Consider the following 107,211-nt stretch of genomic DNA (forward strand, 5'->3'; position numbering starts at 1 on the left):
TACCTAATAAAAAACTAACCACTAGTCCAATATAATTAATATCCATCCTTTTCAGAGTTGTTCCTCATGCTACAAAGGAAAGCCTGAGGGATTTCACAGGCAACTTTGAACTGAAGCTACACAATGTTCAGTCACTGGCCACTTGTGACTTTTGGAAGTCAGCCAGTGGGCTCAAACTACATTTTAGAACATCCTGATGGATCTATTTTGACTTCGAGTTGCAAGTTGCAAGTATAGTGTTCTCTCGAACCCAATCTAAATGTTTGGGCAATTAGGGGTGATAAAATTGCACATCATCTAATTTCATCGGTACTTAGTGGATCATTTTGATTTTTTTGTTATACAATCATTTAGAGTTTGTAAAATTTGTTTATAATTTACATTGGTTAAGAAGTGTTTTTTGAAATATTTATTTATGGATCCCAAATTAGATATTTTCTCCAACCCGTTTTCTCTTTTGTATGTCCTAAAGGACCATGAGAGGTTTCAGGGAGTTTAACTTTTACGGACGGACACCTAAAAGTACCGTATGATTTAGACAAAACCAACTAACTCCATTAGATAAACTATCATTTAGCCAATGGGTTGTTTTAACTAAGATATATCATATACAAAAATGTTGAGTCAATATCTTGTCTCAAAATTTTGCTCTAAATAAGATAAGAAACACATCTAAGCTAGCTCCATTAAGATGAGGTAATAAATTTTCAAATCAATTTTTTACCAATCCTGATGCTCCTTTTGATTTCCTAACAATGGAATGATATAGTAATTTTTTTAAAAAAATATTGAGATATTCGAATTGATTAGTATATTATTACATAAATCATATGTCTCAGATCTGATTATGAACGTCATTTACGTCATTTTAGTATAATATTTTTTTTATTTTTAATTTTTTTAAGAGGATGCATATTCTTTTTTTGTTTTTAGTATTAAAATTATTCCTTTAAATTTAAGTTTGAAAAAGAAAAAAATAATTAGTGAAATTGATAAGATATATTTTAGTTATTTAAAAATTTAAATACTTTTTCTTAATGAGAATGGTTTTATACATATAGGATTTTTTTTTTTATATTGAGTTCGATTAGATTGTTCAAAACCAAGATAGTCGCACGTTTATATTGATTGCTTAAAAAGGATAAATATGTAATATTTAATTGGAAGGATACATATAATATATTAAATTTAGAGGAGAGGAGTAAGTATGATATTTCAAAACTTTGAAGGAAAATATGTTAAGACCTTCAAAAATAAAAAAAAAATAAAATAGGGGGGTTTCTGAAATAAATTTCTCTAAAAAACCTTTTTCACTTTTTATCTATTTTTTTTGTATTTATTCTCACAAAACAATAATTAGTTTCTAAAAGATAAAATTATATCTAGCATTCACTCTATTGATAGTTGCCTCCACTTTGTTGCGGCAATCTTCACACATTATTTTTGCGTCTCATCCATCACCTTCATTTTATCTTTACTTTTTCTCTCCACTTCTTCTTTGTCGTCATGATCAATTATTGTCATCGCTTAAGGCCTTGTCATTGTCGCTTTTCCTCTCATCTTTCTTTGATCTCATTTTACCTATCTTTATTATTATGATCATCGTTGCCCTCACATCGTATCCTCTTTCATATTGTCTATAACTATTAATTCTACGAGGAAACTAATGATGCATTGATATAATGAATAGGCTAGTGAGGTTGAGGGATAATTTTATTTTATTTTTTATTTTATTATTATTTAATAAAAACTGTTTTACGAAAATAAATCGAAAATGAAACGCTAATAAATAAAAAACGGAAAAAACTGAGGGTTTTTTTTATATATATATAAAGGGAACTTGCCCGGTTTCATGTGAGTTGGTAAGTTTCATATGCAAATAACCCAAAGAGGCTTAAAACCCTCGGCCAAGCGGTCGCCTCGCAGCTAAAACCCTAATCGTTGTTTCTCCGGATCGTCGTCGATGGCGGAGCTCAAGAAGCTATCGGAGGCGCGCGACCTGACGCGGATCGAGCGCATCGGGGCGCACTCTCACATCCGAGGGCTCGGCCTCGACGCGGCGCTCGAGGCTCGTGCCGTGTCGGAGGGCATGGTGGGCCAGTGCGCCGCCCGCAAGGCCGCCGGCCTGATCCTCAACCTCATCAAGGAAGGCAAGATCGCTGGCCGAGCCATCCTTCTCGCCGGTCAGCCCGGCACCGGGAAGACCGCCGTCGCCATGGGGCTCGCTAAGTCCCTCGGCGCCGAGACCCCCTTCGCCGCCGTCTCTGCTTCCGAGATCTTCTCCCTCGAGATGTCCAAGACCGAGGCCCTCACCCAGGCATTCCGCAAGGCCATTGGCGTACGCATTAAGGAGGAGGCCGAGATCATCGAGGGCGAGGTCGTCGAGATCTCCATCGACCGACCTGCCGCCGGCGCTGGGGCGTCTGCTGGCCAGTCCTCTTCAAAGACCGGAAAATTGACCCTGAAGACTACTGATATGGAGACGGTCTACGAGCTAGGAGGGAAGATGATAGAGGCTCTGGGTAGGGAGAAGGTTCAGAGTGGGGACGTGATATCACTGGATAGGGCATCTGGAAAGGTCACGAAGCTTGGTCGATCAATCACACGCTCGAGGGACTATGATGCCACTGGCCCAAGCACAAAGTTTGTAAGGTGCCCAGAAGGAGAGCTGCAAAAGAGGAAGGAGGTTGTGCATTGTGTCACCCTCCATGAGATCGATGTCATCAATAGCAGGTATAGGATTGCCCTCTCTGTCCATATTTTAGTTTGTAATATGCTTCCGTTTTTTTATATTACATTAGTGTAAAATATCATCTTCTTAGATTCCATGAGTGCTGCCATTATTGAATTCCTGGAGAATGCCTTTTCTGAACTTTATACACTCTATGTTTTGCCTTTTTCCTTTGTGAAGAAAGATTTTCACCATGAGTCTCAAATAAAGATGACATATGAACTGAGTTCCTGCTATGGTGTTTGTGTGTTTTTTATTTGCTTATAGGAATTTACCTTAATTTACTTTTATATTGTTAGTGATATAAAAAGCTTGTTCTTTTTCTCACTAGAATTTGATGTTTACTGAGAACAATGGGCCTACTAGGACCATTGTAAAATTTAAAAAGATTACCAAATTAGATAGTCCACTCAGAGCTTGAGATATGAAAGAAATAATGCAAGTTCAATGGGGAGGTTCCTTCCGCAGGTTGATACTAGAGCTAGAAATTGTTCCAGTGTTGAAGTGCAATTTGTAATTTTAGCTTCACTTTATAAGAAAACAAATTTAGTCATAGTGTTATTCTTGACGATGGTATGTTTGGGTCATTTGAACTGTTATTCTTTTATTCTTAACTTCTGCTTCTTCCATATCTAGTATTTGTACTATTTAATATTTAATTATTGAAAGGTGTGAAGCTTACTGTTAAGTGCATGTTCATAAGTTCAGATTAAATGATCTGATTAGAACTACAGTGAGCTAGAATCTGGAACTTTTCATCTAAAGTTCAGATGCAGAGGTATATGACAAATTAGCGTGGTTCATGTTGTGAGGGGAGTGCATTTAGTTGGTTCACTATTTTGTGTCATGCTGCATGCGAAGCCACTTTATTTTGTCACTTACTGCAGTAGCTAATATATCTCACTTTTGTTGAGTTGTTAGCTATATGTTTAATGCTGCAAAAAAGGGCAGTAGATAACCTAAAAGCTGTGAACTTGATTAATATGATTTTTTGTTCAATTGCTTGTTTCAAGGTTTTCTTAAATGTACTGTGAAGTAGGAATGTCTAACTTGTACTTTATTCTTATTTAGTTATTTTTATCTATAAAACTGTGAATGTCATTTCTTACATTTGACCCCAACATCAGTAATTCAGATAAAATACCGCCATTGTCCAAAATGCATAATACCATTAATCAAGGAACATAAACCATTGCACTGTCCCAGAGGTTGTAGCAGCTTCAATAATTATTTAGAATTAATGAGATGAAAATAGTAGATATTTTTATTTCCTTTCGAGTATGATGCATAAAATATTCAGTGAAGAGTCTTTGTGCAAATCAGTGTCCACTGGACGCCAATTAGTGAGATTATACACATTTAAGTCTAAACTCAAGAAAAAGATTGAGAAAAAGTGTGTGAGTGTGAGTACGGTGAGAGAGGAGGTAGGGAGTCGGTCAGAGGGACTTATATAAGCCCTAAAGAGATCCCAACTGTCAATTTGACCTTTGAGGGCTGGTGTCGGTCGAAATCTGACTATTATCAATTTGTACCGGTCGGTAACAGTCGAATTTGCTCAGTATGTCTTATATCAGGCTGAACCCACTGGTCGGACTGGTAAATACTGGTGATTTCCATGCTGCCTGAGATTTCATTCCTGTGTGAATACTAACTTTGCCTATTATTGTTTTTTAGTGTACTTATCATGGTGCTATATCTATTAATTGCAATGTTGTAGGAGTATTTACTTAAAATAAAGATGTTGTATCACTTATTTTGTTTAATACCGTCGTACTTTGCCTTGATCACTTTACAAACGAAAATTTTTTTCGTGGTAGAGCATTTCAACATTTGATCAATTGCTTAATAGGTTAATGATGTCAAATAATGGTGTGCCTTTAGAGTATTTGTAGTTCAAGAATTAAGGATTCACTACTATGATCATTTTCAAATTAACACAATGAGTCAAATATAAATGGCAAAAATATGCATATTTTTAGTAAATGAAGTCAAAGTACTTTGATGTGAAAGTGCCAATGGTGTCATTATGATATTATCTGACACCAGTTGGCAAGCAGCATATTTATGCAACTCATTGGACAGTACAGAAAGTTACATACATTGGTCTAGATGCTTTGCTGTACATAGAAGCTTGATATAAGCATAATGATAGTTGGGAAGTGGTTGCTGATGGTTAATATTCTATATAGTCTGTCAATGTAACTTGGCCCTTGTCAGTGACACATACAAAATCAGACATAAACATGACCATTGACACGTATGCAGATGCACACACGAAAGTATGCAGACATGCATGCACATGTGCATATATGTATATGTATGAACACACGAGTGGTATAGTTTACTTGAGGTAATCAATGCCGCTGGATAACTTTAGCATCAAACTCGGTGCTTAATTCATGTGATGGATGTGTTAAACTCTTAAATCCACAAGCAGATGCTATATCTCACGTGTCCAGGATATGCTATCAGTATCCTCTTGTTCAGGTTAGTCGCATGGAACTATCTGAGGAACATCCACCCTATAGGTGTCAAGACAATTTAAAGAAGGGAAAGGGCAATAGGGACCCAGCAACAGAACTTTCATAATACACAACAAAAGGCTCCTTTCTTGAGCATAGGTCTGTCATTATGAGCTTACTTGGCATGATGTCCAAATAAGTTAGTAACTTGTTAACCTTGTGCAACTTAAACCATCTCATGTATTTGGTATCAGGTCTCTCCTCTTGTGCATTTGGTAAGTCTGCCTTCTTGCACATATAGTATTATGATGGAACTGAAGTTCTTTACACTCTTAACAATTTCTGGGAGTATAAAACATTTGGATCCTAATGAGCTTGAGCAGATTATAAATATGCTAGTGGTTTTTTTTTTTTAAAACCTATTGTATCATGTGTTCTATTTGTACATTCTTAGCAATACTTGTGAAAGGTCTCTCAGATTGTTTAGTGGATTAGTATGAATTAGGCTTGGACTTCCAGCCAGTCTTACATCCAACTCTGATCGCAATATTATCTAGATTTTCTTCTTCTGCTTATTCTTAAGCATTCTCTTTATAACATGCTATGGCATGAACTTCAGAACGCAGGGTTTTCTTGCACTTTTCACTGGCGACACTGGTGAAATCCGATCTGAAGTGAGAGAACAGATTGATTCGAAGGTTTCAGAGTGGAAAGAGGAAGGAAAGGCTGAAATCATACCTGGTGTCCTGTTCATCGACGAGGTTCATATGCTGGACATTGAGTGCTTTTCCTTTCTCAACCGAGCATTGGAGAATGAGATGGCTCCAATACTGGTCATTGCAACAAATCGCGGGATCACTACAATCCGTGGAACCAACTACCGATCACCTCATGGAATTCCTGCCGATTTCTTAGATCGCCTCCTCATCGTAACTACTCAGCCATATACAGAGGAAGAAATTGGCAAGATTATTGAAATCAGGTGTGAAGAAGAAGAGGTTGAGATGTCCAAGGACGCAAAGCTCCTGCTAACAAAGATTGGGGTCGAGACATCCCTGAGATATGCCATCCACCTAATCACATCGGCTGCACTGGTTTCTCTGAAGCGCAAGGGAAAGATGGTTGAGATGGATGACATAAGCAGAGTTTACAGGTTGTTTCTTGATGTGAAGAGATCCACGCAGTATCTTATGGAATATCAGAACCAGTACATGTTTAATGAAGTGCCCAGTGTGGGTGAAGAAGTTGAATCTATGCAGTCTTGATTTGTCTTGGGTCGAAATGGACTTTTGCCTTCTTGTATTACTGGCTTGTATTAGAAATGGACAGGAGCTGATGCCCATTTATATCCTTTGCATTGCATTTAACTTAACTCTTGTATTTTTCTTTAGCAGCTTTTGGTTATCGAAAAATAGAGGTTTCCTTGTTTATTTAATTCACTGATTTGTAAGTTAATTAAAGCTGGTGCATCTTCTTTCATTAATCTTGCATCAGCTCAACAGATTAAACATTATGAAATCAGACATGCACATTGTGGCAGTTTAATGTTTTCTACACTTCTCAACGTCCTTTGAGATTATTGTCCCAAGTAGGTTGGTAGTTTTTGAGTTAATTACATATTATTTCATCTCGATTCTTTATAGTTATAAGTGAAACTTCTAGATTTATTTATTTTGATAACGTCAATTTTATCAATGAAAATATAGAAATAAAAAGTAAAAAAATAAATTTAATATTTTAATGATGGCGGATGATGGCGTTGTTGGTGTCGACATCGATATAGTTGTCGAGTGGTCTTTTGTCATTCTGCATTTGTGTTGGCACTTCGTCATCACGAAATCAAATGTCATTGTCGAAACTATCACGAAGATCCGTCACCTATTGAAGTAAGGATCTAGAGATCCACCAAGGCTCGTTGATGATGCTTAGGGTGCACATGAGTGCCTCACGAGCGAAGAGAGGTTGGGGAGGGTAGCAACGACATTTTCCTAGGCCGTAGATGAATGGTGGTGGTGGTGGTTGAGGAGGCGAGCAATAAGGAGGGGCACAACGCTAATGAGGGGGGCGTGCATCTTTCGGTCTTGCTTTAATAGATGACAAATCTTCGCGATGGCTTTGATAGTGGACTTCGATTCTATGGTGATGGAGCATCGACGGAGATGCAGAGTGGCAAAAGTATCGCTAGGCAATTGTATCGGCGTTGATGCTAGCGACATCGTCCTCCGCTACCACCGATGCTATTTGTTACCATTAAAATGTTAAGTTAACATTTTTAACTTTTATTTTCGTATTTTCATTGAGAAAACTGATGTCGTTAGGGTAAATAAATATAGATGTTTCACTTTTGTCATTATGACGATGCCAATGTACCCTTTTTAAGTATAAAGATCGAGATTCTAAAGGTTGCCAACTACAAGAAGTAATATATAATTATCTTGTAATTTTTTTTGTTTAGATGTTGCAAATCATAGCGATATAATGCTTAACGGTTGACAAACTATTATTATTATTATTATTATTATTATTATTATTATTATTATTATTATTATTAACATCGCCATTATAATTACCATTGCCAGTAAGATTTTTTTTATGATTATCAGTATTATTATTGCTATCGTTCTGATTATGATTGCCATTATCAATATTATTATCATTATCATTATGATTTTCAACGCTATTCCTGCCACCATTACATTATGATTAGGAACATTATCATTGTGGCTACGACATTACGACTATTACAATTACAATTGCTAGTTTCACTATCATTCCACTATCATTACTATTGGATTACTATTATGATTATCATTTTTATTATCAATTCCATTATTATTATGATCTAATATTACCATTACCCTATTTTCATTTATCATTATCTTTACCATGTATGCTCGGAGATTTAAAGCTTTTCCTTCACCTCTGACATCGAGCCTCATATCGACTGGACTTGCGCACACAATCTTGAGCAAGAGATGTATCTTGAGGGAATTATTCTGAAGGAATATCCTCCTCGCTCTTAGATAGATATGATCTTAAAGATATAACTAATTTTGATGCTAATAATCTATATGCATACATCACTATACATTAGAAATTACCCAAAAATAATTCACGTGTACAGAAGAAATCCACTTTCACATAAGCCCATCTCTTCAAATTATAGCAGGTTTTGCATGGGTTTATAACCCCATAGTCATTTTATCCGTGAAACTATGACCTTGGAAATTTTCAAACTCTGTCCAAAGGGAACATCCTTTGCCTTTAATCACATCAAATGATCAAAAACCAAATCAAATAATAAAAAAGAAAACGCTCCTTTTAGTTCATGTATGCTGCCTCCAAAGAGGATGAACACTTGACAGCCAATAAAATGAGAACATATGAGAAATTATTAGGAGAAAATTACATTTCTTAACTTCGTGGGAATAGTACATAGCAGCAAGACAACATACATGGCCTGCCACCTCCGTGGCTTTGACCGGAGAACATATTTGTCAACTCCGTTTATCCATATATATACATTAATAAGAGCCACCATTTGAATACATGGCGCATAGTCTGTGCGACATCCACATGCTGATTTCTGGTCTCGTATCACACGCTGCGGCCGACTTTCTCAGCTTCTTGTAGATCGACTGGTCTGATTCCGTTCCGTAAAAGCAAGAGCTATCCTCCGTCATTACAAACTCGATGATAAATACAACAATGGCACGAGGACCAAATGGGCAAAAGACTTGCCTGACCCAGAAGCTGCACATAAACGAAAATTACGTTGACATGTTATATGTAACAGAAATAGCATGGGCAACAACTTAGATTATCGGTTTTGGGTAACAAAAGCATTGGCATAACTGGTGATAATATGAAGAATAGGAAAACAGTGCTACAAAATAGAACCAACCTATAAGATAATGTGATTAATTAAACAAATACATGCTAGACGACTAGACACTTCTTTGAAAGAAGGTATCCATAGACACTGTTTCAAGCTTATTAAGACAGTCGACAGATACTAAAAGCGACATCAAAGCATGTGCAATGTGGGGTTAAATCTGTCAGGGTACGTAGAAGGTGAAACCCAATGCAAACAAATGGGAGGATTTCTAAAGTGGCAATGGTTACTCGACGAGAATATAAACCTTAGCCTCGACTTGCAAAACCATATGCACCATGTCATGTAACATACTGACCCACAAGGCCAACATATTGATAAATGAACTGACCATTCCCTGCAATATTTAGTACCATAACGACAGGAGAAGACAACTAACATACTTTGTTTATTTCCATCATCCACTTAACCACATGTTTTTGTCAGGGCCAAACTAATAAATCCATTCGTTAAGTATGAGACCATCTGCAGTCATGAACAAAAGAAGTGGTGCATGCATGAAACATGAAAGTGCATGGCACCATTTGATTCAAGAATACAATATATACAGAGATCAATTGACATGTGTCTATTCTAAAAGATTGAATTGGAATAAGTTAAACTTCAGGCCATATCAGGCCCTAGGTTTTTGACTGATAAAAACAAATGTATGGACAGATATTCAATTTATGCATGACAGATGAATTATGCAATGAATGAGAAGAAATGATAAAGACCATGAAGGCTAGACATAACAATACATGATGCCTGTATGAGTGATGACATGGAAGCTTAAGATAAATACAAATAACACTTGATGCCACCATCATAATGTAAAGATACGTTATGCTTCTTAATTTGTGATATGACTCTGGTTTAATAAAGTTGATCATCAAAGTGTACATAAAAATGAAAACAAAATATAATAAACCGGACTCAGAAACAATATTACTTTCATATACTCTGTCCATTTTCCAATTATAGCTTGGGATCACATCATGAAAATATTTTGGAAGAATGATATTGCAACAAAAACTTAGTACCACATGTTCTTCACCTACTTCCAATCAGATAGTATTTATTCAAAATATGACAAAGTATTTCAAGTTGTCTAGAGACGAGATCTTGATGTCTGATATTCTCGTTAGCAAATTTTTTAGTTAGTTATTTAAATTATGTTAAAAGTTACTGTTAAAATTCAATATTAAGCTAACATGATCCATATTTGTGGGACTCACATGAATATGATGCAGGTGAAATTGATGGCGTACGATCTGGAGGCTCGGTATCTTTTACACTCTTACTAGGAGGTGGCACATGCATAAAAGAAACAGCAGGCGAAGGAGATGCTGAAATCCTGCTTGGAGCTGGAACAGGCGGATTTTCATGTGCACGAGGAGCAAGTAAATGATTTTGAGCACTCATTGGAGCACCCACAGGCCTGTAAGAACACCCCAGAACAGCTGCTGGTGCAGCAGAATGCTTTGGAGCATCAACAGGCACAGCAGCTGGAGCTGAATAACCCTTGCCTTTTGGTTTGCTTGAAAATCCACATCCACAACCAGAAGGTGAAATTTCATAACCATGTCGTGGAGCAGTATCAGGAGGAGCAGGACCAGGTGCATTATCCACAGGAAAATGGTGCTTATGGTGATGATGATGGTGGTGCAGATGATGGTTTGGTTGAGGAGATGGATGTGGTGAACTGGTATTGCTTCCGTTATTTGAGGAATGCTGAAGAAAAGAGGACAAACGTATTTGCTTTACTCTACCAAATACTGTGTGATTTAGTCCAAGATTTCCTACAGAAGAGTTCTGGATTGTGTGAGCTAACTCCTTCCACCGTGGAAGGGAGGGCCGCCGATTCCCAACTGCAAGTACAATTGATGTTTGAACAATTGTTGGAGGAGAAACTGTTGTGCCCTCCAAGTTTATCAATCGAACATATAGATTCTGCAACACGAAAAGAGAAAATTAGTATCAGAAAAGTAACAGTTCATGAAGCAAGTAATATTTCCTTTAATTTTACCCCTGGAACCACCACATTATTCCATGAAGGCTAGACACGGTGTGGAACCAGCGCCACATATTAGGTGTTGGCAAACACATTACACAGGACGGTCATATGCACAGCTCCACTAACTTGACGTGAAGCCTCTTTCTTCATCGCATGGTACAACAATCCTTGCCTAACATGTCATACTAGATTTTCTAAAATTACTAGCAGGACCTCATTTTGTCCAAACCATGGTTATTAGAGATAAAACAATCCTATAAAATTACCTGGGGACTAGTTATTGTACTGGTAAAACAATAAGCACAATTGCTGTTTAGAACTAGAGCCAAGCTTATTAAGACAAAATTTTAATCAGAATCTAGGATATTTGATTCTTCATTGTCATGCAAGCTACAGGACTTTTAAAATCCTCAGAAGGAAGCTGTCATGGTTCCAATAATTTACTCAAGATAACAGACATCATGCAACAAACAACAGGTAAACCAAAAGAAAAGGACAAAAGTTGAAAAAGAAACAAATCTCTCAAATGAAAGAAAGCCAAGAATGGAACATTGTGGTCAAACCTCATTCCAATTTAGTAGTAGCCCAGCCTTCATCTGGTCCTTCAGTTCATTGACTTTATCTTGAACTTGATAGATAGGAAAGTTTAAAGTGAAATTGAAAAGCATTTGCACATTTTGCAAAAGAAAAACTCTTTGGAGAGGTATTATGGTGATCCCTCCAGGAAACTTGAGCACCTCAAAGAACGACGAGTTCCCAAACAGTGTTGTAGTCAAGTGAAGAGTTGACTGCTGAATGACCAAGGACATGAAGGAAGACCTGAGAATGCTTAGCCCAGTTGATGACAAAGTTGAGTTCTTTCGATACGGCCAAACTCCAAAAACCACATTTGTCCAATTTGATCCATCCAAAGGTTCCAGATAAATTACAGCTATCTGTTTAAATAGAAGCAATAGAGACAAGCACATCTATTTTAATATAAACATAAAAACACATGGTAGAGTAAAAAGAAGTGTACCGAGGAATCAGGAACACCGATTTCTTCAAAGATGTCAAGTTGCAGTTTTCCGATATTGGAATTTAGTAAACCAACAGGTTTTTGCAGTTTAAAACTCGCAACAACATCAGCTGGAATAAATTAGTCAGTTAGAAAATAAATTGCCAATTGAAAAACAATGAAAGAAATTAATACGGCAAAAAATATACTGCCTTTATCTCCTAACTTTGACAAACAGATCTGACTATCGATCATCGTAAGATGTTTAAAACCAATCATGACTAGAAGCATGTTGCCATATGTGGAAATGACAAAGAATAATCCATGTCGCTTTGTTGCACTAAAGCAAAGAATTCATGAACTAGAAAGACTAGTATCTTGTTGAGTTCAAGCAATGAAGGCTTCGAGATCTGTATAACTCAACCACTTCATATCAAGCATCCAGGAATTCTCCTAAGATAATCGTTTTTAACTAAATAGGATTAATATTGAATATATGAAACATATAAAGAGAAATTAAGAGGTGTAGATAAGGTGAATAAACAAAAAGTATCCAAGCAAAAAATTTTAGGTATCTTAGATCTATTATATAACAGGAATCATAGAATAATAGCAAGATGATTGAAGTGGTTGAGCAGAAGATTTGTGCAATTATCATGTGATGCTAGTCATGCTTTATGAATCAAATACTGAGTAGTGTAGAAACATGTACTATAGCAGAGAAGAAAACAGTGCAATAGATGTGTGAGATTATCAGAAGAAAAAGAAGTATTTTCATTTCCGACAAATTATGTTTATCCCTACTAGAGTAGAAAATGAGTTAAGGCCATTTTTTATGGTAGATTGCTTGTTCAAAGGGGATCTCCAGATGTCCTAGTCCAGGTATAAGAAACTGATCATACTAGTTCATGGTTGGACCAGACATGAACTAGTATGCAGACCACTGGTTCTTGCTCATTTTTGTTTAATGTAGGGGTCATCCTACCAGTATGGTTACCTTACTGGGTATACCGTCTAATTTTAATTGTTGAAATGGAGGAACAGTAAGCCTACCATCCGATACAGTTGTCTTTCTTTTTTTTTTGTACAACTTCTTATAGCTGTCAGTTTTTTTTTATAAATTATTTCTCTCCTCACACACTCTCGGCCCCTTTCTTTCGCTTTTTAGTATAATCTCTCTGTACCCTCTGCCTCTTGCTCATCCTCTCTCCTGCCACCTCATCATTGTTGCCTCCTTCCAAGGGACATAACCTCCTACCAGTCTGTCTATTCCTCTGCCACCTCCACCTCATCTTCATATTCTTCTTTCACCTTCGCTACTTGCTCCGCCTTCTCCTCCATTTCCTTCCCTATCTCTTTCTCTCTGGTCCTCAATGATACTAACCCGTACTGGGTGTTGATATATCAATCTATCCTTTTACTCAATCTTTCCTGTTACTGTATCAATCCAGTTGCCAACTTGCATCGGCACTGGACCGATTTTAAACCATTGTCTGATCAAATGAGGTGAGTGAACTACGATTAATGATGCTAGGAGAGGTATAAGAAGACATAAGAAAATTTAGTTATGAACAATAATTAGAATTAAATTGTTCTTCATTTAATTACTAGTAAGAATAAAAAGATATCCTAGTAGTCAACCCCAAAAGCTCGAGACATCATAGCTTCTTGTTTTTGCTCCTTTTTTTTAAAAATGTTGATATTGTTCCATGTCATTGCTCTCGATAAACATTCAATTAAAGGAGTACAGATCAATTAATAGTGAAAAAATAAAGTTCAAACTGATTACAAAATTAGTAGCATGCTATTGTTTAGAAAATACAAGAAAAGCACTGAGATAACTGCAGTAACTAGTATATTTTAGAGGTTAGCTCTAACATTAGATTACATAAGGTACTAGAATATAGAGACATGCCCATTCATACAGTTAAATGACATGTGTGCACCTGTAAAAGTAAGAAATATGGATCAAGTAAAATGGGCTGCTAATACTCCTCTTCCTCTATATACGAAAAACTTAAAACCAATGACAAATCTTGCATGCTATACAATTGGCATATTTTACATCTAAGATGTCCATTGCAGAATACATCCAAATACAGAACATATATTTGAACAATTCTGTAACTTCTTAATTAAGCCTACCATCCATTTATAGAAACCTAATATAGACCTTTAGTGTCATCAGTTGTAGAAACAGACACATACTTGGGCATAAGAATAAATCTTGAGGATATCGAAGGTGGAACAGGACCATCCAAGAACTGAATGCAACCAATCAACCATGAACCCTATTGAACATGTATCTAATACAAGAAACAGCAGGAGTCCAGCCAAGCTAACATGTGATATGGAACAATATAGAGTTTCAGCATAAAGAGTTGCTGATAACATGTTCTTGAAACTTAATTAACCAACTTCGTCAATATCGACATTTATGAATTCAATTGTGCATCTATCTAATACAAGAAACAGCAGCTGTTGTGCGAAATTAACTTGCGACATGGAACAAAACAGAGTTTCAGCATAAAGAGTTGCCGATAACATGTTCTTAAAGCTTTATTAACCAACTCCATTAATATCGACATTTATTTTATCTAATACAAAATCACAGGAAAACATCTACCATGTAATTTAATCGAGATAAGACATATCAGCATAATTAAAATGACAGTCCCCCCATGAAGGAATTTTCAATCAGTAAATCTAACAGATGCAAGAACACATTAAGGGAATGGCGGAATGGACGCATCGATCGAAACGCAACAACAAGTGACTATTATTAACGAGAAAAAGAAAAAAATAAAACCAAGATCGGCCAATGTAGCCGACGGCGAAATGGCTGGAGACAACAGCCCAAGATCCAACCATCCCACCACCTCACCTGAGAACCGCGGGTCCGGATCGGGACGGCCAGCGCCCTCGTACCGCCTCACGAACGGCGGCAACCAGAACACGACCAACAGCAGAATCGCAACGGCGAGAACCAGCGTGGTGACGCAACGAGGCCGCGCTATCCGCCCGATCGAGCGGCAGCGCGGGCAACCGTCGCAGGCATTACCCTCGTGACCCTCCGGCGGGAAAATCTGCGGCGCGGGCGCCGGATGTTCGTCCTGGGATTTCCCCATCGCGGCCCCACTAGATCTCCTCAGTCCGCATCTCCTCCTCCGCGCGCTTCCTCCAACACGCCCATTGCCGCGAAGAAAGACGAGAATTCGAGGACAAGACCAAGATTAGGTCTCTCCGCTTAGGGTTAGAAGAAGAAGAGAGGAAGGAAGAGGAGCGGACAGGAGGCGGCGAGGAGCGAGGGAAGGGAGGGAGAGTTAAGCTGGAGCTTAGTGGTGGGCAGCACTGTGTCTATTGCTTTTTTAACTTCTCTTTGTGTATTGAGATTTAAAAATGTAAAAAGGATTGTTATTTTAACATTTACGCCCTTATAATAATAATATTTACAGAAAATTAAAAACAATATAATAATTTCAAAATAATTAAGAAGAAGAGAACACATAACTGTGAAAAATAAAAAAAAGGGTATAAGAAACATTAAGAATGTTAGAAGAGATATTAGTGCAAATAATCACTAACAGGTGAGAAGGTAGTACGTACATCACAGAGGCGGACAAATTACGACGGCGCCATTCTCCTGTGCGAGGCGTCGGTGGATGGAGTTGGTGGGTCCCGACATCATTGACATGTCGATGGGTACAGAAATGACATAACCACCGGCACCAATTATTCTTAGTTATGCATGCCATTATAATTAATATTTTGTCAATTATTATTATTAGTTATTGTTCTAATTTATATCAAATTCATTATGTTTTTTTAAAAAATAATATTTAAAATTAGAAATTAGTAGTTTAGATTTTCTAAAGTATTATGTAAAAAGTCAATGCAAATTCAATGTGCAGTTCTTCCCCTTGTGGTCCAGTGAGTGAAAAAGAGGGCTGGTTATGTCATTTCATGAATTGTTTATTCGGCCATCGGAACCTTCTTCGGTGTGATGGTTGCCGCTGGGATGATTAGATAGGGAAATGAGTTGTTTTGATTTTGACCAAATGTTGACTGGGATTGTCGGGAAAAAAACAAATATACTTGTAGTCAGCAAACGAAATTGAGTCCGATGCAGGTAAAAATTACAAGTGCTTTAAGACCCCCACGTTGCATGATGATGTCCACAGGATAATAATTATCTGCATTTATAGTGGCAATTTATACTGGCTGCAATTATTTGCTCACCGCATGTGCAATAATAAGGGGTGTCGCGGTCAGGTTACTCTCCATCGTAGAAATGATATTAATATATTTTTCTTATATGTAAAAAGTTTATAGGATGAGATTTCAATCTCAAATAACTGTAGGAAACTGTCACATTGTCTGAAAATGAATGAGGTCTCTGTATCCAGTTTACTTTATAGGCTAAGTGTAGCATTTCGTATCTAAATCGTGAGAACCCAAATACGAGATGTTACACCAACAAATTTTACAAGCCTTGGAGAAATCATGGTTTGGGTTCATAAGATTTGTTGGAACCAAACATTGTATTAATATACAGTATAATAGCCAGATTTCTTATCTATAATATTGAAGCATACTTTCTAAACTACAATTATAATTAAATATAGAAAGTCGCATAAAATCCTTGCAATTGACATATTTAATATACAATCCGGATATAGGAAACTGATAAGCTTCAGCTAAGTCTGCATATACCTTTGCTGCAATGCTAAGGTTTTGAGCCTTACGCTGCTGTGGAACATGTAAAGTACGCATCATTCCTCGAGTATTTTAATTTTGTTGAACCCTTATCATACTTTCCTTTCTTCAAATGGAATGACAAGCCTAGGTATTAAAGTGATGTCGATCCTCTCGTTGTGGAGTTCATTCTCTATTGTTTATGGTAATTACATCGTTTTTTTTATTTACTTTGATAAGTGATTAGATATTATCATAACACATGATGATGACGATAATGATATATATAATAATAATAAAAATGATAAATCCTAATTATTTGAGATCAAGTATATGAATCTTTTACTATCATTGAAATCTATAAAAAAAATATAAATTTAATTAAGCTCAAAATACCTAAATTTTTATTTATAATTTCTATTAAGATATTTTTAATAAAATACCATAATACTATCTATAAAGATAATATTGGCAACAATTATAACTAAAGATAATAACAATTATGACAATAAACTAAATTAAGTAAAGATAAACTTGCAAATTTTAGATTTTTTTTTTCAAAATTACAACAAACCTAACATAAAAATTTTCCTGCAAATAAATATGCACAAATATAATGTGGCACTTATCATGCACTTGGCATAATTATTGATCAAAAGGGATGACAAGCACATGAATAGGCAAAAAAAATTGTGCAGTGCAACAAGCTACACAAACCTCTTCCATGTTAATCTCTATCTTGCATATGAACAATACCATTGATTATTAGAACTAATAACCAATTACATGATGGATATAGTTAGTCTCTGGATTACTTGTGCAAACTGAACACAAAACAATCCGGTACACACACCAATCAAGTATAATAATGGATCTTCAATGAGCAACTAGAAAATATACTCTGGTTCTTCAAGGATGAAAGGTGCAACCTTCGCATCAAAGTGTCTTCCTTCAGGCTTGCTTATCCTAAAGCCAAAAGAGATGGTAAGCTTTGAAAAGAAAATAGGAAATGCTAACGTCAGCACGGAATAATCTCAGTCGAACATTAAAAACTGACAGAAAGATGCGTGATAATTTGGAAATACCTGCCAGGAACAAATGTAAAGGAGCCCTCTATAGATCCAGGAGCACCTGGCAAAGGAGTGCAACTTTGATAAACAAATTCTTCCTTACCTGGAATCAGTAGAGGAAACTGCAAAGGCCAAAAGTACACGATCAGAGATGAGTAGTTGTTTGATCTAATGCATGGAAATTATACGATGCAAATCCTCAAACCCTGGAAGTTATCTTTGTCCCATTTCAACTGCATCTGAAACAATAGAAACAATACCTTTCCTATCACAGCTTCTCCACCCACATCGGAAACAATGATATCCCTGGAACGGATAATCCAGTGACGTGAACAAAGCTGACATGACGAGTAATATGTGCCATCCAGTAAGCATCCCTCGGGCAGGAGAGAAATGCGAATTGAGTAAGAATAATAATAGTCCCCTCCATTGCCTTCAGAAGCTTCCGGCACAAAAATAGCAGAGGAACGAACCTGAAGATAACAAAGCCTGCAAAATAAGGTTCTGGCAGCTTGGAAACAACTTCAAAAGAAAATGGAAAATCTATCATTATAAAAGTTCCATCATGAAAAGGACATAATAGCTCATAAGGCACATCCACATGAAGTAATAAACATTTGGAATGCAAATGACAAATGGTTGGAGTGATTTAATTTTCACCTTCCTTTGGGAATGATACAGCCTTGATTATATCATTGTGCAAAGGTCCATAGACTGGTGATTTTCCATAATGAAATTCAGATATTTATCAACCTTGGTTAAGATACATTACTAGAAATGGTAATGTCATTTGTAAGTTGGAGAAAGCACTCAAAAAGATCACAAAGAGAAAAGAGATTCCAAGAGTCAAATATGGTATTCTTTGTTTGGTAACATGAGGTTTCAAAATAAAACTGCTCCAATTATTTTACAGAAGAGAATGGTTTATCAAGTTAACCAATCCAACCACACCCGTTCACTCTTTGCACTGATTAAGCATGCAAGATTCTAGCTCAAATACTAGTGCTTGTTTCTTCTCCCTACTCTCCAAACCTAACTAAGCACATTGAAAAACTAATTCACATGTTATGAGCAGAATAATTTCAACTTATGAGTATTTAACATGTAGCTTAAAGGATAATAACTGTGATGCAAGCAATTTTATTTTTTTAGTGTGGCAAACATGACTTTCATCTATCATAGAAAACAAACTATAATGCAAAAATTAGTTCTCCATACCTGAACACCATTAGTTACTGCAACAGAACAATAAGGAGGTGTTTCTGGAAATATGCAAATACTCCGACAATCTTTTAGTTCACGAGTCTTGATCATACCACTTTGTAAACGTCTACAATGTTCTTCTAACCACAACAAAAGCGCATCTTGTGGCATATCATGACCGATATCAACTGCTGGCCTTATCAATGACTGAGGGACACATGGCATCATTTCCCCATCCTCCCTCAAATTCCTTGTGCCAACATAAAGTTGGCCACTGGTGCAATTTAGGAAAAAGAACTTCTCCATGTAGTAGGAAGCTGCCACAACAATAGACTTGGATCTAGTCAGGAAACCTAGCTGTCTAGCAATTCTTTTGGTTTCTGTCACAACCAGCCTTAAAGGCAGCAAGTGCACATTTACAATATAATCATAAAATTCATAGCCACCTATAACTCCCAAGGGAGCCAGAAGTCTGTTTTCAACAAGGTCTGGAGTCAATGTCTGCTGACCATCACACAGCCTATACAGAACCTTGGTTGGAATAGGTAACTGGACTCCTAGTATTTTCTCAGCCGATTTTATTTCAGCTTCAGAAGCACCCTTCCTCAAAGTGTCATTGACTTCAGGAAGATTAACAGCCATCCAACTCTTAATTGAACTCCAACATTCTTTTGCTCTCCTTACCAAAGGAAATGGGTACATACCAAAAGATTCAAACCATCTTCTGTACGCCTCCTGCATAATGGAATGATATTTAGTCAAATTTCACATCCATTTGGTAGGAAATGGAAAGTTGAAAAAAGAAACCTATCCAGGATTACATATAAAAGAGGAAATAAAGGAGGATATTAACTAGGCCCTCTCAGTTTTAAGTGCAACCAGACTTTAGTTTGTTGTTCATCGTTTACCATTCTTTTATCCTCAGGTCACCACACCACAAGAAAAGGTTGACCAAATGGTGAGATCCCAGAAACAATTAAATCATATGACTGGAAAACTTGGATATATGAAGTATAATTAGTCTACCATATATTATTCAAGGTCAAATTGCATCAATAGTGGTAGGTAGGCCTTCTTACTATGACAACAACTTCTCTTACTGCAGATCATCTCGTGATGCAAATACATGAACATCCTAAAGCACTACGGATGTCTGTAAGCAAAACTTAAGATTTTTATTTTACCTCCTCTTGAAATTAAGCATACTAGCTCACTGATCATCTAATTAGAATTTACTCTGTTATAAATGTTTTCTTCTCCTCTAGCAATTTCCTCAAAATTATTTTCCCCCTTTCCAAGGTACTTCAAATTTTACGACAGAAGCCGCCAGCAATTCTAGATCTCGGGACATTAAATTTTGACGAAAAACAAAGAAAAAGAATTCTCATGTTATCTCTGTTGCCCCCATTCAGATCACCCAAAACAAGCTCGAACTAAACCTCCAAGAATCTGCATTTCTTTTCCACTTCTCTTCTGAACTTTCAATTCTGAAGAAGAATTTATCATGAAAAAACTAAGATTTCGCAAATCACCTGTCTGTCCAGGCTAAATCCTCATTCCTCTCCATCTGTCTACCAGAAACCCAAAATCGGACTCATTAATTCTCGGTCCATCACCATGATCACCACCCAGCCGCCTCCTCGATCCCACTCTATGAAAGCAAGCACTCATCTTACCCCTCATAGAGTCAAAGCCCGAGTCGGCAACTTTCCACCAGACTCCAACGGATCACTACTCTCTACCCCGATCCCTCCGCATATCCACCATTTCTATTCCCATCCCTCAGCTAACCAAAGCAGAAGTTTCGGGACTAATAAACGGCAGTAGAACCGAATGAAGCACCGCAAAACAAATCGATGGAAGTGTGAGTAAGATGGACGGATTCAGAGACAGAGAGAAAGAGGGAGACCTTGAAGGAGTGGCAAGGGTTGCCGTCGGGGTCGAGGGGATGATCGCAGACGGCGAGGTCGCGAGCGCAGAAGTGGCGCCAGAGTGCGTCATCGGAGGCGACGGAGCGGAGCGTAGTGCTGACGCAGGCTGCGGCGGCAGCGTCGCTGAAAGCGACCTTGGAAAGGATGGTCTCCAGCACCGGTACCCCCAATCCCTCCAACACTGCCGCCATTCCCTGCTCTTCTTTGGGAACTGAAATGATTCCTCTATTTCGCGATTGAGTCGGTATATGTGTGGAACAAAATGATTTATTTACTCCTCCATCTCTACGAGCCTGTTTACCTTAAATTTTATTGATCAAACTGTGGTTCTAAAGTGGGGCCCACATCGCTCCGTTAACATTTCAAGAATAATCCGGGTACCTGAGGCGGAGTAGAAAACGTCTCTCGATGCGTGGGGAGGAAGAGATCGTACGTGGCAGGATACGAGATGTCGATCCGAGTCAAAGTCAGAGTCCAAATTCGAATGCGATCCGCTAATTGTTAGGGCACAGTGATCCGGACTCGGTTGCAAAGTTAACGGGTATTTGGATCCTGGTAAAGATCTGAGAAGGGAGCAAATTAGCGGGTTGATCGGAAGTGATGCGATTGTATTTAAATGACTTGTTAAGGTTTTTGAATAAAAAGACTTATCTTGATGAAATTTGTGAACATCATCAATATTACCTAACATAATACCTAAAATACTAATCTTGTGATGGTATACCTATCCTAATTATCAAAGATTGATGATTCAAAATCTCATTTAATGTATTTTATACCTAAAATATTAATCTGAGAATGATATATTTTAAATCTCATCCAAGGCTAGTAGACTTTTATCAAATCACCCTAAGATCCTTGATCAAAATTCACTAAAAAAAAAACACACATAACATATCAGAATAGTATTTCAAAATTTGAGGTTTAAAATCTTATCTGATATTTTAATCTAAAACATAAGTCTGATGATAATATATTTAACCAAACTTAGTTCAAAATTTCATCCAACATAAGTAGTATAAAGACTTCATCAGCTCACTGCAAAATCATAAATATCTTTGAAGAAAAAACTAACAAACATATCAGATTATCATTTCAAAATTTATTCTGGACAGCGACAGCAGTGATTGAAAAAACTGAATAAGTCATATATTTATGCAATAAAAGTAGAAAGACTAATTGAGTGTAAAGCTCGAAGAGTATTTTCCGAGTACAGAATTGGCAGCACCATATAGCGCTGTTAATAAATAGATATAGATATCATAAGAAACAAGGAAATTTCGAAGACTTCAGCTTTATCTTCCTTGAACCAAGGTAACTGAGAATAAGCTTCAATGGCTTGGAAACAATAATAACAAAGAACAGGGAATTCACATGGAATCTTTCATATTGCTATAGGAGTCATAGAACATAACTCCGCATTATTAAGTACTAAAAATCTTCCAAAAGCATGTCACCAGGCCATAATCTCACAGCTACCAAGTCTTTACAACATTCTAATGAGTTATACCTTTCCAACATTAATGACAACTGCACAGGACTAGGAGCCAGCAGAGGATGTTGTTTCAGCCTCCTTTTTGTTCTTGGCTTGTTCGAACTTGTCGATAGCAACCTGCAGCTCATCTGTGCCCCCAACAGCTCTCATGGTGTAGTAGTAAACCCCAAGAACAAAGCCTGACAACCCACCTGCAACAATCAGGTTCTTGGTCTTTGGTGCAAGGCTGCCGAATCTGGTCATTAGGGAATGTAGCTGCAAAGAATGCAAGACCAAGAAAAGAACACAATGAAGCATTAATGTTTCATAATCAACAATACAGGTATCTATATTATAGGATCATTAGAGTGTTGAGGTGAGAAATAGAGAAGTTTGTTCTCCAAACATACTAATGTCTTGCATTTTTCTGGAGCAAGGTTTTGTCATGTATGGTTAGTTCTATTTTCTCCGTTCCCATCATTTTGCTTCCTAGAAGCAATAGTTATTTATGCAATCGAATAATTTCTAAAGAGACAAAAAAAAAAGGAAAGGAAAGAACTATTGCCGTCTTGTTTCCTATCTCCGTCACTATCGTTGCTTCTACCTTGATGTGACTGGAGAGACAAGGGAATGGAGTATGCAGAAGAGGGAAGAAACAAGAGGCAGTCCACCACATGAACATAAACTCCCACTATGCCTACCTCTACTCAGGCAGGTCCTCCACCAACATAAACTCCCACTATGCCATCCTCTACTCAGGCAGGTCCTCCACCCTTCTCTCTTCGCATGTGAGGCTATTTTCTCATGCAAAAAATTGACCCATCATCAACATGGGTCTCACCACATCACAGTGCCTCTCCTCCATTGAGTCTCTCCATTCCATGCTTGCAATCTGGTTTTTTCCCTCTCTAGTGTAGTATAAAAACAGTGGGAAAAAAAAAAGTCAAAACAGCAAAAAAAATGAAAACAAAAAAGTCAAGGTATATATATCTCTTCTTCTCACAAGGACTTTAATTTCCCCTAGTCCTATACAAAGTGGACATATCGATCGGTAGCTCTTCTTCCTCCAATGTCTCCACTTCTTCGTTCCTCTTCCTTTGTTACCTCATCTTCTTTCTTCTTTTTCCTGCTTTCTCTTTCAGTATCCTCCTCTTTCTTCACTTGTCCCCTTCTTCCTTTCCTTTCCATTCCACCTCCCCCCCTCCCCCCCTCCCCACCCCCCCCCCCCCCCCCCCCCCCCCCGTTCATTCCTCTTCTCCTCGTTCTCTTTCCTCTTTGAGTCTTCACTATCATGCGCATCGGCATTGGTTGGTACATATGCGTTTGGCTAAGGATTGGTACACATGGTCGATACTAGATGACAATTCATGCTGTAGATATCACCCAACTCAATCTCACATCTCTCCACAATAACAACATAAAAAAGAAAGGAACGCCAAAAGAAAAAACAAATAAAACATCCTATCATATGCCACCTTTTGTAACAATGTTGATATGGTGCAGGCAGTATTTACATACGAGGAGCAAACAACTGCAGCCTGCAGTGGGCTGATATGTCCCTACCAAAGTGTAATTTTACCTAAAGGGTGAGACCACCTGGATAGTCAGTGGTTAGCTGTTAGAAAGGTTATGGGGGCTATTAAAAGCCCCAAAGGCCCAAACATCAGACTTCACACACACACACTCTCTCTCTCTCACTCCCTCACTTACTTTTTCTCTTTAATCTTTCTAAGAATTCACTTAATTCCCTCTTAACCCCCTTCGATCGATTTATTTAATTTCCAGTCCTACAAGGATTATTCTGAACCAATGCTCAATCAGATCTCTGCAGCAGAGAACTTATGTTATCCTTTACTAGGTACCAGGTGGTGCAAATATTTATGATTTGTCAACATACTGTATCAGGTGGCACAAATATCTGTGATTTTTTTCCTTTATTATGTGTCCACAGATTCCTTTTTATTGTCACAAAAGAAAGCAACACTTTCCTTTTCTGGATCTCAATTACCATGCTAGAATAAAAACTTCAATCACTTGCACAGAAATGTTGAGTCTTTCAGATCCAAATATAAGAGCATCAACCAAATGCTAGTTTATACCACACCTTCTTGACTGCCTTAAATCACCCTTCCACAAACAGACACTTCGATATGCATTGGTTCATATTGACAGTATCAAGTTGACGTTGCCCAGATATGTCTTAGTTTATATTTAATATTGGAATTGTCCTCTGAGGAAAACTGAAGAAATTTCACCAAAATAAAATAATTTTTTGTCCACTTCTCTTTACATCACATCTGTGAAAAGTACCTAACAATTATCAAACATATACTGACACAAACTTCACTTGACGATCAAATTTCCAACTCAATTCAGGAAGATACAGGTTATAGTAGACGAACCAACAACCACCACAAAAACCTAAAAGAGTTATGGTAAGACATTTGAAGATTCTATAGTAAAGTGGCATACAAAAGAGGGTGCCAAAAATGATAACCTTCTTCATTATCAATAATTATATTCAGTAAGTCCATTTCACAAATCATAGACAACCAAAATAACCCATTGATTTCCATGTCTCTATAAGCACCCTCCAAAATGGGCTAGAAGCTGAAATACCAGAGCTCCTAGAATCAACAGGCAGATGCAATAATCTAAACCACCACAAGCGTCTCGAGGCAACTAAAATCCCCCACTCCGCTCCCTGTCTAAAGGGAAAATCGAAACTACTCGAAAGCCAACCAAAAAAGCTGGCAAGAAGAGAATAACATTACCGATCAGACTAATAGTTGTGAGGATCAAGATTAGGTTAGCATCACTAAACAAGAAAAAAAAAACCCTAGAATCATGAAGAAAATAGAAACCTAATTCTAAGAATCCCCAGAGAATTGAAGGAAAATTTTTGGGCATATTGACGAAAGAGGGAAGAAAACAGGAGAGAAGAGGCAAGCTTGAAAAAGAAGAGATCGAGCCACTGATGATAAACGTATCGATATTGGGAAATGAAATCAACAGGCGATTAAATCACCTCAAACTCCTACGCCACTCGTTGCCTAGAAGAAACATCAAAACTACTTTTTGTTGGTAAGGAGAGAATAACATTATACATCAAAACAACAGTAGTGAAGATCAAGAAAACCTCACAAGGTGAAAAGAAAGACATCGTGGAAAACTAAAACCCTAATTCTAGCAACCAACAAAGGGATTGACGGAAAACTTTAGGCCGATTGAGGATCAGAAGCATCGGTTCTGTGCCACACAAAGACAAAAAGGAGAAAATAGGAGAAGAGAGGCAAACCTGCAGAAGAAGAGATCAGATTACTATGCGTCTCGAGAATGTTTATTGTGGGGAGAACGGCGACATCACAGTGAACTCGTTGACAAAGATCTCGAACGCAGGGCCGTAAAATCCGACCAACACCAAATCAAGTTTCGAGAAATTGGTTTCGGATTACCTCATCACAAGATTGGTATTGAGATAAGATGATTTAGCGAAGGAATAGAAAATTAAGCCCTAGTGTTTGGTAATATGTATTGAAAGCTTACGAACGAAAGAGGATTCCACAAATTTACTTGCAGCTTTTATATGAGACACACAACCATCTATATTTACTGGGTGGCTATTGTCATAGTGAACAGCTTCGTTGAAATATCGAGTGTTTAATGTGTGAAGAGTCTGTTCGAATCGTCAAGCATTAATGTTAGGTTTGTGTGTCGATCATGCATCTTAGATTAGGTATACGACTCGACGTTGAGTTGACATTAGTGTTCTAAGGCGTGATGTTTTTACGATATGATTTAGTGATGTAAAACAACCATCCTCTGATCGAAACTCGATCGCATCGTAGGGTTAAGATGCTTTGTGACCAAATTCGATTGTTAATTTGATCGCGTCTGTAGAATACGATACTTCATGTCTCAAAGTTCAATTATATTATTAGAAAATAATATTTTATAGTTTAATTCAATCGTCTTCTTGAAGTAGGATATTTCATGATTTAGTTCGATCATATTCTTATAGTACGATACTTTATGATTCAATTTGGTAATATCATTGGTTTTATTGTTTTCCTCTATGATTGTAATAAATTTTGCTAGAAATGATTTACCCTAATTAAATACCAAATCTAATTAATTTGATTTTTGACTCTTTGGTAGCTTTTTCGTGTGCTCAATCTTGAATGTTGAATCATCTTTTGTCATATGGTTTGTTTACTTAAATTAGTAGGAAGATAAGAAGATATGGTGTGAAGGTCAAGTAAGTAGTGTTTGCCTGGAGAAGGGAACTTGGCTAATTGTTACTTTGCATGCTAGTAAATAATTTGAACTCTTGCTTTCCATCCATATTTTTTAGACCCTTAAGTTCTAATATGCCTTTCTCGCTCTCGTCGACGAGGTCCAAATCATCTCTTAAGGAGCTCACTACTTCAATCATTCGATGCTCGATCCCCATGCCCTCTCTCACTCTTAATCAGCCTCAATTTATCAATGATACTGATGTCTCACTTATCTCCTCTTTCTCATTTAAATTTATATTTTTCTGTCTTACCCGCCTCCTCTTCCTCCTTCAATATCGATGTAGATGTAGAGCGATGTAAGAGGAGGTAGAGTAATGCGATGCCGACGTAGATGCCTCACCTCTTGGCTCTTCTTCTCCCAACATCGATGCATATGCTTCATCGCTTTGCCTATTTTTCCTTCTCATCGTCGATGTTTGGATCGATATTGAAAAGTTGCCCATTATATTATTGTCACCGACCACCATAACAAAAGTCACCCATGATGTTATTGTCCATAACCACCATTAAAATTATCTTTTTATCCATCATTTTCATGTTATTCATGTATTTGTTATCACGTGCTATAATTTTCATCGATAAAATCAATTATATCAAGATAAATGAGGTTAAATACTTTACTTTCATAACCTTAAGGATTTCAATATAAGCTTTTTTAAGTTTAAAGATAGAAATATTAAAAAATACTAATTATATGAGGTAATATGTAATTAATCCCTTGAGTTTCAATATGCTTTCCTCTTGCTCTCTTCAGAGTCGAAATCCTCTCTTAAGGAGGTCATAGCTTGATTCTCATGCCCCATCTATCTCAATCAACCATAGTTCATCTTCTTTGGATAAGGTTGAGGTTGTCATGACAGGAAATATTGCTCCTTCGGGGGGCAGTTTCCTCAAAGCATCACAAAGCATGATGTGTTCTTTGAACATAGAGTAGAAAGTTCAACTCAAATATTTGAGCCAACTAAGAGCTTGTTTCTTCGTTCTAATTGAGTTCAAGCTTATAGTTACTTGAAGCTAGTGATTAGCCCTCACACTCATGCTTCCACATGCATACTATAAGATCATCAACTTATTTCTTTTCAATCCAAGATGGATGTAAGCTCCACAAAGCATTAAACTAACTAACTAAAGCCTTATTAAATTTTATTACCATCATAATCCCTAGTTTTAGCCCCAAACATCAAATATATATATATATATATATATATATATATATATATTAAAAAATTATAGTTTTGAGAAATTTTTGTAAAACACTCGTTCTTTCATTAAAAAACTATTTTACCTCTACCACCATCACATCGGCCATCACCTTCCCTCCCGTCTTCGACGACATGGCTAGTCTTATCCCTAGCATGATGACATCATGAGGACGTTGTGACTTCCTTTCCTAATCATCGTGTCTATAATGATCAAAGAGGACAAAGGAGAACTGATGAGAACTGCCTCAACTCTTGGCTGCCTAAGTCTCTATGCGTAAGTCCTCTCACCCGCCACTCACCCTTAGCCACCTCTACCTCATACCCTCGCCCTTGCCTCCTTACACCATCGCCTTAGTCTCTTCTCCCCTCTTCCTTTATCATCATCACTATCTTTGTTTGCACACCTCACCCTTGTTGTCTTCACCTATGCCCCCCTTGCTAAAAACAATAGAGATGACAAGTAAAAGGTAGCGAGCCTATGTAAAAAGAATGTCTATGATAAAGACAAAGACGATTAGGGGTAGGGGAGCCACGTAGAGAGGTGTAGGCGTAAAATCATGTTTTATAGGAGATGAGATGGTAGAATTTTTTAAAATTAGAGAATATATATATATATATATATATATATATATATATATATATATATATATATATATATATATATATATATATATATATATATATATATATATATATAGTTGATAAACCCATAGTTGGCCTATGATGGGCCGATTAAAATTGGGCTGGGCCGTCAAACCTCTAAACACAGTAGACGGATTTTAAACAGATTTAAATCCGGAACTGAAATGTTTTCAGTCCCGTCAGCCTCCCTCTTACGCTCGACCTCTTTCTCACCCTCTTTTACGCAGCGTTACCAGGCGGAAGCGGGCACCCAGCAGGCGGCGAACAGCAGCTGACGGCCGGAGCCAGGTAGCCTGTTCCTGTTCCCCCTCATCCTTCTCTTCCTCCTTCCACGCCAATTGCTGCTGCTGCTCTCCTTCTTCTTCCCCATGGCGACAGATCTGCTGGAATCGGCCTGAATCGATCCCTGCGGGTTTTCTACCGATCCCGGCTGAATTTGGCCCTTATTCCACACCGGGATGCATATCGTGCTGTATCGACGTGGATAATTGGGGGCGACGTGCCGAGTCCAGGCACCATAGCCTGCCATCGATGATTAGGTCAGATACCGTGTCTTGGGGTACATCAGAATCGACATCCATAGTACTCAGGCCCGTTATCTCCCTGTTTCATCCAAAATACGACCATTTATCGTACCAAAGCTTCAGAAGCTTCCCATTACCAAGTTTAAATCCAAATGGCTTCCATGCGCTGTGTTAGATTTAATTTCTATCTCTAAGCTTCATTTGGTGTAGCCAATTAGCCTATAGTGATTAAGATTCATAGAATGATGATCACTATTAATATCAATTAGTCCTTAAACTACCTTCAGTTCCGGACTCTCACACCTTTTTCCATAACACAAGATTTTTTTGTTGGAAGTACCAAGCTAGAGATAGTTTTTTAAACTAATGTACTTGTTTTTCTTTTATGACTTTTTGTTAAATTTTTTCTTCAATGATGTTGGTGGAATTTTAGTATTTGGAAATGTTGGGTTTTACAACTTGATTTATTTCTTATGTCAAATATTTTTTTGTCTTGTTTATCTTTCTGAGAAGGCATTTTGTTACAATATTGCAGGTAACTTACTGTTGGAGGAGATGGACGATGAGTTTGCTATGGCCAGTGCATTAGATGAGAAAACAGACAACGATGATGCTTGTGGCGGGGATGCCAAAACAAACATAGTGGATGATAGAACTCCTACTGTCGGAATGAAATTCAAGTCCTATGAGGAAGCTTTGGAGTTTTATAGAGAGTATGCTCGGCTCGTGGGGTTTAGTGCACGTCTGAAGAGGACGAATTATAATAAGTTTGGCCAATACCAATCTGTGGAATTTATTTGTTCTAGGGGGGGCAAGGGACGGGCAGATGATCCTAGCTACTTGTGTAGGCCTACGGCTAAAACAAACTGTCAGGCCACAATCCTGTTGAAGTTGCGGGCTGATGGATTATTACATATAAAGAAAGCTATTCTAGATCACAACCATCCTATGGATCCATCAAAGATTGAATTGAAGAAGCGCAGAAAAAAGATGTCTTATGCATTGCCAAAGCATGATGAAAACAATGGGAAGATTATGATACGAAGACTGAAGAGGTTTCAGTCGCCCGTGCTCAAACTAGTTGAGGACATACCTTTTGGTGAAAAGAACATCAGAACCTTGGATGAAAGAGGGCATTTGATGCTTCATGATGGCAATGCTGAAGCTATTTATCAGTTCTTTACACATATGCAAATGAAAAATGCAAACTTCTTTTATTCAATGGATTTGGACGAGGAAGGCCGCCTGAGGAATGTATTCTGGGCTGATGCTATATCAAGGGCCACATTCAAACATTTTGGGGATGTTGTTCTACTTGATACAACCTACCTAACAGGTGACTTTGATATACCTCTTTCACTGTTTGTTGGAGTTAACAATCATGGCCAGTTGGTTCTGCTTGGCTGCGGCTTGCTATCAGATGAGACTGCTGAGACCTACTTTTGGTTATTTAAGACATGGTTAGCATGCATGTCAAGACAACCCCCAAATTCTCTGATAACTGACGAATGTGAGGCCATCAAGGATGCATTGACGAAGGTGTTCCCAGGTGTTCGTCATCGTCTATGTCTTTGGCAAATAATGAAGAGGATCTCACTGCGCTTTATAGAACATGAAAATTGCAATTCAATCAGGAAGGCACTGGAGAAGATAGTCTTTGACTCGTATGAAACTGATGTGTTTGAAAAGGATTGGAAAAACATGATTGAAGCATATGGACTAGAAGCTAATGAATGGCTCAATTGGTTATATGAGAATAGACATTCTTGGGTTCCTGTTTATTTGAAAGACACATTTTGGGCAGGATTGTCTTGTAGTGATCGAGGCACATGCTTGAGTTCTTTTTTTGATGGATTTATATATCCTGAAACTTCCTTAAAGCAATTTTTGAGTGTTTATGAGGTTGCTTTACAGAATAAGTATGAGAAGGAAGCGCAAGCTGAACTTGAGTCTTTTAACAAAATCCCAAATTTGGTCTCTAAATTTTATATGGAAAAACAACTTGTTGAGCTTTACACTTATAACAAGTTCAAAGAGTTCCAAGATGAGCTAAAGGCCACAATGTATTGTAATGTTTCCTTGGTCAAAGAGGAAGCACAAATTTCAACTTATGACATTAAGGAGTCTCTTCTATTGGAAGATGGTAACCCCACAGAGTATAGAGATTTCAGAGTTCTTTACAGTTCAAATGAACTTGAGGTCCAGTGTTGTTGTGGTTCTTTCCAATTTAGAGGCATTTTGTGTAGGCATGCTTTATCTGTGCTTAAGTTACAGCAGGTGTATGAGATTCCATCTCGATACGTAATTGATCGCTGGAGAAAGGACATTAAACTATTGAATACAATATCTTATCCCACTGATGAGATGGTTGCAAACAATCGACTGGAGCGCTATGACAATTTAGTAATGAGTTGCCTTCAACTTGTAGAAGTTGGAATGATGTCCAGTGACAGATACCATCTTGCTCTCAAGATGATTGGAGAGGTTGAGAAATTTTTATCAAATGATAAAAATTCTGGAAATGCAAACTTTATGATTCTTCCTTCTGATTCAAGGACACCTGAGAATGCTGAAAATGTTGTGCAACACCTGGTCACATCTGCAGGTCATAAAATCCAAAATTCACCCCAAATTAAACGGAGAGGTCGGCCACCCAAGAAAAAGGTAGTCTGACATATACTTCACACTTTATTTAAACAGGAAAATGATATATGAGTTGACTCAAATTCCTTATTTATGAAGTACTACGTTTCCTGTAAACCATTTCTGATTCTAGTATCCACATTCCACAGGATGATCAAGGAACATTACTGTCCCGAAATCATAGTGGGATCAATCTAGTCATTCCTTCTGCTTCAAATGCAGGGATAGATATTGATGCTCAGGAAAGCTTGACGCCAATGGTACTTAAAATGCCAATATCTTTTTAAAAGACTTCTATGTTAACAGTAAGAGACATTTTTTTGAGGGTGAGCCTTAGCAGTACCATAAGTTGCTTCTTCGTAACTAAGATGTCATGGTTCGAGTCATGGAAACAGCCTCTATCGCTTACAGTCATAAGGCCTCATAATCTGACTCTCCATTGATCCTGCATTAGCAAGGATCTTTGTGCATTGGGAAGCCTTTTTAGTGATCAACATTTCTTTACTTCTGTATATATTCGTTGTCTGTTGGCCAATGAGGTCGTTCAGCTTCCTTTGGTCATAAAATTGAGAATATAATGCAGGGTGAAATTAGCCCGAGTGATTTCTCGCTTGGTTGCCATTATGGACCACAAGTGAACCACTCACATCAAACTAACAATCAATCAAGGATGTCTTTGGGCAGCATGTTCCAGGTTTGTCTATCTGTGTTTTTACCATATCCAAGCTTCTAATTACAATTTCAATTCCACATGGTATTGATAAATAAAATAATCACTTTAATTTGCTTGTCAATAGTGAATAATGCATTGATTTCAATGACTTCTCTTTTTTAAGTTTTGTATATCCCTCACATGTCTCATTCGGTACTTCTTGCTTTATAGGGCCAGTTTGACCAACAAGCTGTTGGAACACAACCAAGGATGCAATGGATCTATCAGCAAATGCTACAGGTGTTCATTCATCCGCCTTCCTTCCATTTTGATGGCTTTAGTATTAGATATTTCATAATGAACTCTCTATTCAAAGGCTGTTTGAAATACAATGGGTAGTCCATATTTGGTTAATGTGATTGACATGCAGGAGACTCCGTCGCCAAATGCACCAAATGGATGGACTGGGTAGAAAGGGCACCAGCCACAAAAGACAAGCTGATGCTCTGTAAATTCTGCATGACCTGAGGAGCTGTGCAAAGTACTACTTATTATCTGATGTGTTTATTTCATGATACTTGAACTGACTACTCAAATTTTTAATCGCCTATATGGTTCTTATTGCAGCTTTTCTATCAGAAGTTGGTTCAGATGCTGGAATCATCTATCCAAGCATCTGACATGTTGATAGGATGGTTGTTTTTGGAAAGGTGGTGGAAAGCATCTTATTATATCCATGCTGACATTTATGGATACAAAGAATGTTCACAAGGTGAATTATCTTCCACCAAAATATTGGAATTTGGTATTATCGGCTGGGTACCCACATCATCTGTCTTCTTCAGCTTTCCTACCTTCTAAGCTGACGATCATGTGGTATAAATGGATGCTTTGTTTCATCATCCAAACAAAACTCGAGGAAATGCAGTAGAGGATTTTTCTTTTGAACTCTCGTGTTCTTTGTCTCATTGTAGCTAGTAAGTTTCGAAAGGTGTGTAAATATGTTTACCCAACTCCTCCGATGATCTCGTGTGTTCCTACTGTAATTGCCACAAAGTTCCTACTGTAATTGCCACAAACCTGCACATGGTGTCTTGCAGGTAGATATAAGTGATGGTAACAAGTCAAAGATTATCTTCTTGGAATAACAAGCAATCTTTTTCCCGGAGAACAATGGTCTCGATTATATATGTCAAGACAGAAAAAAATCCTTGTCAAGATTTAGATTGGTTTAGTCTTTCAAGTTGCGTACATTCTCATTTTTATTGATGACATTACCCATGAGTTGTGGTATTGCATGTTGTACAAGTAACTGAGGCAATAGTTTCTTTTGTAGATCTTGAAAACTACAAAAGAAGACGTCCCAAAAGTGTTTATAGAGGGAATCTCTGTTGTGAGAGTATGTTTTGGTAAATTTACTTTCATGTTGGAATCTCTCTCATTTTACTTGTGTACTGTTTGATCAGGATATTAGTAACTGTCTTATTAATTTGATTGATTAGAATTACCAATTTAGTCCGATATTAAAGTTAGAGTTAATTTTAAATAGAAGTTTGTATTCTACATCCATATGTAAATATAAACTTGAATTAATGTGCTTGTAGTTAATCTTCCTCAAATGACTATTGCTAAGCCATTAAAGTGGAGACATTGAAACCTTAGTTAATACTAATGAATGAAAGTGAGGGCACTATTAATAATTTATATTTTATGATTTTAAATTCAAATTTGTTATTCTTAAATATGGATAGGTTTGCTAGATTTCATGAATAAACCTTAATTAATAAGTTTATTGAGCCAATGTGAGTGATATATCTACAAAATATAAGTGAAAAATATCATACTATATGGTACCGATGTTTCGAGGTTGGTTCAGTACGGTATGGTATCGACGTACCGAGCGGTACATCAGGACGTATCGAATGGTACACCAGGGTTTATCGAGCAATTTCCTCCTACTGTAGTACTGCTACAGTGTACCACACCGTAGCATGGTCCGTTCGGTAGCGGGCAGTCTGCGTATCGATATGTCGTCGGACCAGTACGTACCGTCTGTATCGGATGATACCATTCGAAATTACATAAAAAATATATATTTATATAAAAATATATTATAATATTAAGCTTTAGATGAATAAAAATATAATGTTTAGTAAGCAAATGCGTGGCAAATCTAGCTAAGATTTAATTATGGATGAATTTTCAGAAAAAAAAATCTCTAGTTCTGGGTTTTTGTGGAGATGTTCCTTTAACCATAATATTTTTGCATAGACCTACAGTGTCTTCTTGGAGGTGATAAAAATATTATATATAATAACCCAGTCAAAAATACTATGTCTAAACCATTTCATTTTATGGATCGATCTCATGTAAAAATAATAATTTTTTGGCTTATTTTATCATGAATATTTTGGGATATAAAAATGTGAAGGAAAAATAAAAAGGAAGGCACCAAAGGACAGCCCAAAATGAAACGTTTTTCATGACATTCATATTTTAAATATCTAAAACACTGTATATATTGAAAATTTCGGAAATTATTAAGATCCGTAGAGGGAGAAATGATTTGAGAGCCAAAAGGATAAATAGAAGTTCCTAGTTCCCTGCTAACATCAAATTCCTTTGAATGGCCGCAGCCGTCTTCCGGCCTCCGATCTTCCACCCTCTTCCAAAGCCGGTCCCTGCAAGACGAGCCATGACCACCGCCTCCTGCTCTGCCGTCCCCGCCACCGTCGACTGCGCCTCCGCCTCGCAGCGTTGGCGGAAGCTTCCCGTCTTGCTGTTCGACGTGATGGACACGCTCGTCCGCGATCCCTTCTACGACGACGTCCCCGCTTTCTTCCGGTTCAGTTTCCTCCTTTGTTTTTTTCACCCATTTTTCCCTGTGATATGCCATGAAATAATATCTCGATTTCTCATGGTTCCCGTGTTCCTGTCGTCGCTGATTGGAGTCTATCAATAGTAAGATCATGTCGAATGATATTACTCTGATCCATTTCTTGTGAGATCAAAATTATGAACAGGAGGGGTGCCAATTTTGTTGCATGGTAAACATTCGTTTCCCTTGGGCTTGCTGCAATTAAGCGTTGTTGTTTGACTTCTCCTTGCCTTAAAGTGTTCTCGTTCACTCATCCTTTTCAGTTAATTGCTTCCATTACCGTCAACATTATGAAGTTAGAGAAAAGCAGAACTCTGACCGTCAGATCCTTTTTAATTTCTTGTTTCCAATTGATACGTCTATCGATTTATGATCCTTACGATAGAGAATACAGTTTTGATTGGGAGATTACTTGTTTTTTTTCCTTTTTTCTGGCTGATTTGATTATTAACAAACCACAATTGCCCCTACTGCTGCTACTAAGGTTGTGTAGTGTTTTAGGTCAATTTGTTATTTTACTAACCTTCTCTGATGTATATCCTCTTCACAATGTCTTTTTTGTCATGCAATAAATTCCATACCATTCGTGTTATTTATGGAATCAGAGCTTGAAGTTTCACTGTCATAAGAAATCTTTTGTGCATTTGGACTTATTTCTTTTATAATCAAATTCCCTTTTGTTTCCATAACTAGTAAACCTTTCGTTATTAATTTAATATTTATCTAAATTTGTGTTCGATATATGATTTGTTTATTATATGTTTCAAACGTAGTTATGTTGCTCCTCATTAGGAAGGTATTAGACAGAAAATTTTTGTAAAAACAACTTAGGTCTTGATGAGATCTAAGGGGAAAGCTAATGTGATAAAAATTCATAGCCAGAAAAAATGACAGGATAAATCTCATTTGAGGTCAAAGGACTGGTGGACATTACATGATGGAATGTAGTGGTTCCAACTCCCTGGTTTTGCATCTTTTATGCTTTGTGTTGTTGCAGTTCCTAATAATTTGTTGGTGATTCCTAGTTCTTGCAATTGTTTTCACATTTAATATATTTATCTATTATAGTTTGCGACTAGGAACATATTTTACTCATTTTTCATTTTTTGTGGAATTTTTTCTTGTACAGAATGTCTATGAAAGAACTTCTAGCGGAAAAACATCCCACTGCATGGACTGAATTCGAAAAGGGACTGATTGATGAGGTATTTTCTGTGACTTTGGATTGAAAAGCATGTGTCTCCAAAAAGATAATTGACTTACTTTTTGCTTTTGTATCAGCTTTTTCGTAGAAATACTAAATGTCTGTGCCTTTTACATTAGAATCCTGGAGATAAATTTGAATTCTATTTCTTAGCTAAATCATTGTAATAATATTCTTTGTATTAATTTTATAATTCATTACACCAGAAATTGTATGATACTAGATGAGAATCAAGTGTTATTGTAAAGTCTATTTGTCAATGATATCTTCATTTGTGAGAAAGAAACAATATCAAGCAGCTACAGTTTCCTGTCAAATAGGGAAGATAATGACTTTTATTGATTATTTAGTTTATTAAATTTTGTTGTGCATGAGTTCTTAATATGCAAAAATTCTTCGTGATCTGTATGCTCAGATATTGAGCCAAATTTATTGTCTTTTAAGCTAAAAAGGAGATGAAAAATAAGAACATGTTGGTGTGAATCATAGTTCTTGCTAGTTACGGAACTTTCATTTTTTTTGTTATAGTATTCCTTTTCTTTTATAGTGAAATACAACATTTTGTCTTCATAAATCTTGCACATGCTTTACCAAAATGATGGCTCTAGCTTAATTATTAGCAGAAATGGCTAGTTACAAATATCATATTATGATAAAAATTACAACTCAATATTTAAGTCTAATATGATAATGTAATGGAAATGAAATAAGTGGAATGGGTTGAAGGGAAGATAATCGAGCTCACTATCTAATGAAAACATCCAAGGGATATAACTCTCATCAGCCAAATCAGCCAAAGTAGTCTGCTTAGGATCTCACCATTCTAAGTAATCAACTAAAGAGATACAAATTGTATGAGAAGGATAAGATCTTTCAACAAACTATACTCATATTCAAATCATTCTATCCTCTGGCTTACAAGACATGATATATGGTGATAGGTGATGGGTTTGGACCAACCCTCTAAGGATGTGTGATTGATTTCTTCACTATTTTCAGGAATAAAATAAATAAAAACTTATTAAAAACTCACAGGGATTACTAAGAGTCATCTAAGAATTAAAAAGGTGAGAAGAATTTTCATCCATTCTTGTGTATAGTAGCTCTGTAAAATACTTTGAATTCTTGGCTCCTTGGGCTTTCCATTGGGATGTAATTTGCATCATAAACATCTTAGCATTAATCTTGAAATTAGTATGAAATGAATCCTAAAATTTTGATTCATGGTAAAGCTAAGAGATTAATGAGAATACTATAAATTCTGTTCATTCAAAGCATAATATGTCATTATATTTTAAAGATTATTGTGTCAAAGACTCAAAATTTCTTAACTCATAAGAGTCCTAGCTGGAGTCAAAACAATAAATTAATATGTCTCTGATTAATTTTAGGACTTAACAAGTCCGAGTTAGAAGGTATTCGATTAGATTATTTATAGAGGGGGATATTCGTACGAGAAAGCTGATCTGTTATGTGATATTTTGGTTAAGGAAAATGTTGATAGTTGGTCTGTTTTTTGAAGTTTTCCATTTAAATTGTATGTGATATTTTAGTTAAGGAAAATGTCGATTTAACTTGCACATCAGTTGAGAAAACCAAAGTGAAAATGCTCCTAAAAGGACTCGAGAACCTGTTTCTTACTGATCAATTTTAATATCATGTTGTAGTTTGAAAAACCCAAAGGGCAACAGGATCGAACGCTTTTCATGATTGTTATGCAATGAAGACCCATTAATCAACCTTTTATGTGTAGATTGACTTGTAGATGTTTAGCCATATCAATTGTAGTCTGTGAAACATGGATACTTCTAGGATGTGTGTCGGATGATTCCTACAAATATCCATTCTATAAATAATTACTAAAAGGTCAGATAATTTAGGGTTCTTAGGGGGTACTACATTCATCAGTTTGAAATAATCTTTGTTGTGTTCCATTGCATATTTGTTTCTTCAGATGTGTACTATAAGTGGTTGTCATGTGCTATTGTTTTTTATATAAGTGTATGAGAACATGGACTGTATTGTATCTAATTTTCTTTGTCTTGTTTTTCAATAGATGCCGTGTTAGACAACTCTGTATTACAAATATATCAAATTTTCTGATGCCTTGTGTTGACAACTCTATAATCTTTTCATTTGTCTTCATGATTTGTTACATCCTGTTTTTGACCTTAGTAATTTTTTTGATGCTAATAACATGATATTGAACTTCGTTTAACAAATTCAAACTTCCTTCAGAGTGAGCTTGCTAGAAAGTTCTTCAAAGATGGAAGACCTCTTGATTTGGAAGGTAAGGATAATTATTTGTGAGTCCATAGGAATTCCAAAGTCAACTATACTTTTCTACAATCCATCACAATGTGGATATGGTTCCTTGAAGTTCATTATATTTTTTTTTTGAATTCACAACACATATAACCTTACTAACAGTTGAACATGATTGTTGCTAATGTTATCTATCTTCGACCAGTTGCATTTGATCATATTTTCTAATTCTAATATCATAATATTCTTGTTAAGCTGTCATGCAACCATTTGAACAGATCTTGGTGAGAATTCTGCCTGTACTCCATCTTTTAGCTTGGAATTTCCTGATCACATTAGTGCACATCATTGGGCAGGTTCTGCATTTGATGATAATAGAGGTATAGAGTTTCCTTGGTGACAAATTAGAAATGGAGGATGATTTATCCGCTAGAGAAGAATAAGAATATACTATTGCAGTCTATAAATCTATCTAAATACAACAAAGAGATATAGAAAATGCTAATTCTTGAATGACAAGGTTGAATTTTATTAAAATAAAACACCAAATTTGGAGCAATAAGTTGTAACAATCCTTTTAAGTAGCTAATGATTCTCACCTTCGACTTTTGAAGTTGGAACATAGACATCCACCATGATATGCTCTGTAATTAAGAGATATAAAAAATCTTTTAAAATATTTGTTCTGCACAATTCTCTTTCACTGTCGTTGATTGATTGTGGTCTTCTAGGATCTTTGCTCGGTCTTGATTATTAATGAAGAATTTTCTTTCCATTTATCTGTACTCTTTTGGAACTTGAAAATTCGAGATATCTTTCAGTGCCTGTGTCAATGTGACAACACTCTTTCACTTCATGAAAAATTAGAACATAAATCTATGTCTTAAGCTTTAAGCATTTGATCTCTGGTTGGTCCAAAAGATCTGTATCTGCAAGATATATCTGGATGGCTGTGCCCAAAGAAGGATGGCAGTGCTCAAAGTTAGTGTTATGTTAACTTCTAGGAAGATGTTGAAATAAGCTATGATTGAGAACGTGACTCTTTGCTAATGCTCCATGACACCTGGTGCCAACTGGGAAACTGGTAGCCATATTAGTTACTTCTTGCTGTAAGATTAAATTTCTTTGTTAGCTATAACTAGCCGTTTACTTTTCCCTTTCTGCATCAATTTAAATTAAGATATCTACTGGGACAAAGCTAGAATAAATGTTGTTGCAAAGTGTAGCTACACTACAGTTTCCTCCCTCCATTTAGTTGCCTTGTCAATTTCCTAGTTTGGTTGGATTGTGGTGGCTATGCATAGGGAAGTGCAAGGTGGATCCCATTCCCATGTCGGCAGAGACTAACTTGATGCTTGGAAAGCACTATGACTGCAAGCTACAGATCTGTGATGAGTAGGTTATGACGTTGATGTTGACTTGGATCTTGCCGCCAACAAGTGTGCTTCCTTAGATCATTAACACATGCATAAGGGATAAGGTCCATCAACTTGCAGTATGAATATGCAGCAGTCATTGATTTAGATCCCAGAGCTTATCCATCATAGATAACAAAACAAACACAGATTGATGATGCCTGCATAAAGGAGAAGAAAAAGGACATTGGAAAAACCAAGGTTCGCAATACCGTATCGTACCGGTATTTCGACCTGGGCTCGGTACCGGTACGGTATATCGAGCGGTACACCCAGGTGTACCGAGTACTGTAGCACTGCTACAGTGCTACCCAGGCAGTACACTGCTACAGTGCACTCGAACCGGTAACAGTCGTTCTGCGTACCGACAACCTGTCAGACCGGTACGTACCGCCCGTACCGGGCGATACGGCTTGGTACGGCAAACCCTGGGAAAAACTATTCCAGGGTGGTTCAAGTTCCATAGGAATCTAACCCATATATCCCAATGTTCTTGCTAGCAAAGCATGTTGTCATCCATTTGGAAGATAGATCTTGGCATTCAACCCCCATGCCAATAAATATATATGGCACATGTCTAGATGAAGAGGTCTAAGAACTTAGTTAGATTGGATAAAATCATTCAAGAACTAGTGGGACCTCTATCTTGTTACATTGATGTGCAACAGTTGGTTTAGACTGACAAGAATGAGAATAATCAGCTTTCTTATTTATTGTAATAGAAGGATTATAATTTATATATGTTGGCTAACTCTCAATACTTGTAGGATGTTAACTTACATGGGTCTATAATTTACATATGCTCTTTAAATTTCATCCATGCTTTAATTTCATTTCCATTGTTTAGCCTGGTCAATGACTTGGCCAATCTTTTTTAGGTCTCAAAAGATGCATGATAAGAGGATACTCATATGTCGATGGGATTGAAGCATTGCTCCAGAGTTTAAAACAAAAAAATTATGAAGTACATGCTTTCACCAACTATCCAATCTGGTTAGTTTTATTAAATTTCTTTATAATTATTTAATCTGTTTTAAGTTTACTTATTTCCGAGCTTTATATAGGTACATGATGATCGAGGAGAAGTTAAGACTGTCAAAGTATTTGTCTTGGACATTTTGTTCTTGTCTAATTGGTAATATTTCTGCATGATACTGTTAAGCTGTCCATTTTTTTTTCCTGACTTAAGATTTTGTGGTTTTACTATTTAAAATGTTAACTTAAGTAATCAGATTTCTCTTCTTTTCTTTTCTTTATCCAACAGTAGATCATTAACATCCAAAAACAACTGTAAAAGACATCCTGTCCTTTATGTGAAATTCTAAAGAAAATAATTTTGCTTGCACTTAATTTAAAAAAGAACCTGGGTATGTTGGTTGTTGTATTCAGAGTTAAAATATCATTCTGCTTGCTTATTTTTTTGTGACACATTTGAAGGTACCACCAAGAATGCTAGAGCATTTACCTGAAGAATGCAACTTGCCCATCCGATAAGCCTGAAGGAAATAGAATTGTTTCGTTTAAAACATTTCACTTTCATGGTCCTTTCCTATTCTAATTAGACTGGGGAAATGCTACTGTACTACCTAACATTTACAAGCAAAAATGGATTCTGATATGTCTCAAACTACCATTTTCTCTCTTTTATTCTTTTAAGAAACTAACTGCAGAACTCTCTTGCATAGGGAAACGTAAGCCAGCTTCAGATTGTTACACGGAAGTCCTGCATCATCTTGGAGTTGAGGCATCAAGCTGTATCTTCGTTGATGACAGGTTCTTTCTTCTGACATTGTCTCCCAATTCTAAATTTTATGGTAGTGGATCATACTCCAGAATCACCCCGTTTCTGTCTAAAATTGCGTACAAATGGATTTTGCTCATGTTGGACTTTCACATCTTGGTTACAGTTTCCCAATGCCAACCTGATTGTAAAATGATTGTTGCGTGACTCCTAAATGGACCCAAAATCAACATTGTTGTCCCATACATACTGCAGGTATTTGGTAATTGAGCTGGCAAAAAAGAACAGGAACCAGAAACTCATATTCTGAACTTTCTTTTCTGTAGTGTACCTGTTTTTGTTCTGTAACTTGTCTATATAAGTGCTTCACTTAATCATTTCACTAGATTGGCTACTGGTTGAACATGCATTTGTATAAAATAAAGCAATTTCATTTCAACATTCTGACTCAGATTCCACCAACCTGAACTCGGTGGATTCGGACTTATTGCTACTCCTATCTGTAGGCGAGAGTAAATTCATTCTCTATGAGGAAGCCGAACTTCATGTTCAGCAACAGTATAATGCCATTCACTGGAACAACTGCCTGAATATTTTTTTTCTTGATTCAATCTACATGAACAATAATCCACTAAACTGTGATCCAATGAAATAATAAACAAAATAAAGAACACAAGATGTGATTCCCTACTGTTCTAACACACTAGAGATCTCTCATTTTTCAGGATGACAAATGTTGAGGCAGCCAAGGATGCAGGTATGATTGGTTTACATTTCAGGAATGCAGATGCTCTTAAACAAGATTTGATTTCATTGGGAATTGAAATCGCAATTTCAGAAAAGGCATGATGCCTCCTCATTCTTGTAAAATTTATAGATTCTGTGTTCTCCTATATATAATGGCCCCCAATTGATATTGTTGTATGTTCATGATATTACATTGTTCCAAACGACTTTGTAGAATAAACTAGAATTTCTTGGCGAATCAAATTGCTACGTTTGATTTATCGAATGGTATGCTGTAAGATTTTTTAGAAATAGTTGGCTTGGATTATCTTTGTTATTTTTCTATTAATTTCATGCTTTGAGCACTCATTTTACTATTTTATAATTTCATATGTTTATTGTGAAGTTTTGAAATGAATCTCAATGGAAAAGGAATTTTTGAGCATTAGTTACATTGATTTTATCCCTCATTGAAAATATCTGGATAATCTCGTTAGAAATCAATTTTACTCAGATCATGAAGTCTAAAATATCCAGATTTATGTGAAATTCTTAAAAAAATGAGTTTTAAATAAAAATATGAAAATTTAGGAAAATTATTTTCGAAACTAAAAGACATTTTCAATAATTTTAGCCTAATTAAGAATTAGAGTTTTTTTTAATTATTAGTCACTTTTCTCATGGATCAAACGCCTATAATACAATATCATATGCGTTTATGAAATTATAAAATGAATTTAATGGAAAAACTATTTGAATAGTATTACATTGTTCTTTTTATCATTTATTAAAAAATTAATGTAATTCCATTTAAAATTAAATTAAATTTTAATAAGCATACAATCTGTAAATGCATATTACACACTTGTAGCATTTTTGGATTTTTGAATGACTTAAAATTATATTTTTCACTAATTTCTACCCAATTAGAGTTCAAGTTATTCAAAATCATGGTTTTTCTTTGATAATTAGTCACTCATTTCATAAGTGACTAATAATTCTTTTATTTTCTTTGACTCGTGGAATAGAACATTGAGTGTGGTTAGGACTGTTCGGAACTCCCATGACGATGGACATGATAGTGGCAGCCAAGGCTGGGGTGAAGTTTCGATGGATCGTCTCCACCTCCGAATGAGATTACGCGGTCAGTCTAACCTAACCTCCACGATATCCCAGACACGATGAGAAGTTGCCATTACAGGGTGCATTAGCTGTGGCAACTTTGAGCAGGGTTACAACAGGTTGCCGAGGGGTCGAAGACGCTACCGGAAACCTCATTCGAGGGGGGGCAAGCGTCTCGATGGAGGCAAAGCTTGTTGGAGAATGCTGATGGTGGGCGATAATACTAATAATGACAATAGAGATGAACTCGAAGACGTTAGAATGATGGTCGGCGATGGCGATGGCGATGGCGATGCCACGGGGAGGAGAGGGGGGAAACAAAGAACGAAGGTGGGGAGGCGAATGAACGACGAAGGAGAGGGAGACGTAAACGTGATGGCGATATAGAGGATGACGACGACGAAGAAGATGAAGAGAATGTTGTTCTTTTAGCAGAAAAAGAACAACAAATTTCCTATCAATAGCAGCACAGCCTCGTTGCTTGGCCACCACCCACTTTCACAGCTCATTCCCGTTCAACTCTCCACCCTCCTATTATCCCCCGCCAACTCCCTCCCTCATCCCTGTTGACCGAATAAACAAAGCCATTATGAGAGAGAGAGAGAGAGAGAGAGAGAGAGAGAGAGAGAGAGAGAAGCGTTTAAATTAGCCACGGCTGGCTTCTTCCGCCCATCCTCAACCGTCGCCACCTTCGTTTCCTCCGCACCACTCGAATAAGTTGGGCAATGGAAAAAACTCTGGCCAGCTGTTATCGTAAGAAGAGCCCTCGTTGGCCACCACCTCCATAGCATCCTACGTCTCTATTTCCTGACCCCAGCAAGCTCACCTCCCTCCTCTCGCCTTCATCTCTCGCCAAGCTTCCGACTCCTCCTCCTCCTCGTCTCCTAGCCGCAAGGGAGAACCTTTGGGGCTGCCGGCGTCGTCGTCGGCGGCGCCTGGATGGACCCGTCGGAGCTGAAGCGGGTGTTCCAGATGTTCGACCGCAACGGCGACGGCAGCATCACCAAGACGGAGCTGCAGGACTCGCTCAAGAACCTGGGGATCCACATCCCCGAGGAGGAGCTGGCGTCCATGATCGAGAAGATCGACGTGAACGGGGACGGGTGCGTGGACATGGAGGAGTTCGGCACGCTATACCAGGCCATCATGGACGAGCGGGACGAGGATGAGGACATGCTGGAGGCCTTCAACGTGTTCGACCAGAACGGTGACGGCTTCATCACCGTGGAGGAGCTTCGGACGGTTCTCGGCTCACTCGGCCTCAAGCAAGGCCGCACCGTGGAGGACTGCCGGCGGATGATAAGCAAGGTTGACGTCGACGGCGACGGCAAGGTCAACTTCAAGGAGTTCAAGCAGATGATGAAGGGCGGAGGGTTTGCGGCCTTGACCTAGCTAGCCATGCATCGCTGCAGTGGAGGAGACAACATGGTTGTAGATACCGCTGAGGGAGGAATCCATCATAAGACGATAACACAACCTACATAATTAAAGCATGGTTTGCTTGATCCACAGATTATGTCACTTCATTGAGCTTTTCTTTTGATCAGTTCATTAATGTTAATCCTTTTGTTTAGCTATGAGATGGCCTTTTCAGTCTTCGATTGCACATCTACTCTGCTCTTTATGGCATATCACTACTGAAGGATAATAATAAGTTGACAACAAGACTTCTACTTGGACAGGAAGAAACCATTGGATTGCTCTATAAACTATAAATGATTTCATATCATATCTCTTTGGTTATTATTACTAATAAATTATTATAATATCATATCTTTAGATTTATAATTAGTTTAATTGAGGTTATAGATCTATTTAAATCATTTTTAATATTTTCAAATAGACTTTATAGTATTTTTATTATGATAGTCAAAATATTATAACAGACCAAAGCATAATAAAGATGCGAAAAATTTTAAGTGGTAATTTAAGTATTTCAAAAATTAGAGGATCCTATTTAAAAAAATAAAAGATCCAAAAGAAAATATATTTTCTAGAAAAATCGAACTCACATGAAGAGATTTGATTGGGCTTACAAGAGGCCCAAATCCATCGCTCCTCCCTCCAAACGTGGCTTTCCGATAGACCCCATCGCCGCGATTTCTTTCACCGCCTCCTCCGCTGCTGCGCTTCCGACTCCTCTTCTTCTGCGCCATGGATTTCGACTTGAACTACGAAATTTCTCGCACCGTCGATTACCTTCGCGCCGGAAACTTCACCAGAGTCGCGTTGCAGGTCCTTGTCCCGTCCTTTGTTTCGGTCCAATAGCTTCGGCTTTCTGAAACCTCCGATTCTAGGGTTTATCTTGCTCTACCGCATGATCTATGAAGTGTTATCTTTGTCGTCAGTTTCCTGACGAGCTGCTGAAGGACTCGCCGCGGGTGGCTAAGGCCCTGAGGAGCGAGCTCGGGGCGGGGGTCCGGCTGTTCGTCATGGCGGACGCGGCGTATGGAAGCTGCTGCGTGGATGAGATTGGGGCCTCGCATGTGGATGCCGACTGTGTGGTGCACTATGGGCACGCTTGCATGAGCCCGTAAGTTATCTTTGATATGTTAACTTAGGTTTCTGGGTTTTAGGGACTGGGGACTTGGAAAAGTATGTACTTTTGATGAAAAGGCTCACTTTGACGGTGATCAAAGATGTCGGTTCGTCATCCTGTGCCTTAGGTTTCTCCATCATCCAGACGACGATTCTACTTTTCTTTTCATAATTCCCGATGTTGCAGTTTAGGGAAAATTTTCTGGTCGCTGCCAGTTAGTTTTGGCAACTGACGGTTTTGGTTAAGCTTCTAAGGCTTTAATTTTAGCATAAAGATCATAACTTCATCGTTCTGGACTGTTTTCAGCTCCACTACCTTGCTTCTTTATGGGTTGCACATCATGGTCTTGAATTTAGAGCTATTTTTCAGATTTGAGTAGGATCTATAGGTCCCTTTTCTAATGGTCTTTACCAGTTCAGTGTATGATATCTCTTGAAATTGATACCTCATCCAACCTTGTGCTGTTATTATTGGTTTTAATGTTCTTTCTTGGTGGAATTTTGCACTTGAATCGAGAATTTTTTGGTGATGCAGTAACCTGTTCAGGTTTTGATCTGCCAGTTGTAAATTTTATCAAAGTTTTACTGTACTATTGTCTCAATTTTTCTCAGTTTTCTTAATTTTGTAAAAGGACACATTTTTTCCCTACTTGGGTGGTTTTGAATGTCTTCCATTTTATAGATTTTTAAACAAATTGCTTCTGCTTTGAAATCATTGTTCCTTTTTATCTGTAATTCCTGATTTCTTACTTTCAGAACGTCGACTTTGCCCGCTATGTTTGTGTTCGGGAAGGCTTCTATCGACATAAAAGATTGCGCTGATCTAATAGGTCACTGCTTATCATCTACCAACAAACCTATTCTGGTATGTGCCACTTATACATGCATATATATTATAAGTACCTATGTTTTTTTTGTATTAAATTCTATCTGTCTGTTATGTGCAAAAGGCTATTGGTTAAGGAAAGATTTTTCTGCTGCTTAAATAAGAGAAAATGGAAGTGCTAAAACATGTGAGGCAGAATAGCATGGCAACCTATTCAAGCTTCTTAAAATATTCATTATAAATTCAATGGATGCTTGTAGAGACATAGTGATGCAGGGAGTTCCTTGTCCTCTACATTCGGATTTTAATGGAAGTTCCACTGATTCCAAATCTCAATCGTGTAGACATTAAAATGTGTTTTGGTAGATTTATGATTTGCCTACATGTTTTTGTTAATCAAATGCTTTGTCGCCATCAAGGATTAGACCTTGAACTAAATCATAAGATCTTATAAGGATCTCATTGTCATTAGCACACTGTGCTGGCTGACACATTGCATGTCCTATTTTGATCACACTACTTGTTGATAGGCATGCTGGAGTCACCAATTATTTCTTTTCTTTTTTTGGTTTTTTTAGGGGTGTGAACTAGGTAAAGAAAGTTATTATAAACATGTTTCTATAGCTTAGATTGAAAATCCATTATATAAGAATCCTTTAATTTCACGAACTAAACAAGTGATAACTATTAGCATTGCAGTTGTCATGAATCCTCCTTGCCTTTGGTTTTGCCTTGTGTTATGACGTAAGTATGCCATTTAAAAATTCCCTTGTCCACGGCCTGAGAGTATATAACTATGTATTTACCCCTTAAAGATTGAGATTTAGAAAAGAAGCATGTGACAACCGTGGTATGTACCATAATATCAGCTATAGAAGGGATATACATTATATTTGAAGTTTCAGTCCCTTTTTGTGATGTCATTTATTTTTGCAAGAATATATGTGAGGTACATCTTTGGGACTTATGTAACGCTGTTCACTTCCTAGTTCCTACTATTCTACTTCTTTTTATAAATCTGAGCATGGTTTCCTAAATGTTTCATAACCATGATATTTTGTTTTTGAAATAAAAAATTTGTCCACATCAACCATCTGTTTGTTGCCTTTTAATTTCATGCTCTATTCATCTTTCAACACAATTTTAATGCAATTTTTTACTTGTTTAAGTTCCTTTACTTTTTGTGTCATTGGCCCTTCATGGATTAATTGGGCTTTCATGGAATCATTGTACATCTCTCCTTATGGGGACTAATCTGGTCTACAATTTGTTAATCTTTACCAAACAATTTATCTGCTAATGGTTAGCTTTAAAATACCAATATGTTGTACAGATGATGTGGCCATCCTCATTTGCAACTGACTTGTCATCATTATAAATAATGTAATCATTAGAGTACATGCGATTTCATGTTGACATATAAGTATGATAAAAAAAGGTTCTATGGCTTTAGTTATATGATCAGTTAGTCATAAGATGCTCGTCATAATAAATCACCTTGCAGTGTACAAAACTAAAAAGTAGAATGTAATGTATTCACATGGCATATTGTTTCTCTTTTAAAGTTTGTTATTAAATTATTTATTCACCACATTTAATATGTAGGTCTTGTATGGACTGGAGTATTCACATGCATTGATGCATCTCAAAACAGTGGTAGCTGAATCGTTGGTATTGAGTCACTCCAACTGGGGCCCTATGGTGAAATATTCAGATGTCATTGGTTCAGTGATAAACCCATCACAGGACTGTACAACAGAGAAAGATCAAATTAGGTCACTAAATGGTTCCATTACTAATGCTGGATTCACTAGTGGCAGAGATGAGAAAAAGATCCTTAAGTTTGGTAATGGCCGAAGAATGGAAAATGGTACCTGCTTCGAACTTGGAGGACTGACATGGAGTATCCCATCAGATCACAAGATAGAGGACTACTTATTATTCTGGATTGGACCCGAGAATTCTGCATTTACCAATGTTGTGCTTACATTCAATAACTGTGAAATAAGTAAGTAAAATTCTGTAAATGTTTGATATATTTCTTTTAACTAATTGTCAGATTATGAATCTTTTTCTGTTTAAAGCTAAAATTCTAGGAATTTTAACTTGAATTTAGGATGTTTGGATACTTCAATTGTTGCCAATAATTGACCTTTTAATAGTTAGTGCCATTTCATTTGATTTGCAATTATAATTATGTTGATTGAGACTCATACTCAATTTGGTTGCTATTTAAAGGATATGGTTGTTATTTGAAAATACTCTTTTCCCTGTTCGAGTACTGACTTTTCTGTAACATTATTGTTACTTTTAGATGGAGGTTATGTCTTGTGCATTTATTGGATTATTTGCATGTCAATTACCTACAAGCACTTGAAGTTTTAGTGTAAAAGAATTTCTATCAAATTTGCCATTGAATTAAATTGTCGGTGTTTCATACTTAATGGAAGTCATTCTTTTATCTATTTACTCATTAGGACAAGAGCTGTAAGAGCTTGCTGCATTTCTTGTCAATAGTTATTAACAGATGGCTAAATAATGCTTCAAAGGCTTAATATTTTGATTGTGAAAAATTTACCATAGCCAAGATAGCCCTCTTTCATTCAAGGAAATATTAGTTGCCAAGATGATATATTCTTGCTCTTTGGGTTACTTTGGAGTTCTGATCTCATTAATATTTAGTACTTGATATACCATATGATGATGACCAGCAGAAATGGCAGTACGAAAAAGCTGAAGGGACACTGAATTGCTAATATTTGTTGGAGCCTTGGTGTGAGGTGCAACATGGGCTGCACTTAATGTAAAACTGGATGAAAGCATGTCAATTGCTGTAGCAGTAGAGCAAGAAGAGAACGAAAGAAGAAAAATAGAAAGGGACTGATGGCTTAACAGAGTAATGAATGGTGTTGATGATGGCAGGGTTGGTGGTAGATATTGGATGTACTGATTAATATGTGAGAAAAACAATTCAGATCAACTGCTTACAGCTGATTTTGCCATGATCAAGCTGTATCAGTTAACTCTAATTGACATTGACATTTGACTTATGCATATGTCTTCTTCGTATCTTTTATTTTATTATCTTTTTGGATGAGGAAGGGAAGAGGTGGCATCTAATTTATTATTCACATATCATCATTGTTAGTGGTGATATCTAAATCAGGACTATGACTCATTGCTTCAGGACGAGGGAGGGCTGGTTCAATATATTGTGAATTCCCTAATTTTTCTTCAAAAGACGCATAAGCAGGGGTGATACCCTGGCCTCTCCCAAACCCCAGCAATGGTCTTCCCAACCTCTCCCTCAAACTCCCGACCACAACAAATAGGAAAAGGACAACTTAGTAAATCTATATCTTTATATAAAGAAAAACATGAAGCAGCTCGTGGATTGTTTCAAATCAGAACTGAGCTGCACTTTTAAAAATCACCAAGCTAGAATATTTACAATAGATCTGAGCTACTTCAGAAAAATTGAACTTGGATATAAGTTGAAGTCAGGATGTCTTATTTTTTATTTTCAGGTAGATTAGAATACAGGCCAAGACAATGACTAATTTAGTTTAAATTCTTGGTGGTAATTTAGCATAAATGTTTCTTTGCAAGGAACTGAATTTAGGGTACCAAACACATACAAGGTTGGGTCTGGATCAGTATGGTCCTCTTTGTACTGGCATAGACACATGATATGTGGAGATGTTCTTTGGTGTATAAAAAAGGCAAGAAAACCTGCAAAAAAACATAAAAAACCTAATCTTAGGTTTCTTTCTCACCTAAGCTTGGCAAATACATTCAGAATTGATAACAATAAAGTGATTTCAATCTTGAAAACAATAAAATACCAAATTAAAACATATATCGGATAAGGATAAAAAACAATATCTAAAAAATACATGTATATGGGAAAGAGTTTTAATTAATAAACATGCATAATAAATTTAATGTAAAACTAAAAGATGTACCTGCTCCTACCAAAATGATTGATGTGAGTCCATGGCAGGTTGATCAGGATCCTCGATACGATGAAACTGTAGATAGATACTGTATGTCTGCAATGCTCGTGATATTAGTAAGCAGTGTACAGCTTAAGCAATGACGTGATAGCGCTTCTCCCTTACTTTTATTTTGTTTGTTAAAATGTTAATTCAGTGGATCAAATTCACTTGATCTTACCATTCATTGTTACTCCTATTCTCAATTATTCGGCAATTTCAGTCCAAAATTTGGTTTTCACCATCATGCTTTGATGTTGCTCCTTAAGCACGCCTTTCTTGACTTCTGTCCATACCCAGGTACATAACTTGGTTGAATCCATAATGTCCCAACTCTGTGGGGTGCCTTTTACACTACTGACAAAAACAAAATTGGTTTAACAGATTAGGGACAGCTTATGCTACATGAGTTTGGCCTTCACTGAAAACAGGACTAATTGAATATTTTATTTGTGCAATTAATTTTGTTGTAAGTTTTGTCTAGGACTCTTTACATTAAGAACCTCAAGTGAAGGCAATTAAGCTTGTATACATAACAAAAAGGAAAGCTAATTGTTATCCTTCTGTTATGTATCTTTGGTAGCTTATCCATCCTCGGTATTTATCTTTGTTGCAAGTGCCACTGGTAGTCTTGATTTCAGTAGAGATGTGTCAGAAGTTTACTTAAGGAGTTGGACCATTTTCATGCATGACTTCTTGTCTAGTATAGATAAATCCATCCTTCTGCTGTATATCTGTGTTCATTGCAAGTGCCGATAGCAATCTCAATTTGATATTTGTGTCAAAAATTTACTCTCATGACCACTTAGCTAGTAGTGATGCTATTTTGCAAGTTTGATAAGTAAACTCTTTTAACTGATGCACTATGATTTATCATATCAGTGAACTGCAATGCTGTGGTAAAATGATGCTAGTGGACCACTGTAATCACCTTATTGCAAGGATACAAATATGTGTGACTCACTTCAGAATGTCAAGGTGGAACAAAAGTTATCTCACTACTTGAATTTGAGAATTTAACATGGAAGAGCAAGCAAACTTTTAGACATGTTGTGAATGCATGCATTAAAGAGTCTCTTATTCTTGTTATGATTTAACTTTTTTTAACATGATAAAGATGCTGATAACATTGAAAATTACATAATGATATCATTTTTCTTGAGGATATTTGGAAATGCAAATTGAAGTTTTAAATACTGCACATTTGTTTCTGTTCTGAGTTTTTTATTTTATTCAGTCAGGTATGATGCTGATGAAAGACGCTTGCTGGAGGACACCTCTTGTCAGAGAAGAATTCTCAAGCGTAGGTACTAAATGTGCATCGGGCATATGTTTTTACATCACATGTCTCATGGACAACTGACCTGGATTAACTGCCCATGTATGCATAAATTCATGTAGATATTACCTTGTGGAGAAAGCAAAGGATGCAAACATTGTTGGCATATTGGTTGGCACTTTAGGTTGTGGTACGTTCATAGCAGATTTTTATTTTGTATATGAACCATTTTGGCATTTTATTTAAAGTTCAGCATCTCTACACTATCTCTGGCATAAATTAGTCCTTTACGTTGCACCTTATTAGTCATGTGCTGAACTAAAAATAATTTGCAATGACTACTTTGTGAATTTACATTAATCAAGGCTTGATTTTTGTAAATCAAGTTAGTAGAAGAGAGCTAGGCTAGGGTTATAAGAGAAACCATAAACCCTAACCTAATTACATGAAATTAGATTAGAGATTAGGTTCAAACTTACCTGGATTTGAAGAGAATTAAAATAAAATATCTTCTTCTTGAGCAAGTAGTTCTATTTTAGATGTTCTGGAGTGATTTAGGAGAGTTTTGAGGGGGATTAAAAGGGAATGAGAGTGAGAGAGAGGGCGCATGAGAAGGAGAGTAGAGGAGAAAGAGAGAGGACTGGTTTGATATGAACCAGCCAAAGAGACCTCAATTGGTCTCTTTCGCTTGAGGTACGACTAGTCGGGTGGGCTTATCACTTGGCAGTATAGTCAAAGGTGCTAGGCGTTAAAAGGCAATAAGGTGTCAAAATGCCTGAGGTGCTAGGTGCTTGCCCGAACTCTAAATGATGACATGCACTTGCTACTATTGAAATTTTTTAAAGAAATATGTAATTATTGAGAAATATGATCAGTAAATTTAAAATAAAACATCAAGTTACATTAATTCAAAGTACCATAGTATTACATTGTCCAAATATAATAATAAAAATGATAAAATAAAACAAGATTAATATCAATGATCATTCATTATCCTCAACAATCTCAATCTTGTCATCATCTTGCTGTTCAGTTGATTTGTATCCCTGAGGAGCTATTGGGAGTTGCTGCCAATTGGTAGGGGAGCAGGGAGCTATTGAGGAGGATTGAGATGGGGGTATCAATTGGAAGGGAGTAGGGAGCTATCAGGGAGTTGATGGGAGCGGGAGCTATCGGAGGAGGGTGGGTCAACTATCAGCTAGGACGGGAGGAGGAAGGAGGGCGGAGAGAAGGGAGTTATTGGGGAGGAGGTAGGGGAGGAAGGAGAGGGGGCTGTCGGGGTTCGAGGAGGCTCGATGCGGAAGAGTAGGATGAGGGAGAAGTGGGCTATGTCGGGGTCTGGGGATGCTCAACGCAGAAGGGTAGGAGGAGAAGAGAGTAGGAGGCTGTCGGGGTTCGGGGAGGCTCAACATGAGGGGGAGGGGAAGGAGAGAGAGTTACTGCAAGAAGAAGAGCCCATCGGAGATCCACTCAATGCATAGAAGCCTCTCACTATAGGTTGACTATGTCATTCGTCGTTGGAGGGGAAGGTGCTGCTGCTGCTTGCTGTTGGAAAAGAAGACGTTGTCGCTGATTAGGTTTTCCGAGGGAAAGAAATAGAGTTTCGTGCATGTGCGTGAGGAGAGTGGGCGAGGGGGGACGGAATTGCGCTCACGCTGATATGGTGCGGGGGGAAGGTATTGGGCTCATGCTGACATGGTTCCATTGAACCAGAATCAGCGGATCATGGCGAATTTGGTTTGTTTCAGGTTCTAGTCAACTGGATTTGGTTCAGGATTGTGTCTGAACCGCCGACACCTAGGTTGTCCCCAGTTGATGGTGCCTGCTTGGACCTATTACTAGGCACTTGGGCCTCGCTTTGCTCGGGCATCTAGGCGAGCACCCAATTATTTTCCTTCTGCTTGGTAAGCTCCATTTACAGGGTTATTGAATGGTAATCCCTGTCTTGGTCTTGGACCTGATTGGGCTTGTTTTGCTTCCTGACTGCTGGTCAGACCATCAGATACACACCCATGTTATACCGGGTCTGGAGAGTAATGCAAACACTTCAGTTTCTCTTTGGCTTTGAGTTCTGAAATCCTTGAAGCTTTATATTCAGTCTTTTTCTGTTTCTGGTTTCTAATTTGCCAAGTTAATTCTTGTTAAAAGCATATGGTCAATTTTGTCTGCTCCATACAGCTGGTTATCTTAGTATCATCCAACAAATGAAAGAACTGATTAAGGGGGCTGGAAAGAAGTCCTATACACTAGTAATGGGAAGACCAAATTCTGCCAAACTCGCAAACTTTCCCGAGGTAGTAATTCCTCACAAACTGCAAGTTTCTTCTGTTAAATTGTTTAGGTTGAATTATCTGATCATGTATCCTGGGCCAGTGTGATGTTTTTGTCTATGTCTCTTGTGCCCAAACCGCATTGCTGGACAGCAAAGAATTTTTAGCTCCAATCATCACTCCTTTTGAAGCTGCATTAGCTTTTGGCAGGTAAGTTGACATGCACTGTCACAAACTGCCATGCACTCACTACCTTTTGTTGATAAAGAAATGTATTCATTCATTTTTGTTATTATCTTTAAATTGATTTTATATTTTAAGATGATTAAATATGGTTAACTCTTTCTCCCAGAGAGTAAAATTTCATGGTTTTTTACCCAAATTTATTTTGATACCATGGTGTTTAGGTAGCCAACTTAGACCTCAAAGTGATTTGCATATTTTCACCAAACAACTATGTCATCATACTGGGTGTTCTAATGTCTGAACTTTTAACTTTTCTAACTTTTCATTACGGACTGATGCCTGTGATGCAAACCCTGTTCCTAATTTTTTGTATGAATGCACTGGCAGTGTCATTGACAGCTGTGAACATGTATTCATGGTTGGTTGTCTATCCCTGCATCCTTGCTCCACAAATATGCAATTTGGCCACTGAATTATTTTGTTAGATTGGTGTACCATTCTTCTTTTCCTGCACATCTGATCAGAAGAAAAGGTTTCTGAATGACTTTTTCCAACTTTTAGGGGAAGACAGTGGACAGGAGAATATGTTTTAAATTTCCACGATCTGATGGTTTCTAGTGGACCAGAAGCTGTCAGTGGCACCGAAGAAGCTCGGTTTTCCTTTATCAAAGGTGGTTATATGGAAGATATTCAGCCTGAAGGTATTTTCAATGTGTTTTAACATGATACTTTCTCTTTATTTGTTCATCATCTGTCTCCTTGTAGAGTAAATTTCCTCCTTGTGCACTGAGTTTTATTTAGTAATTTATGATAACAAACAGGCTACAGTCAGCCTTGTGATTTATCAAACTATGGTTGATCTTTACTATTGATGGCTGGATGGATAAATACACCGTTGTTGGAGTTTGTGAATGAACTTGATCTTTAGTATGTGAAAACGAATCACTTGCTGCCATGGGCCACTTGCAAAATCATAGAGACATGAGATGCATCATCTTCTGGAACCAAATGCTATACCTCCGAGATTGGAGAGTTAATGGGAACTATTGGAAATTTATCTAAAATGATCCCAATAGATTTTTACTTCAAGAATATATGCAGCTTCTCATGCATCCATTCTAAAATTAAGGATGATTATTCCTTGATTGCATTTGACAAGTTCCTTGTCATTCTTAGCAGACAATATGTCATCAATATATTGAGATAAAAGTTATAAATTTTCTGTTAAGTGCTAGGCACACTGCATCTGGCAAATTGAAGTGTCCCATTGCTACTAGGTTGGCATCTAACATTTCAGAAGTTGTATCTTAAAGTTATTCAAAAACCATGGTTTATAGCCTTAGGTGAATATTAAATTCTGATTCTCTGATTATTCATGTAAATGTGTGGGATCATTATTGTATAGTGCCTGATGAAGGAAGATATTGCTCAAAATTAACAAGATCAAGAAGTTTATTGTACTTAGAAAGCAAAGGATTCCACATGCAGTGGAATTTTGATGAGCTAAATGGTCGAAGATCTCATCATTAAGTGCGACCAGCTTTCTTCTAATGTCATGCGGGCACATCCGAACGTAAATTTTGCAGGTATTGCTGGGATCAATCTTAGGAAATTGATATGAGTTTGATACGAAATCAAGTTTTTCAATCATATGATCATGTGACAACTGAAAGAGATGCCCAATATGATAAGGCAGTTGAGAGCTGAGAGAGATGTCCCATATATAAGGGAGCTAAGTTGGTCATGCCTTCACCAGTAAGCAGCAAGTCCTAGCAGTTATTCAATTTCTTCCTATCAGTTGATGTGCATGACCTTTTCCGATGTGGCTGTATATGTGAAACTGGAAGATGCATTTTAGATCTACATTCAAGTGTAATTTCTTAAGGAGGTATGGACATGCTAAAGAGACCTAGATATAGTATAGCTCTGTAGCATTCCTGTAATTTCTTAGCATACTTCTGTAACATTCCTTCTTAAGTATAGCTCTCCAGTTAGTTTATAATCAGAATAATGCCAGAAGAGGGGAGAGTTAATCATTGATGATTAGAAGATTTCTTGAGATAACTATGCAATCCTTCTGTGCAAGTATCCAATCCTTCTGCCACAGTACATCTTGAAACATTGACTTATAGCTGACATCTAATTATATAGCTTCTTTTGATGCTGACAATCTTTTAATATTTCTTGTTTTATTGGCTCTTTTTAAACAGTGAGATTGTTCAGCATTTCCACTGGGAAATTGAATTCACATTTGGTCTGTAATTCATGCCAATTTTCTATTGATGCAATCTTTTATGGTATCTTTTTGATACTTTTTGGTCAAACGCTAGTGCTACTGAACTTATGTTTCATAGTTAATTTGATAATTGAGAACTGATCATTTTAACAGAAAATGGTGAACATGAGGAAAGGTCCCTTGCATTGGCAGAGACCACTGAGAAGGCACTAAATTTGCAAAGCCAGCATCCTAATACTATTATGTTCAAAGGAGCTGCTAGATCTGGGTCGGAATTTTTTGCAGCTCGTTCCTACCAGGGTCTCAACAGGCAATATGAAAACCTGGCTCCTCAATCCTATGTGATAGGCAGGTCCGGCAGGGCATCAGGTTATGCAGATGAGAAAATGCAAGCAAAAGAATCACCCGGTGCTGCTATATGACATGCTTAATATGGTAGCAGTTGGTCTATTGTGCATATTCTGCGCGAGTAAAGCATTCACATGGTGCTATTTTATGATATGCTGTTTATGGGATACTGATCATGGATATATGCCAAGGGATGACACATCAAAAGACTATGGATATACTGATTAGGCACGACAGCTTCAAAAATGAATTGAGATTTGCCAGCCAGATTGGACATTGAGTTGAGTTGTCTCCACTGAATAATTAGTTTTGTTAGTGATGTTTTGTTTACATTTTTGTAGATGTAGCCATATTTAAATATGTTAATCTCATGGTCAGGGTGTTGTTCTTAATCCATTTGTTGACTGCCCTTGGCCTGCTTTCTTTTGATTTGGGTGCTGCGGAATCTTGTTATTTTGTTTCGACCAGTGAACATGTTTTCATTTCTTCCTAGAAGTTTTGTTTACATGTTTTCATTTCATATTTGTTGGCTATGGTGTTGCAGATGTGCATCACTCGATGTTCATGTAGTATATTGGGCGATTTCCTAGGTGACAGTTGGTAGAGGATAAAATGAACCATCTCAGAGACTCAACATATCGAGACCTTCACTTAGCAGTGGAAGGTCGTCATTTCTAGCATGTTCGTTACGATATGTAACCACAAAGTGGCCAGTTGAGTTAGGGTAAAAACATGTTTTCTCATTTTGTTTCTCTCTCTTTGGCACCTATTTTTTCCACATCACTAACATGATTGATTAGAGATTGATTTAGACATCGGAGGGACCGAGTTAGACTATCTTCGACATTGGTCTTCTATAAGGTCTCGGGTGACATGTTGGGAGATTAGGCAATATCCATATTCTTATGACATATTTTACTCGTACCTATCATCTTTGACTTCTAGAGATAACATGCGTCGCACATTGTTTGGCTCGAATAAGCTTGTCGGGCAACCAACCATGAAGTTAGTACTATGAAAAACTCTAAAATTAGGATAAGTATATATTATTTTTCTTAGTTAGCGACTTTTAGTATCTTAGTTTTTATACTTTAAAAAATTACATTGATATCTTTATAGTAATAAAAGTGAAATATCTAAGTCCATTTATTCTAATGTCATGAGTTTTATTAACGAAAATAAAAAATAAATGGTAAAAAAATAATTTAATATTTCAGTTAGTGGTGATAGATAAAAACGTTGTTAGGAGTTGCGGGTGGCTATTATGAATGAAGAGAGTACTGGCGAGAGGTGAGTATTGCCCAATCGGCATATTATCTTCCCATAATATCCGATCTCCATAGTGTAATGTTCGATCTTCTTGGCCCGATGTCCCAACTCATGGCACGAAGCCTTCTACCGACACATCGACCGATCCTTCAACCCGAAATCTAATCTCCTAACATATTCCACTTCGGCCCAATATTGATTCTTTTTACTTTAATTGTCTCTTCATGATCGAAGTTAGTCTTACATCACTTAAAACGCAGATTAGATCATAAACTCTATTAATTGATTTCATCATCAAAATCCAAGATTCAACAATCTCCCCATTTTTGATGATGACAACTAATTTATAACGAAGTTTAAACCAAACTCTCCCTAGCAATATGCCACGGCACCGTTGTCCACTACTACCGACGTCGTCCGTCACCATCAATTAAAAATATTTAAATTATATTTTTACTATTTATTTTTATATTTTTATTAATAAAATCGACAATGTTAGGATAAATGAGCCTAGATGTTTCATCAGTGTAATTTTGTAAAGTACATGAATCAAATACTAAATACTAAAGATAGCTAACTACAGATAATATATAATTAGCTCCCTAAACCATCGTTTCTATGTTTCCTATGTAAAGATAACAAACTATCCTTGTATGATACAAACTTTCTTTTATATTACAGTAGTTTCGAATGGAGTTGTAATGTGTCTCCGTTGAGACGTGTTGGTGTAACAGAAATTTTGTTTGATGTGCATTTGTGATAATCATGTACGCTATTTGTTGTAATAGAATTTATAATTTTTTTTAAATAGACATGTAAAGTTTTCTATTTATAGTATTGTAAGATAGAGTTATAATGCTTTTGATACTGAACTTAAAACGTTGCAAATGGATATTATCATTCAGATATTATAAAGATTTCTATGATATTTTGATCTAAATTTGATATAAAGTGGGAAAATTTAGAAATTTCATGCTTGGTTTTGAAATATATTAAAATAGTTATGGTTAGTTGGATTTTTCTATAGCTCTGATAAAAGAATATAGCTCTTTAATGTTTAGAAATCTTTCGATTTTTCTAAAACACCTTTAATGTTTGAAATCATGGCTTGTATATCCCTCAATCTTCTATAGCTCTTTAATGTTTAGAAATCTTTCGATTTTTCTAAAACACCTTTAATGTTTGAAATCATGGCTTGTATATCCCTCAATCTTCTCATTTGGATAGCATTGTCGATCATCGCTTTCTACTCATCCTGGCCACCTTCATTTCATTATTTTTGTCCCTCTACTATCTCCTTTTCTTTCACGAGGCCTCGTCGCCTCCTTTTTGTCGTGGTCACCTACACCTTATCGTCTTCGTCATTCTAATTTCATCTATCTTCTTTGACCCTGTCACCTCCTTTCCTATGTAAGGCTCTATGCTTTCGTTCCATGACTACCTACGCACCCATTATCACATTCCTTATCATTTCGATCGTACCATCATCATGGAGCATATGTGGCTATAATGGCTATGATGGGATAAAAGCGAACAAATGTTTACGCGGAGGTGAGGAAGGTGGCAAAGATCCTCAAATTGAAAAACTAAAAACTAAAAGCATCTTCCGAGAAAATTCCAAAAACGATTTTTTTCAAGAAAATCATGTATATAATCGTTTCACTCCCAACTTAAAGACGCAATGTTTGAAAGTAGGCATATTTAACTATCTATCTTTTTAGCAAACACTTCATATCTTCCTCAGCTTGCCCTTTGTAATCCTATTATCATCACACAACGTTACATTACAACGTTCTTTGCTCCCCATAAAAGCATTCCGACTCAGAGCGGGATTTGGCCGTACCAATGTTGTCTCTCTCCTCTCACTCTCTCACCCTCTTCACGATACGATCCTGTCGAGCTTTTCCGATACCATCTTCATCCTCGGCCTGGCCAACGGATCGACGTCGGTGCACGCGAGAGCGACGTGGAACGCCGCCGCCAGCTCCTTCTTCGCGTGCACGTCGCGGAGCAGCACCGGGTCCGCCAGATCGGAGAGCGGTCTCGCCTCCTCGAACCCCTTCCTCACCCACCTTACGAGACCGGGCACCTGCTCCCCGGACGACGACGACGGCGACGGTGACGACATCTCCGGTGGCTTCCCGGTCAGCATCTCCAGCAGCACGACGCCGAAGGAGTACACGTCGGACTTCTGCGTGGGGAGGGCCGCGGCGGACGCGGCGGCGGCGCGCGCCTCGGGAGCGCGGTAGGGGCTGGGGAGGTCGAGGTGGGTGGACTTAGCGGATTGGGGTAGTGCGGCGCCGAGGAGACCGGTGGTGGATGAGGAAGGGGCGGCGGCGTCGGAGGAGGAGGAGGGAGAGGAGGCGAGGGAGAGGAGGCGGAGGAGGCCGAAGTCGGAGATGCGGGGGTTGAAGTCGGCGTCGAGGAGGATGTTGGAGGGCTTGAGGTCGCCGTGGACGAGCTTTCGGGGGCTGCAGTCGTGAAGGTAGGCGAGGCCGCGGGCAGCTCCCCGCGCGATCCGCATTCGCACCGGCCACGACAGGCTCGGATGCCCCGACCGCCCTAACCAACATTGTTAACGTCTTCTTAATTTACCACAATTTTCACATTTATAAATTAAAAGTGGAATTACTTCCCAAATTAATCTACAATATAGAAAAGGTTTCACGAGCTTCACATAAGCAGGAAAATAATTTTTTTGGATTACTTATGATATTATTTAAAATGAGATTAAACGTCTTTAGACTTTAATGTCTCAATCAAAGTGGGCGTCCAAATGGTGCAAAAGATGCGAGTGGAGAGTGTATTTGACGGTACAGAGCTGTTTGACTAACCACAGTAAAACGGAGATTGCCTCGAGGACACGGAAGTCGTCGCCTTTTAGGTCGCACATTAACTTGTGTACTACTCCCCTTTCCTCTGGCTAGTCTATACCATTATGAGTGTCACCCATAATTATACTTGATGAGAAAGCAATTAATGCTGTACAATTATATATCTTTTTCTACACCTTTTGCCTTGCCCTAATTATTTATGTAGAAATATCCTGACGCATAAAACACTATAAGTATAGTTGATAAATTTAATTTAATATAATAAAAATTATAAAAAATATAAAAGAAGAAAAAAAAAGCCTTCGGTGGGAATTAGGTAAACAATTTGATTTTTTAAAGGTATCTTCGGCTAATGTTTAGATCATTCATTTTCAACATTTGAATCCCGAATTAAGAACAAAAAGAAAGAGGTAATGCTCCTCGTGTGCATGATTGTCGACTTCTATACTACTTTTAATTTGATACCATGGATTTTAGCTTTTTGCAGGATATATGTGCACATGTGGAACTTCAATTTAAAACGGTGAATAAGGAAATCATTAATTTGGGAAGGATTGTATATGTAAAAATGCTTATAGTATATTTGATGAATGGGGGGCATATAGTACTCGGGAATAATTAATTGAGCGGTGATCCACCGCGCCGCACCCCAACCCAACTGAAGTCGCCTGCGCCCTGACGACAAAGGCGGCAGGAGACGAGGACGAACGCAGTCTCTCCGGTCTTCACTTGGAAGATTCCCCGAACAGAACACTGCTGTGCCTGGTGTCGGCTTTTAGCTTAATGTTGGTCAAATCGTTGGGTTTGGGTTCTAATTCGGAGGATGAGATGGGAATGAATAATGTTGACGTCTTAGTTGTTAGTTTAAGATTAATTAATTAACTAGTTGATTAATGATGTGCCGAAGAAGAAGAATGGGAGAGAGAGAGAGAGAGAGAGCTGACCTCGGAGTGCAGCGGTGAGATTGCCATTGGAGATGAAGTCGGTGATGAGAAGCTTCTCGTCGGGCGCCCAGTAGTAGGCCCGGAGCCTGACCAGGTTGGGGTGGCGTACCCGCCCCATCGCCCTCACCTCTGCCGCGAACTCCTTGTACCTACCTCCGGCGCCGCCGCCTTCCCCCAGCCGCCTCACCGCTACCGCGGCGCCGTCACCAACCACCACTTTGTACACGATCCCCTTCCCGCCCTTCCCCAGCACGTACGCTGACGCGCGCAGCAGCTCCTCCAGCTCCACCTTGAACCCCTTGTCCATCGCCACCAGTTCCCCCTCCGCACCACCGCCGCCCCCGGCGACACCCTCCTCCTCGTCCTCCGACGATGGCAACCCTTGCTCCCCCTTGTCCTCTCCCGCCGCCCCGCACCACGTGCAACCCCACCGCCGGCCGGGTCGTCCCCCTTCGCCTCCCAGCTTCGCGCACCCTTTCTCTTGATCCTTCACTTTCCAGTACGCGCACACAACGACCAGCCCCATCAGCGCCACACCAGCCGCGTCCGCTACCGAGATCAGCACTATCAGCCCCGCCCTCATCCCCCCGGTCGCCTCGCCCGCCGCCGCCTCTGCCCCGGCCCCGCCAGCCGACGCCGCCGCCGCGGCCCCCCGCCTCCCTCCCGGCGCCTCCGCCGCCGGCTCCGTCCGCGCCTCGCAGGGGATCAGTAGCGGGAACCCGCACAGCCCCGGGTTGTTAAGGAAGGCCGTCGGGCCCTGGTTCGCCAGCGACCCTGCCCCGGGAATCTCCCCGGAGAGGTTATTGTAGCGCAGGTCGAGGCTCACCGTCGACGGCAGGTTGCCGAGCGTGCTGGGGATCGCGCCGGAGAAGCGGTTGTGGGAGAGATTTAGGGTGCCGCCGAGGGAGTCGAGTTCGCCGAGGTCCGGCGGGATGGGCCCCTCGAACTCATTGGAGGAGAGGTCGAGCTGGACGAGCCCCACCATCTCAGCCCAGATCCCGGCGGGGATCTCGCCAGAGAGACTGTTCCCGGCGAGGAGAAGTCGCTGGAGCTGGCGGCAGCCGCGAATCGCCGGGGGTAGGGGACCGGAGAGGGCGTTCCGGGAGAAGTCGAGGTTCTGAAGGCGGGGCAGGTCGCATACGGCGGCGGGGAAAGGGCCGGAGAGGAGGTTGTCGTAGAGGAAGAGAGAGTGGAGGGAGGAGGCGTTGAAGAGCTGTGCGGGGATGGGCCCGGAGAGGCGGTTGCTATGGAGGTTAAGCCGGCGGAGGAATAACAGCGTGCCCAGCTCCGACGGGATGTAACCAGACAGATTCTTGCCCGAGACGGCGATGCCGACCACGCGCGGGTATGCGAAGCCGGTAATGTTGGCGCACGACACGCCCGGCCACCGGCACGGGTCCTCATCGCCTTCGCTCCACCCAGCGAGCGACGACGACGGGTCCTCCGACACCGCCGCCTTGAAGGCGAGGAGCGACAGCCCATCCGGCGACAACGCCCCGCATCTCCTCGCCAGGGCAATCGCGTAAACTACACATAAGAAGAAGATGATCGACAGATGCAACTTCCTCCTCATCATCATGCAGTAGTGGCGGTGGAAGCAGTTTGGTTTCAGGTGGTCGAGTATTTAAGAGTGAGGAGCGGGAGGTGGAGGGAGTGCGCGCGTTAATGCGTATGCATTTGTGGAATGAGAGAGAGGTGCGGGCGATACTTAATCGCGGGGGCCCGATGGGAAGCGCAGGCGTGGGAAGGGAGCAGTAGAAGCAACGCAAAGGGGGGAAGGGGTTGGAAATGATGTGCTCGAGCGTTGGTGGGGGTTGTTTTTGTTACTGTTGTTAAAAGGAGAGGCGGCGAGGAGAGGAGCGGAGTGGGGGTGGGGTGGGGTGGGGTGGGGTGTGATTGCTTTATCTTGGGTGTTACGTTTATGCGTCTTTTTGGGGTTAGAGAAGAAGCGTTTGGACGTGGACGAACATGTTCGTGCTTTGTTGGCTGCCAAGGTTGTTTTGTTAGCTGGGCACACTCTACACGGGACATCATGAGCGATCCATTGTGGTGGATGTCATCCTTTGCCGGTGGAGCAACGAACGAGAGTAAATTGGAGTAGAAGAAGGACATGGGGCATGAGCGACAGATCGATGGGATGAATAAAGGACATGACGTATATTATATGCTATTGGAAACATAGTAATTGGTGGTCACATCAACATTGATAATATAGGCAGATGCGACTTTCGAACACTACCTGATGGCCCTTCATTTTGGGCACAGAATTGTCGTTACGATGCAAATAAGTTATACGGATAGCAGAACGTGGCTTACATCAAGTTGCCTCGTCTGCAATATACCCCGACGGAAGTGGTCAATCATAATCTCGATGATACACAAACATCAATAAGGCTGGTCTCTCAGGCTGCTGGAGCTTCAGCCATTTCTTGCTCAACAGACGTTGGGACGACAGGATAATACTTGCAGTGAAGCTCACTAACATCATCTCCAGAAAGCTTCTTCCGACCATCAGGCCCGACATGAAAAACTGCAAGAAAAAGCTTCACAGTCCTGACATCTAGTATAGAATGATTGCTTTCATTGTCATGAATGCAGAACTTAAATCGAAATGTTCATAAAATAAGTTACTTTATATTATTCTACTAACACAAACAACAGTATCTAGATTCAGTAAAAATATAATTGATCTGATTGTCTATAACATCAAAGGCAACAGGCAATTCTCTAATCAATGGAGTTAGGAGAACAGGTCTGACATGTTTTTCTGGACATAATTGTACCATTTTTGGGTGATAATGATAAAAAAGTAGTTCAAACTAGTAGGTAGATTCGATCAAAGAAATTTAGTTGAAAACGAACCCACCATGAGTGAAGAAAGGAAGTTTATCATTAGCAGTAGCTAGAGAATGTACAATAACTGAGAAAAAGAAATAAGCATACCACTAGCTCCATCATGAAATGTTGCATGGTAGATGGCTCGACATGCCAGTTCAGCAGCTTCCTCAAGTGTCGTGTCATAGTGATAACTAAGTGACAATGAACATGAGTTAATTGCTTTTAAACTACCATGACAAAATACAGCAACAGAACGAATGCCTACCCGCTATCCAGAACACCATAAGCTCATGGACTTCCTGACCCGACTGAAAAGTGTGTTACCTTGAGACTTCCACCTTCACTGTCAACATAATACAATCCAGGTTCCCAAGACGAAAGAGACCAGGTCAAACAGCTGAAGAAAAGGACTGATTTGGAACTTGAGTATACCATTTCATCCCATCCAGCAATCATGGTCCCTACCGAAAGGCCCGTTCCACAGTAAGAGTAATGCATGTTTGCTAATAGCTTTGAAGCACTAGTGACTGAGATCCATCTCTTGTTTGCCAGTTATTGTAGGCAGTACTGTATAGGATGAAACTGATAACTAGTAAAATATTCCATAAGCAAATGATAGCATAACTAAGGTGGGAATTCCACTAAATTAAACAGATCAACTAATGGACAATGCACACAAATATGCATGGATGAGTAAAAGCACAGCTATAACTTGATGCCCAAGTTCCTGTGCCAGAATTGGCAATCTGCAGCACCACCAGCCATTGTACCGAGCATATATGGATTGATCTAGATGATTTTCTTAACACAGAGAAGTTGATGATGAAAGATATCATGGGAGTGATAAGTACCAGAGTCACTATCTTGGTTTATGTGTGCCTTTTCATATATCCTGGCATTATGTGAAAGCAGAACAAAATCCAGTTCACATTTGGAAGGAAGATATTAAGTTGGTGTACCCTATGGATACTGCAAATTGTGGAAATTGAAAAGATGACAATGCAATGTTCAAACCTGGCTGTGCAAAACAGTTTCAAGATGTGGATGCATGAGATACTTCCTGGTTGTGCAAAAGCAATAAGCAGCTGAAGAAGCAATACTTAGCTATCGTAGACACCTAGCGGAAGTGAATTTGTTTGGAACAACAATACAAGTGTTACTGCTGAGACTGTATTACTGGCAATAAGCATTTGTTTGAGGATAGAAACTTCTTGTTGTTTGCTAGTGTGAGGCTCCACATTACCAGCACCACCATCCTTAATAGAATTGCAAACTTTTAAATCATTTCTTAGTCATTGAAGAGTCATTCAAATGCCAAGAGTTTGAGAATCAAGCTCTTTCTATATTCATGGGCTTGCAATAATTCTTGTTATGGACAGAGATACAGGAACCGATGCAGAATATTTAACAGATGATGTAGAACAATAAATCAAGAAGGTGCTAGAGAGTCAATGAATGTTGTATACTGATTTACCTACTAGTTTGGCAGATTTAGATGAGTCTATCTCAATCAATCATAGTTCTGCAATTCTGGCTAAAATTTATGGTATTGGTGAAAATTGTGGCAGTAGTGTAACTCTGCTATTGTTTTTAAAAGCGCTATGCGCCAAGGTTACAAAACAACCAAGGTGCAAGGCGAACTAAGCGAGGCACTCTAGAATATTAAAATTAAAAATATAGTATGATTGATAAATATGATCATAAAAATAAAAATGGCATATCAAATAAAACTGATATGCTAAACAAAGGTTCTACTGACGGAGACTTATGCTAAATAGTATTTTCAATATGATACTAAATAGGGTTAACTCCTAACAAAGTGAGTAAGCACCATCTCAATATGGTGCAGCAAGTTAATTGAAATGAGAGAGAATGAATTGAGAAGAGAAGTAACTGACAGCTGTGGAGGAAGGTAGGGGAAGGAGAAGGCGATGGCCGAAGCTGCAGTGGCGAACAACGGTAGATGAAGCTGTAGCAACGGACATAGGGTTTTGCTTTCACTGGGTTGGGCACGGGATTGGGGGAGGTGTAAGGGTACATTAGTTGGTTTGATTGAACTAACTTACTCGTTCAATCGAACCATAAGCTCAAGTGCTCGGCGCTTGGACTCAGGTGAGCACCTGAGCAGTGCTTCGTTGCAATGCCTCGCCCCAAGGTTTTGCAAGGTGCTCAAGACTCACCTCACCTTGCCTGAGCCTCTAGGTCAACGGCCAAACACCTTTTGAAAACACTGAACTCTGCGAATATGCATCAGTATGATGTCATTTGTATCTTAGTTCTGTGTCAACCATGCCAATATTATCGTGATTAGCATACAGAAAGAACTCATATCTTAACCTCAGTTTCATTTGCTTTCTCAAAAATGAATATATCAGCTAATTTTCCTTGAGTCACTCTATGCTCATTTAAGTTCACATAATAACAATAATGCTATAATCCCTTTGTGATTAAGAAAGGAGAAAAGGTAAAAGCAAATAACTCCACTTGCTTCGTCAAAACTTTAACAAGAAATATCTGTCTAAGAAGATCAAACTAGTTTCGAAGTTTTTATCAAACGCAATTGTGGACATACATCACAAGTTGATCCTTAATACAATACTAGGTGAACTATCAGATAATGAAGATCTCCACGTTAAGTTGATCTCCACTGTGTCAAATATCACGAGTTTCTTGTTTGCTTAATAGTTAATCATCAAGCAACCAGAAGCACACACAAGATGCAAACAGCTCTAGCATAATCTCCCAATGACATGGAGCATTAAATGCTTACGGATATATCCTCCCATGCTAGCTCGAGAATCGGCGGCCACAATGACACCATTCTTTAAGATGAAAGCCAGCGTGGTCGTCCCCTTCACCATCTGGATCGAGCATCACAACAAAATGTGGCAACAAATCAATACATCGAGTATCACAACAATCCCGTCATCATATCAAATAACCAACAAACCCATCAGAAACAGACATCAAAGGAATCCGGGAGTTGGAACGAAGGGGCTCGCCGAGACCGTCGACGCCGCCTCCGGCGACCGAAGGGAAGTATTGGAGACCACTCGCGTCGAGCTTCATGATTCACGAACACGACGATGGCGGAAGACGAATCAACAAGCGAGAAGAAGTGATAAGAAACCCTAGATCGAGGAGGAGGGAGAAGCTAAAGAGGGAAAGAAAGGCTTCTTACGAAGACGACGACGCGAACAGAAAGAAAAGGCAACACAACTAGGAGAAGATCCGACCCGAACTTAATCGGGTCTACCCAAATCACATATGGTTGGCCCCAACCCAATACATATCAATCGTCCCAATGTAATTATTCTTCCAGTAACTTGATGGGTTTGAATCATTTTCACCCACTTTCAATATGAAATTACATTAAGATGCCACTATTGTTGACTTGGTTGACACATAATGGGTAACAGGCTTAAGCCCATGACATTAATTGATGCAAAGAACAATAATTCAGAGCCAAACAGCCATTGGGCAACAAATGAAATCAACAATAGAGCTAAGATGCAAAAAAACAATAACTTACAGCATCCTGAAAGCTCAAGATGCAAAGAACAGTAATCATAAAATACTGTAGACTGATGATATCCTGAGGTCATTTCAGATTTTTGTAGGTGAAACATATCATCTAAAAGAGTTTGACAAAGATGCTAAAATGGGACTTTGGTTGAAAACTCATGATCATGATATGGTGCAGATAACTCGATGCACATTATAGTCTGGACATGGAACTGTAAATTGAATGGTTGCGCAATTGCCTCCTCAAGATCTTTCCTGATGCTGTTTTCGGTATAGAGCTGGTGAAAACAACTTTGCGAATCTTCTTGTATGGTGCTACCTATAATACAAAACAAAAATCACGTTCTGTGCTTCAATTCTTAAAATACAAAAACACTGAAGCAGAATCATAAACAAAGATACCTGCTTTGCAATGAAATCCATGATTTCTGCTTCTTTGAGGTTATTTCCTGGCTGTCTCACAATAAATGCCATAGGTATTTGGCCTGCCTCCTCGTGAGGATAACTGTTATTTTGCAAACAATCATTAAGGAAGAAGAGGGTAGAATCTAAACTCAAACTAATCAACAAAGAGGATCCTTAATGAACAAGTGATGTTTTTATTTTCTTGGTTTAAGAACAACTAAGCTGTCAATATTTACAGACAGTTCAAGGTACTTCCTTCTTGATTGCAGAAAATATCAAATGATTTAATAGGTTAATACTGAACGTACTAATACTGCATTGATGTTTCAATGCAGAAATAGTCTGAGTGCAGATTAATGAAACTAGTTGTGATTATTGATTGATGGAGTATTTAGCCCAAAAATTCATAACGACTGATGATAATGATGCATGAACAGCGTATAAATAAAGTGCATTGAAGTTGCATCACTGGATACGTACGGAACCACAGCAGCATCAGCAACTCCAGGTAGTGATAGAAGCAAGTGCTCCAACTCAGCAGGTGGAACCTGCAAAACGTCCACATTGCAACAGATGAGAAGTCTTGGCATATTTACTTCAGTGATGAGAATTCTGCACTGACCTGGTAAGCTTTATACTTGATCATTTCCTTCAACCTATCCACAATAAAAAGAAACCCATCTTGATTGAAGTAACAGAGATCACCTGTCTTTAGCCAGCCACCCGGAGCAAAGGTGGAAGCATTTGCTTTCTCATCTCCTGCATAACCTGACATAAGAGAAAACAATGAGCAACCAAATATCTCTCTTTTGGTTGAGTGCTCATGTCACTTGAGTTCAGACAAGTAAGAATGCATTATGCTACATTACCTATCATGATTGAAGGGCCACGAATCCATAATTCTCCAGTTTGGCCAATTGACAGGGTCTCACCTGTGACACTATCCACAATCTTAGCTTCAACATTCTGTGACAGGCGACCAACAGACCTCAGGTGGAGGCATTCCTCACGATCTATCATCCTTGCTATACCACCACCCTCAGTGGATCCGTAACCCTGACATGAAGAATGGATGTAATCTTATCAGTTGATTTTTCAAAGCCAAAGAGCAAAATGAAGGATCAGTAGAAAATGTTTTACTCAATCATCATTATTATCTCATAGAAAAAGTTGCATGATTTTTAATTGTATCCATCCAAATATGCATAAACTGACCAAATATTTTCTTCTAACATACTGGGGCATCAAGGGCTGTATTTAAGATGACAAAAAATTGCAACACCTGTTTCTTTAGATGAAGCTAAAGTCCACCAAGGGCCAAGAAGTACTGGCTCAGGATTACAGCCAAAATTGAAATCATTGCAATTGATTACAAAAGAAGGAAGGTAAATTTCAATTTTAATATAAGCTTACTATTCAGTTTCTTCTACTATTGACAATCCCTTAAAATAATAATATATTATTTTACTATTTAGAGCCCTAGTATTACTGATTTTATCTTCTTTTTCATAAGCACTTTTTTCATCCTCGTTGTCATTGTCGCTCACCGCCATTGCTAAGGTGCAACTTTATCACCCCTTTGACATCATCCTCCAAGAAGGAAGAAAAAGAGGAGGAAAAAGAAGAGGAGGATGAGGAAAAAGAGAGGAGGAAGAAGAAGATGATATTTTTATGTCTATTTGCAAAGGTGCAACTTAGAAATATTAAAAAAAAATTAAAATAGGTTATAAATAGTAAATTTGGTGTTGGTACGAACAGTATGTACCAGTCCGACATGGGACCAATACGTGGATCGCCCTATACCGAGCAATACACATCACATGACCCTGTATCTAGCGATACGAGGTCTATATCTATTAGAACGATCAAAATCCGATCATTACCGACTTGTATCAGTCGGTAATAGTCAAATTTTAACTAATACCAATCAAGGGTTGAAATTACCTTGTTTCAAATGGTCAATTCGACCATTTGAACCAATAGAAATGGTTTTTAAACCCTTTCCTTCCCCTCTTTTGACTCATTTCACTTTCTCTAACTCTTTCTCACTCACATCTCTTTCTCATTCTCACATTTGAACTCTTTTAAACTTAACAAGGCAGTGATTTATGGATTAGATCAAATTCAAGAGGCTAATTTAGCTGGATTAATACTTAATTCAGAGGAAGAACATTCTAAACGAGAGGTATGTATTCTCTTTCTAGATTTCTATTGATTTATAAAATGATTAAGCCTATTCTATGTGGTTAATGTCTAAAATATTGTTTGATGTATTTTTTATGATAGAATAGCGTTAATTAAGGAGTAATTAAGGTCTTTAATGTTATGATTAATATTAATTTTTTGTAATTAGATAATGGGTCAAATATTTATATTTTGCATACTAAGGTGATTTATATGATGGTATAATGGGTTTAGCTATGTTTTAATTAAGTTTTTAATGTTGTGATTAGTGGTTTAAATAACGATTTTATTGAATTGACTTATTTTGGGTCAATTCAATATCTTTAATACCTATCAGGGTATTTGATATGTTTATAATGGTAAAAGAGGACTAATTAGGGATTAATTAAATATGTTAATTCTATGATTAATATATTTAATTATGTTGTGATTAATATATTTAATTAATATATTTTATTACAGAGGTAATAAAAGAAAAGGACGTATATCCTCAACAACTTGAAGATCTCCCTTGGTCAAAACATGGCAGAAAGGGTCGGCCAACATCGAGTCAAACTATTCAAGAAACTAGAGACACCTAACCATCACAGTCGTCCACCGAGCGTGCAAAGGCAAAGGCAAAGGCAAAGGCAAAGGGGAAGGTAGTGGCATCAACTGCATCATTGGAAAGAATTGAGTTGGGTGATAAGACACATTCTTAATTGCATTTAACAACCCACTAGGTTTAAAAACATAGTAACAATGTTGACAATAGTGCCTCAACTAATGATGGCTACGACGTTGGGGAGTTGATGGTCCCATTTACACAGTTTAAGAGTGGTGCATGGATCAAGGAGCAGTATTTTACACATCACCCAAGATTCATACCATGAAGCTCGGCCAGGTACTGATCAAGTTTACACATAGAAGGGGAAAGGAAAGGCAATAGATGATTTTGAGTAGTTACAACAAAGCTTACACGATATAAACATAGAGCAAAGCTTTTCGTATTAACAGTTGTCGTATTATGGAAAATCTTACAGCCAATAGCAGTATGATAATAGTTGGTTATTCTTCTCCGAACAGTAGTACGATCGATCTTATGATACAGAGTAGCAAATCAGTGATGAAAGTAAAAGTTTTGATTTTTTTCATACTCCGCACCAATATATACTACAATCATACTTGTCTTAAGAGCCACTTTGAACATGTGTAGTTCACGACGATCAGACTACAACAATCACCATATCGATGCACCAATAGCATATGATATATCAATATTATGTCGTAAGATCTATTTCAAGATTGGGTCCAACAAACATGTCAAATTGCTTTACAAATACATAGGATCGAGGACCCCGATTCATCACCCATGAAGTCATGTTATTATTTTTTATGGTAGAACCAAGTATATTCATCGATTGATTGCTTAATTTATTTGACTCTTAAAGTTTAAGTTATTTAAAAAATAATCTAATAATTCAAATCATTTCTTTACGGATAATTCAATATCAACCGAAGGACAGTCCAAAACATACCACAAAGCTACTTAAGACCCAAAAAAATATCATTGTTCAGTCCTAATTTAGATTATTTTTGCTAAAATTATACTAAAATTAAATTTATTTCTAACTTAAAAATCTTTAATTTTCTATTTTAAAAATTTTTGAACTATTTTTTATCATTTTTTCGTGTCATCAGTACGTATTGCCATACTTACACACAATACATCAGTACAGTTCAATACGTACTATATCAATAGCCAGTTAGTATACTGATACAGATCAATAAGATGAACCCTGGTAAATAATAATCTCTTTTTCATAAAAAAAACTAAATAATAATTTTAAAAATATATAATCACAAAAGCAAAAATTAAATAAATAAATAAAACAAGTAATCAAATATCCACATGGCATGGTAAATTCTTATCAAATATACCCAAGCTGAAATTAAAATGTTTCTTTCAATTTTGGTTTGGCTTCTGTAGCAACTTCTATTCTGTTTGAACATGAAAAATTCTAAGGTTTCATCTTGGTCAAGGAATGGTCTATTCAATGAAGATACAGTACTACTTTCTAAAACTCCTTTTGGTTCATGTACCAATGTCATGAAAATAACATGCATTACTTTGAGAACATGGTGAAACTGTACACTTGTGGATTGCATGTTCCTATCCTACCAAAACAATCTATTGCCGGTAATCTCATTCAGTTTACTAAATAAACCTAAAAATCAAGAAAGTCAATTATTTTGTGTTTTTAACCTGATAGGTTACTCCATTTACTATATTTGTTTTGACTGGATGAGTAAGGCTCAGGATGAGTGATAAATAACTTCTTCTTCCATCATTTTATTATTATACCCAAGGGAGACTAAGTGAACTCATCCTATGCAGTGACTGCTATAAAAAAAATGAAATGACCACCATTAAGAAGGGGCTCAAAACAAGATGGAAGGTGAACTTACAGTTCATTTAAAATATTAGTAAGCTTTTTTACACAATATAGCATCAGAATCTATTGGAATTTGGCAGATGATGCAGTAGCATTATACAAAAGGAGAAGTAGACGATAAAAGAAAATTTCTGCATTCGTCATCTATTATACCAAGAAAAGTTTAGTGCAACAGCTGCCTTTAATGCACCTAATATTGCTGTTTTTTAGGGCCACAATAAGAACATCGTGTGCATCAGTCTTGTCCTTCCTTCAAAGTCAAGGGATCTCATTATCCAGGTTTATTCAAGAGACAACATTCCATAAACTTGAGATCTGTTCCAGTTGGCCACACGCAAAGCAATTGCCTAACTGTGTCTTGGGTTCAAGGAAGCTGACAGTGCCAGCAATCATAGCTGGCCATGGTAAATTATTACAAGCATTACTAGAATATTTATTGCAAGGAAAGACCTAAGGAAACTGATGACTCAAAGAGTGTACTATTGCATTACCTAGTAAAAATGGCTCTGTTATCCTCCATGATTTAATGCAGCGACAGGGGTTGGACTTCCAATCAACACCCCGACGACGACCAAGTTTGACGCACGCGTCGCGTCGTGTCGTGCTATTATATTGGCGGTAGGAGGACAACCGCACGTGTGACCCGCCTCTCTCAGCCAATGGCCTGAGAGAGCTTTGAATCCACCCCATTTTTAATTTAGGAAGGAAAAGAGCTGTATAATTATTTGCCACACTTTTATCGTTACAATTTTAGACTATTATTTTTCTTTTTTCGCTTATAAAAATTCAACTTATATTTATAATTTTTTTGTCTCATGCAAATAAAGGCTAATATAAACAAATAAAAGAGAAGTACTAATATAAATCACCCTACCTGACGGAGCTCCACATCGGGAAATCGAGACATGAACTGGTGTGCCGCCGCCTCGTGCAGCGGCGCTCCGCCGCAGGTCACGAACTCGAGCGCTGCCAGGTCGATCTTCTCCTCCCACCTTGCCATCGCAACAACCACCGGTGGCGACGCCGTCAAAGAAGTCGCCCGGTACTTCTCCGCCACGCGCAGCATCTCCCTCGCGCCGCCGCCGCCGCCCATGACAACGGTGGTCTCCCCCAGTGCTATTCCTTTAAGCAAAAAGAAGAACCCCATAGAGTGGAAAAGCGGCGCTCCGACGACCGTCACATCCGGCGCCTCTCGCCGCCTCCGCTCTGCCGGCAGTTTCCGTGAAGCGTGGAACCCTGCCACCATCGCGATGAAGTTGAGGTGCGACAGGGCTGCCGCCTTCACCATTCCCGTCGTCCCCGACGAGTACTGTATGACGGCCACATCCATTTGCCCGACCTCCTCTTCCGGCGGCACTTCCCCTCCGCTGCCGGCGAGGAACGACCGGAACCGAGGGGAGTCGAGGAGGATCGTCGGAACGTCGCCAGGGAGCTTGGCAGCGGTTTCGGAGGTGGCGAAGGCGACGCGGGGCTTGGAGAGGCCGACGAGCCGGGCGAGCTCGGCGGCAGTTGAGGCGGGGTTGGCAGCCGAGATGACGGCGCCCAGGGAAAGTAGGGCGAGGTAGAGCGGGGGAACGTCGAGGCGGGCGGGGCAGAGGATGAAGGCGACGTGGCCCTTGGAGAGGCCGACCTCGGTGCGGAGGGCGGCTGCGAGGGAGTGGATCTGGGACAGCAGATCGGGGAAGGAGAGCGCATCCCCAGTGGCGGCGTCGACGACGGCTGGGAGGGGAGGGAGCGGGGATGGGAGCAGGGAGACGGCGTAGGAGGTGAAGGAGAGCGGCCGATCGCGGGCCGGCAACTGTACGGGCGGACGGAGGCTGTGGAAAGTCCTGGAGACGGCGTCGAAACCACTCCTGGGATCGATTGCCGGCGACGTCGACGGCGGTGTAGGTGTGACCGCCTTTTCCTCCATCGCAAATGGAAAGCCAGTGGAGTTGCTTGCGCTATGAAGGTCTATATGCGAGCCGTCTAAGAAAAGGCCAAAAACGTACATACGATTAGTCCGATTTGACTCAAATGTCGAGATATAATATGTGACATTTAATTTAGCGGGACATATATGCGAATCCAAAACATTGGAAGGATCTCTATAAATGTCATTAATAGGCTTAAAATGATTGGAATATTTTTATTCCTTGTTTAATTGATGATGAACAAGATCTTGTAAATTTAAGTTGGGTGTAACTCTACATTACACAATAATAAATTTTAAGAATTTTCATATTCTTATAATTCATTGTTGGGTATAATTTTTGTATGGTTATATCATATCATATCTTATATATAGCTCAATTCTTAACTCATACGTGAGAGACACTATTGTAAATATAGAAAATGTTTCTTGTTTTAAGGCTTTAGATGGATCCACAAGGACTGATAAGGTGAATTCAACCCATAAATACCGAATGACATATCATTATTAATTTGGCGTACCATATCACCATGACACAACACGTCGAAGGCCATCGGATGCGTCCTCGAGGGAACTCTCTTCCGCTATTCGTGTTAGAATGTTCATAGTGGATGCAGAGGTAATCTTCCAATCCCTTATGTTGCCCAATCCAAATAATCTACTAAAAATGTTGATGACGGACTCCACAAACGAAGTATAGTTGATCTTATGTAGATTGTGGTGTTGGTAGATTCGCAGCAAAATTTGTCGGAAAGCTTAGGTGCTGAAAAGGCTCTCGTGGTGGTGGAGTGGGCAGTCCCAACTCCAAAGGCACACCACAAGCTGACATAATTGTAGATGGTGACAGGGGTGATTATGGCAACAAGAACATGTCCTCTTTACCGAATATTGGAGGAGAAATGTCAAAGTAGGAAAGGACATGTTAAGTGAAACAAATCGTCCTAGTGAATCTATCAAAACCTCTTGTTATGGAAACTAATCGACAAAATCTCACCTGCTATAGATGGCTCCTTAAGATAGAGTTATCGATCTTCCCGCGCCGTACCGGTATTAAGATTAATATTAAATAATTTTTTTAATCTGATTTTTTCGACACTTAAATGATCAGGGTATAACGTTTAATTCATCCGACAAGAGAGCATTCGAAATCTCTTTTTGAGGGTTGAGTTTTTTTTACTAACACCTCTTGCGATGACAGAGGTCTAGCATCCCGACCTCCATGCCTTGTGCGACGACAAAGGTCAACATTCTAATCTCTATGTCTCGAGCAAAGGCGAGGGTCGAGTGTCCTAATCTCTACACCTCATGTGACGACAGAGGTCGAGCATCCAAACCTCCATGCCTCGGGCGGAGGCAGGGGTCAGACATCCCGACCTCTACACCTCACATGATGGCAGAGGTGGAGGTTGAGTGTCCTGACCTCCACGCCTTGAGCAGAGGCAAGGGTCGAGCTTCCCGACTCATACACTTTAGGCTTCTTTGACTTGTGGCTTCCATCGTAACGAGTTTTTTTTACATAGGTTTAGTTTTTTCGACTCACATACCTCAAGCACATTTTGCTTTGTCGCTCTACCATGGTGGATTTTTTCTTACATAGGTCAGGTTTTTCCAAGTCACTCATCTCGGGCACATTCGGTCTATGCTTCTATTGTGACATATTTCTTCTCACGCAAGTCAAGTTTTCTCGACTCACGCATCTCAAGCATACTCAACCTATACCTCTACCATGGCGGATTTCTTCTTATACGAGTCGAGTTTCTCTGATTCACATATCTTGAGAATATTTGACATGTGTCTCCATCGTGATAGATTTCTTCTCACATGGATCGAGTTTTTTTGACTCATATATCTCAAGCACATTCGACTTATGCCTTTGTTATAGTAGATTTCTTACACAGGTCGTGTTTTTTTGACTCATGCATCTTGATAGATTTTGAGTCCTCATTCCACCATGATATCTTTTGAGTGCTTCTTTCGCCATGGGGAGCTTTGAGTCCTCCTTCCATCATAGTAGGCTTTAAGTCCTTCGCTATAGTGGATTTCTCACATAGGTCATGTTTTCTTGACTCATATGTCTTGATAGATTTTGAGTCCTCGTTCCATCATGGCAGCTTTTGAGTGCTTCTTTCGCTATGGTGAGCTTTGAGTCCTCCTTTCGTCATGGTAGGCTTTGAGTCCTTCCTATATAGTGGCATATTTTAAGTGTTCCTTTCATTGTAGTGGGCTTTGAGTTTTTCCTCCACCATGGTGGATTTCGAGTGCTCTTACCATGGCAAGCTTCGAGTCCTTCCTCCGTTATAATAGATTTTGAGTCCTTCCTCCGTCATGGTGGATTTTGAGTCTTCCTATGGTAGGTTTTAGGTCTTTCCTCTATCATAGCAGATTTTGTATCCTCCTCCCATCATAGTGGACTTCAAATCCTCCCTCTATCGTGATAGATTTTAGATTCTCTTCCCACCATGGCAAGCTTTGTCCCAAGGTACCTTAATTAATGACTCCATCGGCTCCAGATATGGGAGAGACTTGGTAAAAATTTTGGGGGTCTATCAGCGGTGTCTCGAGCTTGGCCTTTTTCGATAGGGAGACCATCGTCAGACAATAGTGGCATGACTTTGTTAGATTACTTCTCAGCTATCTAACACCGATCCTTGTTGGGAATTTTATCACCGTGTAATAGATCGACACCACTACCCTCATCTTGTTAAGTGTGGGTCAACTATGATCACCTTGTACATCAAGGGGATGTTGGCCACCATGAATTTAATCATTATCGTTTTGGAGCAGGGCTCGTCCCCAAACGTGACATGTAGGCTCATAGTCTCAAGAGGGGAGATGGACTCTCGGTGAAATCATGACCAATAAACTCCATTAGCGAAGAAGTCATAGGGGTGAAATCATTAGCCGAGTGCATAAGTTTTTGAAAAGCATCAAGAGGATATCGATAGAGCTACTTACGTTGATTATGACCCTCTTTACTCGAGTGTTAATCATCCATATTGAGAGCACTAAGGCATCATCATGGTTTGGATCGAGTTACTCCATCTCTTTTTTTTTTAAGTCATTTTTTAGTCATTTTTGGACCTCGGGCATTTCTCGACGGTAGCTCGGGTGTAGGTTTTGCGACCCAAGGAGTTGTTTCCTCTCGAGGTAGGTCCCCTAATGATGACGTTGATCTGCCTCTCCACCGGTCCTTAAGGTTGGGGCAAAGGTTCCTAAGGCATTTGGATGAACCTCCCAAGATGTCCCTAACGAATAAGCTTTTTGATTTGCTCCTTTAAATCATAACAATAGAGCTCAAACTCTTTTGCAAGTCTGAGCAGTATCATCGCTGATGGCCTTAGGCATACATTCCTAATGAAGTAGAGTTCAAATTCTTTTACGAGTTGAACAAAGAAGCCAACTGAGAGCGGCTTCAAGCGAGTGTATCATTCTTATGCTAAGCCTCTCAGTGTTATTGGGAAGGCACGACAAACTAGAGCATCCAAGGTGCCCTACAATGACATTTGAATGTGGAAGGTGGTAGTATACTGGGTTGGTACTACCGTCAAAGGCCTATAGGGATGGGAGGTGAAAGTTCATCGGGATTGGTTCCTCTTGGATATTCTGAGTGAATGAGAACCGACCCAAGGTAGAATCGATCGGACTCTATCCTCTGGACTGTTGGAACTCTCGTCGCATCTCATCTAAGCATCAGTCCATTTATCATAGCTAGACCCTCAGGTAGTCATCCATCAAATCTACTAATTAGGTCTCGGATTCATGTATAGTAGAGTGGTGGTGTGCTGAATTCCATTGTTGGAGAGTGGGGCACCCTCTCGACCAATGGTTCCGTGGGTGTTGGGTGATCTTGAGATGCTAACATTATATTAGTTGGGGGGGGTCCTAACAGGTGCTGGTGCTAGTGGCGGTTGATTTATCAACCATGGTTGAGATGGTGACATTGCTTGTTGGGCTAATTGAGATAAGAGTGAGGTGATAGCCTACATCATGCTCGTTAGCATCTACACTTACTAGGTGAGGCTCATGAGTGTATCATGAGTGTCCGAGATAGCTACGAGATGGAGGTACCGATCTTCCGTGGCCTTACTTGCACTAAAACTAACATTAAGAGAATTTTTTGACCCAATCCCTATGACGCTCAAGTTAGTGGTCTAGGTCTAAGGGTTTTCTTTTGGGAAAAGAACCTTCTAGGGTAGCATAGGACATTTTATCTACATGGACGATAAAAAGGGAAATAGTCCTAAACGATCTTTCTTAGACCTTTGTCCACCCGGACAATGAGTGACTTCAATTTTTTTTCTTCTGATAACTTTCGAGTGATGCTTACACATAGAATAATGATTAACCGTTAATACATTTCCTATCACCCCTTAATTAAGTCACAGCTAACAAAAAAACAACTTACTCCTTTTCATTTTCGTTTAAATTGTTATCTGTTTGCTGACTGTGACATAGTTTACTGTACCTTCGAGTCAAGAAGAAGATTTAACTGACCATAAAACCTATCTTTTCAACTTATGAACATCTTACCAAGTAACTCATCAACTCTGCTAAATCAAAATTTTATTTTTTCGAATCTACCCCTCTGCATATTAAAAATAATATATACTTTCTCCTCAAGTATAAATACAATCACTCTTACACTCAACGCTTGTCTTCCTCTACTCATACTCATGATAGTCTTCTTGATAATATCTACTGAAAATTAACCCAATGATAGAAAAATTACTTGTCCCAATCTGATCATGAGGTATTGATTAAATATTTTCTCAATCTCTTTCCATTATAAATCTTTCACGTTACTTGGATGCGTATCTAAATCTTTATAAAAATAAAGTATTAATTTAAATTTTTTTTGGCATGATCATTCTTCAAACAAAGGAGTCCACCTAATTGAGTGCAACACAACTATTATTAAAAATAAAGATTTTGATAGATTTGATATCCAGCATCTCAGCCCTTTCAAGCTTTCTCTTGAAGTACCATGTATTCTTTATTATTTAAATCATGATCAGAGCCTTCGATCCATGTTTTATATTTTATATTACCAAATTTGCCCCTTTAAATCCTCATACTCCATCAGAAAAACAAATTAATCATAAATCATGCTACAGCAAACAAGAAAATATATTTAATCATGAATTATCCTCAGACTCCATTAGAAAAACAACATAGGTCATATATCTGATCAAGTGGACTGGATTATGTATGATCATATATACTAAATCATACTTAGTCATATGAGCTAGTCTGAGTAATTAACTTAACTCAAGTTAGACTTTAATTTGATATATCTTATTTAATTAAATTTTAATATTTTTAAAAGTACTAAAAAATATTATAAAATAACAATTAATCACAGATACATTCTTTTCATAAATTAATTCATTTAGATTCATGATTTTAGATTTAAAACTGATTAAATCATAAAAAAAATCATGCATAATTCTTTATATATCTATTTAAATCAATTAGAACTAGATTAAATTAACTAATTATTTTAACATTATAATTTAATTATTATTATTCATTAATTATAAAAGTTTAAAATTAAAATTAAATTAAAAATAAAATTGACAAGAAACAAATAGATGATACTACCTCTCATTGGAGACCTTTTCCTCCAAAAAAAATCTTTTCTTCGTTTCTTCCAATGTTAACTATGAGAGATGAAGAGCTCCCATTATATAGGCGAAGATGAATTCTTTCTCAAAGGTAAGCAATAATTAAAATTTTATTTTAATTTATTTTTATTTTTATTTGCGCGAATAATAATATTTATTTCTTATGATTCACACATAAAATAACTTTTGAACTATTTACTTTCTAAAAAATATATCACTCATTAGGAAATAAATTAATTAATAATTTTAATTTATAAAATTCTTAACTTATCCACATGAATAAGGAAATTAATTTTAATTATTTCCTTAACAACACTATATAAATAAGGAAGTTAATAATTTAAATAAAGTAATATATTATTTATGATAATTAATTTATGTTAAGAAAGAAAAAAATATCAATGATTAAATTCATCCCCACTTAAGCAAAAAAATAAAAAAATTAAATTATCACATCCCAAATTTTTATAAAAATAAATTATTATTTTATTATTCATAGTTTACAAAAGATTATCTTTCTTTATCTTTGAATTCAATTTTTTATTTTTACAAAACTAAAAAATACCATATCTTCCTAATAGGGTCATAAGGGATAAAAAAAAAATCTCCACATAAGCCTCAAATCTATTACAAAGTAATATTTTTTTAAAGATAAAATATAGGATAAACACACATCAACAACTATATATATATATATATATATATATATATATATATATATATATATATATATATATATATATATATATATATACTTGTAATAACTTTAAAAAAATTATAAACATAATAATCAATATTCATAAAACATATACAAATATAAATAAATTAATATAAAATGATAATATATCAATTCATTATAAAACTCATATATAAAAAAATAATGATAATTCTTATACAATAAACAAAATCATGCATCAATCATATGTAACATATCTTGATGACATACATAATAGTTATATAATAAAGATGCACATCACATTCGATAGTGCATACTCCCAATAGTAGATTGAGATAATATCATATTTCTGACAGTAGCTGAAATAATATATCTCACTTGATGAGATACATAAGTGGGGACACATATTTCTTACAGTAGATAGAGGAATTATCTAATTATATCTAACGATCCATTAATCTTTGAAGGGAATCACCCTACCCATCCTAAGTAAGGATACATAGTCAACTATAACCATTTATTTATATTCATTTATTTATTCATACATGCATCCAAGAAAAGTATGATAAAATATTATAGGAGATTATGTTTGATGTATGGCGTACTAGATTATGTCCATTGGTGGTTTTGTACCATGATAAAGTCATAGCTCTTTTCACTTATTGCACTTTCAATGTGAACTACTCTCATATATATACTATATGGTAATAATCACATTAATATTATCAATTTAATCTTAAAAATAAGAGAAAATCAATAATTATTTTAAATAATATCTTTAGATAAAAATTTAAACTTATCAAATCTTAAAAACATGAGGCATTAATCTCTTTATAGTTTTCAATCAACTAGAACTCTAATTGAAATAGCTCGATTGATTTGAACAAAACTCAATTTAATTATAACCTAATAGATCATCCTCAAATCTTTATAGAATCGATCTAATTTAGATTTGATTGATAAACTAGTCAAGTTGGTATGAAATCATCGTAAACTAGCTTGAACAGATCAAACTTTTTTTATTTAGTCAATTAACCAAAAAATTAGATCATGTCGCATATTGCTAATCAAGATTGAACAGACCCACCTGAGTCTTAGACGAGTCATGTGCGTTACAAATGCCTATCCCAAATAACATATTGGGATGAGATATAATGGGCTAGATAAAGGGGCATTGACGTGTCTAACGCTAATCGCATAGTTAAGCGGGCCTAGCTTCATGGGCTAGGTTGAGCCTCGCTTAAGAGTTGGGTTGAGTCTTACCATTAAATTGGACCACGATTAACTCGTGGGTTAGGTCATGCTTAGTCAAATGGGTTAGAACATGCCTGATCATATGACTTCAGTCATACCTAACCACATGGGTTAGACCATGCTCGATCATATGAGTTGAGTCATGCTTGACCATATGAATTACACTATTACATGGGTTACATTATCATTATATGAGTTGGATCATGATATACAAATTACATTCAGTAGGTGAAATTATCTATCTTAATTTTTTTATTTAATAATACTGAAAGGTGGGGGCACTACAATAATCCGCAGAGTATCTATTTTTAGTTGGAGAACCTTGATCATGTGGGGCCAATTGTAGGCCAGCAAATTGGTGGGTAGATTGATGACTCTGACAATTGCACCAATCATGTGTCTCTAACATGAGCATGACAACACGAAGATATGCAAATAGGAACGAGGGTCAATTTTCTTCTTCTTAATAAAAAGAGCACAATAGTAAAAGAGAATGATTGAGGACAAAGAAGACAAACACTTTTAAGATGAGTAATAAATACTATAAAATTTTCTTCTTCTTATCCATGTAATTAAAAGATATAAACACCATCAACAAGAGTTAAAATACCTTTAAAATTTTTAATATTTTTAAGACTCAAACCTTCACCAACCTTGGCATGATTCATGATACATATAATATTATTATACATAGTATATATATATAACAATATTATATATTTTCTCCTCAAAGCTCCCCAAGTTAAAGATATGATCCTATACACAAGGCTTCTGTCCTAAGTGAAATGATGGCAGAATTCAGTTTGATAGAACTACCACAATTCATAACAAATTCAAGTTTTAATGAGCAGCAGCTGTCAACCAAACCATCTGAATCTAAGAATTTGACCTCATGTCCATGTTGATGCAGCTTGCAGAGATCAATTAGGTTGACTGCCATGAAATATGACTGGAAGAGATAAGAAAACCTTTTGAAGACTCCATAATTGTTCAAATTTAACACCTCTCTGAAAACTGTTAAGCGTAAATGCAATATAAACAAGTCCAAAGAATTAACAGTAATCAGACCATCAATTAATTTAAGTTAATGACATCACACCATCTAATTTATTCGACGAACTCATAACAAACATGTGATTGAAAGGCACCAGCAACAAGTGAAACAAAAATCTAGTTGTGATTGACCCAAGCCAACGCAACAAGACTATGTAGAAGGAAAGGTAGGTCACAGATAACACTAATAACTTCGGGCACTGCTCTTGTATTTCGTCACAATTCATTGACGAAATACGATCTTGCTTGATATATCATGGAATTGTGCGCTGATAAACAGGCAAAGCTCCCAGTGCCTCACGCTCTGCATTCTCTTTCTTCACCTGCAGAGAAAAGAACCAGAAATTTGTCGGATCTGACATGCTAAAAATGAAATTTGAACCAGTTAGAGGTTAATTAATTGCCATTCCCCAAGAAGTAAAACAAATCTTAGCTGTTAGTCTGAAAGATGAACTGCTATAAGAATTATCAGTGAATATACTTCATTATCCTAGTGAGATTGGCTAATTAACTTACTGATAATTATTCAGATGTTTACAAAAAAGATAGAAACAGAAAGCAGCAGATCTGCATATAGCATAGACAGCAGTAACAAGTACAAAATAACCATCTTCCATTTCATTCCCAAATCTAAAGACAGACATGCATGCCCAAACCATGAAAATGGTTTAGTGTTTGATATCAGAGTCCATCTAGTAAATAATATCACAAAGTTCTAAGGTATAGTTGTAAAGAACTATATAGTGAGAAATTACGTCAAGTAGAAAGTGTTCCAAGGTTACCAATCCGAATTTCCTCACGATGGGACTGCTTGAATGGCCTTCTAAAAACATCAGATTGCTTATATTAATTTGTTCAAGATAGTAATTGGCTGTTAAGTGATTTGATGATTGAAGATATTATGCTTCAGAATCAGTACAGTCTTGATAAAAAATAGCTCTAGTTTGTCTCCAGGAATCTTACTCCTCTTTTTCCTTCTAACCTTTCTATTTGATTTTTCTTTTTGTTGCTATCATTGTACTCAACATCAATTTCCATTAAAATTAGTCCTCACAAATATTTTTTGAAATAAATTTGGATATAATTATAGAATTCCAGCAAATATTTGTATATTTCCTCATTTTATTGAAGCCTAAACTCTATCAAATCCCTCCACACATCCACGCTACATCCCTCATTTCATTTAATTATCCCAGTATTCTGAGTGCACGATGTTACATGTAAAATCAGGACCATCTCTGAGCTCCTGAAGAAAAAAAGTTTTTTTCTATTATCCTGGACTAAACCATGTCCTGCAGTGCACTTGATTATCTTTTTTTGTAATATATGCCAACAGTGTGAAGAGCTTCTAGTGACCAGAAAAAAAAGAGGATATGCCAATCGGGTCAATATCATGGATTAGATTTGGGCATGGCATGCCTTTTGCCATTCCCATGTTTCATTGGGAGTGTGTAGGAATGGTTAGGCATTGAAGGGTTTTTTTATCACTATAAAGGCAACATTAGACATTTAGTCAAATATCATCTGTTGGCTCCTTAGAAATATGGAGAAACCTGTTGCTACTAACTACAGTTTTAAGCACTTGCTTTGAACATCATGTGGTTCTAGAGAATAAAGAGGCTAGTAAAGTCCTTATTGCAACAATATAAAGCTTTACAAGATACTAATTTGGAATTGAGCATGATGTGAATTCATAGATGAACTTACCAAACCCAAAATTTCTTAACCAATGCCCTAGAGATGAAAGATGGCCAAGGATAATGATAAACTAACATAAGACTAGTAGATAAAAGTTAGCATCAATGAAAAGATTTCCCATCCCAAGCATTAAAAGAAAAATAAAATGACTGAATATACATATTTAGTTCTCCAAATATGTATGTCTTTCTGGGAACTAAATTGATATCATAATCAGTCAACTGTCAAAGATATCTCAAAGAATCAGAAAAAAAAAAAAAAAAACAATCACATGAAAATATTTTATATATATATATATATATATATATATATATATATATATATATATATATATATATATATATAATCAGAGAAAAAGAAAATGACTGATTATGATATCTAATTTATGACCAAAATTGAAAACAATGGTGAAACTTAAAAATGAGATCCAAGAACAGAGGGATGCATACACGATGGCAATGCAAGGGACCAAGGACTGCACTAGAAAGCCTTAGACCATCAGTCGGGTTGCACCACGCTGATCGAGGAGACAGAAAAACATATTAAACCATTGTTAAGTAGTGCAAGGGAGGAGGTACGGGCCTTGTTAAAGAATTTGAACAACCACTTAATATGATATAGAGCTAGACTCTGGTTCCTCCTTTATTCAAAAGAAAAAAAACTTTTTGGAGCTTATGGGACAAGGTCAAAAACATGTACAGGTCAAATAAAGTAATATTACAGCATACGCAAATTACACCACTATAAATACAAAACTACTTGTAGCATCATCCAGACCAGTAAAATTAATGAGATAAGAAACAATTTCGCCAAGTTATTGTCTGTATTATCATTGACAACTTAAAAACAATTAAAATAGGATATATATTATACACAGCTCTTCACCTTGGCATAATGTCAAGCTAATACAAGATTGTGCAAAACAAATTTTCACATAAATGAAATTGCAATTAATTGGCAGATATAAAACAATTCTGATCACCATATCTAGAATTACTGATTATGAGAATGAACACACCAACTCCAAAGATAAAACCTCTAGCACATGGCCACAAGCTTAACGGAAAGCTCTAAGGTCAAGACCAGGTAAATTGTGCTCATAAGTAATACTTACAAGAGCCAGCATATCTTTAAGATAGCTTCTGAAAGGTGTCTGCAATGCCTGTGAAAAATATAATATTGTTACAAATGATAATGAAAGTAAGTATTGAGAAAAGAAATTCTGGTACATTGCTATACACACAAAAAAACCACAAAAGTTGTTGATGACAAGCGAAGCTCTAATAACAATTTGATGACGGGATGGAGACTAAATAAGTGGAATAGATTGAAGGGAAGATAAACAAACTCAACACCCAAGAAAAATAATTCAAGGGATACATACCACCACTCAAAAGGAGTCCAACTAGAAAAACAGGGCTTAGGAATTCATCACTCTAAGAAATCCATCAAAAGACAATAAGACGTTTCCTTCATTCCATATACATATATGATAGATTAACCATTCAACTGTTACGAAGACTAGATATCATTTAACCATGGGGACTATCATATGTTCTTCAAGATTCATCTTTTTGGGACAATTATGAGATAAAACTTATCCTACACAAAATCAACATCTAAAAAGTAATTAATAACTTCAAGATCCCTAAAAAAAGTAAAATCGATTATAAAGTAAGAAACACCAAAAACTTAATACTTAGATGAGATGCATCAATTCATGATCTTTGAATTCATATTCAGCATGGATCGCATTGTAAATTATTCATGCAAGTTGTAATTTAAAAGAATAATGTTAGAAGCAGAATCCAAAGATAGAATGCTAGGAGTGAACGCCAAAGAGGTGCAGACAACATTCACTCTCCCAATGGAATTTGAACTTAAACTGATACCAAAGACACTCTGATTTAGTAAAGCATTGTCTGTCGATCTAAGATAAAACAAAATCTTAACTCCTAGATCGGAATGCATCACATCTCACGTGGCACCACATCCGTCTGATTCTTAACAGAGAGAATGCAATAAGTTCCGGCCAGACCTGCAAGTCCTCGGGAAGGTACTCGTGCTTCATGGATAGATCGATGGCGCGCTTGAGGCGCTGGTTCCTGGCGTCCACCACCTCGCGCGGGAGCCGCGCCAGGGCCTCCTTGATGTCCAGGTCGTACATCGGATCGTACAGATCGTCATAGCGCAGCCCTGCACCGAAAGAAAACGCGAGATACCCAGAGCCCGATACCAGAAGCCCGAATCGAGGAAACACGACGGCGAGGTAGGGTGAGATTACCGTATTTCTTGAGGCGATTGGAGAGAGCCTTGTAGTGCTGGGCCGCGAACCAGTTGCGGCGGGGGTTGGTGAGCCACTGCATCCACGACGACGCCATCGTCAGATCCGTCGACCGGTCGACCGATAGAACGATCACCAACACCTTCGCTACCGCTGCCGAACCCAACTGCGTCTACACGAGAACCTCTAGAGATCCCTAGAGTTATTTGTCGCTTACTTATTTTCCCACCCGTTTCCTGTTACCCTCGCGTAAACCCGTATCGTAGGTCGGTACAGCATGTGGGGTCATCCCTCCGCCAATAAAGAAGGAGGTAGGATAAAAGGGCCACAACGGGTGCGTCCGTGGCGTATGAGCTCGTGTGAACACAAAGTATTTTATATAAATTGAAATTTATGTAAAATTAATTTATTACAAATTTCCACTTTATTTTTAGTACTATGTTTGACGACACTATTAAAGTGCAAAAGAGTACCACCACATCCTGTATTCTGTGTATGGAGACTACGCAGCCGCTGCGGCCAATACCAACCACCAGACGTAACTAAATATCTTTCTCTCCAACTTCCCTCCTGTGAGCCACACGGCAGCAGCCTCCTCTTCTTCCACTGCCTCTCTCTCTTCTCTTCCTCAGCGCAAAGACCAAATGGCGGCCATGGCTTCCAGTTCTTTCTCCTGTCGCAGGGTGGGAAGGATGTCGTTGATTCATGTTCTGTAATGTGCTCGGTAGGAACTCCAAATGATGAGGATGACGATGTTGGGCAATTGGCAGGTGCGGGGTGGCTTCGCTCATCGGATAATGTGCAGAAAGAAGGAGAGGGACAGGGATCATCACCACCCTTTCGAGGTAGTCGAGATCACCCCGCCGCCGAGGAGCCTCGGCGTCCGCTGCTTTCCCTCGGTACTGCTTCAAGCCTTCTCCCTCTTTCTCTGGCTCCTTGTTGGGTATAGCTTTTTGGTAGATTAAGATACTGAGAGCATTCGTTGCCGATGTGATCATTTTATCATGGTCTTAGAGCAAGTAATGACATCAAATCCTGCAATATGGGAGATATAATCCAGTAGAAAGGCCTTTATCAACTATTTAGGCTTAATTAATGCATTCTTCCCCTCCATTAGATCTACCAAGTGCAACACACTGTGTGTTCTTACAAATGATGAGGATGTCGTTGATTCATGTTCTGTAATGTGCTCGGTAGGAACTCCAAATGATGAGGATGACGATGTTGGGCAATTGGCAGGTGCGGGGTGGCTTCGCTCATCGGATAATGTGCAGAAAGAAGGAGAGGGACAGGGATCATCACCACCCTTTCGAGGTAGTCGAGATCACCCCGCCGCCGAGGAGCCTCGGCGTCCGCTGCTTTCCCTCGGTACTGCTTCAAGCCTTCTCCCTCTTTCTCTGGCTCCTTGTTGGGTATAGCTTTTTGGTAGATTAAGATACTGAGAGCATTCGTTGCCGATGTGATCATTTTATCATGGTCTTAGAGCAAGTAATGACATCAAATCCTGCAATATGGGAGATATAATCCAGTAGAAAGGCCTTTATCAACTATTTAGGCTTAATTAATGCATTCTTCCCCTCCATTAGATCTACCAAGTGCAACACACTGTGTGTTCTTACAAATGGGATCTCATGTTCTTAGTAAAGCACTCTTAAGACATTTTCCCCTAATTTTAGACACAAAAACATCTGCTCATCTCAACTACTTAGGTATATGGGACTAATATTGCTTTTGATTGTGACATTTTGGCCTCAGAATATAACTGCTGGTTTATTTCCTCATGTGAAACATGTAACATGCATCTTTTTTTGTTTGGTGGATTTAGCAGCTCAATCACATTCAGTAAACTAAAGTTCAGCTTTTGCAGATCAAGAAGAATTAATCATTCATGCCCCATATGAAACTGTAGATATTTCCAAGAGACTTGACCCTTTTTTCCACTCATCTTCTTATGTCACATTAATCAGTAAATTCAAGTGAGAAATGTTAGTGAAAAGATGGTTCTCCAAATTCTTCAAATATAGTCAGCAAGTTTGGAATTGTCTCATGATAAAAATCTTGTGTTGTAGTATCAGACATGGAGGTACTTGCATTCTGTCTTTTGTTCTTCAAATTTATTTCAATCTTTAGACGCTATTGACACTCATCATATTCCTCTCTGAATCATAGCTAAAATATATTTTCTTCAATTTTTTGATGAACAAAAGAAAATATGAAATTCTGTACATAGTTTGACGAAAGAAATCATACCTCGAGACGATATAAGATATAAGATGGATCGAGATTTAAATTGTTTGACTGGCATGATAATGTGTGTGTTATTTGTTGATGTAGAACATACACTGCGGAGAGAGTGTGACAATAGAAGGCCAGACATACACAGTTTCTGCTGTGACTCACAGGTACCAGCTGCGCAAAGGAAAATATGAACCAAGGGAGAAGAGGCTTGATGTGCAGTCAACCAGCAGATACATTTTGAACTTGTACTTGGAGAACCTGCTTGAGCAATCTTGATGTCCAATGGAAAAAAGGGTAATCCCATGATGAGTGACCACAAATGAAAACCCATCTTGATTTGATTTACCAAAAATTTGTATGATAGTTTCCTTTAATTGGATGTAGAGTGGAACATGTGAACATGTAGATTCAGACAGATTTCACATTGCCTTGCTGCTTGTTCACTGAGGTGGCTCAACTGGGAACTGGAATGTCATCTTGATGCACCGTTGTCCGAGTGCATCAGCAAATGAACCAAAATGCTCATGATTTAGATTAGCTGCAGACAGAATGAAAACTAGAATTAGATTTGATTGCATTTAGCTGTTTGAACAAAACTCAATGTGTTAAGACTTCGTTAGTATATTGATCTCTTCCCAAACAACTTATCCTTTTGGGATTTGTGGTAACTTAATCAAGTAAGCATCCAACAACCCTAATTCAAAAAGAACAAACAGAGATCAAGAATGTTAATACCGATTTCGGTCTCTATCAAGCTGTCTGATATAGATGGAGAAACTAATAGAAAAATTGAAAATAAATTATATAGACACTGATATCAGACTATATGTTCTGAAACCAAAACTTATTCCATCAGATAATACCAGCCAGTAAGTATTAGTCTAATTGGTACTCAAGTCCTAAACAAGAACACTGGAAAGTGAAGGCACTAGAGAGAGAAACAATGTGAGCTTTGGACACAAACTGGGTGTGGATAGCTTACTGTCATTTCCTTCCACTTATCAGAAAACTTGGAATCATGCTGGAAACAAACTGACACCAGCGCACAAACAAACTGCTGCAAAAGAAGAGAAACGTCACACATACTAAAATGAGATGGATGTTCGGTGCCCAGTAACTGTACAAAATAGGAAGTCCTAAACATAGCATGGTCATGAGAATCTAATCACAGCTGCTGATCAAGATAGGGATCTCTAGAAGGCTTTTGTCCAGCACCAAGGTGCTCTGCAACACCTCCAGAAACTCCAGAAATCCAGTTGGTTAGCCATGACGTGCTGCGCGTCAACCAACCAACCTGAGCTGGTGAGGTTTCTTCAGCCATACTCTTTCTCTCTTCCTCTAACAAGATGTCAAGCCATCTTTTTGCCATGTAGTCTTTAACTGCTTCAACTCCTTGAGTTACCACTTCCGATGGGGGAATAACCAGTGGGTTCTGATCCAAATTGAGTTTTGTCAACTTGTCTAGCCGACCAAATGTGTCCGGCAGTGCATGTATCTGATTGTTACTAAGATCCAGTTCCCTAAGACTGATCAGGTCGCCAAATGTTGCAGGAAGCTCTTGTAGATCGCTGAAGTTGCTGCTAAGATTCAAAATCTCGAGATTTGTGAGTTTACCGATGGCATATGGTAAACCTCGAAGTTCATTGAAGTGGGCATCCAAAAGCCGCAAAGATCTCATCTCACAGACTGATGTGGGAAGAGATCGTATCTTATTGAGATGGATCCAAAGTTTTTCCAGATTCTGCAGCTCAAATCCAATATTTGTTGGCAGGTAAGTTAGTTCATTGTAGCTTGCATCAAACTCCACCAGTGACCTGAACATAAACAAAAATGAGTTCCCCAAGAACAATCTGAGAAATACTTAAGGTGGAAAGTTCTTAAGCAATACCTGCATTTTGAGATGCTATCTGGTAGTGACTTGAGCTTGTTACCAGATACATCAAGGATCTTTAAATTCATTAACAGCCCAATGGAATCAGGCAATGAAAGGAAACTATTGGAAGAAAGTCGAAGTTCCTCTAGGCATTCTAACCCTGATATGGCATCTGGAATAGCCTGTAAAAGAATCAAAGAGATCGGTGTTGTTGAATGAATTTCCAGATGCAACCAGAACATGCAGGCATATTCACTAGGAAGATAATAGTTAAGAACGAAAAACTAACAGATAAACATCTTTTGTCTGGAAGCTAGTTTATGACAGTTTGTTTGGCCACAATATTAAAGCCTGTTTAACAAAAATAGTGTATATGCAAAACATGGGGGGAGGCTCCTTCACAGTTTTTAAAGCTTAAAAACATAATATATACCAAACCAAACAATGTCATCAATCGAAATCCTCATCCAGAAAAAGCAAAACTAAATTCAATTATCACTGATCTGCTCTTCCAAACTCCAACAACTAAATTACCACTACTATTGAACATGAATTAAGATTTCTATTGTACATAAAATAACTAAATTACTAATATATACCATTCAATATTATAACAAAATAATAAAAAAAAGAATGGTATTATATTGATATCGATCTAGATGTTTCAATATTGGTACTTGATCAAACCAGTAAATACAGATTTGTACCAGCTTGTACTGTCGAGATGTAAAACTTTGCTGCGAACACAAACCAGCTTTGAGCCGGCAGAAAGGAATTGATGCCACCTTTCTTGACTAGCTTTATTTGTTTTTGAGGTTGATTGACTAGTCTCTAATGCTGGGGAGCTCCAATATCAACAGTTTCACTGCAGTTTGGGGTTAATGCATGGTCAAAGGAAATTCTAGGGTGGCAAATAGATTGGTTATTAGGGATTTCAGAATGGTGGGATTTAAATGGTATGATACCTGGGGGTGGGAGAAAATAAAATTACAAAACAAGTAATTTCTTGGACTCATTCAAAATCTTATGAACTTAGTTCACAAAGGGTTACGGCCTTGCAGTACTCCACACACTGTGGGAGAAGGTACTTATTATAATTACATCAAGGCAAATAAATCATTTGTCTCTTCCTTTTTTCAGGAAGATAAATTTTGAGACTTGTCTTGGTAAATAATCTGCCTTTTTTATTATATATGTCAATTATCTTATTTATTTCATTTCATTTTTATAGAATGATGGGACCTCCTTATAGAGACGAAATCTTCAAGTCAACCATACGAAATGTTGATTTCTTCCACCTTTTTCTTCGTCAACTTCCTTTAATTTTTCCTTAGCAATGTAGGAAATAAAGATAAAAAATATTATCATATGGCAATTTATATCTTATTTGGGCATAGCCAAGTCACCTTTAATGGTGTTTTACTCATTTTATCCTTGACTGGTGGTTCCCGGATTTCTTCAAGAGTGCACATATTTTCTCTCATTATGTCTTTTCTATTAGTAGCACAAATCAATCTCAACATCCTTCTCAGAAGAATAATATATTGTCACTATCATTCCCATCCAACTAAAACAACATTCAGAATAAATGATAATAAATGACCAAATCTGTGAATCCAACTTGTTTAGACCTGCAAAAGCAAAGTATCCTCTAATACCATTTAGATAAGTCAGTCCCTAATTATTAGTGTTCTTATTATTGTAAACTATTTGCATAGTTGCCATGGTATAGAAATTTGAGACTGGTGCAACTTAGTTGCAACAATTTACTTCTGCGGACCCTTCAAAGTAAAACAAATTAAAAAAACAAAAGAGATAACCAATAAAAGCATCAACCATTCACAGCAATAATGGGAAACAATAAATTAATCATCTTACACATTATCAAAGTTATGTTTTGTTAGGGTTGAACTAATATCCTTCCTACAAATAGAACAGCTCAAGTGACTGGTTGTTCCGAAGCATAAATTCCGATATACTAGATTTTGAATTACCAAATATCGTGCATAATGTTCAAAATTGTAAAGGAAAATGGAAAATGACTAAAACATGTACATGTGCTACAACGGTTCTACCAGTCCTTTATGACCACAAATAAGCTTCCCAAGATAATTTGCAGCACAAAGAAAAGAATGCAAGCTAGAGAGGAGTCAAGAACAGACCTCTAACTGGTTGTTGGACAAGTTGAGGGAGACCAAGCCTCGCAGCTTGCCAAATGCCTCGGGAAGATACCGTAGCTGTCGGCCAGAGAGGTCCACTCTCTCCAAGCAATTTCCTGATCCTTCTTGCAGAATTCGGATAACCTCCTCATTCACTCCCTCCCCCTCCTCCTGTACCACGGCAGGACCCTCCCTTACACCGACAGCCTCGCTGCCCTCGGCGGCAGAACCATACATCTTGACCAGCCTCTCCTCCGCGTTCCTCAGAAACCTCTCGTACGCCTCGTGCATCTCGTCAAGCTGGACCACGGCGCGCAGGGCGACCTTCTCGCGCTCGGCCCTAGCCCGGCACTGGAGCGGATCGGTCCCCTCGGGGCACGAAGCGGTGACGATCTCCCCGAGCTGCTGGGAGAGGTCAGCGTCGATCTCGGCGATGCGGGCGCGGGCGGCGTCGACGGCCTCGTGGTCGGGGCGGTCGCCGAGGACGCCGAGGACGGAGCGGGTCTGGGCCACGTCAGCGATGACTGTGGCCATGGAGGCGAGGAGCGCCGGGTGCTGGAGGCGGGGCATCCGTCCCACCAGCTCGACATCGACGTCGACGTGGGGCGGCTGCTCGATGTCGTGGTCGCCGATGTGGGTTTGGCCGGCCTTGAAGGAGGCGATCCGAGGGAGGCGGGACATCACGTAGGATAGGATGGGGAAGGACTTGGGGTTGGGATCCATGGCCTCGATCTCGATCTCGATCTCGATCTCCCAGAGAAGAAGCAGAAAGAAAGAATTGGGGGAAGCAGCTCTGTTCGTCCTGCAGCAATAGATGGGAACCAAGAAGCGACAGGTAGAGTGAGACCGGTTCTGTGGGACAATCTGGACCGCTTGCACAAATCTCAAAGCCATAGTCGTCTTCGTCATCGATGGTTGATCACAAATTTCGGTATATATATTTTAATCCTAATTTAGTACGTATTCAAAATCGACTATATATAATGCGTAGAATAGAAATGAGATGTTGCAGCTAAATCGTACGGTCGGATATGGAGTGGATTCAATCAGAGCTGCTCCAGCCGTTCGTTGTAGAGATCATCAGGCTGAGGAACTTGCTGGTGAGGGAGGCCTCGTGGCTTCTCATCCTTCCCTTCTCTTCTTCTTCCTTGATCTAACCCATTTCTCTCTGTCGTAGAGTTCTCCTCCTCCTCCTGAGGCAGCTCTCCTTCTTCTCTCCGACTCCTCCTCCTCGGCTCCTTTCTCTCCTTTTCTCCTTCCATCTTGTGTCCGAGCTGCTTTGTCGTTGTGTTCATTCAAGTCAATTTAAAGTCAATCATGCCGTAGTTTAAAGATCTAAGACCATCGTTTACATGAGATTGATTGTTCATCGACAAATCGGAAATAGCCGTCTGAATTGGTCTCTTCATTCGTTCTCATCAACTTCGAGTTGACTTCGATCAATATTATTATCTAAAATTCAAACAGAATCTGAAAATTAAAACGTTAGATTCTGTCTGTCGAGTTATTGAAATGAAAAATCTTCAGATCATCACCAAATGACTCTTGTTGCTCATTATTGAATACAACAATGTTCATATGCATCTTAACTCTGATTCAAAACATGATGCAGTGGATTCCGACGCCACAGTCGCAAAGATGCTGGTCGGCAACAAATGTGATTTGAAGAACATCAGAAATATATCTGTCGATGAAGGAGAAAGCCCTGCAGAAGCTGAAGGGCAGTTCTTTATCGAGACCTCTGCTCTTGATTCTACGAATGTGAAGGAGGCCTTTGAGATTGTCATCGAGGACATGTATAATAACCTCAGCAGGAAGGCTCTGAACTCTGATTCATACAAACCAGAATTGTCTCTCAACAGTGTAAGCCTTACAGGAATGGGAATGATGAGACAAAGCAGACTTCAAGCAAGTTCTCCTGCTGCTGAAACTATTTTTTGGTGGTCCAACAAATTTGAACAAGTCGCAAGGGATTTCTCATTGTCTCAGATACTATACCAAAGAATGGCTTTTGTTTGAGGTTTTTGGTTTTTCATAAAGTCAACATGCAGCCCAAATCTATGACATTGTGAGCAAGCATGTAATCTTTATTTATTTATTTATTTTATCGTGGCTGCCATATTATAGGTTTCTCATTATGAGAGTGCTGTAAAAACTTGATATTCAAGTTCTTTTAGAGAAAGTAAAATTCTTAAAGTAAAACTATCTCTGTTGATATGATGGGAGGTTTGAAGAAGTGAGGTGATAGGAAATATTCCGATATCAATCATAGTTCATCAATTGAGAGCCACTAAAGAGCTGAGGTAGGAGATAACGAGGTATCTTCTTGATCTCGAAGATGATCGAACTGAAAGCCGACACCCACGGATCGTCCTCTATTGTGTAGGTGCTAAGGAGATTGAGCTCATCGAAGTCCTATATTGAGATAACCACGAAGGTTCATAGACCACCTCAGAACAATCCTTGTCGACCCTTATTCAACTTCTGTCTTTCATCTCGCCCTCGGACGGATTTTTCATGATGATCTTATATTTTCAGGATAAGATCAAGTTGTATAGACTCTCGATCCATGATATTAAGTTGTTAGCATCATGTAATCTTTATTTGTTAGAATGGATTAAGATTGAAGTATAGCTAAAGATTACATCTAAAGAATTATCAGCTTTTAAAATGTGTATGTAATCTTAAGTTTATGTAATGTTTATAGTATAACTATAGATTACATCTATAGGACCACATACATAACGTGGATATCAAAGTCCACTGAAGAAGGCTCTTCTACTGCATGATGGCTCCCTCCAGCTAATAGAGTCCTCTGAAAATTCAAGGATTTTTACTCCCCAACTTCACAAGATGAGTGAAACCTTACTGTTCTTAGTAGTACAATTATTGCAGCTGTAATCAATTGAAGTGACAAAAGCCAGAGTTACTACATTCTAAATCCTCAACATGTGATGGAGATGGCATTCCCCTGTTCATTTGCCTACAGTCATTTGCTGGTCCCTTTCTCTTCACTGACCACAATGCCAAGGCAGGTGGAGCAGCTGACAACTCATTAAAGCCTCCCACCCACAGGAACAAAAGACCAGCTCTGTGATCCAAAGCCAAGAAGACATGGCAGATCCCTTCTCGGGATTCAGTGTAAAGCGAGGCCTGATCTCCCTGGCATTGCTTCTCTTCCTCCTCCTGGAGAGCAGCACCTCGAGGCAGGTGATGGTGATGAAGAAGAAGATGCCTTACGGTGGACAAGAGAATGGGATGGAGATGGAGATGGAGATGAGCACAGAGGATAGCAGGAGGCTGCTGTGGGCTGCTTCAGGGAAGAAGTACATCAGCTATGAGGCACTCAAGGGGGATGTGGTGCCCTGCACCAAGCTCGGAGTCCCTTACTACAATTGCCACTCCTTCCCAAGTGCGAACCCTTACAACAGAGGTTGTCAGGTCATCAGTGGCTGCAGGGGTGACAGCCCTTAGAAGGAACGGTGTGAAGCTTCAGGTGAGAGAAGCTTCCCCCATGTCACTACTGTTTTCCTCAGGATGTAGAAGCTTCACCATCGTTACTACTTCTTCAAAGGGATGCAATTGATCCATCCACTAGTAGCTATTTGCTTTTCCTTTGGGCTATCATAAAAATCTCAAGTCAGATGCTTGTTTGGAGTTGATTGATGTTTGTATGTTGCGATCTATGGATAGATAACCTGCTATTAAGTGTCCATTACACATGAGAAGCACTCTGTTCCCTGTTGATGATGCACAAAACTTGTTCCCAAAGAACAACTTTAGATACTGAGGAAAAGGAAATTAAGAGGGTTGGAAGAAGAGGCAAACGATTTGCAAGCATTGTTGACTTGCATTCATAGATGGTGAAAGATCCAATTGTATATGCAAAATACAAGAAGATGAGACTGATAGAGATGGATATAAAATATACAAAATATATAAAAAGACAAGTCTGATTATTATTTATTATTATTATTATTATTATCTTTTTTTCTTTTTTTCTTTTTTTATAGAAAAATCCCTCTATTCATTGTGATAAGTAGTTAAAAAGTAAAAAGTATAAAAGCCACTATAGATATTAGGGTAGACAGTCTGCATCATATTTTATAGAAAATTATTGATTTGCATTAGAATAGAATGGGTTCAAAAAACTCAAATAGGGCTTGAAATATTTTTATTTTTGATTAATTGAGACTCGTCACATAAAATTTAAAATATTTATTGGACATGCCATGGTAGGTATCCATGATGCCATATTACAGTATATCATTTAAAAAATATATTCTCTCATTAAATGAGTTGTTATAAGAAATAATATTATATAAACTCTTCTCAAGTATGGTTTTTTGCTTGAAACTAATCAAATGGAAACTTATGAGTTTAAGATTCTTATAAACACAGTTTTTTTTTTTTTTTTTTTTTTTAACGTAAAGTGATTGATATATTGGACATAGATACTTTTAACCCCTCGAATTAAAGTGGGACAAAAGACATGATATATGAGTTTTTTTTTTTTTTTTTTTGCCCTTTCAAAAGTTCTCTTTGTTCCAATCTTGAATACTTAACGATTTCGACATGACGATATTCGACATACAAGTTAGATCAAATTAATTTAGTCTGGATGGATATATAAACAAGTGTTTTAATGTTAGCAGGGGAATAAAAACAAACTTGTAAGGCATCATTCTTTGTCTAAAATGTTAATGGAATTCCTAATTATTTGTTTTAACGGCTAAACTAATGAAGTGAAGAAACAAGAATAGAAGAATTAAGCTTTATGATGTACCCCACAGCATCCTTGTAGTTGCTCCAAATACTTCAGCTGTTTCGACGACCATCTCTGACGCCCCTGTGAACGCCTGCGGCCAGTCCGCCGAGCGCTATCTTGCTCTCCTCCAGTGGTTCGGCGATGGCCGACGTTGTGAGCTGGAGTGACCCAGTCGCAACGCTCATCACTCGACATGACCATGTCCTTGAGGAGCTCCACAACGTACTGCAACACGGACACAAGAAAGCTGCGGGCGAGTTCGAGTGCATCGTAGTAGGCTTCTCCGGCGGTCTTAAAAGAGGTGGCCAAAGACTACCATGACAGAAACTGCAGCACTTGCAAAGGGCTGCCAACGAGACAATAACCCAGAACATGAACTGCAGTGGAAGAAATGTCATATTCTCTTTTGTTTCCTTGTGTAATGTGTTGCTGTGGTCCTCTTGGCGTAGGGACAGATGCTCGGAAGAGAAGGGGAAGGGAATAGTGTTTCTTAGAAGAAGAGATGTGGAACAACAAGCATTAATGGCTTTTGTTGGAGAAGTACTTGTGGCCGCCTCAATAGTTTGGCATTGTAGTTTGGAATTACAACTGGGAAGTAATTGGTAAGAGAATCGGGAGAGCATTAATTAAATTAATTATTTTTAATATTTCAATCTTTATATTTTTAAAAATTACATTAGGATCCTTAAACTTAAACACTTCTGGCATATGATATTTTTATCAACATAATTGACGACGTAAAGAGATATGAGATTAAATATTTTATTTTTATAAATATAAAAATCTCAATATAACTTTTTTAAATATAAGACTTGAAATATTAAAAATATCTAACTACAGAAAATAATATATTTTTTATATTATATAAAATATATAATATAAAAAATAAATTTTGATAAAAAAATCTACTATATATATATATATATATATATATATATATATATATATATATATATATTCTCCAATGGCAATGCAGGAGAGAAATGTAATTTAATTATTCTAATACAAGAAAAAAAATCATAGCTTATTTATCACCAGAAAAATACAACAGTAATAAAATATATAAAAAGGAAAACTTGCTTTCAGAATTTTTTTTTCTTGCCTTTTATTTTATCTTTTTAATATGCTTGTGGAGCTGTTCTACTCTGCCAAAGGTAGACCTCAAATCATCTCTTAGACAGATTCTCCCAGTTTGTCTTCAAAGAGTTTGGAAATTAACAGACAAAAATGATCCTTTTTTTAAATGAGAATAGGTCAAAATTCTTTAAAACCAATTGAAATTATCAAGAGATGAATCATACATATTCTTAGCTGTTAGTTGTATAAATTACACCATATAAGCAGGATGCACACTGTTTAGAGACTGTCAACTATATGTTTCGGAAGATGGAGAAATGAACTATTCCACTACCATATAGAGTGATCAAAGACTGCATAATATCTTTAAAATGTGATGGTTAGATGTCACTTGCTGATCCAGAAAATTCATTATATTAGTCTATCAAAGTAACCAACCTTGATAAACATACACAGGCTGATTAAAGAGGAAATGCTTCTTCTTTGAGAATTCCTCCCATTTGCATCCTCCAAGATATATCTACTAGAGATGACAGTTCCCTGAAAAGGGATAACAAGAGTATGCTACATCAGCAGATCCATGCAAACAAAAATGCATCAATGCAGATGCTCCAATAAGATAACACACCATTGAGGGTTTGCTTATTGAAATTTCATAACATAAAGCAGTTGCCCAATTGATGTTTAGTGTGGTGAATAAGTCGAGAATAGTTAACTTGCTAATCACAATAGCGAATCGTGCCAAAAACATTATAATATCTGTAGTCCACATCTGATATATGCAACACATGAGTCAGTACTTATCTGAGACATTAAAAATATCCAAATTTTAATGAATGACCACGAGTAAGAAAATATCAAACACTGATCATAATTATTTAACTTATGTGTAGCTATTTTGATTGCAGGTACCCACAGACATAGGTGAAACAAACAAGTCTGTTCTCATGTTATGGATATAAAACTATATTACAAAATCATGTAAATGGAGATAAACTATAACCAAGATCTACAACATCCAAAGCACCCAAAAATCAAAATATATATTTGATAAATCCAGGCAGCTACAAGAAAAAAGACATTTATCCTAGTTTTGATGCTGAGTCACAGTGCCTAAACTAAACATGATTAACAGGATGACAACATATGCTCTATAAGTAATCTGGTTATTAGTAAAGCATTTAGACTAACAATTTAGATAGATCATATATAATGCCCAAACCACTTGGTTTATAAAAAAGAATTTTGACCAAAATTCTAACTATGATAGACTTCTACTTCTTTGCTCTTGTAGAGTGCAAACTCTCTTATTTTTCAACACACAGTACAATGACATCAGCAAATTTCACAAGGTCTATAACCCTATGGCTACATACCAAATTTTTATTACAAGTGGAGATTTCCTAGATGCAAAGACATGAATTGTGTAGCACACATACCAAGATTCTTATCATTTTTAACAAAAATATTGCAATTACTTGAAACATTAGCACCATCTCCATTGCAACTTCTTTTTCCTTTTTCAAAGTTACCAAGGGAAGCAAGATTATAGGGACACAGATGACAAATATCTCATTAGTTTCAAAGAAGTTCAGAATTATATTGACAACATTGTCTTCACCATGACAATTTGATGATATCTTTGCACCTTGAATTGTTTCATCTATCATTGAAATAATCCAAATATCTAGAAAGACAAATTTCTTAAAGGACAAGAGTTTGATAATCAAGCAATAAAGTATAAATTGGCAGTTAAATTACTCTATGGATAAAACAATTATTGTCCCAATATTGCTTTAAAAAATGATGTGACAGGTGTTAACTAAATTTCTATTAGTACTTTTGTTTCACATGTAAAAAAAAAGATGGCATATTCCTAAAACAGAAGACAACAAACAGAAAAAGCAAACACACTTTAGATCATGGCTGACGACAAGTATTGTTAGTTCCTTCTTTAGATGCTTTAGCAACTTCACAACATCAGCCCGAGCCTTCCAATCTGGTTAAAAGAAGAATCACAACAAATGAGGTAGAAACAAATTTTTTTATCCTCATAAAGCATAACAATGTATATATAAAAGTAAAGGGGACACATCAGGAACTCAAGAAACCATCCATAAAGAGTTAAATGTTGTATCATCTTTCAAAAAGCAATTCACAGGAGAATTATCTATAACATCCAAAACAAGATAAAACGGTATATATTCTAAAATTATTTTAGTGCAAGCAAGTTTGATGTTGAGGAGATCAACAACAACTTCATAACTGTTTAACAGGTATAATTGATCATACCAAGACCTGCAAGTGGCTCATCTAGTAACAGTAGTTGTGGTGTCTGAACCTGAAAATCATAGAAGATAGCATGTCACAAAAGGAGCAATCATTTGATCACACATCAGCCATAACTAAATTCCTATTCGCTCCAGCATCCCACAAAAAATTCTTACTAACTGGATTGCCAAGGCAAGGCGCCGTTTATAGCCACCACTCAGAGAATGAGGATCTTCATCCAAAGATATTGTATTTAAACCAACCTGGAATTCCAGCATAAGTATCAATGAACCAGTGACTGTAATTTCCAAATTTCTCAAAAGGTCATGCAATCTTCTTAGTAAGCTCTAACATGAAACCATTTTTTAGGGTAATACTGACAAAGATATCACAGGTAGCAAGTTTTCTGTTCTAAAACAGAACAGTGTTGGAATATCTAGAACATACGAACTTCACACAGAAATAAGAAAGTAATGTTTACCGAATTAACTGCATATTGCAAATTCAAAGCAAGTTGTTCTCTCAATGTAAAATCTGCCTTCTGCCTTGGCCACCCAAAGGTCATTTCCTCGAGAATGGTATCAGCTAAAAAGTACCTAATGTATTAGAATTTCAAACTAGTAAGGAAAAGAAACAACAATCGCTGCTATAAAGAATAAAACAAAGCATCTTTATTTGTTCTTATCTCTATGGGATCAAATGTAATGGATAAAATTACCTTGACCATATAAATTGACTTGTGAAGATAGACCAACGTTAAAGGTTCAATTAAAGTGGTTCATCAATAACTGGAAAGTCCTATTGTGCTCCTAAATAATTAATCAAGCCTATCATTGCAGAACGATTGTTCTGATATTAGGAGCCAAAATACTTCTTAGATAATGTTAAAGTAGAACATTGAAATCATATAATCATTCTAGATGACCAAGCAAATTTAATTCTTATGAGAATTTTTGAACTCAACACAATCCTTGATGCACTTCTGAACAATACGAGAAGGTAGGTATTCCATTAGAGAAATTTATATTCTATTCCAGTTGATCTAGAATAATTATGTTAGCATGAAGAGAAAATAGCAACCTTAATCTGAAGCATTTTTGTCCCTCATTTCCCAAGTTAACAGGTTTTGCACAATTAAAACCAATAGATCTTTCAATTTATTAGAATATAATCTTGCACACTAAAATCAAAAGCACTTGTTTTTTCAGACAACAATGATGGGATATACTAAAAGAACTCCTAGAAATCAAACCCACTAAGCCAATTATATCGTTCTCTTGTCAACTGGAATAGTAATATAACTATATATAGGTTAGATTATCGTGAGGAGAACTTCTCAGAAATCTAAAACCTGACAGGAAAAGATATTAATTGAAATCCTTTTGTTATTTAAAGTAAGATAGAAAGACACATATGAGTTTCATGATTGGAAAACAATACAAGAACCATTTAGTACCTCTCAGGAAACTGAAACACAATACCAACCCTTTCTGGTGCTAATGGTTCAGGGGAGTCACTTGGTTTTCCATCATACCCATATCTTTGCACAATGATTGACCCAGATGTAGGTTTGGATAATCCAGCCAGCAGCTGCATTAAGGAATCAAAAAATTGAACTAAAGAAAGGGGCTTCAAGTGGACCATCAGTGTCCATGAATAATAATACACTAGGTCTGGAGGCAAACATGCAAGAGAGTAGTTTTTCCACTTCCGCTTCGTCCAAATATCAAACCAAAGCTGCCGGAACCAACAAACAAGTTCAGTAATGAACAAGGAGCTTTTCAAATTTGCAATTTTACTGGCTAAAAGTGGATTAGGTCATTGCTCACGTACCTTTTCTCACGAAGGGACAAACTAACTTCATTCAAGAGGTTGTGCTGAGTCCCAGGTGGCCGATAGTTAACTCTCCTTACCTTAAAACAAAAATCAACTGCATAATTACAAAAGATGACAATGTTCGGAACCACAAAAGATTTCTAATAGATGCGACGTATTAGAAGAAGAAATGGATACTCAGAATTTGCACAAAACTTTGGAAAAAACTGTGGCTGATAAAATGGGAAGATCAAGCTGTCAAACTTATAACTCCTAACGAATGCAACATCATGCCAAAATGTGCCATCCTATGAACAATCCAATCAGCTTTGCTAATTATATATCCGGCCGAAAAAGAATCATAATATGAGGAGAGAAGATGGTCATCTTCTCCAGTTTTGACGTATCGAAACCAGCTCTCTTCACATGAATCACCGGTTTCTGTCATCGAATGTGGTAGCTAACATACCCCTACAATCCAACAGTCAAAGCAAAGATACAAAGATTAATCGGCAGAGGAAAGGGACTTACTTCGATGCAGGAATGGTCAGATGAGATCCGAAGTGCTCGTGATTTGGTAGCAACCCTTGGTAAGAATATAAAATGAAGGAATTGGTAATAGGAGATATTTTAGAGGCACTGCAAAGCACAATTCGGAGCAGGCTTTATATATATATATATATATATATATATATATATAGACCGCACAGAAGACGAGAAAGTTTCTAAGAAGCAATTGGTCAAGCACCTCACCTCCGATATGCGGAGGGTACCATCTCGGCCGCGCATAACTTGTTGTGGCGGAACCCGGAGCAGGGAGAGCCATAGCAGAACGCCATAGAAGCGGAATTGACGGAGGCGGCTGCTGTCTTTCGGCGGCGGACGGTGCTCGCAGCTCGTCTCTTCGCAGGCTGCAGGCCCGTAGCCGGCTGAGCAGCGGACAACCGAGGGGAAAAGATCGCTCCTTTGCGTATTAAGAAGAGGGGGCCCGAATCGACGAGCCAAAGATCCGACCCGAAACTTATCTATGACTGATGATGTGCATCAATTCGAACCCGACCCAAACTTTTGGATACACAAACTAAACCCGGTTCACTTCCCTAATCCTAATTAGCTACCTTTGTTGAATGGATCCAAATCTTAAATCAATGAGATGTATTGTAAAACCAAGAATCTTAAATCGAGTAATAAATTTTAATTGGATCTTTTACATTTTGATTTGTTCCCTAAGATGTTAATTAGTGTTCCAGAACTATATTCAATATGCATATAACAAAAAAGAGTCCTAAATGTGTTTCTAAGATCCTATCAAATAATCTCAGTAAACATCATTTCTGATTTATGAATAGCTCGACTATTTTATGAATCTAAATGTCAAAAATATTTTATCAGGTACATCATCGGTGTAATTTTTGTGGGACAAAGATTCTTTCATCATTAGTATGAATCCAAGAAAATTACATTAATCAATCCTCTTACGAAAATAAACCTATTTTAATTGCACGAATCCAGTTACGATGAGCCAGTTTAGAAACTACATGTATCAGGTTGGGCTTGAGGTCAGGTATCACCAGCCCGGCCCGTGCCACAGCTCACGGTAAGCTTACCTCCCCAACCGGACACCCATGGCGGTGATAAAAAAGGGCAGATCTGGGGATCAGAATGAGGGTTTGCCAGGATTGCTCGAGTCTCCTTCTTCTCCCTTCGATCCGCTCAGGTTCTTGATTCTTCTGATCCATCCAGGGTTTTCGTTTGTCGAATTCAATTTAGATCTCGATTCCTCTCTTGAATTCGGCATTTTGTTTGATGATCTCTGGCATCTCGAATCGGATTTGTTTGGGGGTTTCAGACGAAGTTGCTTCCCCATCTCGAATCTATGTAAGATCTTCTGTTTTTGTTCTTGATTTCAGATGGACTGGCAAGGGCAGAAGGGCGCGGAGATTGTGATGCAGATCATGCTCGTCGTGTTCGCGATCGCTGGTTTGGGGACCGGATACACCATCGGCTCCTTTCCGACGATGATGCTTACATACGCCGGTGGAGTCGTGCTTACCGCACTGATCACTGTGCCCAACTGGCCCTTCTTCAATCGCCACCCCTTGAAGTGGCTGGATCCGAGTGAAGCAGAACGCCATCCGAAGCCGCAGGTCGATGTTGCTGCTGCCTCCAAGAAGAAGGCACCCAAGCACAAATAGCAGTAGGTCTTGTAGCATTCAGTTGACATCGTTCAAGTTAAGGTTGCGGAAATGCTTTAGTCTAATGCTTTCCGAGGTATTTGTCTCAAAGGACTTTATTCTCATATATGCTTAATTAATTATAATTTTGAAGGAGTTTATTATTTTCTTTTCTTGTTTCTTAATTTTGAGTTAATTTACATTGGAATTCATATAATTCTAAAAATAAAATAAATAATCTTATTTATCATATATTGACGAAAAATATTCCATTAAATCAATGAGAATAGCAATGCCTGAGCCACCAGCAGCAGCATTACCTGTGGAAGCTGATGGAAATGGTGATCCAGAGGGTCACTGCCTGCATCAGCCAACGCTCACCTCCACCCATCTCGCCATGGTCGAAGCAAGGATGCCCCACGTAGAGATCTTGGACCATGTCCGACAGGTGCAGGAT

General features: G+C 38.1%; 15 protein-coding genes and 1 long non-coding RNA gene across 21 annotated transcripts; 8 read left to right on the top strand and 8 right to left on the bottom strand.

The window, feature by feature from the left end:
- The first annotated feature begins 1,868 nt into the window (after positions 1-1,868).
- On the top strand, positions 1,869-6,628 carry LOC103986902 (uncharacterized). Its single transcript, XM_009405051.3, has 2 exons — positions 1,869-2,733; positions 5,813-6,628. The coding sequence occupies exons 1-2, from the start codon at positions 1,964-1,966 to the stop codon at positions 6,456-6,458; spliced, it is 1,416 nt and encodes a 471-aa protein (XP_009403326.1). The 5' UTR covers positions 1,869-1,963; the 3' UTR covers positions 6,459-6,628.
- A 1,947-nt stretch (positions 6,629-8,575) lies between these two features.
- LOC103986895 (uncharacterized) lies at positions 8,576-15,431 on the bottom strand. Its single transcript, XM_009405040.3, has 5 exons — positions 14,966-15,431; positions 12,103-12,212; positions 11,648-12,019; positions 10,306-11,020; positions 8,576-8,946 (listed from the first exon to the last, which is right to left on the bottom strand). The coding sequence occupies exons 1-5, from the start codon at positions 15,207-15,209 to the stop codon at positions 8,876-8,878; spliced, it is 1,512 nt and encodes a 503-aa protein (XP_009403315.2). The 5' UTR covers positions 15,210-15,431; the 3' UTR covers positions 8,576-8,875.
- Positions 15,432-17,484: 2,053 nt separating this feature from the next.
- LOC135598416 (F-box protein SKIP16-like) lies at positions 17,485-21,215 on the bottom strand. Its single transcript, XM_065092166.1, has 5 exons — positions 20,959-21,215; positions 19,065-19,784; positions 18,107-18,319; positions 17,862-17,968; positions 17,485-17,742 (listed from the first exon to the last, which is right to left on the bottom strand). Exons 1-5 carry the CDS (start codon positions 21,169-21,171, stop codon positions 17,664-17,666), a joined length of 1,332 nt encoding a protein of 443 aa, XP_064948238.1. The 5' UTR covers positions 21,172-21,215; the 3' UTR covers positions 17,485-17,663.
- A 1,134-nt stretch (positions 21,216-22,349) lies between these two features.
- Positions 22,350-26,103, bottom strand: LOC135598417 (uncharacterized). The gene is made up of 2 exons (XR_010481556.1): positions 25,753-26,103; positions 22,350-22,730 (listed from the first exon to the last, which is right to left on the bottom strand). It is a non-coding gene; the product is annotated as an uncharacterized LOC135598417 (long non-coding RNA).
- Positions 26,104-28,777: 2,674 nt separating this feature from the next.
- Positions 28,778-33,639, top strand: LOC103986863 (protein FAR1-RELATED SEQUENCE 6). Of its 3 annotated transcripts, none has more exons than XM_009405002.3 (7): positions 28,778-28,884; positions 29,656-31,784; positions 31,913-32,023; positions 32,347-32,457; positions 32,647-32,715; positions 32,846-32,956; positions 33,043-33,639. In XM_009405002.3, the coding sequence occupies exons 2-6, from the start codon at positions 29,676-29,678 to the stop codon at positions 32,885-32,887; spliced, it is 2,442 nt and encodes an 813-aa protein (XP_009403277.2). In that variant the 5' UTR covers positions 28,778-28,884; positions 29,656-29,675; the 3' UTR covers positions 32,888-32,956; positions 33,043-33,639. The 3 variants fall into 3 exon arrangements, with proteins under 3 accessions (XP_009403277.2, XP_018686162.2, XP_009403259.2); XM_009404984.3 differs by having other exon boundaries at positions 28,794-29,135; XM_018830617.2 differs by lacking the exons at positions 32,647-32,715; positions 32,846-32,956; positions 33,043-33,639 and having other exon boundaries at positions 31,913-32,089.
- A 1,336-nt stretch (positions 33,640-34,975) lies between these two features.
- On the top strand, positions 34,976-42,925 carry LOC135598418 (flavin mononucleotide hydrolase 1, chloroplatic-like). Of its 2 annotated transcripts, none has more exons than XM_065092169.1 (7): positions 34,976-35,259; positions 36,423-36,498; positions 38,736-38,787; positions 41,056-41,170; positions 41,242-41,312; positions 41,863-41,950; positions 42,085-42,184. In XM_065092169.1, exons 1-7 carry the CDS (start codon positions 35,042-35,044, stop codon positions 42,101-42,103), a joined length of 639 nt encoding a protein of 212 aa, XP_064948241.1. In that variant the 5' UTR covers positions 34,976-35,041; the 3' UTR covers positions 42,104-42,184. The 2 variants fall into 2 exon arrangements, with proteins under 2 accessions (XP_064948241.1, XP_064948240.1); XM_065092168.1 differs by lacking the exon at positions 42,085-42,184 and adding an exon at positions 42,644-42,925 and having other exon boundaries at positions 34,978-35,259.
- A 1,419-nt stretch (positions 42,926-44,344) lies between these two features.
- On the top strand, positions 44,345-45,372 carry LOC103986844 (calmodulin-like protein 3). Its single transcript, XM_009404964.3, has one exon. It carries the CDS (start codon positions 44,706-44,708, stop codon positions 45,156-45,158), a length of 453 nt encoding a protein of 150 aa, XP_009403239.1. The 5' UTR covers positions 44,345-44,705; the 3' UTR covers positions 45,159-45,372.
- Positions 45,373-45,828: 456 nt separating this feature from the next.
- LOC135598419 (uncharacterized) lies at positions 45,829-57,939 on the top strand. The gene is made up of 10 exons (XM_065092170.1): positions 45,829-46,001; positions 46,115-46,299; positions 47,061-47,169; positions 48,736-49,138; positions 52,363-52,432; positions 52,527-52,594; positions 54,583-54,698; positions 54,778-54,884; positions 55,422-55,561; positions 57,250-57,939. The coding sequence occupies exons 1-10, from the start codon at positions 45,921-45,923 to the stop codon at positions 57,516-57,518; spliced, it is 1,548 nt and encodes a 515-aa protein (XP_064948242.1). The 5' UTR covers positions 45,829-45,920; the 3' UTR covers positions 57,519-57,939.
- Positions 57,940-60,389: 2,450 nt separating this feature from the next.
- LOC103986827 (receptor protein kinase-like protein ZAR1) lies at positions 60,390-64,367 on the bottom strand. Its single transcript, XM_009404939.3, has 2 exons — positions 62,492-64,367; positions 60,390-61,275 (listed from the first exon to the last, which is right to left on the bottom strand). Exons 1-2 carry the CDS (start codon positions 64,068-64,070, stop codon positions 60,593-60,595), a joined length of 2,262 nt encoding a protein of 753 aa, XP_009403214.2. The 5' UTR covers positions 64,071-64,367; the 3' UTR covers positions 60,390-60,592.
- Positions 64,368-68,742: 4,375 nt separating this feature from the next.
- Positions 68,743-75,819, bottom strand: LOC135598002 (4-coumarate--CoA ligase-like 7). 2 transcript variants are annotated; one of them, XM_065091524.1, is made up of 6 exons: positions 74,753-75,819; positions 70,129-70,315; positions 69,882-70,027; positions 69,740-69,807; positions 69,257-69,359; positions 68,743-69,173 (listed from the first exon to the last, which is right to left on the bottom strand). In XM_065091524.1, the coding sequence occupies exons 1-6, from the start codon at positions 75,788-75,790 to the stop codon at positions 69,048-69,050; spliced, it is 1,668 nt and encodes a 555-aa protein (XP_064947596.1). In that variant the 5' UTR covers positions 75,791-75,819; the 3' UTR covers positions 68,743-69,047. The 2 variants fall into 2 exon arrangements, with proteins under 2 accessions (XP_064947596.1, XP_064947597.1); XM_065091525.1 differs by having other exon boundaries at positions 69,736-69,807.
- An 8,577-nt stretch (positions 75,820-84,396) lies between these two features.
- On the bottom strand, positions 84,397-88,613 carry LOC135598420 (cytochrome b-c1 complex subunit 7-2, mitochondrial-like). The gene is made up of 4 exons (XM_065092171.1): positions 88,380-88,613; positions 88,134-88,291; positions 87,210-87,257; positions 84,397-84,720 (listed from the first exon to the last, which is right to left on the bottom strand). Exons 1-4 carry the CDS (start codon positions 88,474-88,476, stop codon positions 84,652-84,654), a joined length of 372 nt encoding a protein of 123 aa, XP_064948243.1. The 5' UTR covers positions 88,477-88,613; the 3' UTR covers positions 84,397-84,651.
- A 292-nt stretch (positions 88,614-88,905) lies between these two features.
- On the top strand, positions 88,906-91,060 carry LOC103986762 (uncharacterized). 2 transcript variants are annotated; one of them, XM_065092173.1, is made up of 4 exons: positions 88,906-89,062; positions 89,150-89,278; positions 89,577-89,747; positions 90,714-91,060. In XM_065092173.1, the coding sequence occupies exons 1-4, from the start codon at positions 89,024-89,026 to the stop codon at positions 90,891-90,893; spliced, it is 519 nt and encodes a 172-aa protein (XP_064948245.1). In that variant the 5' UTR covers positions 88,906-89,023; the 3' UTR covers positions 90,894-91,060. The 2 variants fall into 2 exon arrangements, with proteins under 2 accessions (XP_064948245.1, XP_009403133.2); XM_009404858.3 differs by having other exon boundaries at positions 89,619-89,747.
- A 521-nt stretch (positions 91,061-91,581) lies between these two features.
- LOC135598421 (plant intracellular Ras-group-related LRR protein 3-like) lies at positions 91,582-95,558 on the bottom strand. The gene is made up of 3 exons (XM_065092172.1): positions 94,653-95,558; positions 92,506-92,672; positions 91,582-92,431 (listed from the first exon to the last, which is right to left on the bottom strand). The coding sequence occupies exons 1-3, from the start codon at positions 95,556-95,558 to the stop codon at positions 91,783-91,785; spliced, it is 1,722 nt and encodes a 573-aa protein (XP_064948244.1). The 3' UTR covers positions 91,582-91,782.
- A 2,205-nt stretch (positions 95,559-97,763) lies between these two features.
- LOC135597907 (protein RALF-like 33) lies at positions 97,764-98,123 on the top strand. The gene has a single exon (XM_065091412.1). It carries the CDS (start codon positions 97,764-97,766, stop codon positions 98,121-98,123), a length of 360 nt encoding a protein of 119 aa, XP_064947484.1.
- Positions 98,124-100,669: 2,546 nt separating this feature from the next.
- LOC103986734 (ABC transporter I family member 11, chloroplastic) lies at positions 100,670-105,607 on the bottom strand. Its single transcript, XM_009404830.3, has 10 exons — positions 105,334-105,607; positions 105,112-105,166; positions 104,599-104,678; positions 104,451-104,502; positions 104,222-104,355; positions 103,247-103,361; positions 102,942-103,028; positions 102,787-102,835; positions 102,409-102,493; positions 100,670-101,034 (listed from the first exon to the last, which is right to left on the bottom strand). The coding sequence occupies exons 1-10, from the start codon at positions 105,417-105,419 to the stop codon at positions 100,956-100,958; spliced, it is 822 nt and encodes a 273-aa protein (XP_009403105.3). The 5' UTR covers positions 105,420-105,607; the 3' UTR covers positions 100,670-100,955.
- A 532-nt stretch (positions 105,608-106,139) lies between these two features.
- On the top strand, positions 106,140-106,918 carry LOC135598422 (signal peptidase complex subunit 1-like). The gene is made up of 2 exons (XM_065092175.1): positions 106,140-106,297; positions 106,491-106,918. The coding sequence occupies exon 2, from the start codon at positions 106,491-106,493 to the stop codon at positions 106,773-106,775; it is 285 nt and encodes a 94-aa protein (XP_064948247.1). The 5' UTR covers positions 106,140-106,297; the 3' UTR covers positions 106,776-106,918.
- Positions 106,919-107,211: the final 293 nt, after the last annotated feature.

This window comes from Musa acuminata, chromosome BXJ2-1, assembly GCF_036884655.1.
Source record: "Musa acuminata AAA Group cultivar baxijiao chromosome BXJ2-1, Cavendish_Baxijiao_AAA, whole genome shotgun sequence".
Lineage (NCBI taxonomy): Eukaryota > Viridiplantae > Streptophyta > Magnoliopsida > Zingiberales > Musaceae > Musa > Musa acuminata.

What these genes read in the sequence shown, in the direction of transcription:
- LOC103986902 (XM_009405051.3), top strand. Translation starts at nt 1,964, where the DNA reads ATGGCGGAGCTCAAGAAGCTATCGGAGGCGCGCGACCTGACGCGGATC. An exon ending in ATCGATGTCATCAATAGCAG is followed by an intron (nt 2,734 to 5,812) that starts GTATAGGATTGC and finishes CATGAACTTCAG; the next exon opens with AACGCAGGGTTTTCTTGCAC.
- LOC103986895 (XM_009405040.3), bottom strand. Translation starts at nt 15,209, where the DNA reads ATGGGGAAATCCCAGGACGAACATCCGGCGCCCGCGCCGCAGATTTTC. An exon ending in TCGGTGTTCCTGATTCCTCG is followed by an intron (nt 12,020 to 12,102) that starts GTACACTTCTTT and finishes CTATTTAAACAG; the next exon opens with ATAGCTGTAATTTATCTGGA. An exon ending in TTCACCTGCATCATATTCAT is followed by an intron (nt 8,947 to 10,305) that starts GTGAGTCCCACA and finishes GTTTATGTGCAG; the next exon opens with CTTCTGGGTCAGGCAAGTCT.
- LOC135598416 (XM_065092166.1), bottom strand. Translation starts at nt 21,171, where the DNA reads ATGGCGGCAGTGTTGGAGGGATTGGGGGTACCGGTGCTGGAGACCATC. An exon ending in GAGAAGCTGTGATAGGAAAG is followed by an intron (nt 17,969 to 18,106) that starts GTATTGTTTCTA and finishes TGGCCTTTGCAG; the next exon opens with TTTCCTCTACTGATTCCAGG. An exon ending in TTTACATTTGTTCCTGGCAG is followed by an intron (nt 17,743 to 17,861) that starts GTATTTCCAAAT and finishes TTTTGGCTTTAG; the next exon opens with GATAAGCAAGCCTGAAGGAA.
- LOC103986863 (XM_009405002.3), top strand. Translation starts at nt 29,676, where the DNA reads ATGGACGATGAGTTTGCTATGGCCAGTGCATTAGATGAGAAAACAGAC. An exon ending in GTCGGCCACCCAAGAAAAAG is followed by an intron (nt 31,785 to 31,912) that starts GTAGTCTGACAT and finishes CACATTCCACAG; the next exon opens with GATGATCAAGGAACATTACT. An exon ending in TCTATCAGCAAATGCTACAG is followed by an intron (nt 32,716 to 32,845) that starts GTGTTCATTCAT and finishes ATTGACATGCAG; the next exon opens with GAGACTCCGTCGCCAAATGC.
- LOC135598418 (XM_065092168.1), top strand. Translation starts at nt 35,042, where the DNA reads ATGGCCGCAGCCGTCTTCCGGCCTCCGATCTTCCACCCTCTTCCAAAG. An exon ending in TTCACCAACTATCCAATCTG is followed by an intron (nt 41,171 to 41,241) that starts GTTAGTTTTATT and finishes AGCTTTATATAG; the next exon opens with GTACATGATGATCGAGGAGA. An exon ending in TGTATCTTCGTTGATGACAG is followed by an intron (nt 41,951 to 42,643) that starts GTTCTTTCTTCT and finishes CTCATTTTTCAG; the next exon opens with GATGACAAATGTTGAGGCAG.
- LOC103986844 (XM_009404964.3), top strand. Translation starts at nt 44,706, where the DNA reads ATGGACCCGTCGGAGCTGAAGCGGGTGTTCCAGATGTTCGACCGCAAC.
- LOC135598419 (XM_065092170.1), top strand. Translation starts at nt 45,921, where the DNA reads ATGGATTTCGACTTGAACTACGAAATTTCTCGCACCGTCGATTACCTT. An exon ending in TCACCAGAGTCGCGTTGCAG is followed by an intron (nt 46,002 to 46,114) that starts GTCCTTGTCCCG and finishes CTTTGTCGTCAG; the next exon opens with TTTCCTGACGAGCTGCTGAA. An exon ending in GCTGCATTAGCTTTTGGCAG is followed by an intron (nt 54,885 to 55,421) that starts GTAAGTTGACAT and finishes TCCAACTTTTAG; the next exon opens with GGGAAGACAGTGGACAGGAG.
- LOC103986827 (XM_009404939.3), bottom strand. Translation starts at nt 64,070, where the DNA reads ATGATGATGAGGAGGAAGTTGCATCTGTCGATCATCTTCTTCTTATGT. An exon ending in TCTCACCGCTGCACTCCGAG is followed by an intron (nt 61,276 to 62,491) that starts GTCAGCTCTCTC and finishes AATGTTGGTTAG; the next exon opens with GGCGGTCGGGGCATCCGAGC.
- LOC135598002 (XM_065091524.1), bottom strand. Translation starts at nt 75,790, where the DNA reads ATGGAGGAAAAGGCGGTCACACCTACACCGCCGTCGACGTCGCCGGCA. An exon ending in TGGCCCTTCAATCATGATAG is followed by an intron (nt 70,028 to 70,128) that starts GTAATGTAGCAT and finishes CTCTTATGTCAG; the next exon opens with GTTATGCAGGAGATGAGAAA. An exon ending in TGGATTTCATTGCAAAGCAG is followed by an intron (nt 69,174 to 69,256) that starts GTATCTTTGTTT and finishes TTTGTATTATAG; the next exon opens with GTAGCACCATACAAGAAGAT.
- LOC135598420 (XM_065092171.1), bottom strand. Translation starts at nt 88,476, where the DNA reads ATGGCGTCGTCGTGGATGCAGTGGCTCACCAACCCCCGCCGCAACTGG. An exon ending in ACCTTCCCGAGGACTTGCAG is followed by an intron (nt 87,258 to 88,133) that starts GTCTGGCCGGAA and finishes TATTTTTCACAG; the next exon opens with GCATTGCAGACACCTTTCAG. An exon ending in TTAAAGATATGCTGGCTCTT is followed by an intron (nt 84,721 to 87,209) that starts GTAAGTATTACT and finishes TTTTCTCTGCAG; the next exon opens with GTGAAGAAAGAGAATGCAGA.
- LOC103986762 (XM_065092173.1), top strand. Translation starts at nt 89,024, where the DNA reads ATGGCGGCCATGGCTTCCAGTTCTTTCTCCTGTCGCAGG. An exon ending in GTTCTTTCTCCTGTCGCAGG is followed by an intron (nt 89,063 to 89,149) that starts GTGGGAAGGATG and finishes GGCAATTGGCAG; the next exon opens with GTGCGGGGTGGCTTCGCTCA. An exon ending in GCGTCCGCTGCTTTCCCTCG is followed by an intron (nt 89,748 to 90,713) that starts GTACTGCTTCAA and finishes TTGTTGATGTAG; the next exon opens with AACATACACTGCGGAGAGAG.
- LOC135598421 (XM_065092172.1), bottom strand. Translation starts at nt 95,558, where the DNA reads ATGACGAAGACGACTATGGCTTTGAGATTTGTGCAAGCGGTCCAGATT. An exon ending in TGTCCAACAACCAGTTAGAG is followed by an intron (nt 92,673 to 94,652) that starts GTCTGTTCTTGA and finishes ATTCTTTTACAG; the next exon opens with GCTATTCCAGATGCCATATC. An exon ending in GATAGCATCTCAAAATGCAG is followed by an intron (nt 92,432 to 92,505) that starts GTATTGCTTAAG and finishes GTTTATGTTCAG; the next exon opens with GTCACTGGTGGAGTTTGATG.
- LOC135597907 (XM_065091412.1), top strand. Translation starts at nt 97,764, where the DNA reads ATGGCAGATCCCTTCTCGGGATTCAGTGTAAAGCGAGGCCTGATCTCC.
- LOC103986734 (XM_009404830.3), bottom strand. Translation starts at nt 105,419, where the DNA reads ATGGCGTTCTGCTATGGCTCTCCCTGCTCCGGGTTCCGCCACAACAAG. An exon ending in GAAAAACTACTCTCTTGCAT is followed by an intron (nt 104,356 to 104,450) that starts GTTTGCCTCCAG and finishes TCCTTAATGCAG; the next exon opens with CTGCTGGCTGGATTATCCAA. An exon ending in TGAGCCACTTGCAGGTCTTG is followed by an intron (nt 102,494 to 102,786) that starts GTATGATCAATT and finishes TCTTTTAACCAG; the next exon opens with ATTGGAAGGCTCGGGCTGAT.
- LOC135598422 (XM_065092175.1), top strand. Translation starts at nt 106,491, where the DNA reads ATGGACTGGCAAGGGCAGAAGGGCGCGGAGATTGTGATGCAGATCATG.